The sequence below is a fragment of the Dermacentor andersoni genome, chromosome 6 (assembly GCF_023375885.2).
Source record: "Dermacentor andersoni chromosome 6, qqDerAnde1_hic_scaffold, whole genome shotgun sequence".
Taxonomy (NCBI): domain Eukaryota; kingdom Metazoa; phylum Arthropoda; class Arachnida; order Ixodida; family Ixodidae; genus Dermacentor; species Dermacentor andersoni.
The window spans coordinates 111,257,746-111,401,924 of NC_092819.1; the positions used below are offsets into that span (position 1 = coordinate 111,257,746).

At 46.0% G+C, this 144,179-nt stretch overlaps 1 protein-coding gene across 2 annotated transcripts; it reads right to left on the reverse strand.

Annotated features, from left to right (window-relative positions):
• Window positions 1-32,467: 32,467 nt before the first annotated feature.
• Window positions 32,468-93,551, reverse strand: LOC129382424 (sodium-coupled monocarboxylate transporter 2-like). 2 transcript variants are annotated; one of them, XM_055066326.2, is made up of 11 exons: window positions 93,277-93,551; window positions 91,147-91,287; window positions 73,900-74,029; window positions 72,215-72,303; window positions 68,079-68,188; window positions 65,502-65,569; window positions 63,370-63,456; window positions 57,921-58,093; window positions 35,730-35,833; window positions 32,656-32,756; window positions 32,468-32,594 (listed from the first exon to the last, which is right to left on the reverse strand). In XM_055066326.2, the coding sequence occupies exons 1-11, from the start codon at window positions 93,399-93,401 to the stop codon at window positions 32,502-32,504; spliced, it is 1,221 nt and encodes a 406-aa protein (XP_054922301.1). In that variant the 5' UTR covers window positions 93,402-93,551; the 3' UTR covers window positions 32,468-32,501. The 2 variants fall into 2 exon arrangements, with proteins under 2 accessions (XP_054922301.1, XP_054922302.1); XM_055066327.2 differs by having other exon boundaries at window positions 32,472-32,590.
• Window positions 93,552-144,179: the final 50,628 nt, after the last annotated feature.

The window sequence follows — 144,179 nt, forward strand, 5'->3', positions numbered from 1 at the left end:
GGCTATAGTGGTACCGGTGGTAATAAGGGGAGCCGAAAGGACCTGGAACCTCAGGGCACTACAAGAATATATTTCATTGTTTCACACCTGCTTACTGCAAAAGTGTACAAAGTACATGCATGGTATAGCACTGTACTCGTAATGCAAAAATAAACGAATTAAAATTAATTGGTAAACTAAGAAACCAAGGTGAACCTTCAATAATTCACGAACAGGTAGGTTCACACTCAACTGACTCATGAAACAGTATGCTAGCTGTGCCAAGAATCTTAATTAGTCGAGCAATTAAGGGTGGTGACTGTCATGTGCAATGCCTTGGGGAAATGCATGCAGAAGTAGGACAATAGCTGTTGCTCTGTCTTTGCTCATGCCCTATCAACTGATTAATCACTTATTTATTTATTTATTTTTATTTTCACATACTGTAGTCCAATTGGGCTATCGCAGGAGTGGGTTTGTACATTGCATATAACAAAATATTTTTCTGCACAAATCAACTTCAATGCCTTAAAAAACATGATAACTTCAATATAAAAGATACAATCAGTATAATAAACGCAGCATGAATTAAGTAAATACAAAGATTTTTCTAATTTACCTAGTTTCACCTGGGAGTAAGTTCCATTTTTTAATTGTATGAGGAAAGCTATACTTAAACAGGTTAGCATGCAGTTGAAATGGTGCAAGGTTAAGTTTGTGGCTATTCCTAGTAGGTTTCAAATTATCAGGAGACAGATAGTTGTTCTTTAATGAGTAGTGTGGGGTGTTATTTGAATTATGCAACAATTTAAGGCATTCATAATCACGCCGCTTGGACAGAGGTAGTAAACCGATTTGTTGTTTATTTAAGTCATTATTCCAAAAAATTGGAGAGTTGGAATTTCCCCTCACAAGGCACTATTGGCAATAAAATCACCTACAGTGCTTGTCGAATGGGTGCCGCAGTGCTACAGTTGACCTGCAAAGATGGGGCCGAACCACTGCTTAGAAAATGGAAGAGAGGCCGAACTCTCTCGAGCCCTGGCTAACTTTGAGCACTGACTGTGTTGAGTGGTATACTATATATTGTACTACCACACAGTACAATGATGTATATTAATGATTAATACAGTAATATTATGTATATAATAATAATAATAATAATAATAATAATAATAATAATGATTCAGATCTGCTACCATATCTGCATCTCCTTCCTTCATGCTACAGAAAATGTCTATGGAATTCTTGCTGTCAAATTAATAAATATATACTTCAGAGCATTGTTGCGTTGTTGTGACATCACTGGAAACATCACTTCACAGCATTAAACCTTTATCGGTCAAACCTGTGCTCAGAAAAACATGTGGCACTCAAAGCACAACCCAGCGGCGAGCATGGTGTGTCAAGCGCGTCACATGACTCGTCAAAGGTCGTAACATAATTGCTGGTGCTATATATATATATATATATATATATATATATATATATATATATATATATATATATATATATATATACATATATATATATATATACATACCTTCCGCAAAGTACAACACTATTTGCATCTCACGTTGACTGATATCTTTCAATTGTTAGCAGGTGAAATGCAATCCACAGAAAAAGGATAAACAATTGTATGCATATCTATCAGTATAATCACGGAGTATCAGGCTGGGCATCAACCAAATTGATTCTTAATATCTGTAACTGTGGCGAGGAAAGCATATGTCGCCTTGAAGAAGACAAGTCCACTTGTTGAAACGTTGGCTCCTGCTTTCATCTTGTTCTCGGTTTGCTCATCGTCTTGAATTTCCATTTCCTGCCTTCCCCATGTTTTCCCTGGGTTTGTATACATGGTATTTTAACACGCAGCCTAAAAGATTGCAGATTCTTCTCCTATATGCATAGTTGGTATATAATTGTGAATCAGCAACACACTAAAAAAACGTTTTCTTCTAGCATAACACTGAAGCATACAAAGTTGAAAATTTACTGTGCCTACCTGGGCGTCATTTCACATATTTAAGAGGTGAATCATTTTCCTTTGTGTACATGTGCATTGGGCTAGCTCCCAGATCAAACTATATGCCATCAATCTGCACAGTTGGCACAGTAGGAATTCACAAGACAAATTTTAGCAGAGTGCACCTTGTTTACACTTTTCTGCATTTCTGTATGCAAGATATAACACTACAATTTCCGCTGAAGATACTGTGCTTGTTGTGCAGGCCATGTTTTGATGCTAATGGATGGCACCTGTATAATCATGTAAGACTTTTGTGAATATATTGGCACAGCAGCACCTTCTGTTATTTTGTATGTATATTTCTGACCAGCAACACAACCAAGCAGAGGTATATTGTGCTGTAGGCAAAACAAGTGGCCACTTAGATTTGGCAGCTCTAGATGGGCACATCGCATCTAGTCGTTCCTCACCCCACTTTAACATTTACATTTCACCAATGGCAAAGGACAATGTTGGATTCCGTAAAATATCCAATTTCAAATGCACTATGGATGACTGACTTTTGAAAGAACAATGAAGTGATGCCTGGAAACCTGTGTACCAACTTTCTTCCCATATTAGTTACTATAATGCCTTACAATGTGTCTTAAAATTCTTCACATGGTTCACCTAAATTTGGTGCTAGAGTGGAGAGGAGTGGAGTAGTTTGACTTTACCTAGGGTAGCCAAATGCCTCACAACACTGCTACATCAAAGTAGCAGTGTTGCAGCGCTCAACGGTGCCCTTAAAGGCATCAGTTGCGCCCATCACATAACAGGGGCAGGGAGAGTACAAACATAAATGAGATTACAAAGAAATAGTTACAACAAATAATAGGACAAAGTACAGAACAAAGGTATGCTAACATTGTTTAGGTATTAAGAAACAGAATGTAAGAAATCATAAGAATTGCAAAACAAAAGTTATGCACACAGCAAAATAAAATGTTGAAAATATGCATGCACACATAAACTACGGTATTAATACAGGTATTTATAAGTAACTCACAAAAACAACTAAACAAGAATGTAATAAAAAAGGCAACTAATTAACAGTGCGTAGCACGTCGTAAAATTTTAATGTCAGATTCTGTGGCAATATCAGAGGGAAAGCAGTTACCTTTAGTGATGGTGCAGGGTATAAAGGAGCATGCATATTGTAACGTGCGAGATGGTGTACGCTTAAATATGAGGTGGTGATCCCGGCATGAAAATACGACAGGTGGTGACTGAAAGAAATCATTGTGAAGAGAAGTACGATTATAAAGTTTGTCAAGCAGGCAAAGACGCACTGATTTGTGGCGAAGGGATAGTGCTTGTAAATCAGTACGTGCTTTTAATGATGACACGGAAGTGTAAGATGAATAGTCGGAAAATATGAAGGTGAGCAGCCCAGTTTTGAACAAATGCAATCTCGTCAACAATGTTTACCTGCCAGAGTGCTATATTAGCGATGCGTATTCGAGCTTTGTGTGGATTAGTGTAGTGTAAGCAAGTTTATGTATGTTGACAAAAGCATGCTTTAGGTTTAATTTGATGATGCCAAGAGAGTGGTGAGCTGCTGCAAAGATGGAGTAAAAGTGGTGGTTTCATGCTAAGTCGTAATGTAAATGAAAACCTGTGCTGGTAGTTGAATGTTAAACTGGGATCTTCGAAATAGTCGATGACTTGTGAATTAATAATGTGTTCCATAAGTTTGCGAATTGTCCTGGTTAATAATATTCATTGGTAGTTAAAGGGTGATAAACACTCGCTGGATTTGTAGAATGGGATGACTTTAGCCACTCACCAGTCTTAAGAATGAACCCAGGGGGTATGTTGCGATACTAGCTGGGACACATTCTTGAGCAGCTTGTTATTAAATTTGCTGTGACCTGTTGTAGATGAAGTTTTTAATCTGTTTAGTAAGGTAAAAATGCCCGACCCACTAATAACAATTTCAGACATGTCAGATTGCATGGGGAAGTCAGGGCATGCAGTGATGTCTTCACATTTGGACACTCAACAAAACATATCATTTAGTAACTGCACACACTATAACTCAGGAACTACATCACCACCAGAATTAGGATTATGTCAGGCTATGAATAAGGGTTTATTACGTGCCATAATCACTGTTATTCATAATAAATCATAGCTGTAAACCTGTTGACGTGTGGATTTTAGTAGCATCTGGCATTCTTTGTCACATAATATGTATCTTTGCCATGTCTTGGCTTTTTTTTTTATTTGCCATTCTATAGAGCGCTTCATTTTATTTATGAGGTGCTGCAGGCGTTTATTGAATGTTTTGTTGCATCTAATGCTGAGAAAAAAGACGAACATTTTGATAAGATTTGCAAAGGTGGCTCTAAACATAACCAGTTCTCTTCAATAGCTCGACTGTGTCTGCAAAGGTGGCTAATTAACGATTATGCCGAGTAATGTTGGCCCTATTGTAGCACCTAATGTGTTTAGTAGTGTTTTCTTTTTTGTTAAAGAGAAGTTAAGCAGACCTACTATAACTGCATGATCAGACAGCCCGTCCAGGTGAGTAATGCCGGAACAGATTAGAGGATCGCTGGTCGAGATGAGGAGGAGGAGGAATAAACATTTATTTTTGAAACAGTATCCCGGGTTAAGCCCCAGTTCTACTCTAGGTGGGAGGTCTCCTCATTCCAGGAATCCTCTGGCCTTCGCTGCCTCCTTGGCCCTGGCGACGAGGTGTCATTGTTGCTCCAGGCCCTCGGAGACGAGCTTGGCCTCTCACGTTTCAATGAGGTCTTCGCTTTCTTGTCTGGCGTTATATTCTTTCGGTGAAAGCGATGCGTCTGTATCTAGATGCCATGGACACTCGAGGATCAGGTGCGCCAAGGTGTATGGTAAGCCGCACATTGGGCAGCGGTATCCTTGTAGCATTGGGCATAGTCTGTGCATGAATATTTCCTTGTAGCATTTGGTATAGTCTGTGCATGAGTATTCCGTGGGTGTAAGTGTTACTCTGTAGTCTTCTGAGTGTGGTACTTTCTTCTTCGGTGAGCTTTGGGTGAGGTGGTGGGTGCAGCCTGCGTTCCAGCCTGTGATATTGAAGGATCGCTGAGTAGGTGATGGGTACGGTCTCTGCCCCTGCTGACGCAGACCGGCATCTTGAGAGTAGGAAGGGTTGGCCCGGCAGATGTGGCCTCGGGCCACGGCGTGTGCTGATTCGTTCCCCTCCAGCCCGTCATGCCCACGAACCCAGGTCACGCAGGTGTAGCGGATCGAAGCGCTGTCGTGCTTCAATATCTTTAGTGCTTCTGTCGACACTAGACCCTTAGCATAGTTTCTGACAGCTGCTTCAGAATCGGAAAGAACTACAGCTGCGTCTGCACGTGGTAGTTGCTAGGGCGATCGCCGTCTCTTCTACAGTCTCAGAGTTTTGCGCACGGACTGTGGCAGACGCTAGCTCTCTGCCCTTAGAATCTGTGACGTTCAGGGCGTAAGCATTTCTTTGCGGGTATTTGACTGTGTCGGTGTATCTGGCATCCGGACCTTGCCTGTGTCTTTGCCGTAGGGCATCCACTTGGGCTTGTCTTCTTTCATTGTGGTACAATTGGTGCTATGCACAGGGATTTGCAGATGTTTGGAGGAATTCTTTCTTTTCAGTCCGTGGTGGCCTATAAAGGTTTCACTGTAGCGCAGCCGTTGCAGCACTGATCTCCCGGTGGGCATGAGCTTAAGTCATTCTAACTGACTGGCTTTACGAGCTTCGGCTAATTCTTGCCAGGTGTTGTGTATGCCCGTCTTGAGAAGTCTCGTAGTAAAAGCCGTAGATGGTAGGCCCAGGGCCGTTTTGATGGCTTTGCATATTTGAATGTTAATTTTTTTCTACCTCTGATGAGATCTAGAATATTGGACAGTGTACATGATGAACAGGTTGGGAGAGTAATGAGTTGAGGTAACATATACAGGAATGAAGGAAAATATGCCATTGAGCGTGAGCAGCTGTGACAGATTCTGTTGTCCAGTTAATAATGGAGAAATTAAAATTGCCATAAATGATCACAGTAGAATGCCAAAATAGCATATGCACTTCATTTAGAATGTTTTGAAACTCGCTTGAAAATGCACAATTTACATCCGGAGGGCAGTAGTATGCACTTATGAGAACATTCTGCTTGAGCATTGAAGTGAAATGAAAATGTGCTCTAGGAATGAACGAATGCCAGTTGGAACTGCAAGAATTTATTTTTTTAAAGCTATGAGCATGCCACCTTCTATGCAGTTGCATCATTCACACCAAAAAGTGTTGCATGCAGATGTGAAAAGAAAAATTTTATAGGAGATGGTATCGTTTAGCCACGTCTTGATTAGTACAAGAAGAGATGTCACGCATGAATCAATGAGTGATGAAAGTCACATATATTTTGACATCAAACTTCAACCTCTAGTGCATAAGAATGACAGGTTTGTAGACGTGTTATGGGTGTTTGGTTGCATAAACTGTCAGTTTCCACACTTGCATAAGATGAAGGTTTGTCTTGTCATTCTTAAAGCATGCTGAGACAGACGCACTGCAGAGTTTATTTCCGAGTCCCAAACGTATGTGTCGTTGTTGACCAAGAGCTTGTTAAAAACCAAGCAAGCTTAGTGTGAGCTGTCTCATACTGACTATAAATTTTAAAAAATTAATAAGAAAATAAATATATCTGTCATCCTGATTGCTGATTTGCTGTTCCTAAGTGATGGAGTAGTGTTTCACCAGTCATATTATGTCAGCAAGACAGCAAGGTGGGCGAATTGGTTAGGATTTATCTTAGTTTTGGTAACAGCTAGCGCAAAGGTACGATGAGTAGAAAACGTTATTAAATACACGAGCAGGGCTGTTAATGGTTTGTGAACACTTTTCTGTAACGCTATGTGTTATATCCGCGTCCACAGCGACCAGGCCGGCATGGATAAGCGTAGTTTATGATTGAGCTCTTCCTTGTCATTTCACGCGCTGATATTAATATGACTATAATATGAGTAATATGACTTTTACAATACGGCAGTTTCTTAACGTTTGCTAATCCGGCTTGGGCAAAGCTCCCGTCGTTGTGTGCCACCTCACGTCCGCCGTACGCGGTGCCGGCCGGGCAATAATAGATTGACTTTTGGATGGTAGTACGCTCGCTGCGTGAGGGCACCCCGCAGGTGAAGGGCATGGGAAAATAGCCCATTCTTACGACGCGGGGTTCGGTATGTGACCTGTGATTAGCCCGAGGGTTCAGATTAACTGCGTAGCTGTTGCGCGGCCCAATGCTTCGCGCTGCCCGATTGTAGACGGTGGACATTGTAACATGTTTTAATTTCGCTTGCGTTTCGCTCGCGCAAGAACTTTCCACGACTCGCTGACTTCCCGTCTGTTGCTAATGAATGTTCCCCGGCCAGACGCTCCTAGGTCCAAGCCCGGCCCGGGCCCGAGTCAGCAATTGCTTGGCCGCCCCGAGCATCCTTGGACCGAGTTTGGCATATGCGGCCGACAGCGCTGTCTGTCTGGCCAGCGCTAGTAGTAAAATCGTGTTTTGTCAACAATTAAGTTAGCGTGTTGACGGTACGTGAAACGTCGATCGCTTCCGTATCACAGCTCTGTTGGCATTAGCCTTTTTTTCTTATTGTGTTACACAATAGGTGCGATTGCGATCACTTTATTCCGACGGTTATGCTATGTTATGATAGAGCAGGCAGGCCGGATCGAGGTGCCGTACTCGCTAGGGCCTTTCCTTGCCGTGCTGCGCGTACACTATCACCGATAGGTCGTTTATATGGACGGTAGGTAATAATAATAACGATAACCCCGAGAAAGGAATCCATTGACATACTGGCCCTGGAGATAGGTTCATGTTTGCCGAATCGCACCGTATGTATGTATGTATGACTCGGTCGAATTGGCACGTACAGTTGAGAGGCTCTTATGAGATATGCTCGCCGACGACATGCCGATGAAGTGCTGTTTAGTATTTTTCTCGCACACAACTATGTAAACGAACTTCTTATTAGCGTGTAGACGAATGATGAGGGCGGCATATAGGTACAGTACCGTACATATTCGCCTGAAGAGGAACATTACAAATGTGCACATGGTATTCACATTTTATTAATTTAATGATGATATATGTGGGCTGTGTGGACCTTTAGGGTGTAGTGTAATATGCAATGTAGGAATGAAGTATTAAGAACACAACAACAAAATTTCTTGTCATATGACCAACTGAGTAAAATCTGCTTTTCAAGTGAACAAACATACCCCACAGGAATGCCACTTGTAGCTTTTTCAACTGAGCTACCACATTTTTAGTCACATATGCAGCTAGGGTATGCAATCCAATTTTAGAACATGGCTTAATTAGCAAAAAGCTTTCATAATCTTGAATACAGTTAATGCATTAGAGGTGCAGCCTTAGTTACTGTACACATTGCATAATCTGCACACTGCAGAGCATTAATTTGCATAATTTGTTTTGTACTTTCTTCTGCATGTGGCTGCAAGCCTTTGTTTTCAAGAGTGCGCCTAGGAAAAAAGTGTTTGTGTTTGGTTTGGATGATGCACTTCGGTGGCCAAGAGAAGAAACATGCAAATTATAATATTTTTTTATTAAGATAGCTGCATTGGACCAGCAGGACCTACCTTTCATACCATGATTAGGGCAAGACAGATGGCACCTGACAAAATCCAGAAAATGTATCATCCACTCTGAGTAATTGGTGAGCAAGCTTCAATACCATGAGGCGCCAGTGAGCCTTGGCTTTGGTATGACAGGAACAGTCTTGAAAATACCAAAACATATGTGCATAAGGGACAGGAGTTGCCTCTGTCTGAAACCCACTGATGACTCCATTATAAACGTAAGCAGCAGTGCTTGTGCCATGCTCTGCTGCTTAATTTCAGAGAGACTAAGAGATGAACGAAAGGCATAGATAGAAACATTGAGAGGAGCATTATTTATGTTCTTTTGCAATATCATGCTGCAATTACCACAAATTATAAACACTGCAATAGTTGTCTCTAGCTTGCTCATTTTAATAATCGTTCCATTCACAATCTCAACTCAACAGCATAACACAACATATTAACTTATTGTGCTAAAGTCTGAGAGTGTGTTGGTTACATATACTACACTTGGTTACATTTACGTATACTGGATGAGTGAGGGGCATATGAACACACTTAGTGCTGCTTTCCAACTGAGATTATTCAATCCATTGAGCAACCTGTCTTTAAACTTTTGCAGGTGACTGTTCAAGTCAATGCACATACATTTACCCACATCTACTGTTTGTTCTATATTGATTTCTCTTTTACGAGTAATCACTGTGGATTATAAGGGATATTACAATTAAACATTGAAGGCCATAATTATGAAAATAATATGACCTTTTAAAACAAAAAGCATAGACAGGCCATCAAAATGACAGCAAAAATAAAGAATAAATTAATTGTTTGTTTAAAAAGAAGCCTAATAAGCTTATTAAATCACCCATGACATGCCTCTTAATTGGCTCTTGAAAGTTGAGCTCCAAGACTGGCATGCTGTGTATATCACTGACAGTAAGCACCAGACTAGCAATACCAGAGTAACAGGGGAATCACCCATTGCAATCACCTCTGAAAATTTAGTCAATGGAGTTAGAGAGCTCTTCTAAATCACCTTTCTAGCAGCGGAGTAACACTGTACCATTTTGGAACAATACATTTGTGTTTCTCTGACATGACCCAAATACCTCAAATGGATCCCAGTACATATGGGAGAAGTAACCATGAATGGCCCTCCCAACCTCAATGAGAAGGCCGACCGAGCCGCGCGAGAACTAATCCACCGCGTCTCGGACAGTGACGGCACAACACCCCGCAACCCCCGGGGAAAGGGGAAGGACAGCGGGGAGGCAACGACAACGAAGTAGCGATACGAGACAACAGGCACAGACTGGTCACGTACCACGACATACTGACACACTATACGAAACGAGGAGAAACATACCCACAACCCCGCAAACAACTCGACGGGTTTCAAGAAACAGATTGGAGGAGGTTGCAAACCAGAATATTCCGAAACCCAGTGCATTTAGACAGAGTAAATTCAACACAATACCCAGACGCGAGCTGCAAGCTCTGCAAGCACGAACCCGCATACAATGCACAGATCTCATGGAAGTGCACACAGATCAGATCGATATATCTAGAGGACAAGATAGAACAGGACCTTCTCGAGGAGCGATAGCTAAGCGCTCTGACTAGCTCGGAACTACACGACCAACTATGGGCTATCCAGTGGGCCCGGGCAGCAGTGGAAAGGCTATGCCTCACCGCACATAATGCCCGGGTGGCCTGAGCCTGGGCTGGAAACCTTGCAGATCCTTTTCTCATTAAAGTTATTTCCGTACGTCCCTCCCTGGTTCAAAAAAATTTACCTTCCTAAACGCCATGTGCATCTTTAGAGGCATGCCTTATAGAGATACACTGGCAATTTAATCTCTCCCCCATGGATGCTAAAAAGTCTCAAAAGGCAAAATGCTACTCCCTGATAGATGCTTCATATCAAAGAACATTTGCCCTTTTTACACACAATGCTTTGTTTAAGGTCACATTCAGAGCAAGTGAAAAGCACAATTAGGCCTATAATTCCCTGCCTGTAATGATACTTTGTACAAACTTGCTGTGAAACAGTATTGCATGAAGCTACACTGACTCTCTACAACTGCAGAAGATTACTCTTTTCATTCAGGCAGCAGTGACATTTCTTTCCATTCATAATAAGTGAGTCAAGATGCCTGTGCTCACATTATTAAAATGACGTATTTCCTGATAATAAATTGCAGTTAAGAATACTGCGTCCTTGACAGTGCTTGCAAAATTGATGCAGCAATGGCTGTCAAACTTGAGCGTAAAAGCATGTCATGTGTCGCATCAGAGCAAACTTTTCAGGGTAGAAAGACGGTAAGTGAGCCTGGCACAAGAGGTGCGGGTAGATACATGTTCTTGATGTTGTTGTGTTCTTTGTTATCTGCCATGGCATTGAAAAGGCCAGAGATGTGTCCCTGTACCTAGTGTAAGCAAGCATTAAAAGTGAGTAGTTGTGAAGCTTGTGTATCTTCTGACAAAGCTATGTGGCTTTACTGTCTTGCTTCAGCTGCTAAATGGCACTCAAGGAATTGGTGTGTCTGTATTTCGGTGAAGTTTGATAAAAATGAGGCTGCCTCATTGGTGTCATGTGTGACTTTACCGTGTACCAGCCCCGTTCTGCAGACTCTTGTCATGTATGGTATGAAGCTCAAGTAGAGTTGCAGACATCCATTGTAGATTCCTTATTTTTATAAAGAGGGAAGTACTTAAGGCTGACTGATACTATGCTTCCATCTCTTGTAATAGCAGCGTCTGTACAAAATACATTGGTCCAAAGGAACATCAGTTGCCTTAAGTCTGTTCTTGCACCCAAGCAATCAGAAGTGACTGCAACATGCAACCTCTTTAATTCAAATGCTCATTCACATTGAATTAGCAATGCTGCCGTGGTGTTCACCTGGGCATGTTCTTGAGCGAACAGAGGGAGAGCAGCTATTGCCCTCATCACGTTCTGAATAATGATCTCAATCTGGTCCCTATGCTTCAGTGAGGGCCAGTAAAACTGAGCCTGATAAATAATATGTGGCTGGAGTACAGACCAAACAGCATTACTGGCTATTTCGGTACAATCTTCTCCACATTTAGATGCAATCCTTCATATCAGGTGGAAGGTTGACATTGGTGTCTTCTTTATTTTGCCTAGCCAATTTGATCTTGTTCCGGATTGGCGAACATCGAGACCAAGGATCCGTACTTCTATTTCTTGTAACAAGGACCAGTGCCGGTAGCCAGGAATATATTGGTGCATGTGTTGGGGAGGGGGGGGGGGGGTGAGCATTGTCTGCACATTGTCCTATGCCAGGTAAACAGACATGTTGGGTTCGGGGCCAAGGAGTTACGTTCCCGGTGTAGAGCATGCTGCAAAGCAATGCCGGTCTAGCCTGGTGTGGTTGGAAACGCCTTTCTCAAACTAATTGCCAATAATTGTTAGAAAGCTATATTGTGGCTACTTTTCCTTGCAGCAAGGTGTGTATTGTCCAAAATGAGTGATGCACGAATGATGGATGTCGCTGCACCTATTGCTGCCTGCAAATGTGAGCCACCATTCAGGAGCACAGCAGTACTGGACGGTAGTGCTAGTAAATTTACATAATTAGCAAGGCTTCAATATGCATACCCTGGAGTTAAATGTCAATATTGATTAAAATGGCTGTGACATATGAGTAGGCTTTGTTTTTTGTGGCCATTATCTGGCTTTCGCACACCCCCTGGATGGGCTGTATTATTCGTGCATCCCTCTGACAACAAACATTTGCTTGTGAGTACTTCTTGCTACCTTTATTACTGATTTCTTTTCTTGATACTCAGATCCCTGTCTTTGCAATGTGGCCTCTGGCTGTTTATGTTCTTAGGAATGCAGACTTGTATGATGTTAACATATCTGAAAAGAAGCAGTATACACACTGAATACTTGAATGATAGAAAGCCACTGCTGTAAAATTAATGGTCAATCTCGGAAAGGGTCACCTGAATTGGCCACAATGAATAATTTACTGAAGCTATAAAAGCTGCTTTTCTGAATAAATTTTCCAAGACAAATACAGCAATATGCATGTCATGTTTGACGAGAATTCACAATTACCTGAAGCATATTTGCTTTGAGAATTAGTCCCAGGTGCCACAAGCACACTTGATGCAGAAGCTTGAAAGCAGTACAGTGACAGCCACACACCTCTACCACGTGGAATAAAAAAAATCCCAGACGGTAGCCCACTACTCACCCAGTTAAAAAAAAAAAACACATGTTGTCATTTATTGAAATTGCTCTTTATTTTTAAAAGTTCAATTCAGAACAAGTTACTACAGAGTGTACTAATGTTTATGTTGGTTTCCATATTACGTACCCCTCTGTGGCAACAAAATGCTGCACATACGCAATCAGTCATGCATGCCCTCCTACAAAGAGTGAAATGGAATCTGAGTGAATCAAGTGACATGTGGCTCATTTGTAGTTGTAGGTAAACTTGATGGCTGATAGCACTAAGGGCAAGTAATAGTAGTATAAAGTTTATTTCTCTTAGTGGTTTGGGCGGTCGGTGCGTCCCTCAGTCCAGGGCTCCACTGATCTCTGTGGTTTGCTGGGCTTGATCGAGAAGAGCTCTCTGGCTCTCTACATCTTCACTAGCAAGCCAAACATCCCAGTGCCTGTTACTTGGCACTTACGCCATAAGGGGCGAATTGGAATTTGGAGGCTGTAGTTTATACGTTCATGTTACGTGGGCAAGAGTTGGCAGCTCCTCGCACCAAGAACACATACTTTCATAGAATGCAGGGTGTACCTTAGTGAGTATTTGTAGGTGTAAATATGTGTTAGTCTGTACACAGCGCGAATCCCTGGCCTGTTCTTTCATAAGGTTGGAGTGCGGGCGGCTGTATTTTTGTCTCTCCTTTTCCTGGTTTTCGAAGTGTCGTGTGGGTCAATGGGAGTTCCTTGAAAGGACTGACTAGTGCTCGGATGCTTATTGCTCGAGCAGTTCGGTCCACCCTCTCATTTTCCTCGAGTCCAGAGTGCCCCGGGCACCAAATTACCACCTGGTGCAATTCTGTCAATTTTGTATGGGACGGTACCCGTCATGCACGAACAGCATGCTGCCTTAGAGTCCATCATGGCCAATGCAGATTGTTTCTTTTGCTTCTGCATCTCGAAAGGCCAGCGCTATGGCTGCTGCCTCCACGGTGCAGGTTAAAGGGTTCCGAATGGAAGTTGTTATCCCTGTGGACCAATTGAAGGCCACTATTTTGAATTTGTCTGTTGCCACTCCACATGCATCTGTGTAGTATACGTCTGGATTTCTTTCACATTTCTTTTGTAAAGCCTTTGATTGCGCTTTTCTTCTGCTTTGGTGGTGTTCCGTGCTCATATTCTTTGGGATTCGTGAAACTAGAATTTCCTCTCTTGTTTGTCTGGGTAGCAAAACTGTTTTTTCTCAGCCATACTGCGCTATCAGGGGATATCCTGCCTTTTGTAACAGAGCCTTTCCTTGTTTTGTAGAATTCAGATGTTCTCTCTGAGGCATGACCACATGCCGTGTCATGTTCTTCATATGTGTTGTGAATACCAAGAGCCTCCAGCTTTTTGGCACATGTGTTTTTGGGAGCCCTAGCTGCCCTGATGATGGAGCTCACTTTAGACATTTCAGCCTTATTTAGTTTTTGAAAGGGGAGGCTATAGGTCACCCTGCTAATAATTAATGCTCGCACAAGTCTGACTGCCTCCGTTTCTTTGAAGCCTCTTTTTTGTTTTATGACTCTGTGGATCATTTGTGCCACATTCCTTGTTCTTTGTCTTAATGTTTCTAGCATGTGTGAAGCCCTGCTGTTGTCTTGGTACAAAAACTCAGAATACATTCAGGTATGTGGACACCAAGGGCAAGAAACAAGGAAGGAAATTGAGATTGGCTGGGTGGTTTCTTTTGATGCAGTGAAACGTAACTAAAGTCCAAGTATGCATTCACACGACATCTGCACAAAATACATCAAAGCCTGACCAAGCAAACAAATTCGCAGGCCTATTTAAATTTATTCCATTTGTCCTTTTCAGCACTGGTCAAACGTGCAATACATGACTATGAAAACACAGTTAGTGTCTGTATAAAAAAAAAAAAGAAATTGTAGGCTGTAACTGCCTGAAACTGTGATTTCTAATGCACAAACCTTTGTGCATAGACAACTTGATACAAGGAAGTGCTGGTACAGATTTCCCAGTGAAAATGCATGCAGTTTGAAGCTTATTTCACAAAACTGACAAAATGAACGTAATTGTGTGCACACACTGCGTGCCTCCATTTAACACAGAAACAGGCTGGCTGTTTGCATTGTTCATGCTGCATAACAGTAATTTGCCGCCTTAAAAATAATGTTGCTGTGACGCAAATCGCTCCCAGTTGAAAAAGACAACAGGAGTTCCTGTCGTAACTACGGAAATTTCTGTTGTACGACAGAAGTTCCTGATGTTTCTGTAGTTGCGACAGACATTTCTGACATTATGACAGAAATTCTGATGTCCCAACAGAATCATCCTGTCGTGAAGACCAAGAGTTCTGAAGTCGCAACAGCAACTTTCTATCGCAACAGCGATTCTGACGTCGCAACAGGAACTCTCTGTCGGGACTACACATTTTCGGTCGTGGCGTTAGAAATGTGCCACTTTCTGTCACAGCGACATAATTTCTGACGCCGCGACAGAAGCGCTTTCAGTCGCGACGCTTTAAAATTGTATGTCAATTTCGCATCGGTGGTGTACCCTGTACTTTTCTCTTGCGCGGTATTCAATCGTGCTTCTCTGAAGCCGGCAATGCTGATAGCACAGACACCGGTATTAAAGTCGAAGTGGCCAATTGTTATAATTGTGCCGTGACGACGAAGCACCATAAATGCCCTACCGGCCTCCTCAAAATCGGCCGCTGATGAAAATCATATCATCTGCGGGAATGGCTGCGTATCCGTTTTGTGTTATTTGGTAAGATGTGGCACACAGGCCTGTGGACTTACATGTGCCGTTACACTGACACAGTTAACTTCCCAGAAATATTGCATAAGCTTTTACAAAGCGAAAAAGAAGTTTTGGGTTGTTCCACAAAGTTGCGTGAAAAGCTGTCTCGCTCGGGTCTCGGCGCTGCCGAGAGATGCCAGTATGCTGTCAGAATGAACAATCATCCACGAATGTTTATGTAGCTATCTTGCATTGAACACAGAATTAGATGCGCGCTCAAAAGTGCAGAGCGAGAGACAACTGTCGAAATTAGCATTAACAACCTAACAGTGTCCCCGGTCACCGTTGTCTATTTCTGTATTTCTTATTTAATATGGATATCCTACAGCAAAATCGATGTTCTAGCACTACACAATGTACCTGTCGATGGTACGAACACTTTTACTTTTCTAGAGATGCGGCAGTTGACGCGGTGGAATGAAAGCGCCTGTTGACTCTTAAAATGCAAATATAAACATAAACGCAAAGTGTTTGTATAGCTGAAATATGCACCAAGGTGCATATTCGGCGTGGCGTAGTGGTGAGATGCTAGGCTCGGGATGCCTCAGTCCGAAGTTCGAATCCCCTGCAGGGAGATTTTTTTTTTCTTTTTTCTACAAACAAATTTACATAGCCTTAAAGAGCCTTAATTGCCTTAATAGCCTTAATTGAATATTGATCAAGAACTACAGGACGTCACACTACGGACAACAGAACGACAGACTAAAATTTCCTGTTGTGTTTTTCAAGTGGGCTGTCACAACCTATATCGACACTTAAGGCGAAGTGGTTATCAAACACACCTGATGACGAAACTCCAATACTCTTTGACCCGCCGTGGTTGTTATAAGCGTCCTTGGAGTTGTGCTTAGTATTAAGCACGAGGTCACAGGAACAGATCATGGTTCTGACACGTAAAACACGACAATTAAATTGAAAAAGAGAAAGAAAAAAGTTGAAACGTCTCTTTTTTGTGCGGCACTGTCTTCTTGAGTTTTATTGAGAGGACCGGTAAGTCTCAACACCGCGACATAAAAGGTGTGAGCATTATGCGCATAGCGCAATGCTTCCGCGCCGTACTCACCACCGCAGCTTGAAAAGGCCGCGTCAAACATGAGGCAACTGGGCAAGCGGTAATCCGAAACGCGCCGTTTCCAAAAGCAGTCGACACCGTACGCGGTCCGATTTTGCGAGGACTGTGGGTGAGGTTTCACTAGCCGCTGTCATATCGTGGCGCAGGAGGGAATACCCGAGCACGGCCGCGCGAACCACGAAACTGTATTGTAGTACACAGATCACGTCAAAGCGATGACTACGCGGTGGCCGATCACCGCCGTGCTGCGCAGTGGGGCAGGTAGCTTTCTTGTGAGGTTCCACACTACACGAAACACTCTCCGACGGCCGCCAAAATTACCTCGTAAGCACGCATATAGACAAACACGCAGAACTACGATGAGCAAAACAGGTGCCGTCACCGGCGCCGACGACAGTGGCGCTTTGCGAGCTTTGCCTTCAGTTTCACTTTTAGTTGATGGGAAGACGAACAGAAGCGAGGACATTCTGCGGCCTAAGCCGTCGAAGTTTTGCATGGTCTCGCTTCCGAAGACAGCTCGTCAGATGCCGACCGGGGGTTCTGGCAGCGCGACAGGACATTGTGGTCGACGAGACGAACAAAGCGTCTATTATATCGCCCTAAATAAGTTGGCTTGCACTCCGGAAATGTATAAATTTGCAGAAAGATAAAAAAAAAGAAGAAGAACCACTTGGACAATATATCTCTCCTTTCTCGTTTCCTTCTCACAGGTGTGTAAAAGAAAAGAAAATAATGCATAAAATAAGAAACAGAACTCCGTTTGCGCTAAAGGGAGGCCTGTATCTTCTAAACTCCCTCTTAAAAAGGATGTAGAATTGAGGTTCTGTCTCCTTCTTTCATCCGCATTTTGCGAGGGAGAGAAATGGAGGACGCTGAGCATTTCTACACCACTCTAAGGGAGCACGGTTTTCAGGCACGTAGTCTCAAGGGAGGTCACATCCCTTAAAATGCCTTTTTCGGCTCATTTCCGTTTACAGTGTACCGAAAACCACATCAAGTGTAGGAGCCCTTACATAAAGCATATGCCTATCGGTTCCAGTGCTTCTGCAGCAGGAGTTTCTTGGAGTACACATACACTTTGCCGCCAGACTGCCGGGTCATCCGCTTGCTTCAAACAGCGGTCTTGTCATGCGGTGCCTGCTCTAGCTAAATTATCAAAGCCCTTATATGCCGACGGAACCACGGTGGAAAATTCTATCGTGGTCTATTGCCCATTTCGTGCCTGTGTTCAAGAGGAAGAGAAATACTTGTGGTTTTGTGCTGACATACTTTGTTTTAGCACATCTCAAAACCAGCTACAGGGCTCACCGACATAATTACACTGATGACTGTTACGCCTGCATCACCTGCCATTGGGGTGTGGACTCAGTCTGCGAGTGTTACCACCCCTACCACTCTCAGTCACAACACTTCAGCTGCAGCCACTTAACTAGTTGCACTGCGTGCCGCTTTTAATACACCATCGACCAGGCATCCGAGCCTTCGACCATCTTCACCGATTCAAGAGCACCCTGCAGTCCTTCAAGTCGCCACGCTTGCAGGAACAACTCGTAATGGACATCAGGGGAGGTATTCTGTAAGAGTCCACCTAGTGGACTGTCCATGTCGGCCGCCGCTGATTGGATGCAGCTGTACGAGAGAGGAGGAGATGAGCGACCCTAGCCAATCAGCAGCGGCCGAAATGTACAGTCCACTAGGTGGACTCTTACAGAATTACCCCCCAGGCGTCTATGCAATAATGCCTGCGAACTGCATCACAGCGTTGAGCTGTAGTGGTTACCAGTCAACTGCGGAATACAAGGCAACGTCAAGGCTGACCATGCTGCCAAAGCTGCACACAACACTTCGAGACGAATGGTCCAGATACCTTTCTCAGTATCAGGCCTGTCATTGTCGACTGTGCTGAAATTCCCATTGGCTAGCCCAACATTTTCCAATACGCATTACAGAGCTCTTCCTATGAGAAATATTTTACTGTTAATATATGGTGACTTACACCAAGTGGTCTTACTGTCCACATAAGTCAAGGATATGAAGGCTTAACATCCGACGAGGCAATTTTGGATCAAAGCTGCCTTCATCAAGCAACTATACCCAATATCATATGCCATAATGGCGGACCGTGGCTTTCTCACTGATGACATTTGTCCAGACCACTTAACTGAGTTGATCAGTCATCAGTAGAAAAAGAAGCAGATCTGAAAGGGTGACGCACTTGAAAGGCAAAAGATAGCATTAACAAAGGTTCACGTAGAGCGTGCTATACAGCGAATGAAAATATTCAAAGTGTTGTCAACAACAATTTCATGGAGTATGCTGCGATTGCTTGACGACATTGCGATAGTAGCGGCAGGCATCACAAACCTGTCGTCACTCATCTTAGCAGGAGATTCATTTTTGTGAACGCTGCATCAATTCACTTTGGTAAACATATTATGTGTATCCTAAAATGGTTCGGGCTTTCTATGCGATGCAATTTTTTAAAAATTTGCTGGAGTGGAAGCTCCCTGTTCCTTACCAGCAGAGGTGAAGCCAGCACTTGGCTGTAAATCATGTTTGAAATAAAACCTTGTCGAGCGGTGTTTACTTACAGATCAAGTGGTTTTGCACTGGTAATTTAAGTGCTCGTCTAATTGGAAACTGAAAGCGTTTTGTTGCTGTCAGAAGTGTTGTGTTCGTCGGAGTATAGATTACAGTCTTTCCGAAGCAATTTGCCGAGTCCTCATGGCTTCATCCTAAAACTAGTAACACTGAGATAAACGTCAACCAGTCTCCGTACGGCAAAATAATTCCTATTGAACTATGGGGGGGGGGGGGGGGGTGAGGAAAGTAATTCTTTTCCTTTAGAGCAAACTGATGTTTTACAGGACCTCTCGTAAAATGGCGGCTGTGCGGCTTCACTTTCGCCACATCAATTTCCTTCCAGCATGTTTCTATCGCGGACTTTTCTTCCTTACAGTAGAATATTTTAATTTTTTCTTTGATATTTTACCTTTCTCCGCAATTTTCTTTTGTATTCTTGCACCCCATTTGAACCCGAAATATGTTGCTATGTTTCCTCAGTTTAACTTTTTTCCATGTTAGCAAACATCTATTTTTTGTGGTCTCCAAGGGCCCCTGACCAAGCCCTAATGGAAATTCTCGTTATACACTTGTAGTTGTAAGTTGCTGTCTAGGGAGCTTTCTTGCTGAAACAATTTTTATGATTAGTTCATCATGGGATGAAATAGAAGAAACTGGCCTGCTACCATGTTGTCAGGAGGCAAGCGCCACCGCCAACAGATGTTGCCTCCTTTTGCCTCAGCTAGGGTTTCCCGGCTTTCCCCCATACCGGAGCGGAGAAACCATGTCACCTGAACTTGCACACCACGCTTTAAAAATACATATATTTTTTGCTCCGCTTCATACTTACAGTTGCAGCATTGCATATTTGGCTTTAGGGGGTTTAACCGAAGTTAAATACTATGCCTGGTGACATTGCAAATGTCTGCCTTATATAGAGGAAATCGCGCGGTACTTTGGCTCTCCGTCAAAAAGTGCGAGAGTAAGCCCACACGGCCTTTTCTTTCGAAATTCAGCAATTTTCATGGCACTCGGCCGTTTCATACTTTTCAGACACAATAGTTACCGCGTGATCTACATGACGCACTTGTTTGTTTGTTTAATGCACTCGTTGTTTGTTTGTTTGTTTAATTGTTTGTTTGTTTGTTTGTTTGTTTGTTTGTTTGTTTGTTTGTTTGTTTGTTTGTTTGTTTGTTTGTTTGTTTGTTTGTTTGTTTGTTTGTTTGTTTGTTTGTTTGTTTGTTTGTTTGTTTGTTTGTTTGTTTGTTTGAGTGGGCATGGAAGTACTGCATTGATGCAGCCGCCTCAATCGCCATTCTGCTTTATCGTTCAGGCTTTGATAACTGTTACCACGTGGATCCAGCAAAGCAGCGCAGGAACCTAGCTACCGTCTCCTCGATGTGACACCGTGTTCGCCCTTGGACTGCCATCAACACCTTTTGCCTGTTGGGATGGGCCCGCTTCACTTCTTCGCCAGTACCAGCCTGTACTCACCATAACCTGGTCTTCCACATAGCCGTATGCATCGCAAGAGGGCTTCTTAAGCAGCTGGCCTTCTCCGCCCCCGCTCAGTGGGCATGGAAGCACTGCAGTGATGCAGCCACCTCAATCGCCATTCTGCTTTATCGTGCTGGTGGGTTCTTCTCCTTCGCTGAACTGTAAAAGGTCTAGCAATCATTGTTGGCTAGTACTTCCATGCCCACAAGTGTTATTCTCTCTTGGTTGCGAGTGTGTATATGTAACAAGGTTATTGTTGCTTGCCGGTGATGTGGAGTTGAACCCTGGGCCACCGAAGGAGGAGCCAAGCAAAGAGCACAAAGAACTTCTTTCTTTGATAAAATCACTTCACAAGAACGTTGATGCAAAGCACAATGAAGTTATGGCACCTCTAAACGCTATCAAAGAAGCGCAGAATTCAGTTGAGGAAAAACTTTGCGACATTCACAACAGGCTTTCTCTGGTAGAAGACACTATGCGCTTGACTGGAGAAAACGCGAGCTTGGGCGTGTCACCGCAACTGGCAACTTTAACCGAACGACTTAACGAGCTTGAAGATCGCTCCCGCCGATATAATCTTATATTACATGGCATTGAAGACAGTGTTGCCCAAACATGGGCCTAGTGTGAAAAACAGTTTATAAGATCCTTAATACAGCGTTAAATCTTAACCTGGATACCGATGACGCACGCATATATCGTGCGCACAGGCTGGGGAAATTCACACCGGGAAAGTGCCGTCCTGGCATAATAAAACTTGCGTCTTCCAAGTTACGCGAGGGCATTCTGGCCGCAAGAGCCAAACTGAGGGCTTGTGACTTGTCGGTGAATAAAGACTTCAGCAAGGTTACAAGAAGTGTGCGCAAAAATCTTTTTGGATACGGAAAAGCAAGTAAGGAGCAGTTCACGGTACGTTACAACAAACTATATATACACAAAAAGTGCTTTGTCTACTCGCGAGCAACCAATAGTATTTGTGAACTGGAATCTGGCAGTGCCGCAATTTCAAACGAGCTCTTGTCCGCTTCTACGTCTGCAGGTCGTGCCACTTCCTTGTCCTAGCACAACAAACGTTACGCACCCTGTTCCAAGAAACATATCCTTTCTGCTTTTAAATGTGCGAAGCATAACCAATAAGAGAGACACTTTATCGACTATCATTGACTCATGCCCTGCTGACGTTGTGGTGCTTACAGAAACGTGGCTTTCTCCCGAAGTAGCCAGTAGTGAACTATTTGACTGCCATAAAAAATACACCATCTATCGATGTGATCGTCACATCGGAAAAGGGGGAGGTGTTCTTATAGGAGTAGCCGATAACCTAGCGTCACATGTGACACCACTGAATTCTTCCTTAGAGCTTGTTTGTGCAAACATCCCTCTCCGTCATCAAAGCTCTCTTTTTTGTGTGTTATAGGCCGCCCAACACGACACCTGATTTTTGTGAATCATAGCATGACGTGTTGAGCTCATTAGTTCTACAATTCCCGCGTGCTCCTTTGTTTCTGTTAGGAGACTTTAACTTTCCTAAGATTTATTGGTCAGGTACCGGCCCTACGAACACTGAGACGACCAATGAGAATAAAGTATTTGTTAATTTATGTTAAGATTTCAATTTCACACAACTAGTCACCAAATCAACAAGAGTAGGCCTTACGTCTGCTAACGTGTTGGATGTGATCCTGACCACGACACCAAACTTAGTGCCCTAACTGACTTATTTTCCTGGTCTTAGCGACCATTGCTGCCTTGCATTTACCTTAAACGTCGACATTTCACCCCGAACTACTATTTCCAAGACAATAAGAAACTACAAGAACGGAGACTATACAACAATAAATAAGAAACTGGAACAGTCCATCGATAATTATATGTCTGGCTTTTATGACATGTTAATCGAGCAGAATTGGAGCCTCTTTAGAGAAAGTCGCTTCATTGATCGACAGGCACATACCACTACAAGTTATATCCAACAAAAAACAGCGAACGCCATGGTTTACAACAAACCTAAAAAGGCTCCTTAATAAGAAAAAGCGCCTCTTCCATTCCGCAAAGCTCGGCAGCAGTGCTTGACATTGGCACGCTTATCGCGAAGCTCTTTCCGCATATCGCTCTTCCATCAAAAACGCCAGGAGTGGCTATGTCAACATTACGCTTCCCTCGCTATTGTCTACGGACCCATCCCAGTTTTGGAAAAGCGTTAAACCATCACGTAACATCGTAAACGACAAGAGCGTACACTCGAGCCGTTTCGCGGCCGAGCTATGGAGCTTCGCCGATTCCACTAGGTGGCAGAGCCTATCAAGAAAAATGCGGCTGTCGCTGCGGCTGCGGCTAGCAGCTTCACAGGCGGCACGACCACTGGGCACGACCCAACATGTGCGAAGCCTTGTAAGACCGCTCCACCGCGCTCTTTCTGTAAAATGCACCTGAGCATCGTTGTTGGGTTCTTCTGCCAGCGTCTGCTTCGTCGCCGTTTCCTGGTAAGGCCACAGTAACTCCTTTTGCGCGTTGTTAACGATAGATATTCTCTTCGCATTTCGTTATGTCACTGTTAACCGCATGAAGGAGTGACGGCGGCATTGCAGCCATGAACAGCTGCTGCCCATTTGCTTCGGTGACTTTCATTTCGTATTCCTTTTTTATGCGCAGCAATGAGCGGTGATGCTAGCGATAACAGCGATGTGGTAGCGTCCGAGCTGCGATGCACGTTCGATACAATGACGAAGTTAGAAAATAAAATAAGATGCTTCGTTAAGAAATGTGGCCTATGTACACATGCTGTTCGGGGCAGAGAGCTTTATGATACGCGCGGCGACTGCTGAAAAAGTATGGTGCTCTACTTTTGCAAAAGAAATGTAGTTATTTCTAAATCGGTACAGGTGCAATATTTGCAGTATAACAATAATGCGCTCTCTCCCAACATCTGTAGCAGGCTATGTGCGCTCGACCGTTGTTAGCTGCTCTGCATTGGGCTGAACATACGTGTTCTCATGTTTTAATTGTGTATGGAGTCGTTAGCGTAGAAAGTTCCTTGTTTCTTAGCCGTTATAACAATGCTTCCTTAATCAAAAACAAAAAACAAAAACAAATACGCATTGCATGAAGGAACGCAGCATCTCCATTATAAAGCTTTGCTGGCTCCAATATTGATTCTACGAAGGAACGTAGCGTCTACATTCAATAGTTTTCAAGCCTCTAGTATTGCTTACCTTCTGTCTATCATTCCAAATATTGCAGGAATCTCCACCATTTCCTAAATATGCACTGCACAGCCAAAGGACATCACGCATACTCAAGGGCAAAATTACAAGCATCAGAAGACGATTGCAAGGCTTCGAAGACAGCAGGTGAAGACCCCCAACACAAAGTGCTTAATTGCAGCTGTTTAATGACGGACACACTGGCTTACACATTCGAGACGAATATGTTGGTGCGTGCTCAATTATTTTTGCAGCCATTTTATTTCGGCACGCTACCATTCGCATAATTTTGCTGCCCTAATTCGCCCTCCTTCACAGAAGTACAAGAAAAAACGTCATACTTTTTTCCTTCTAAAACAATTCCATTTTGAGCAAATTAATTGCTGTCGTTTATTTCAGTTTTTTTTTTTTCATTATCTGGATAGTTGCAACACGTCTTCTATGTGTTTTGCTTGTGCAAAGTTATTGCCATCACGCCATTCATTTCCGACTATTCTCCATTATACCGGTGTCACACGACCACTTTCGATCGCGAACAAGTCCGATCTGAATTGAAATTCGCGACTGATATTGGCGCCATCGCACAGCTTGCGCAAAAGAACCAATCGTGACTGAGAAATTCAAATCGCATTGGGCTTGACCGCGTTTAAAAGCGCGCCGTGTGACACCCGTGTTACTTGCATTTCGCTGTTTCTTCCCGTTTTCATGTATCTGCCTCTTATAATCTTGCTGCAATGAATTGTTGCCTGCTATTTTCGTGTTCCTGACTATGCAGCAAGTTCGTTTATATTTAAGGAACACGGTACATTTATTTACGATACACTTTTTGGCGTGAGTTACTAGACGTACAATATCATAAGCGATAAAGTTCTACTTCCTCAACAGTTGGCATGATTGTTGCGCTAAGTTACGGCTTGAAACAGCAAATATGAATTTAAATGAAACTAACATGAGTGAAACACCTTTGCGCGCTCGTCGTCACAACATATAAACAGCGGCACAAGCGCCTGCATGAAATCACGCGATTTAAGCAAATGTATGAGTCACAAAAAAAAACAAGAAACGAAAATGAAATCGGAGCCTCTGAGATTCGGCAGCGTGCGCGACCATCTTGGAGGCTGGTGCGTTTCGCCGATTCCGCTAGGTCCGCTGAGAGCCGAAGTCGGCCGCAGGCGCCTATGGGAGTGTCCACTCTTTACGTTTACTATGTTACTCTATGGTTAAACCAATGAAGGACACTGTAATAACACTTACTGATTCCGATGGGCGGCACTGCGCAACGAAGAATGCTGTTCCATTCTTAACGATGTTTTTTTCGGAATGTTTTTCCGATTCACCAGCGATTTCGATGCCGCAGCTATGCGACAGCAGGTTTTTTCCAATGGATTTTCTCGTGATTGAATTTGAAGGAGTCATTAACTTAATCCGGAAACTTAGGCTGTCGTCTGCCTGCGGAACTCATGAGATAAACACGAAATTTCTGAAAAACACTGAAGTGTACTCTTCCACAATTTTGTCACACATTTTCATGCAGTCTCTCCAGTGCTCTACTTTGCGACCTGATTGGTTGGTGGGGAAGATGATTCCCGTCTTTAAATCCGGTAACCAACACCCTGCCTTAAGCTACCGGCCAATTTCTTTAACAAGTATCCCCTGTAAGATGCTTGAGCATGTAATGTATTCTAACCTGATAACATTTCTTGAAACCAACTCCTTCATTAGCAGTTTCCAACACGGCTTTCGTAAGCACCACTCGTGCGAAACTCAGCTTCTGTCTTTTACGCATGGTGTCATCTTAGCGCTAGATAATATAATTCCGGTTGATTGTATGTTTCTAGACTTCGCAAAAGCTTTTGATAAAGTGTCGCACCAACTATTACTACTGGAGCTCAGCGCGCTGAACATCGACCCCAATATTCTCATATGGATAGAATGCTTTCTGACTAACTGCACGCAGCACGTAACCGCTTATGATTGTTCCTCACATTCCTGTGTAGTTAAATCTGGCGTTCCGCAAGGCTCAGTTTTAGGTCCTTTGCTGTTTTTAATATATCTCAATGACCTTCCACGTAACATCACGTCATCCATAAAACTGTTTGCAGAGGACTATGTCATGTCCCGTAGAATAACTAACGAAAACGACAACTACCTTCTTCAAGCTGACCTTGATCGCGTCTCTGACTGGTGTAATACTTGGCTAATGACCCTTAACGTAAATAAATGTAAAAGTATGGCAATCTCGCGTTCTAACACTTCTGAACCATTAAACTACACCTTGAACGGAACTAAATTAGAGCAAGTTAGCACTTACAAATATCTTCGTGTTTACTTATCGATTTATGATGGTACTGTCACATTAACTGCATTACTAACAATGCTTATCGTACGCTTGGTTACCTTCGCCAAAATTTCGCCAAGCGTCAGCACACCTTAAACTACAGCTATATCAAGCATTAATGCGTCCAAAGCTAGAGTACGCTTCAGCCGTCTGGGATCCAGCTCAATCAACGCTAATTGACCCCTTAGAATCGGTCCAGAACCGTTCAGCTCAAATTATACTCAATAATTTTGCTCGTACTGCCAGTGTCACCTTGATGAAATCCACTCTTAACTTTCCAAACCTGGCGATGACAAGAACGATTTCACGCCTCTTGCTTTTTCATAAACTTTTCTTTCATTATCAAGTACTTCGACAGGAACTCATCTCAAAACCTCCTTAGTTTTCATCACGTGTTGACCACCAAAATAAAGTAGGCGTCCCTTTGTGCCGCACTAATCTCTTTTTACATTCTTTTCTTCCGAAGACAAGTAGAGAGTGGAATCACCTTCCCCTCCATCGCTGCCACTGAGGACCAAGCATTGTTCAGGTATGCAATTACTGAACACTTACTGATGTAACTGCAAACTGTTGTTATTTCCTGTAAATTCCTTTTATTGTTTTGTTTTATATTTGCATTGTACCCACCCCCTCTATAACGCCCTCTCGGTCTTGATGGTATACTAATAAATAAATAAGTAAATGGCTAAACCTCCTGACGGGCCCTTCAACACATTTTTTTTTTTTTGTAGATTAGCAACGCCAGGCACTGTTTTATGCTTTGCACATTCTTTCGCAACTTGCATTCTTCACTAAAGTGCTCCTTTAGCTATGCATTATGATGGAAGTTTTCGTCTTATGGTATTCTGACGTATTTGTACTATCGTTATTTATGACCTGTGTGCACAGAGTTCTAGTTTGGTATCAATGGCCGCATTGTCCCCAGCCTTTCTTAAGTTTCTTCACAAAATAAACCACATATACTCATTTCTTGTTCACTGTGGTCTCTGTTAAGCTATTTGCCTCATGCATTTTACTCAGACCCATTTTCGTTGCACTTCTAAGCATATGAGGGTTATTTTTATCTGGCCGAACAGAACATGAGAAGGAACATGGACCATCGACAAATCTGCATGCAATGAATATTTGGAAAGTTTGGCCACAAGAGGACAGTATACAGTAAAAATGTAGTCTTTAAATTAATGGTTTTACTGAGCGTGTTTTGGTAGGAAAGTGAGAGCGTGGCCGCGTTGTTGAGCACGTACGAGAGCGTGTCATTCCTTCAGTCTCCGCGGCATTGATTGTTTTTGAAACAGTGGTGAGAGTTGCTTTACGACATTTTGAGGATTTGGATCCTGTGCGTATCGGTCTTTGCTAAAAGGCACGCGCTTTGCATTGATATAGTATTAGAGTATTTGCATCAGTAGTAGCATTATTATAATATTGTAGTATTTGCAAAAAGCCGTGCAATACATGGCGAGAAAGACGGGAAAGCAAGCAGCGCGGGGGGGTCCCTCAAGGCAGATGAGAAGACGGATGAGAATGGAGAGGGAATCGAATCAACCGGCACACAATGTGATGTCGATACTGGGCTGCAGAAAATGGAGGCTTTCCAGAAAGACCTTCTCAAAAAGGTGCAAGAGCTCAAAAATGAGCTCAACAGGGAGCGTGAGGCACGGAAGGTAGTTGAAAAGAGACTTGAAGCAGCCGAGGAAAAGCTGAATAGGGCCGCCATTGTCAACGAGAATGTGCGTGACAATGGAAAGCAGACCCCCGACGCGACAGGCGAGGGAGGGCCAGCAAAACACGTGGAATGCATGCAGGGTGATGAATGGTTAGCTGGAAAGAGCGGCACCTACCTTAAGGCCGTCACGCGGAAAAAGCAGGAGCCCAAGGGACAATGCCCCTTGTCGAGTCCGAATCACGCGGAAAAGGACAAAGGGAAGCAAGGCGAGGTAGGAAATAGTGAAAGGGTGATTATCGCTGGCTACTCAAACCTGGCTGGGTGCTCAAAAGCAATTGTGGGGAGGGTGAAAGGCGATAAAATAGTGGCGGTAGGGACAATTTCAGGGTGGACACTGGGTTCTGTCATGGAGCGAGCAAAAGAAAAGCTCGCGGAAAATGCCTACATGCGCAACCTTGTCATAGTAGCAGGTGGGCTAAATGACGTCCTAAACAGGAAAGCGCCAGGACTAGCCCAGCGCTTGGCGAAGGGGCTGGACAACTTGCGCGAGCTATCCCCTCAGGTGCAGATCGTGGTGTGCACGGTGCCGGAGGTGCCTGTACGTGACAGTCACGTACAAAGAGCCGTAGTGGCTGCTAATGAGACAATATGCAAAATGAGCCGAGAGAAAGGTTTCGAGGTGGTCGAAGTAAACAGGGAAGTGAGAAGTTGCGGTGGTTTTAAACGAGACGGGATCCACTTCAATTACAAGCTGGCACGAGAAGTGGGCTGGCGACTTGGTGGTCGCGCTGTTGCTTTTTTAGGGGGCCCGCGGACGCTCAGGAGGTCAGAGTAGATAATAATGAGGAATGTCCCCTAGGGGAACATCAGGAGAGCATCGCCGTCGATAGCAGAAAAAGGAGGAACGCGAGAAAAAGAGCTCGCCATGCAATAGGCTACATAAACAAGCAGGGCGGCAGAAGAAATTAAAAGTGGGCAGAGATTGAGGAGCAGTTACATAGAGAACAAATAGGAGTGTATGCGGTTAATGAAACGCACCTTAGAGACTCAGAAGAGCTGCCAGTTATTGAGAATTATGTTTGGGAAGGGTGCAACAGAACTAAGTCGGAAAGGAAGGGAGAGGGAGTCGGAATGCTCATCCATCAGGGAGCCAAATGGAAAAGAGTAAATTCACAATGTCAAGAGCATCTTTGGTTATCAGGTACAATGGGTGGGAAAGAAACTTGGCTGGGCGTTACGTATTTGTGGACCGGAAGAAATTGCACAGTGAAGAATAAAGAGTTAGTGGAATGCATAAGCGCTGATACTAAGGGTTTCGAGAATGGTGCTGAAATTGTCCTATTAGGTGACATGAATGCCCACATACCGGATTTAGATGGCTATACCGACAATAACGGGAAGTGAATGCTAGACCTTTGTGAGCAACATAACCTGGTTATCGTGAATACAGGGCCTAAGTGTGAAGGACAGATCACGTGGTAAGTGGGAAATCGGCAATCGACCATTGATTACTGTCTGATGACAGAAGGAATTCATGATAAGTTGAGAAAAATGGTCATCGATGAGGAAGGGTTTAGCAGCATAGCGAGTCACCATAAACGCATCATCTTGAAAATGGGATATGTAGTTGGGAAAGAGAGCAAGGAGCGCAACATGGCCAGTCCAAATTTGAACGCTGAACAAATAGCAAATATAGTCACTAGAGTTGAGGAAGAACTTGGCAAGTGGCCAAGTAAGGAGTGGGAATATGGTGAGCTTCTAAGTGTAATAACGACAGAAATACGGAAAGAGAAACAACATGTTCGTTGGAAAGGAAAAAAGAAACCGAAAAGCTGGTGGAACAAGGAGATACGGGAAGCGATCGCCGAACGACAAAAAGCATCTCGACAGCACAGGTAGGCAAAGAAGGCGCAGTTGCCGCAGGATGAAGTAACCAGTAAGTGGAAAATATACCGGGAGAAATTGTCTATGGTTCAAATACTCGTGCAAGCAAAATTAAAAGGTGAAAGTGAACGTTGGTTGTCAGAAATACATGAGAAAAAGAAGGCCGCACCTAGAATATTTTGTAACCACATAACATTATTAGGCAGGAAGTCAACAACAATACCACAACATATTCTAGACGAGGATGAAAACAGACTGGAAGGAGAAGCGGCAATAAATTACATCCAAAAAGTAACAGCCGAATCTTTCCAAGGCAATGACAAGGTTGTATTTGAAGAAAAAAAGAGCATGAATGAGACCCAAGTGGAAAAGGAGCTGGTGCTGACAAATTTCAATTGGAAGATAGCCGAAGACAAAATTTCTAAGCGTACATCCACAGGGCACGACAAAGTTCCCTTTAGACTGATAAATGAACTAGGACCAAAAAGTAAGGAAGCTCTGGTGAAACCAGTGGAAAAAACTTTAAAAGATAGACGAATACCAGACAGTTGGCGACAAAGTAGAATGAATTTAATTTATAAAGTTAAGGGGGAGAAAGACAGAATTCACTCGTATAGACCGTTGACCATTACATCGGTAATATACAGGCTAGCAATGCAGGCAATCAAATTAAAGCTTCAAGCATGGGCAGAGAATAATGGCATATTCGGAGAGCTTCAGAATGGCTTCAGAATAGGTAGGCGGTTACAGGATAACTTATTTGTTCTTACTCCGTGTATTGAAATATCAACAGCAGAAAGCAGACCGTTATATGTGAGCTTTTTAGACATTACAGGAGCCTACGACAACGTAGACCGCAACATTTTGTAGGATATTCTGCAAGGGGGGGGGGGGGGGGGGGCTTAGGTAACGATTGTCTACAGCTTTTGAGAGAGATTTACCTGGAAAATACCGTTTGCGTTGAATGGTAAGGGATAAGGAGCGAGTAGAAAGTTCATATCAACAAGGGACTGAGGCAGGGGTGCCCTCTATCCCCGCTACTGTTTATGATGTACATGGTGAGGATGGAGAGGGCGCTAGAAGGAAGTAATATCGGGTTTAATCTCTCATACAAAAAGGCGGGTACAGTAGTAGAGCAGCAACTCCCACGTTTATTTTATGCGGTCGACATTGTGTTGCTAGCTAACAATCAAAGTGATTTGCAACGTCTGGCTAATATCTGTGGACAGGAAGACAACAATTTAGGTTTCAAATTTACTGTTAGAAAATCAGGTGTTATGGTATTCAATGAAAACAGTCAACAGACAGTGGTGATACAGGGCCAAGAAATACCTCGGGTAACAGAATATAAATACCTTGGTATATGGGTAAACGAAGGCAATAGATATATGGAAACACAGGAAAAAACCATAACGGTAAAGGGGAATAGAAATGCAGCCATAATGAAGCACAGAGCACTATGGGGATACAATAGGTACGAGGTCCTCCGAGGTATGTGGAAAGGTGTAATGGTTCCACGACGTTCTTTTGGAAATGCGGTTGTTTGCTTTAAATCTGGGGTACAATCAGGACTGGACGGGAACCAAAAGTCAGTGGGTCTCCTCGTACTGGGCGCTCACGGGAAGACTACAAATGAAGCTGTGCAGGGTGATATGGGCTGGACTAGTTTTGAAGTGAGGGAAGCTCGCAGTAAAATTGAGTATGAAGGACGGCGGAGAACGGCTATGGCAATGTACCGCGTTACCAAAGGGTCCTCTCTCCAGTGAGGCCGAATGGGAAGAAGCCCTCAAAACCCCGGTCCTCAATCTCCATCTGAAGGCTGTCCAGAGGACCCAAGAACTGGCGGAGCGTCACCACGTTCCCGTCCCGACTTGGGCGTCCCCTACGGTTTCGGCCCGACGAGCTCCCCGCATGGGGTCTGCAACGGCTTAAAGCTCCTCGGGACCTCACTGAAGTTCTTGACTGACTGACTGACTGTTGGATATTTGTTCTTGCTTGTCTTTTCGCGTTCTGCTGCACACTTTGTAAAATTGCTTTTTCGGAAACAAACTGTTCATCAGAAAGTGTTACCACCCGTTCTTGTGATTCAGTGAAGGGTCTACATAGCCACAAAAATGCACACAAATTTAGAGCCGCGTCTTGATTCAACAACCCGTCTTTATTAGCTAGCCGCCACCGAGTTGTATGAGGAACGCACTAAAATTGGCCACACATGCCCTTAGCCTAAATTTTCTTTACTCTTGCCGTTTACTCTAATGTATAAATTCGCCAGACTAACTCAGAGCGACCAGTAAGCGTTAGCAAAGGTAGGAGGCCGCATGAACTCCAGCTTAACTTAGCACGATGTGTTCGCTACGCGTGACACTGCCGTCGTATCAGCACGAAGCATGTTGCACGTGTTCTGGAGGGAATGCAATACATCATGATACAGGTGGGAGGGCTTAAGCTACCGCTGATCTTGTTTTCTCGTGCTTCAAGACGGTTCCGATGGCCTTCTGGGCACTCCATTCTCAATAAGCGGAAACTGTACTATTGCAACAATAAATATTAACTTGACCTACGCAAATGTTGTAAGGTGTTATTGTCCTGGCTGGTTGTGCGTCAACATTTAGATCATGACAGTATTTTTATTTTTATAGGGTTTATTGAATTTGTGACACTTCTTTATTTTTTATTCTTTTAAAGTGACGACTCGTTCGGGATTGTCAGCATTGCTTCAATGTCCATATCATCTTCTTGGTTCAAAGCTCTATTATCTTTGGTCGTGTCTTCCTGTAAAGAATAAGCATGAAAAATGTCAATGTGTCTCCTAAACGCTCCACAAATTTCTCACCTGCCGCTTTTGTTTACGATGTAACAGGCCTGTTCTTTGCCAGAGCTTTACCGCATAATCTGAGGAAAGGTGTTCTTTACCTTCTTTAAATCCTATTTCGCCTGCAAACGCAAATAGAATTTCGCAAACAAATGTATAGGCTCAAAGTTTGACGGAAGGATAAGTACACATTCCAATCAATCAAAACACGATGCTGATTCTATTTGCAATGTGGCACATAATTCAATTAAAAAGACAAGGCATCTTTCTACATGGTCTGAAAATATCGCTCAATAAGTATTCAAGCTATTAGAGTGGGGACGGCTAGGAGTGGGAGCAACGCCAAATATTTAAGAAAACTACGGTTTACTCATGACGTTAACCTCTTCAGCGAAACTGAAGGGGACTTGCCACAAATTATTGCAGACTTTAGCCGACAGAGTGTAAAAGTAGGGGTTAAATACTGATATGCTGAATACGAAAGTAGTGTTTAATAGCATGGAAAAAGATTGCGAAGTCATGATTGGCAGTCAGCCTATACAATTGGTGCAAGAGTGCGTTTCACTAATCCCATTCCTCAGAGAGGACCATGATCAAGAAAAGGAAATAGAAGAAAATAAAGATGAGTACGAGCGCACGCGTTAGACATCACCAAAGCATGTTCGGCAGATTACCGCTATGTTTAAAAATTCTCCTCACATTGCATACTACCAGTCCTATGGGGCTGAAGGACCACGCAACGAACGATGGTACAACCGTTCAGCGTAACGGTAAGAAACAAGAAGAGAATGGTGTAAATTAGAGAGCCAATCGGGACAGCCAATATTTTAGTTGACGTTAGGAGCAAAGAAATGAACTATGCAGGTTACGGTATGCATAGGGAGGATAACCGATTATCTATCAATGTTACAGAATGGGTGCCAAAGGAAAGGAAACGAAGTTGAGGATGGTTTGTCGAGGACTAACTGTTTCTTCCGTTGGTCTTGTTAGCGCTAGTAACTATGTCTCAGCAATCGAGCCCCTCTAATACGCACGTTACAAATATCAATGCACTGTTCATGCGACAACCGCCACAAGGCGAATTGTGCAGGCAACTTCGTTACACTGGTACTTGGTTATCTGATCGAGGACGCAGTAAGCGGGATTCACACAGACGCTACAACGTAGGAGTAAACTTTGTGTAAAAATAAGAGATCACTTTACGGTTCAAATTTAGCGCCTCTTCAAGGCAATGTGCCTTCGCCATTAGCTTGCAAAACGATTTCATCGTGTCCTGTGTGCTTTCACCGCTCGTACCTGACGAAGACACTGCTTTCACGAAGCACGAATATTACGAATAAGCGTCGCAATGCATATGTTATAAGGCAGTATTCTCTCGGCGCGGTATGTTGAAACTTCATGTTGAAACCGTATGTTGAAACGGTATGTTGAAACGGTATGTTGAAACGGTATGTTGAAACAGTATGTTGAAACGGTATGTTGAAACGGTATGTTGAAACGGTATGCTGATACTAGGCCGACCTTTTGAAATGCAATTTCCTAAAAAATCGTGCCCATTCAGTCACGCAGTTGGACTGCCTTGAATTTCCACAAACTGCCCCAAGGGGCAATGTTTAAAATTCGTAGACATGCATGAGCTTCGAAACACGCGCACTGCAAAACCAAACAAAACTATGTATGATGGGCCCACTATCAAGACCTTTGAAGGAGGTTCCATAAACTTTCCCGGCCTACATATTCCCAAAGGCCACATCTGGGAACATAATTGCAGTGGCTGACTAGATGAACCACTTTGCTAAAACTTTCGTCAGGTTTCGTTTCAAAGCGAATGGCATTGTCTACCGCGACGGGTATTTATCTAATTCTCTGACGAGAAGCCAGAAGCGCGAGGAAAAGGAGTAGGTCTCAGCGGGGCTAAGCTAGTGCGTTTAAAGTAGATAACAGGGTAAGGAAAGTGGATACGGCGTCTCTGATTGGTATGCTTCCCCTGGCTTAGCCTGCTGTAGCTCAACGATATTTGCAGCGTGCAATGGGACTTTAACAATGGCACCAAAACAGATGTTCAGTTAAGAATATTTGGAACAGCGATGTCGGGTACGTGCTGAAAGGGATCACCAACGTTATATTGCCACGCAAGATTATATTACGCACAAAGAAATTCTTGCATGCGGCTTCGAGTACAAGCAATAAATGGACAGCCATCTATTAATTTCAAAATGGGGCAGTCTACGGTTACGCCAAGAAGTTCAGTATTGTTCTGAATATTAATGCTAGCTTTAATGTGTGAACGGCTCTTTGATGTGCGAGTTTCCACAGTTTTGTCATATCGCATGACCGACAGGTGAATGAGATGTTGCCGGAAAACATTTTTCCCAATCGCGGGAGGCTACTCGTCAGTCGGAAACAGACGACAGTCGAAACAAATGTTTTGTTTTTCTTTTCTTCGACCTAATTATGCGTAATAAATGTGCACACGCCCCTTTAGGGTGGGGAGTTGTCGCTGTTTTCGTGACGTCTTGTGACATACAGGCGAAGTAGGCGAAGCCCCAAATATTTTTGATGAATCGTAGAGGGCTATAGAATGAAATTTAATAGAAAGAGATTGGAATAACATTGCGTGATTACACCCCTGTAGTTGCACCCCTGTAGCTTGGTGTACCGTTGCCGAATTTCTTTCATGGGAAATTTTCTGTGCCGGTACTACTAGAGTACTTCTGCCTATTTGTGAACGCATGTTCTCTGGCTCCTCATGTTCCGTGTTTACTGTCATAGAAGATACGTACACTTTCACGCACTCGCACAGAATTGGCAGTACGTGAATCAGATTTTAGAGCGATATTTATAGCATTGATTAGGTTCATTTGTCTTTTCATGAGTGAAAGCTTAAAACTTATAACAACGCCAAGCCTAATTTGCAGTATTTCTCATCAAAAATGCGAGGGTCGTACTTTTTAATCAGCAAGGGAAACCTGGAGTGATGAGAACATGATACTTCGCAAAAACAACGCTAACACATGCTTGGACCTGAGGATTCAAAACTCAGCGTAAAACTGAGCAATAACAAATGAGAGATTGGGATCGTGTGAATCACTCACCTGTGATGGCGCTTACGAGCACTCCTATTGAAATGGTGGCGAATATAACGAAGAAACTAGTCCACAAATATGATAGGCGGAAAAGAATGAAGGTGTCTTTGGACCTGAAAAATATTTTATGCTCATTCGCAATGTGAAGTGTTCCAAACATAAACAACCCATTCACAGAAACTTTTATTTTTTATTACAGTCACATCTATAGCTACATTCTTGCCAAACTACAGCTCATAAATGGTAACCAGGCCTCGATGAACATACTTATAAATGGCAGACCACACCACTACTCAAGCGGTATACTAGCCGGGCCAGACATCTGCGAGCGCGGGGATTCTTAGACTGGGTTCTTAACTCTTTCTCGAGTTCTTGTGCAAACAAATGTGCCAAATTTACCAGCTTGTTCTTTTAATCCGGGAAATTAGTGAGCAATACATGGCGATTCGAAAAAGGTATGTGCGATCTAGAGCACTGCACGAGCCCGGGCAGGCCTGAAAGCCCAAACCCCACCCAGCCCACGGGCCGGGCTCGGGTCAGCTAAGCTCTCCATTTCGGGCCCGGCCCATACTCGGGCCAAGGAGCTTCACGCTCGGGTCTCGTTCCGGTCTCCGTCAGGCCCGTAATAAGTCCGGGTCTCCATCAGGACCATATAGGCCGCGTACTGTATTGGTGTCTCTTGAAAACTACTTACTATGGGTAGGAAAAACTTTATTTCGTCAGCGTTAGGTGGGGTGATTAGGCGTGGTTTATTCAGGCAGGGCTGATGGCCGTCAATCGATCTTTGATGCCGACCTCTTCAGCACGTTGTATGGCCTGGAGTTGGGTATCTAGGCTAGAACTGCACAGGATCGCCTCTCATACTTCAGGTGAGGGAGAGGCCATTAGGTTAGAAGCAGGCTTGTTCTCCCCGCAGTCCCATATTATGTGATTTAGTGTTGCCAGTTTCCCACAAAATCTAGAGTGGGCTCAGACGCTTGGACAGCGATGCGCAGCCTGTGCTACGGCCGATGAGGAGAAATGCGCTTACCTCTTCCTCCTTCCTTTAGCGCGCTCTCACTTTGCCCCCTCCCACCGCTCACGCTCTAGCTATCTTATGATCGCGTGACATCCAACATCGGGCACGCTGGAGGACGGCGCAACTATTTGGCAAATGTAGCACGGGCTTTCACATCTTACGTTAACGCACAAGTATATTGGGTTGCATATATAATATTTCGTTCCATTTTACCTGCTCATTTATCAGTAGCGCCAGACCAAGTTTTGACAGAGTCAAGGCTACCTCAACAAAATGCCCTGTGCCGCGGATGGTATCTTCACAATTACCGAGAACTGGACCACGCTTTGTTTACATTCAGGGGCTAACGGGCCGAACCGGAGCGGACCGGATCGGGCCGAGCCCAAATATTTCGGGCCTGGGCCGGGTACCGGTCAGGTCTCAGACTACTAAGTCGGGCTCGGGCCGGACTAGGGCGTAAAAAAGCAGCCCATTCAGTGCTCTAGTGCGGTCTACCCCTGATAGTCACAAGTATAACAACAGTAATCTCAGAAGAAAAATGTGTCTTTGATCAGCACACATGCAAGGTTTGAACGTAATTATATGAATAAATGATAATGAAAGGAATAAAGTACATCCAGGAAAATGGTCAGGTACCAAAAAGAATAAACGATGTGGACTAAGTTGACGAGCCGGGCCATAAAGTTAGTAAGCTGACTCCCACTGGTTGAGACCGAATTATGCATAGAAATAGTCACATAAAACGATGTCACATTAAGTGGTGTCCAGATGAGATTGCCCCATCTTTCTGGTCTTCTGTCAGGCGCCCTGCACACCCACTCAGAATAACATCCCGTGGCATTTGGTGGAGGTCCGGCGTACTCGTGTTCTCCGCCCTGGAGATTTCAAGCCGTAAGTTGCCATCGGGCTCCAAATTGACCGACGACGCCGGCCCCTTGCAAGCCGTTTCCACCCCCACGGCTGTCTTGTGTTCTGGTGTGATATGTGAGCGTGACCCTGTGATCTCCAGTGGCAGGGACGATCATGCCGTGGAGGACTGGCTTGCATACTACGTGCATATAACAAGTGCGACTGCCACCCTAGCTGGTCAACGTCCTCTTTTATCTGACCAATGTGATCAATCTCTGGTTGAGGTACAACGAAGCTGATTTTATCACCTGGTCTGCTGACTCAGACACTCTCACTTCGTTATTCGGCCGTCTAGCTGTGCGCAGACTCAGCGTTGAACACCGCTTGCGTGGTCGAGCTAAACGAAGCAGTGAGAGCGTCAAATAGAGCTAGTTGGTGACTGTTCATCTTTGCAATAAGGAGGTATTGCCCTAAAAAGACACGGACAATAGAAGTGGGAAGTGCGCACACCGGTCCACTTGTACTTCTGCTGTCTGTATATCTTTAGCATAATATCCCCCCTTTTAAAAGAGCGGTAAGACATTCACGAGCTATATTGAGGACTTCATCGAGCTATTTAAGCCCGTGAAAGAGTGCTTGACTGAAACCGATAAAATAAGGCATATTACGACAGGCATAGAAGACGATGCATTCTATATACACTTGGTCAAGAACCATATGAAGGTTGGTCAAGTAATTCAGCTTTGTCAAAGTTTCGACGAGCTGCGCAAACAGCTCCTACCCACCCGTCATACCTGTTTGCCATCAGCGTAACTCTCGGCCTTGGATCCCGGATGCATGGCGCATCATCATTCCCGCTTGCTGCCCCAGATTCAGCAATACATTCGTGAAGAAGTGGAGCCCTAGAAGTGTTGACTGCATAAGCGGCCACCCTGAGATGTGTGTGCCAATCGGCATTTTTGCAGTATGGAACCAGTCGGGCTTAGATCCTTTGGCTCATTTAATCCGTCAAGCTATTAGCTTGCGGGATGTGGGCAGATGCATGGTGACGCTCTACCTCTAGGCGACGGAAGTATGTTTGGAGTTGGTCGCAGCAGAAACCGCCCGCCTGATTAGATATAAGTATTTTTAGAAGACTGTGCTGCCATTATACTTGTTCTCTAAGAATTTAATCATGCGTCTGGCAGGAGCACTTAGTCCGGCAGGAACGTCTACCTATTTTCACAAGTAGTCAACGGCGACCAAGATGTCGCAGCTGGCAGCTGCCGTTGTCGGCAAAGGAACGTTATGACCTATAACGACTGCATGGAATATGGTCCCAGGAGGCGGAGTAGGTGTGAGCAGTCAAGGTTTGCGCGTTGGAAGCCTCTTTTGCTGTTGTCAGATTTTGCAACTTACGACATACGGGCTGACACTACGCTTCATCTGCGACCACCAAAAGCGTTCTTCTACATTGCTATCAGGTACAAATTGAACGTCGTACAGGTCTACGCCCCTACACCCAGTCCTGATCACCAGGAAGTCGAATGCTTCTACGATGACCTGGAATCGGCAATGGGTAAAGTCAAAACAAAATACACTGCACTGATGGGCGACTTCAATGCCAGGGTAGGCAAGAAGCATGCTGGAGACGAGTCAGTGGCGGAATATGGCATAGGTTCTAGGAACAGCAGGGGAGAGTTATTTGTAGAGTTTGCTGAACGGAATAATATACCGATAAAGAATACCTTCTTCCACAAGCGGGATACCCGAAAGTGGACGTGGAGGAGCTAGAGTTGCGAGACTAGAAATGAAATAGAGTTCACACTCTGCACTAACCCTAACATCATACAAGATGTGGACGTGCTCAGCAAGGTGCGCTGCAGTGACGATAGGATTGTAAGAACTCTAATTAGCCTAGACTTGAGGAGGGAACCAAAGAAACTGGTACATAAGAAGCCGGTCAATGAGTTAGCGGTACGAGGGAAAATGGAGGAATTCTGGATCAAGTTACAGAACAGGTATTCGGCTTTAACTCAGGAAGAGGACATTAGTGTTGAAGCAATGAACGACAATCGTATGGGCATCATTAAGGAGTGTGCAATAGAAGTGGGTGGTAAGTCCGTTAGACAGGATACCGGTAAGCTATCGCATGATACGAAAGATCTTATTAAGAAACGTCAATGTATGAAAGCCTCTAACCCTACAGCTAGAATAAAACTGGCAGAACACTCCAAGTTAATCAACAAGCATAAGACAGCTGACATAAGTAAGTACAATATGGATAGAATTGAACATGCTCTCAGGAACGGAGGAAGCCTAAAAGCAGTGAAGAAGAAACTAGGAATAGGCAAGAATCATATGTATGCGTTAAGAGACAAAGCCGGCAATATAATTACTAATATGGATAAGATAGTTCAAGTGGCTGAGGAGTTCTATAGAGATTTATACAATACCAGTGGCACCCAAGACGATGATAGATGAGAGAATAGCCTAGAGGAATTAGATATCCCATAAGTAACGACGGAAGAAGTAAAGAAAGTCTTGGGAACTATGCGAAGGGGGAAGGCAGCTGGGGAGAATTAAGTAACAGCAGATTTGTTGAAGGATGGTGGGCAGATCGTTCTAGAAAAACTGGCCACCCTGTATACGCAATGCCTCATGACCTCGAGCGTACCGGAATCTTGAAAGAACACTAACATATTTTAATCCATAAGAAAGGCGACGCGAAAGACTTGACAAATTATAGACCGATCAGCTTATGCCCATTGCCTACAATGTATTTACTAAGGTAATCGCAAATAGAATCAGGAACACCTTAGACTTTTGTCAACCAAAGGACTAGGCAGGATTTCGTAAAGGCTACTCAACAATAGACCATATTCACACTATCAATCAGTTGATAGAGAAATGTTCGGAATATAACCAACCCTATATATAGCTTTCATTGATTACGAGAAAGCGTTTGATTGAGTCGAAACCTCAGCAGTCGTGCAGGCATTGCGGAATCAGGGTGTAGACGAGCCGTATTTAAAAATACTGATAGATATCTATAGCGGCTCCACAGCCACCGTAGACCTCCATAAAGAAAGCAAGAAAATTCCAATAAAGAAAGGCGTCAGGCAGGGAGATACGATCTTTCCATTGCTATTGACAGTGTGTTCACAGGAGGTATTCAGAGACCTGGAATGGGAAGGAATTGGGGATAAGTGTTAATATAGAATACCTTAGTAACCTGCAATCTGCTGATGATATTGCCTTACTTAGTAAACTGAGAGCACAATTGCAATGCATGCCAACTAACCTGTAGAGGCAAAGCAGAAGGGTGGGTCTAAATATTAATCTGCAGAAAACTAAAGTAATGTTTAACAGTCTCGGAAGAGAAAAGCAGTTTACGATAGATAGCGAGGCACTGGAAGTGGTAAGGGAATACATCTAGTTAGGGCAGGTAGTGACCGCGGATCCGGATCATGAGACTGAAATAACCAGAAGAATAAGAGTGGGCTGGGGTGCGTTTGGCAGGCATTCTCAGATCAGGAACAGCAGGTTGCCATCATCCCTCAAGAGAAAAGTGTATAACAGCTGTGTCTTACCAGTACTCACGTACGGTGCAGAAACCTGGAGGCTTACGAAAAGGGTTCTACTTAAATTGAGGACGACGCAACGAACTATGGAAAGAACAAGCGTAAGACAGCTGGGTGTAACGTTAAGGGATAAGAAAAGAGCATATTGGGAGAGGGAACAAACGCGAGTTAATGACATCTTAGTTAAACTCAAGAAAACGAAATGGACATGGGCAGGACATGTAATGACATTTCTGACCACAATTGACATGTAATGACAACAATTCTCAGATGACCGGGGTAGTTGGAGAAGTATGGGACAGGCCTTTGCCCTGCAGTGGGCGTAGCCGGGCTGATAATTATGATGATGACATTGCTATCGTGGCTTGCAGACCAATCTATTTTCCCGTTGGAATGTCGAGCACAGCGCACCAAATTTGCGAACGGAGTGAGGGTGGATTGTATAATAAATGATGCTCTTTTTGCTTGTTTTTGTTCAACTGACAGTGCTATACCGCCCCTACTGACACGAAAACTTTGAAATTATGGAAATTATGTAAACAGTATCCAACCATCGCTACTCCAAGGCGTGTCATCTCCGGTACGAATTCTCGACAGAGCGTCGACAAATTGATTCGTAGCCCCAGGGCGATGTATCACGCTGTAGTTATATTCTTGTAACCTTATAATCTACAGGATGAACTTCTGTTTTAGGAGAGTAGTTTTCTGGGCCAGTTGGTGCATGGTGAACGTGTAACGCAAGCACAAGTAAGTAGAAACCAGCGTTGTCCTGTCCGTTTCTACTTACTTGTGCTCGCATCCGTACCTGCTGGAAACCATTATACGTTCTATTTTAGGTTTTGTTTCGCAAACAATGAAGTGATAAGCTGCGTTGCCTGTCACAACCGTAAACTTTCGTTCAATCAGGTAGTGTCTGAACTATTCTTCGGCACTCCAAACCACAAGAGAAGCACTCCAGCTCGTTTAGGTGGTAATGTCGCTCTGCATTTGAGTTTACGGCGGGCGTATGCGACACCATGTTTGCCTCCATTAGGGCCGCGCTGCACCGATACGGCTGGTGCAGCGCGGCCTGGCTGGCATCAGGAGGAATCTCAATGGCCCATTGTACTGAAGTGGACAAGCAAGAGACAACGATTGACCTTATGCTTGATGTCTCCAAAAGCGTTTTTCTGTGATAAGCCACACTCAAGCTTCACTCGTTTTTTGAGTAGGTCCGTGAAAACAGCCTCAGTTGCAAAATTTTCTACGAACTCTCTCAAATACGAAGCGATGCATAAAAATGACTGCACCTGCTATAAATCAGTCGGCCTCTGGTACTTGGCTACCACCTCTCAGGAAGTGGCTCGACCGGCTGGACTGGCTGGCCGTGCTCGCAGATGATGTAACCATGGTAAGAGACCGAAGACCGGATGAATTGACATTTCAGGATTCAGGTTGAAAAAACCTGAATCCTGCAGCGGAAACTGTATTACAAAGCGCCACGCAAGTTTTGAAGACGTTGTTCACTTGTGCCGACGACTCACATAGCTTCCAAAGTATAAGACGCAGGCTTTACCTTTAAGCGAGCGCAGTGAGCTGCTCATAGCCCGCTGGAAGGTGCTCGGAGCCGTACCTAATCCGAAAGGGGTGCAGTTAAACTTGTGCAATCCTGAAGGAGCATTGAACGTGCTTGTCAAATCGACTTCTTCGGCAACCTCGATTCGCCGATACCCCGCACGTAAGTAAAGCGGCGACAATATCATAAAGGAGATTTATTGGGGTTCGTAGCGACCGCCGGTTCCAGCATGCACCTAGCAGCTCCCGAGCTCGAGCCTCTGCCCTGCGCTTGATGCTGCCGATGCTGCTGACTCTGTGCGCACGTTCGTTATCTGTTTAGAGATGTTTGCGCAACGTCGAAAGAACGGTGGAAGTGCTGAAGGACTGCGAGAAGTTAAGATCGCTGCGAATGCGTCCGATCTTCAGCGATGAATGGGCTGAGCACACCAGTCCATGCTAAGTCGGGTACGGAGAGGGCACTCAGTTCATGCAAGGCAATAGAAGGCACTTCGTCGAGGACGGAGACAATTCGTGTTGATTCGACCAATTCGACGTAACCAAGGCATTCGCGGCGGATCAGTGATAGCCGCGATGAAAGATGATTGTAAATGGGCATCGTGCCAACACCGGCGGCAAAATCAAGAGCTGCAAAGGGCAAAGGAAGCGCTTTTCGGGTAACAAAGTGATGAGAGGGCATGAAGAAGACCGTCCCGTCGGATATGGTACTACAGAAGACTGGTACGAATGCTGAAGAGCACGGGGGAATACAGGTGTCTTCTTTCACGACAATTTTAGCGACAGGATGAGCATCGACGGAGGCCAGGTCACCAAGGTGGAAAAGTTCAATCTCAGCCCGAGCGCAATTGATGATGGCATATTGGCGTGAGAGAAAATCTCATCCTAGAATAACGGCGTGGGAGCACGATGAAAGAACTATCTATTCAATCGTGTACAAAACGTCCTGTATGGCCACACGGGCACTACAAGCAGCGGTAGGGCAAATGCGTTGAGCACTTGCCGTTCGAAGCGACCATCCAGACAGAGACGTCATCACTTTACGAAGCGAACGGCAAAGCCTGGCATCCATAACTGAAATAGCGGCACTGGTATCGACGAGGGCGACTGTAGCGACATTTTCGATAAACACATCAATGACATTGCCAGGTAAAGGAGGAGGACTTCGGCATGTCGACACTTGCGCAGTTCTTGCCTCAGGAACTTCGTCGTCTAGTTTCCCTCTTCGTTAGCGATGGGTCGTCGATGCATAGGGGAAAGCGATCGGCAACGTGGAGAGGGTGATCGTAGGAGTTCGAAATGAGGACAGCGATCAGTCTGGGAGCGAGCTGGTGATGTGTCGAAGGGTCCGTAAGGCGCATTTGAATCAGGCGGCCCATAGGGCGCTCGGCGATCCTCTATCGAACGCCTGCGATTGGCGGCGGCAGAACCTTGCGACATGACCGGGATACCTACATGCGAAGCACATAGGGCGATTGTCTGCGTACCCCATGGGTTAGCGACGTCAGTGGTGGTCCAGGGGACGGGAGGGGGAGGGCGGTGCACAGGCTGATGGAAGCGACGCATGGGCACTGTGCGAGGGGCCATTGCAGCAACCGTAGCATAAGTGACTGGTGTAGTCACGACATCCTGCTGGTGAACAGCCGGCAGTGCTTCCGCGTCCTCTTCATGGATCACGTTACGGAGATGAGACGGCAAAGTGCTGGCAGACTCATGAGTGACGGACACCACAGATAGCTGTGGTGCGACTTCTTCGCGGACAAAATCCTTGATTTGGGTTATCAAGGTGGCTTGTTCTGGGCCGGTGGTCAGGCTGCAGAGTGACGCCGCATTTGGTGTGGGATGTCGCCTTGTCAGAGCTCGCTGCTTACGTAATTCATCATAGCTCTGGCACAAGCTGATGACGTCGCCAACAGTGCGCGGGTCCTTGTCCAGAAGCATCTGGAACGCGTCATCATCGATTCTCTTCATGACGTGCTTGATCTTTTCCGCTTCCGTCATGGCAGCGTTCACGCGCCTGCAAAAATCTATAACGTCTTCTATATAGCTGGTGAACGTCTCACCGGTGTCCAGTGCGCGTGTACGCAAACGCTGCTCTGCTCGGAGCTTCCTGATGGCGGGTCGGTCAAATACTTCTGTAATCGACGTCTTGAACGCCAACCACGTTTGGATATACTTCTCGTGATTTCTGAACCAGAGACTGGCCACGCCCGCGAGGTAGAATGATACGTAAGACAGCTTGTCCAAGTCATTGCATTTGTTGTGAACGCTCACCCGTTCGTAGGACGACAGCCACCCTTCAACGTCGTTGTCGTCGGTTCCGCTGAAGATAGGAGGCTCACTCTGGCGAACGGTGCCAGCGCAAGGGACGGGTGGCGGTGGAAGAGTCTGCTGGTCGGTATCCGGCGCGGCGGAGGGTAGCGTCCGAGAACGGAGTTCCCGGATGGTAGAATGGAACGTTACCCAGCACGGCTCCACCACTTATAAAGGAGATTTATTGGGGTTCGTAGCGACCGCCGGTTCTAGTATGCACCTAGCAGTTCCCGAGCTCGAGCCTCTGCCGCGCGTTTGATGCTGCCGATGCTGCTGACTCTGTGCGCACGTTCGTTATCTTCCTTACAATATATTTGAATACCGCGCCATATTGATGGTATCATCGATGCGAGGCAGTGGATACGAATTGGGTGTGGTATGCTTGTTGAGCTCTTTGTAGTCAACGCAAAACCGCATGTTGTCTTTCTTTTTGCGAGTGAGGACTGCACCTGTGGCACAAGATGGTCGGATGACTCCAGCGGCTAGTATTTATGTTTGCCGCATCCGAACACACATTGGTCAGTAATTGGCAGTATGAATGTGGCGGACGAGCAAGTGGTTTTCGCGAAGCTGCGCTGTCGTCTCGGCAAAAAAAGCAGCGCGGCGTTCAAGAACGCAACATGTTCAAAAACAGAACATACCGTCTGCCGGCGAGAAATCTCACCATTCGAGGATTCTGTCGATCAGAATTGCATAGCTATGACAAATACCTTGCTTTCACCGCTTGTCAGTGGAGAATGATTCAAGTCCAGTGAGAGTAGATGACCTACTGTCCTCAATCTGAGAATGGCTAGCCGACGGAGGGTGCTTTACATTGCCGCATTCAAATATCCGTATGATTACCGTCTCACAGCCGGTAATCAGCTCCCAGAGTCGTGTCGGCAGGCAGGTCCTCAGGGACAGCCACTCCCTGCGGGTTACTTCTCCTCGCATCAGTACGCATGTCCACGACACCTGCTGGCAGTGGGCTGCCCCTTAGCCTTTCAGGGGGAGCCTCCATCCATGTCTGGAGTCTAACCGAGTCATGCCGTCGAAGCAACTCCTTGTGATCCCCTCTGGTATCCAAAAGGGCCACCAAATATCCGATATCTTCGACATGGATGCTGATAAAATGAACTTTGGCTCCCGTATGGTGCACGCGCTATCGTGAATCGTATGGAGAACTCTTGCAGCCATGCTTCAAATGTTAAAGGGAAGGATGTCGCCGCACGGCGACGTCGGCTGCACAAGGCACAGGCGTTAGTTATACTAAACGCTCAATTTTGTTGTTTTGCGCCTACGCCGCCCACCAAAAAAGGGTCTGAGGCGTAGTGCCCACTGTTAGCATAGATACGATGGCATTATCAATTGATCGCAGATGCCGTCGAGTACATGCTGCTGCGTACACTGAGAGACCTAGGAATGGCTGCAAGTATCGAAAAGCCGTAGCTTGTCATTGATGTACGCTGCTACCTGTATATCCTCCCGGTGCTCCCACTGGCGAAATCTGGACCGCATAAAATTGTTGCCGTACACGGTAGGACTGTTGCTGAATTTACCTATGACGGCGCGACTCCATCTTGTCCGCGTTAAGTGGTTCATACCCATAGTGTTTCATACAATTACTAGGCGGAACTGTGGCGCTGGTGTCTACGGGGGCTGCAAGCAGGACACTTCAATCAGCTTGTCAATAATGGGTATTACATGGATTTCCCTAAACCTTGTCCTTCTGGCGTTTAATGGCTTCGTGACATTTTCATGGGATTATATTTAAGAAGTACTGCGTTATATATAATTAACTAAACATTGCTAAAATTCTGTAACCCCAGGATTCGAGCTCAGGACCTGTAGTACAAAAGCACGATATTGAAACCATTACGCCACAGAATCATGGACAAGCGGAACGACTGTAATTAGCAGCAGTTATGCTTGCTGGCAGAGTACTATTGCCTTCTGCATCAAAAAAGCATCAACTGCTTTGAAATGTGGTCCGATTGAGGCCCAGATAAAGCCTAATAAAGGAAGCCACAAGAATGTCTGAAGCCTCGAGCACGAAGACCAGAGAAGTCCATGTGCTGGGCACCATTCCCATGTGGATGAACGATCGCAGCGTCAGAGTTCCCTCTAGTAATTGTAAGAAACTCTATGGTTGTACCTCTACGTTGTTAGCCAGCGCCATTCAGAGCCATGGTGAGCGGATGTAGAACATGCTTGTTTTTGCGCGATGCCGTCACGTAACATGGCAGCCTTGATGTGATTAGGTAGCATACGAGGGTTATTTAGTTATCTGACTGCTCCTATTAGTTCACGCGTTACATAACGCCATCGGGCACAAAATGGCGTGCCATATCTGCCTACCATGGCCATGAGGGGTTCTAGTTAACACAACCACGGCTAAACCTAGTAAACATAAATACCGTAGTTGCCGGACGGAGTCAGTAGTGCAGCGCACGCGTAATGTGCAGGTTCTGAGTTCGGCTGCCACCAGCGGCAAGCTACCTTTTCGTACACTTTATTTCCTTTACAACGAAGCTCTATTTGGCTAGCCAATTCGTCTGTCCATTGCCTGTACGCCGCAAACTCCTCCGGCGCAATCCCATGCGCATGCGCAAAAAAAAAGAGAGGCGCGTGATTGGCTGCGCCAGGAGTGACGTCGTTGCTCTCCGTCGCAGCCGAACGTGCGCGCGGCAGTTTCTCTCAGACTCCGGAATGGGTAGGCCACGCGTCGTACGTACTCCTGCGTAGCACAGCTTCCGATCAGGAACGACGAGAGCGGAATCTGGAACGAGCTCGTCTACGCGGTACCGATGCTGGAGCCCGGGCAGCACAGGCTCGTGCAGGCGACCAAGCGCAAGCCGCAACTGCGTTCGAGGATCCATCAGCCTGCCATGAATGAACCGTCGGAATTAACCTAGAGATAAAAACCGGGGTCGCACATTTCAGCTTCGCTGGTTAAACATCTGCACGGAGCGCTTGGGCGATGATTTTTTTTATTATTTTCTACATTTTCAATTCATAACGCAGCCAATTTCTCCAATGGTTTCCTCGCTTTCATTGTCCGTCGGGTTCATATTGTCATGATTAACAAAAAGTTAGCCCCTTCGTTTCCCATCTACTCGTTCCTTCATGGCGAGGGTCTCGAATATGGCAGCCTTGATATGGCAGCCTTGATATGGCAGCCTCAACAATCCTCAAAATAATCAGAACCTTTCACACACTTCATCAGAAAAGATAATGTTACCACCCGAAAACAAATGGCTTGACAGAGCGATTTCATTGCACTGTAGCTCACATTATAAATGTGTTTATATAAGCCGATAACAAAACTACGGCGCACTTCTACCCTTTGTGACGCTTGCTTATACACTGCAGTGAAACCAACTACGGGTTGCTCTCCTTTCTACTTCGTCTAGGCACCTGCCCCGAATTCTCACCTTGACGCCTCACTACTAGCTCCTCGGCCTGTGTGTCTCAACAGCTCACCGGAACACTTGATGAATGCCGACGATGTGTTCGACGCGATACAGAAATCAACCAACACGACCACACGCGGTGTTACCACAGCACTTGCTACGACGTTTCCTTTCGTCCCAGAAACGAAGTGCCGCTCTGGACACCCGTTTGTACAGCTGCTTTGTGTGAGAATTTCCTCTCGTGCTTTTAGTGCCCTTCATCATTACAAAACAAACCTAACCTGTAAACTAGTGTGTAAATCCCGTCGAAGTTCCTTCTCACCATCACTACCGTCATTCCAAGATTTTTCTAATTATCCGTCTCAAACTATTCTTTCAGCGTTTTCTGCTAGTGCAATTATCGGCCGGGCTGCCCGATTACGCGCACTACTAATCAATGTCTTAACTACTGGACGGCCCATATTGCAATTATGAACTGTGGACTTTCAGCTTGCAGGACGTATCCACTTGAAATGAATTCACTGGCTAAAACTCACTAGCTACAATTCGTAAATTGCAATATGCGTGGTAAAGTAGTTATTTAGAAGAAAATTTGTCATTTTTTATTGGGTAAATAGCTACTGCGAATTCTCGTGCAAGTAATGTCCGCCTCTCTGAATATTCCAGGTCAAGGACTACAAATATGCTATCTACAATAGGCTATTTTTCAGAATTAGATGGAACTTAAAAATTATCACCCTATCTACTCTAACACAGTGGTTTCCTAAAAGCCTTGCGTCCAGTCCGCTGATCTTCAAGTAGGCCAGAGCAGCCCTTGTAGCTATTGTTGCTACTGTACGGCCCCGCATTGTTGACAAAAAAGTACTTTCACACAATGTTCGCCTGTCGATGCCTGTTAGCGTAGAAGCCAGCGTCTTCTGTTGTGATGCATAGAAAAGGCAGTCGCAAAACAGATGTTGAAGAGCCTCAGACACTTAGCAGCATTCACAGTTCGGGCTGTTCACATGGCCGATCAGATGCGCATAGCCTCGACTGAAGGCGATGCCCAGGTGAATCCGGTGAAACATGGTTGCCTGGCATCGTTTCATTTTAGCCGCGAGGCGAGAAGTCCTACAAGAGTTTATTTTCCGCAGGCGCCCGTACCGATCGTGTCGGTGAACCCAGTAATCTGTTGTGCAATCTCGCTTGAGCGTAGTCAACGTAGTGTTTACATGACTTCGCGAGTATGGAATCCTTACGCCGACGGCATTAGAAACAGCAACTCTTGCTTCCGCTTCAGCTAGCTCGTTGTCGGCAAAGCCACAGTGATCAGGTAGTCATTGCAGGTAATTCAGTGTCGGTTCCTCTGACCAAGATCATTTATCTCTAGGACACCTAACCCCAGCATGTAAAACTGGCCTCTTCTCGAGAGATTCCATGGCTTGCAGTGCTGATTTTGCGTTAAAAAGCATAGTTCATGTACGCGGTGTCAGGAAGTAGGCACGACGGACAGTTTCCCGTATTACAACATGTTCTGAAGCTGTTGAAGACGATTTTTAGTCCAATTTGTATTAGTGAAATGTGCCCATCTGAGGGATCACAAAGACAACGGTCGAGGCGCATGATGTAATGGATCCCTCTCTGTATATGTGCACACAACCATCGTATATTCTAGCCAAACAGACCAAGGTGAATCGTTTAAGGCCAGGGAAAGGGTTACGCAACTTCTTTGAAATCCCAGCTATCTGAAGGCGCACCATTTCTTTATGCAGTGTCCACGGTGGCACTTCAGAGATGATGGTAAGTACGAAGCCTTAGGGAATAATATGCCATTTAGCAGCAACACATCTTAAGTAGGTATGGCTCTCGAGGTTCCCTTCAATTGAAAACAAAGGATGGTGTGCGTGTCGAGTCACCAGTCCGGTGTGAATTTGTGAACTTGAAGTTGCTCACAAGATATATAAACTTCAATTGGAGAGGTCCGTGATTCCATTATGGTGCCGGAAGTCGATATAAACGGTGCCAGGCCTAGACATGTCCGCAAAGCTTGGGCTGTGCGGCTTTACAACGACCGAAGACATGTTAAACGTATACTGGAATGCGCAATTATGTTATATCGTAGGTAGCTCAAAAACAACGCCTCATGTAGCTACAGAAGACTGCAGAGAGGGACCCCATCTTGATCCAGCTACAACACAAAGAACATGTATAAAGTTGGATAGTTTGGTCAGCAGTGAACTGACGTGTTTTGACCAATACAGGCTGCGGTCAATGATGACACCTAAATATATATAGTGCATGAAAGCAGGGACCCCAGCTCCGTCAGCGAATATCACATACCAAGTCATTGATTTCCTTGTTAATGCCGTTGCAGCACGTTTTGTTTTGAAAAGCTGCAGGCTTTGACGGCGTAAGTATTTCGAGCTCATGGTTGTGGCTCGTTGTAGTTGTGTACTCATTTACGGACGTGTTACTCCCGTTTCCCATATGCATATATCGCCCGCGTGTGCGCTGATAACTTTTTCAGGCAGCTCAGCTCCAAGGGTGACGTTGAATAACATAGGAGTGAGGACCGTACCTTCTAGAACCCCATGAAAAAGCATGGAGTCTGCCCGTTTCACCGTAAGCCGGCAACACAAGATGATAAGTTGGCTAAGGAAGCTGAAGACCCACACGTAGAGTCGACCACTTTCGCCAAGGTCTTTAAGACCATCAAGAATGGCCTTAAGAAGGAAGTTGTCATAAGCTCCTCTTATGTCCACAAAAATGGCACCCACTAATCGCTGACGTTGTTTTTCCTGTTCTACGCAAGGAATGAGGTCAAAGTTATCTCACCTGATGTCGTAGATTTCCGTTAACGATATCCCATCCTTCTTTTCGCGTAACTATGATTCAGCGATTCATTTCAATTCACGTAGTCTTCGAAAGTATTTTCACAATTATCAGATGCTACTGTCTTCTTGTCTTCATTCCTTCGCGATTGTATGAGTTTCTGAGGCATGGCTAAGTAATTCCGATAAATATCCTTATGGGTTTTCATGATACAATTTAGAATATTGCAATCACATTTCATCACAACGTGTTGGCTCAGCCATGTTTATTCGGTCCGTCCGACATCAGTTACAAGCGTAGGCTTGATCTTCACTTAAATATTTGCGATTGCGAATCGGTGTGAATTGAGGTTGACCGATCTGTAATAGGCATTGATAATAGTATTGTTTTTGGTACCATTTATCGACGACCATATTCACCAATTCCTGCACTTTGTGAAGCACTTGACATTACTCTTGATATTCTTTCAAAAAAAAAAAAGTCCGTTGTCATTTTGGGTGACATTAACATTATGTTACTTGATGCTGCGTCCTCTTATCTAAATCAGTATGTCAGCTGTTTCCTAGCCTATGGTCTTGAATCTCTACTCTCCCTTCCCCCCCGCTGCGCTAATAATGGTTTGGGAACACTTATTGACCATGCGCCTTCGAACCTTTTTCATACTCCCTCCGCATTCATTCTTCAAAGCAATATTACAGATCATTCCCCAGTTGCCCTTTGTTTTGAGAACAGTCCTCGCATTAATAGCGTGAACTTTGTTAAGGATAAGTTTGATCGCGACGAGTTGAAAGAAATGGTATCTAATTCTGATTGGTCTTGTGTCACTTCAATGAATAATGCTGAACCAGCATACACCCCTTTCATCTCTATAATATCCATTTGCATATCTTCATCGACAACATGTGTACAGTGCCATAAACAGTATTCTTCCCCTAGAAACCTACCGTTGACAGGGGGATTACTTAACAGCCTGCGTAAGAAAGCTAACTACTATAAAATGACAAAAGGCACCCGTTTAATATAAGTCTATTGATCGTTACAAGCAGTATTGTAACACACTGAATGCCCTAATGAAGGATGCCAAAAAGCGCTATTATCAAAACGAAATTATATGTACTGGCTCAGACATAAAAAACAATGGCGCTTGATCAATTCGTTTCTCAATAAAACCATTAATCCGCCTATACCCTACATTCATCATGAAGGATCAGTAATATCTAACGCATTAGATATCGCTAACGCATTCAGTGACTACTTCGCCTCTCCCATACCTGTTCCATTACGCATGACGAACTTTATTATTGTGGTCACTCACTTTTTTTTCGTATTCCTGCTACCCCAGAGGAAGTAAGAAGAACAATTACTAGTATATAGCCCTCTAGCAGAGGTATTGATAATATTTCTGCTATCTATGTGAAAATGATTGCTGATGAAATTGCGGATGTGCTCACTTACATTATCAATCTAACTTTTGAAACTGGCGTATTCCCCGAGAGTTAAAGATGAGTAAGGTTATTCTGGTATTTAAAAAAGGTTACAAATGCTTAACTTCTAATTATATGCCGATATCTATTCCCCCCTTTTTTAGCAAAGTAATTGAAAAACTAATCCATGTTCACCTGTCTAACTACCTAACGAAACTTAACCTATTTCATCCGAACCAATGTGGATTTTGACAAGGATATTCGGCTAACCTAGCTGTCGTTTACATTACAAAAAAAAAATATAAACTAGAAATTGACAAGGGTAACTTCGTTGGTTCGGTTTTCTTAGATTTTACTAAAGCTTTCGATACACTTAATCATGATATTATTTTTGATAAAGTAGCATCTTGTGGCATTTGCGGCAATTCTCTTAATCTTTTCCGTTGTTACTTATGTGATCGTGAGCAATTAATATCGACCTCCGGTATCTGTTCCACTAAAAAAATAATTAACATCGGCGGTCCGCAAGGCGAAATTCTAGGCCCGCTCTTATTTCTACTATACATTACTGACCTTCCTCAGTGTCTAACCACATTATGAGAATGCATCTTATATGCCGACGACACGGCTCTCTTATGTTTGAGTAATTCTATAAGCAACCTTACAACATCCTTTAATGCACAACTTATTACCGTTAGTGCACGGTGTGCTATAAATAAGTTTTTGATAAATCCCTCTAATCCAAAAGTAAGTTCTTAATTCCCCCCCCCCCCCATTTACAACGCGCAAGTTATGCCCCTCTTTATAAACAAACATCATATTCATCTATCAGATCATTGTTCCTTCCTTGGTATCAAGCTTGATTCTCACTTAAAATTTAATTTGCATATTAATGAACAGCAGCGGAAAGCTTCTTATGATATTAGGGTATTACTCAAAGCTAGATGTTACTTTGATTTAACTACTTTGATCACCTTATATTATGCATTCATTTACAGTCATTTAAATTATTATATTGTTTTCTGGGGTCGAATATATCCTTGCCACCTCTCTTCCCTCCAACGTGTACAGAATCAGGCCATTCGCATTCTCACCTAGAGCAACCGACGTACTGTGCATATGTTACTGATATGTATCGGGAACTGCACATACTGAATATTACCAGTCTAACCAAATTTAATGTCTGCACATTTGCTTATCAAGCAGTTAACAATCGAAGCTTTCTATAATTTGTTCTTATCCAGCACCTTACTAATTCAAATATAACGCGGTTTTCCTCCAACTGCAATTTGATACTCCCCAAGGTACGAACTATGGTTCTCAAAGAGTAGCACTTGTTTTATGCAAACTTTGGAATTCCTTGCCTTATAACATTAAGTGTGCCTTTTTTACATCGTCATTCAAACATCAGCTTCGTAATTTCATGGTTAAACTATTGCACTGTTTATTGAATATCTTTTCAACACAACTTCAACTCTGCTGTTTAGAATACTGTTTACGTTGTTTCCTATACTTCAGCTGATGCCCTTAACCCTATCGTTTTATATTCTTCATTCTCCACTGTATTATTATGTGTCAATAAGTATATTTGTATTTTTTGTAATTTTATATTCCGCTGCTTTTTATTTGCTGTTAAGAAGTTCTTGTGTTTTTTAACCTTACTAAAGGTCCCCCTACAGTTTTTACACTCTGGGACCTTTTTCTGTACTAAATACCTATACTTTTGTATCTGCACTAAGTATTCAATAAACTTCAATTCAATTCAAAGAACGCCGTTTATAGATGACGGTCCTCTGCGGCGCACCCTTTCATAAAGTCTGGCAACGTGGAATTTTCTCCAAGAGACATTCCAATCTTGTCAGCACCATGCGTTCTATTACTCTGCCGACGCAGCTGGCTAGAGCAATTTGCATATAGGAAGAAAGCTCGTATATGCACTTTCCTGGTTTCAAAAGAGCCACTATACGGCTGCACTTCCGGTTGTCGGGAACTGTCACCGCGTCCCACGCGTAATTGTAGAACGACAGAAGAACTTTCCGCGCTTCCTGGCTGAGATGACAGAGAGTAGAATAGGTGATGTGGTCACGCCCTGGGGCGGACGAGCGTCGGAATGCACAAATGGCAGTGTCCACATAATGAATAGTGAACGACAGATCGAGGCGACCGTCACAAGATGGCGGTGAGTCGCAATATGAAAGCGATGCTAGTGAGGTGAAGGTACCTACGAATATTTCATAATAATCTTCAGGCACTTCCACTTCAATCTGACCTTGCATTAGTACCGCAGCTCTGAAAGAACACAATTGTTGCGTAGGCTCCTGAAAGCACCGTAGAACCTGCCATATTCTATATAGAGGTTTTCTGGGTCCAGAGGACCCCCAAATGTCCCCCAGAGTTGTTTATCTGGTTTTTCGAGCTGCCCAAGTTAATGTCATTAGGCTTGGCGAGAAGTGGAAAAGTCAGACGGTGACGTCGTGCTCCTGTGCGTTCGTTCGGCGCAGCGACGGATTGCACAGAAGTGTTCGTACTGCGCGTCAATCTGTGATCTGGGTCTGGTAACGTTGACATGCCTTGTTTTTTAAGTTGTAGCCGATGCAATAACATGTTTTTTTTTATTTCAGAAAAAAGGATTGGATGCCGCTGTACTAAGTATCGGCAGGGGCTTGTAAAACTTGCCAGTGTATACAATGTACAGTAAGAAGAGCTGAACGGAGGAGCCATTTTGGCTATGTGTGTCGAGAGATGGCCACGTCCATGTGTTTCTATGTCCACGCACCAACAAGTAGTAGACAAAAGGCTTCTCGAACAGAAAGAAACGTCCACACAGCTGGCGTACGATGTACCTCGAAGATGCAGCCATCATTGATAGACTTGAGGCCTTGATTCAGTGACAAGCCGAAGCGTTACACTAGCCTCGATCGGTTTGTTCTGCACGGCGCTTGTCCCAGGATGTAGTTTGCTATGCGCTTAACAATCATTCCAGACCTTTCTTAAGCAACAAGTACTGCAATTTCATGGCCATGTATTTAAAAAAGCCCCAGTTTTGTCCGAAAGCCGAAGCATCGATTGCAATAGCTAATCAGTAGGCACTAACACCAAGTAAGGATGGTAGCTTTATCGGCCATATGAACATCGAAGCATTGGGTTGCTATCTCAAAAAACGAGCATGGTGCCAGCGCGCGCAAGCAAATATGAGCGAGCACATTACACTCGATGAGAGCGCGGACACTCGCTGTCAGGACGCTGGTGTGAGCAAGCGCGGTAGCAGCGGCAAGCTAAGTGACCTTTGTCTATCGCTTGAACGCAAGAGCGGCGAGAACAGAGCGTGCACAAAACCGTCTGCAGATCACATTCAAGATAGGGCTCGCGCGAGCACGCGGAGCCGTGCACAGTGCGCACTTGTTGGCGGAGTCAAAGCCGCCCCTCACATAGAGCCCCTCATCTCCTTCCCGTGCTGCCTCCCTGCTTTCGGCCCTTCCCCGGGCGAGACCTTGCGAGACTGCTCCCATCATGGAGGAAGGAAACTGAGGAGAGGCCCTGACGTCACTCTTTGTGAAGCTAAAGTGAAGCTGGAAGTTGGCGTTGCTCTTGGTGTTGCTCCGCTTATCGGGCCAGCTCTCCTCTCTTGTTTACATTTCTCGCGAAACCACGCCGCGCTGCGCGCAACCGCGCTGCTCGGACCCGCGCGCTCCGCAGCAATACTAAGCAATCGTTAGCACGTTAGCATGATTCCGCGAAAGAGGGCAAAATTTCCCGCGAATATTCTTTCTTCCGTAGTCATTGCCGTGGCGCGGTACATTGCGTACAGCGTTGCATGTGCGTTCATTTCACGAACTTTAGTTCCTCCTGTCCCACCTGACCACAGCAACATCCGGTAGAGCACTGTCCAGATAACACAGCGCAACAAAACACGGAGAACAACGCAAACCTGCCCGCACGGCGCCTTTGCCACGGTACGAAACCTATGGAGCAACACGTGTGAGCGCACAGAACAATAACAAAGCCGCCATTGTGGCCCGAAAGGCGGGGCCGCTACAGCAAAGAAATAAAAAAAACAGCAATACAAAGGAGCACCTACTACGTCATTTCCTCCACACTATTCTCCTAGCGCGCGGAGGGGGTAGCGCCTCTCCTTCCCCCTGATAGTGTGTTGAAGGATGGGGATAAAGATCACGTGGCCTCTGGCCCCGTATTGCAATTTCACGTGGCAGCCGCTTTTTCGTGGAAGATTTTTTTTCTTAAAACTGTACGCCCCTTTTTCAGATAACGTCCATCGCAGTCACCAAGATCCTGCTCGATCCCCGTCTGTGTGCGGGGCAGCCTTTGCTAAATCGTTCAACTTATTATTTGAGGGCACTAAAAGCGCAGCGCGTTAGCCGGCAGTCACGTGGTGTTTTTTTTAATATCGCGCACTTTAAAAAAAGGCTGGAAAGAAATTATACAGGACAGTTATCTTGGCATAGATAAAATATTCCGATGTTTCTGAACAAGCACTACAACTTCTGTATTGAAAACTTTTCGCTACAGTTACTATTTAAAAAGCTAATTAAGCAATCTTTGTTATTGATCCAGCTTGGTGGGTTGAAAAAAAATATAATGACGTGCTCCATATGGCTAATAACAATACTGCGCCAATTCGATATGTGTAGCTCCTATGTTTGTTTTTGTAATACTTGGCCCAAGTTAGCTGAAACACCCTGTATATCTGCAGATGGCCCGCCTAAATTTATGAAGGGTTGTAAAGCTTAAATATCGGTGCATATGAAAGAAAATACTTGCGGACAGCGCGAAAGAACGAGGCAATGGGAAAACACGAGCAGCTGATGTTTTCTGCGCTCGTGCACCCTGGTGTTATTCCCGGCTTTCGCGCTGTTCCCAAATGTGCGCAAACGAAGCTGCCTTAGGAAAAATTACAAAGGTTTTTTGAGAAGATGTTGTGTTTGCGTCGCTTGGTAAACAAACCTGTGGAGTTGCACTACCCCATGAAATAATTTGCTGGAGGCTGCTTACACATACCTGAACAGATGATATTGGTTATACGAGCTATAGACACTCTACACCATAACATAATTTCCTGGAGGCTGCTTACATACACCTTCCCGAACAGATGGTATTGGTTATACGAGCTATAGACACTCTACACCATAAAACAATTTGCTGGAGGCTGCTTACACCTTCCCGAACAGATTGGTTATACGCGCTATAGACAATGTATCGCGGTCAATGCATTCCAGATTCTATTAACATACATGCCGTCATGTCGGTAGACGTACACTTACTCAGTTTGCGGTGCAAAGCGAGTCGCGTTGAAGGTGAAAGGAAGCTGGCTGTAGTTTTCATGGCAGTACTCAAGCGACATATCCATCCTGGGTGGCCTCCTCCCACTTCGGATGACAGCGGTGATGTGACACAATTGGTACACAACCATGAGAAGCGTGGATACTCCAGCTCCCTGCAGGCGGCAAAATGTTCCTATGAATTCATTGTGATATATTGAATATCTATAGCTAATTTGTTTGATATAACCCGAGAAGCATTTCGAACCCAGGGATGCGCGGGAAACACGATTCGATGTGATTGCATAGCGGCCTCGGCACTCTTATCCAATGGGCTTCCGAGTTGGCACTAAACACTCTTGCAATTCTTGCAAGGGGTGAAAGGTGGCTGATTGTGTTGGTACATCAATACGCGGCCTTCTTTTGCTTAGCCTTTCGGAGCATCTGGAGGTGGGAAATTGTGTTATGCGAAATACCCGTGTCCACACGAGGAAATTCAGTAATACCACTGGCGAGTGTCACTTCGGCGGCATGGCGCTGAAGGCAAAACGAAGTATCTTTCGGGATTTATAAAAATGCGATCTATGAAGCCACACGAGTTGATATCGTACGCGGCATTTTGAGTTTTAGAAAAGGCGGCTGTTTTCTTACAAAAGAAGAAACACTTATGTACAACAATCTCCGCCATCAAAAATGGAAATACTGCAATCCCGTTACGATGTCTATTTCTTTGAAGAAACGGAAGAGAGGAATATATACAAAATCAGAATGACCAAAACGGTCGAACCAAATGGTGAAAATGACGGAATCTTTTGAGAAAGAACGTTTCAAGCGTTTTTTTTTTTTTCTTTTCCTGGCTTCACTGATGTTAGAGACGCTCAAAATTGGTTTTACAGTGAGTGCCGACACAGCTATGAACAGTTATTTATTTATTCTTGAAGCATTGCTATTGAGCCCACAACACTTCAACGCAGCGAAGTGATTTCCTCGAGCACACCCGCTTACAAGTGCACTCCCTCTGTTCTTTCCCTCCGACAGCCTGCGAGTGCAATCAATTTGTCCATGTCACTGGGCTATTCGACTTTTAAAAAAAGAGCTGCTTGTTCCCGCTTTGCGTATGCTCGCTGCTGGTTTACACGATAAGTCACCAGAAGTCGGGGATCGAACTGTCCTGATCGGCCATGTCGTATTGTCGGTTGGCTGGTAGGCTGTATTCAACACCGTACTGCATTTAAGGCAAAACTTCCTCAAATGATGATTGCCCCGTTTTTAAGGCGACTGGCTACTTGCTGATGTAAAGCACGTTAGGTTGATCCCAGCGGTAATGCAAATCGACGTGACCCGGGGCAGTCATCTTATACTGAGTGCAGGTGCGAGTTTCCACACAAACAGAATGGGTCGAAGCCTTTACGGAGTGTTGAGGAGATGGCGGCTTGGAATAAGTGCCTGAAAGAGCAGCTACGTCTTTGGTACGCAGTGAAGCCTGGCAGCCATGACCACTAAGAAGCGTGGTAAACGCTTCCCCTGAAAACCCGAAGCTCTGCATTGTTAATATGCAGTAACAGCAGCGAAAGGGCTCTGGGTAATTTACGCGAACATACAACTGCTTCGAAAAACACTTGGTGCAGAACGGGGTCAGCTCGGTTTGTTGTGTACTGTACTGTACTGAACTGTACTGGAGTGGTCACAATGATACATGTTTCCCCCATGCCTTGCACACGTGTACGGTTTATCGAAATTCACCACTGTATGTTCTTTTTTGCTGTTACGTTTGTTTCCGCTCGCACGGTATACATTTACCGATGCTTGCGAAAATAAAATTGTATAGTTGAAAGTAAAACGCTGTGTCTGTGTATCTGTTTCTTTCTACGTCCTCGTACAGTCCCGCTTATACACTCTACCATGGATTCTAACCAACTAGCCCGCCAACGTGTTTTAGCTAGTTTTGAGATCGGCCCACGTATCGGGAATGCTTAACGCCTGCTTCACCTCCGCTGCAGGTCGGCCCTGCACTGGACTATCTTCGACCACGAACAGGTACTTTGTGGTCCAAGCAATTAGACAACATGGGCCACTGAGTCGGAGGAGAATGCGTAAACGGCCACAGTAGGACGAGAGTCAGATCACGAAGCTGGAATGACATCGATTGAATGACCATGACGGCCAAGCTGTATGTGACAACGAAGGCATGACTGTATGGCGAGCATGGTATGGCGACGACATAACGACTCTCGGTTGACAAAGCTGTAATGACGACGATGCAATGGCCACGACGGCATCACGACCACGAACACGTACCTAGTGGTCCAAAATATTAGACAACTTGGGAAATTGGGTCAGGGCAGCAAGCGTGACGGCAACGTCGTGGCGACAGTAAGATATTCTGAAGCTAGAATGACTACAATGGAACGGCCACAGCTAATCATGAGCAGAAGGAAATAGACAGTGGCCTAAGCAGGTCACCTTGGGCCACTGGGTCACACTAGAAGACAGACAGACAGACAGACAGACAGACAGACAGACAGACAGACAGACAGACAGACAGACAGACAGACAGACAGACAGACAGACAGACAGACAGACAGACAGACAGACAGACAGACAGACAGACAGAAGGACGGACGGACGGACGGACGGACAGACAGACAGACAGACAGACAGACAGACAGACAGACAGACAGACAGACAGACAGACAGACAGACAGACAGACAGACAGACAGACGGACGGACGGACGGACCGACGGACGGACGGACGGACGGACGGACGGACGGACGGACGGACGGACGGACGGACGGACGGACGGACGGACGGACAGACAGACAGACAGACAGACAGACAGACAGACAGACAGACAGACAGACAGACAGACAGACAGACAGACAGACAGACAGACAGACAGACAGACAGACAGACAGATAGATAGATAGATAGATAGATAGATAAGCAGGCACGCACGCACGCACACAGGCAGATAAGTAGGCTCCAAACGGCTGAAATAGCCAAAGAATGTTATTCGCCTCAAAAAGCAACTGTTCCTCTGGAGCGAAATAAACAGGGCCGATGCTATTGGCCGAATGCTAGAATTTATAGGGTCGTTCGCTCCACATTGGAGCTAAACCATGTGACGTCGCGCGAACCATTTCAGAAGGGAAAGTGACAGTGCCATGGAATCCCGCTTCTCCTCAAGCGGCGAAGCGAGTAGGCACGATTCGGAAAACTGGGCAGCCTAATAAAGCAGAGTAGTGCATTAGCGCAAGAACGACGCAGACTGGGAGGAGAAAGAAATGACACATTGCTAGTCAGTTACTTCCGGTTTCTCCATGTGCTTATTCACTACGATGTAACAATGTCAAATTGTCAGGCTAATAATACTTCTAAAAAGATATGTTTGTTTTGAAGGCGCCCTGCAACCATTCTATATTCGTTAACGTCTGCATCATACCACGTCCCTTGTGTTATCACTGTAGTAATGCAAAAGCAAACAATAAAATCTACAAGACCAAACAAAACTTATTTAGCTCACAAATTCAAAACAAAAGCGGACAACGAAAAGAACCATACCCTTTGGATTTCACTCACTGAACGAAGACTTATGCAGCTTCCAATCAAAACACGGCTCACATCCCGTGGTACCGGAAGCTTTCTTTACATTGTGGCCTTCCCACCAGAAGCTAGCACCGCGCTAGCCTCATGGTGTCGCTACTATGGTTACAATACCCACGGACGCCACACAACAATAGAGGTTCAGCGTATTTAAGAACGCTGTATTTGTAACGTCTGGAAAAGGTAAAGTTCAGCTCTCCGTACGCGTCAACCGCAAGCGCAGACGATGACATGCACTTCAGACCAGGCGCGCGATTAGACGTTATCACCGGCCTGATGATAATTATCATTTACTGGCATTCCCGCGGATACGGTTCGGTGAAAAATAGTCACTTAGCCTGCTTGATTTATTCAGGTCACTGGATATATCAGCGCTATCGAGTTTAGGCGCCTGCAAGTGCATCCTCTCCAGTATATTTTAGATCTAACTATCAGGTGGTCATCAAAAATACATCGAACACACACTCATGTGCCTGTGATACGTGCAAATGCTTATTTTGGAATTACATTTTGAACGTAGACCGTTGGACAGCACACCTAGTCTCACTTGCAACCGAAATAATTGTATTGCACAAATATCTTAACTCTTCATAGCTTTCAAAAGCATAAAACAAGCTTTTACCTTTAAACTCATCATTGCTTGTATGGCATAAACACGAACACTATATTCTTCGTGTCCAACGAATGAAAACGAACAACATAGGTCACGTGCATTTGCCTCAGATCCGCTGCGAAAAATTGTTGATGACAACGTTGCAGTCATTTCCTTACAAGCGGGTATATCTTACAGGCTCTAATATGGCAGTTTTCCATATAGTTTTCGGATGGCTCAAAACTGACGTCACCCGCCGTGGTTGCTCAGTGGCTATGGTGTTAGGCTGCTGAGCACGAGGTCGTGGGATCGAATCCCGGCCACGGCGGCCGCATTTCGATGGGGGCGAAATGTTAAAACACCGGTGTACTTAGATTTAGGTACACGTTAAAGAACCCCAGGTGGTCGAAAGTTCCGGCGTCCTCCACTACGGCGTGCCTCATAATCAGAAAGTGGTTTTGGCACGTAATACCCCATAATTTAATTTTTAATACTGACGTCGACGATATGAAATTATTTCGTTCATCTGAGTATTCTCGCTTGTCTCGCTAAGGTTTCTGTTGGATGATTCTGCATTTTTTGTCATTGAAAGCATTTCTCAGGCATTTAGCATTACTAACCCCACGTAAAATATTAGGGTATCAGCTGGAATCGGAATGCATTGTTAAAGTATAATAAAAAGGTAAAACTGATATCCATAAGATGTGGAAAAAGAACTTTACGGGTCTCTTCTTGTATGATTCCGACGTTATCGTCAAGAGAATATCTAGCCTGTGTTTCTAATGCGCAAAACATTTGTGTGCTAATCTGATATAGAGGACGCACGACATTTTCGTGTTTTACGTGCATGCCACTATAGCAGTTTATTGCAGTAATGTTGACTGCGACTGTTGTAAAATTAGCACGAACGTAATTTATGCTTTTGCTTTTTCGCTTCCTAAGCATTTATCGTGTATATGCATATTTTATACACTTGGGAATTTACCTATAACGCTTCAGACCACTAGGCTAGTTCATATAGCTCTGAAAGACCCCTGAAGATGTTCACACATGACATGACCTTCTTGCTGCAACCTTTAGAATTTTGAACTGAACACAATGTTGATTTTCTTCCGCATCCTTCATTTGAATGTTATCTGTACTGTCAAGTTAACGCAGTTTCATCTCTTAGGCCTTTACGGTCACTTATTGATTGACACCACCAACGCAGAGTATCTATTTCACTCATGCGTAAACGTGATGAGTCAATACCTACCTTTGAGTGAACAAAAGGAAAGAGGACAGCCAGTAGGCACAAGCCAACAAACGGTGCCGTCACGCCGTTGTAGACCATTAGAAATGCCTGCAAAGAAAGGTGAGCGCCCACTATTTTACAGCGTCACCTATCCGTATGTGGACGTTTCCAGGAACAAGATGAGGAACAAATATTCGTCAGAATATTTTTCTCAACATTTACCATGAAAAAGAACGCGAAAAAAGTTTTCCACAATTTCATAAAAAGAGAAAGGTTCGAACAACAGAATTCACATGCTTTCTTGGAATCGATTGGAGAAAGAAAAGTGTACAGCAGTACTCGCAGAACAAGTGGAAGTATGTATTTTGAAAGTGTTCAGTGTTCTAAAGAAGTATCAGAACTACAACTGCAGTGAACTTTGTAATAAACTGACACCTGGGACAACAAAACGTAAGTTTTTCTCATGTCACCTGTCGAATAAACTTGTAAATCTCTACGTAACTTAGAATTCATGAACATTTATACGGCTGCAAAGGTTTCCTCAGAAAAAGTATATGATGCAGAATATTATATCACAGGCAACTAACTTTTCAACACGATTTATTTTCTTTCTGTCTGACCGAAATGGTTGTTAAACTATAGAACTGGTCATAATGGTTACTAGGTAGTTGGCAACGCAAGTTATCTTTACTGCCTTATAATATGGACACGTGTATCTGTTTATCTTTATGCGGTGAACGCTTTTCACCGGCTAACAAATGCTTAACTTAATGGCTCGATCAGCGCAGAACACGCCTGCATGTATTCGAAGTGTCTCGAATGTTATCAATAGCTCAATCCATCGTCTGTTCTCACCAAGCCTTGTGCCAGTCGTAGACTAGCAGGCCTTCTTTATGGCCGGTGCCCATGCCATCAGATGGGACTACGAGGATTCAGCTTGAACGCGTCGTGCCCGCGACAAGGGGAGCGACCACGGGCGACCACCTGGCAGCAACTGAGTGAAGACCGCGACGATCTCCCGCCCGTCGTCACCTGGACGCTACCTTTCGCCGCAGCAACGACCGTAGACTAGTCCAATCCGTGCCAGGTCAGTCAGCGTTCCATTTGCTTGCGTTCCAGTTACTTTAGTGCTTGAATGCACAAAACGACGTTTTGTCAAGAAAGTATAACTGCGACCTGAATGATTTTTGCCGCAAAGATCGTGAGTACTTGTCTCGAAACTGGTGTCACCCTGACCCTTCGTTCCTAGTAGATCCGCCTTGCGAAATCCATGACTAGAATTTATAAATTACAATATGGGCCATCAGGTAATTATTAAAAAAAAAACTTAATTAGTGAATTTCTGCGATTTAGTCGGTTATGCATTCAATTTTTTATCTAAGTAATGTCCGCCTCTTCGAGTAGACCAGCTCATGAACTAGAATTGTGCTGTCTGCCCCAGGAAACTTCGAAAATTTTTGAAAGTTTGCTGAAACACCAGGTATATTATTGATGCTCCAGGAAAAAAAAACCATTTCGAATACAAAAAGTCGCGCTCTGGCCCGAAAATCAACGCATCGAGTGCGACAGGAAATTACTAGACAGCCATAGGAAGAACGCATAACAGTTTTATCGGCTGTGTAAACTTGTAAACGTTCGCTTACTGACTTAATTAAAGAGCATTGTGTAAGCGCGCACAGGTAAACATGAACACATCACACTCGATGTCCACGAACACTCAGTGTCAACGCGCTGGCGTGAGGAAGCGCGACAGCAGCAGCGAGAGAAGTGACCTTCGTGCTATCTATCGCTTACACACAAACTGAGCAGCGAAAACACAGCGCACGCAAAGCAGATCTCTTCAAGATAAAGCCCGCTTGACCACGCGCCGCCCAAGTACAACGCCACCCTCCCCCGGTGCCATGCGCGCGACGGAAGGCGGCGCGGTTCGTCCCCGCTTTCCTCCGTTGCGCGCGCGAGATTGAGCCGTGATCGTCGGCTCACCCTCGCACGCTTTCACTCGCACACACAGCATAGGGCGCGCGACGACGGTATTATCGCCCTTGGACTTTATACGGAACATCACGGCCATGGCGACGCCATCGCGGACGGTAAAAGTTTGCTCGGGGTGCCAATATAATTCGCAATGAAAACGAACTCGAAGACACACTTACCCTTGTCACAGATCCCATGTGTGCACAAAGCATACTGTACACTGTCACGGAAGTTCCTAAGGCAACGGCTGCAAATGCATATGCGGAGCAAGTGGTTCTTATCACTTTTAAACATCCAGTGTGCACATGAGGGCGTCAGAAATATGATTAAATCGTCATCCTTTTTATAAAACGCAATAAAATGGTTCTTGTTGCCTTAGAAATTGATTTAAGTTGCAGTATATCTTCCTTTTAGAGCACATACTTAGTTTATTCCTTTGTCGCCAATGTTGCAGCAACTATTTATGCCAAGGAAGGCCGATGCGCTTAGAAGAATCGGCGGGTGAATTCCAGCAGACCGTAGCTTGTTAATGTATTGAAGAAACTGCACCTCTTCGAATGTTAACACATTTGGGTGCCATATGTATAAAGTGTTAAAAGTTTATTGAAGTCAAAATGTGTGACTTTATTTTCCTAATTAAAATTTTATATGCTATCCCTTATTGATTCCATAAACAAGGTCGGGGCTTTCAGAGAAATATCGGTCGCCAGGTGATGACTGATATCATTACTCTAAGCATGACGAACGAGAAGACGTCGTCTATACGATAAACGAAAGGTTTTAAAACTTGTGAGTATAAATAAATGACATAATACACAAGTGAGAAACCAGACTCCAAGATCATTATTAGAACAATTGACATGTAAGAATGGTCTGCAGCTTTTCTGAATGTAAGGCTTAGGCGTGAATAAAATTTAAAGTTGGCCATGCAGAAACCAGGTAACACCACCATAACCAGGACGTCTACTTAAAACTGAGCTAATAAAGCTGGTAGGTTTTAGGGAAACAGTGAATTGAATGAATTATTTATTGGGTTTTACGTGCCAAAACCACATTCTGGTTATGAGGCATGCCGTAGTGGGGCAGTCCGGCAATTCGCCCCACTTGGGGTTCTTTAACGTGCACCTTAATCTAAATACAATGGTGTTTATGCCCCCATCGAAATGCGGCCGCCGTGGCAGAGATTCGATCCCGCCGACGTCGTGCTCAGAAACCCAACACCACAACCACTAAGCAACCACGGTAGGTCGGAAACAGCGAGTTACAGACGCATTTGATAAAGACCTCTCTTTACGGTGCAGCTTAGGCGCCCGTTCCTGCGGCAAGCGCCGGCGGCGTAACCGAGCGGACAAGCATAAACAAGTGCAGCGAAAGATGAAAGGGCGAACGGGGAGGGGAGATGAAAGGAGGCGAGCGGCCCCTTAGTGACGTGCGTGAAGGAAACTTGGTATCATGCGGACCCGCTCGACCGCTCGTTTCGTACAATCGTGTGCCCGCGTCCGCTCTCGCTTGCTCCGTGTTTGGTTCCCTTGGTTTGACATCGTTCGCGCTTGCTTCCATTGTCATGGTTTGCGATTCTTGTAATGTGACTGTATGCGCGACGCCAATTGTTCAGTACTTTCGAAAGGCAACGTGCGTATTCGCGATTACTGTGGAACTTTAGACGAGCCACGTGTAAAACCCGACGCCCTTGATCAGCAGATCAGATTTCCGACCATAGCCGACTCTGCTCGCCGCTGCCTTTGTGCTGGAATGTTAATTGATTTGCTGGGACACGAGTTCGCCCAATAAAGAGTTAAATTTGTAGCTCGCAGATTCGACACGCTGTCGTTCCTCACTGTCACTAATACGCTACACTATGATCATAATATAAAATTGTCTCACTAAGTTCTTTCCGAACAATGCGCGACGCAACCGGTGGAAGTGCTTCGTCTGCCGCATCTCCTAAACTAGCTGCACGAGCAGAGGCTCAGCAGCGCCGCCGAGAGGACCCTGTCGTGCAGAATCAAATTTTTGCTGCAATATATCGCGAATTCAAAACACCTAAACACATATGTGCTCAAAATTCGCATTATTATCATACTCATTAATCCGTTTTTTTTTTCTGCAACTGTAATGCTCGCTTCTACTGAAGACTAAGGGGGTTTATATATTAGCTCAGTAGTTGTTCGAGGTAAATGGAACCATTCTTACAATAAGAGCTTTGCTTAGCGACAAAACAAGCTCTTTCTTCTCAATATTCTGCCCATGAGGAACATTGTTATTATGCAAAAGTGTGAATGCACAGTGTAAGAAATACGCCAACGTTTGACAAGAGCTGGGATTCATTTTTCTATTCACTATCTGTTAGTTTACTACAGGTCTTGACAATCATTCGTCATCCAACATAAAGAGCACGAAGTACCTGGCTGTTTATTGATACATAATATTCCGAATTATTGTTTCGCCTATATAAAGCCCATGCTGTGACAATATCTATATGTAAGTATATGTGCTTGCATCAATTATATTCTCTACAGTGCGTGCCCGCGACCGTGACCATCTTAAGATAAACCATGTCCTTCATCGTGCATATGTGCAAACAGTCCACTATTTGAATCCGAAAGCGCTAAATATTTTTGGTGTAAATTTTCCTAACAAACACCCATAAAATACATATCCTATATCTACATTCTTGACATCTAGAAGCGATCATCGGGTGAAATCAGGCTAATTAGATACAAAGCGTATGAAATTAGCGACCGATTCTTATTTACCTGTGCCGCGCGTAATCCACAATACATGCTTCTCAGCATTCTTGTATCGACGAGCAATCACATCCACGTACAATATAGCAGCTTGAGAATTTACTGTAGAAGACACTGTACTGCAAAGTAGGTGAAACAAAATGTGCAACGAAAGCTTGCAGTTGTAAAAAATATAACTTAAGTGTACGTCACAGAGCAATCTTCGCCCATCAGCGCTTCCCTCGTAGTCCTTGTTTCAAAGCTTCTTATAGCCTAATGGCCCGTTATTTAAAGGCACAGAGGTTTGATAAAGCGGCTACAGTACCGGTACTGAAAATAAAGCTCGCGATTCCTTTTCTTAATATTTTGCATGCTCGGGTGCTTATTACTTAACATAAAAGTGTAATTCTTACTGCAGTAGTATTGATAAGCTATTTTCATGCAGCAGAAGCTCCCAAAAGTGTGTAGTTTAAAGTCGACAGTTTCTTTGGCTCTTTCAGCCGATTTTTGATTGGTCGATGCTCGACCGATGATCGGTGGTCGAACTCGCAAGGGAAACGCTTGCTGGTTCTCCCTCTCTCTCGTTGTCTCACTGGCTCCCTCGCTCTTTCGCGCGTTCTTTCGAACTATTCGCTTACACCCACAATAATGTCGTCCTTCTGTATGAATAACAACTCCTTTTTGACCATGAAACTCTTTCAAGAGCTTTGACATGTATGGTAGTCAGTGCCTTGATATAAATGTGGCACCGTCACCCTTCCTCCATTTTTACTTTGTTTCATTATCTAGGCTCTGCTTTTAGTGAGACCTAAGAAGCTTTATCTGTCAATTTAGATTAACTCTCGGTCTGTACCCCTCAAATATACGTGAAACAGCACCTGTACTACGACACAGTAGCGGACTCAGTTATCAAATATAAATAAATGTTTTTCTACCGCATCTCTTTCCATTAGTATAGGATATCGACAAATCTAGAGATAACATCGTCTATGAGTTCAATTCTCCAGTTCTGATATTACAGCGAAGCTGTTAAGGGCTAGTTCCCCCAGGATTGTCTCCGTGTGTAGACAGAAAACTCCCCATACGTGGGCCGATTCCAAAGAGAGTGCAGTACCGGGTCGACCCGCGGCGGAGGTGACGCAGGCGTTAAGCACTTCTCATACGTGGGCCGATCCCCAAGATAGTGCAATGCCGGGCCATCCCGCGGCTGAGGTGCAGTTCGCCATAAAGGGGCCCACATACACAGCTTCGCTGGTCATCCTTGTTCACAGAGTGTAAGGGCACTGAGCTTTTCTTAATCAGTTGAGTTGCTACTTCAGTTATTAGAGCGATAGTTCTACTGCTCCAGGTACAAACCCAGAAAACGCTTCGTTCCGTGAATCTGACCTTCAAGCTATACCATGGTCACACTGGGAGTTAGCCTGCCTAATGCGTCTGGAGTGACAACGAGCAGCGTCTCAAGGTCAGTGCCGCCACCGCGAGAGGAGCTAGCTGCATCTAAAGGCCCTCCATACACGTTTCCGCCGACCAGCTTAAGTACCGCCAACCTACCCTTCTCCTCCACACTCCTCTCCCAGTCACCCCCTTACTTCCGGCGTCAAGCGGAACTTACGTAGCTACAGCTTCCTGTTCCGAATGGAAGTAACGCTATGTTCTTTAGCGTTGTTTACTTTCGCGTCGATGGAGAGGCTTTAATTGTACCAGCTGCGGTTTAAACTGTGACTATTTTATCCAAGAACCACCGCCTATTGTAATCAGCGATCTGATCGTGTTCGCTGCTTCGCGTCAACCTGCGACGGGTTGTGCCACGAGAGCCAACGTACAGTGGAATGTAGTACCTGGACGCTTGGAGACCACTGCCGTTTTTCGTGCATGTTGAAAACAGCGACCGCGAACTACTACTTCAGCGGAATACAACGGCTTGTCCTTTTTGCATTCTTCTTATGGTGACTGTCACAGCTCTGCTAAGCATGCGCGGGCGTCTCACCATCGTCTAACAGCAGTGAGAGCGGAAATTCCCGCAGCGCAACTCCAGGAAGCGGAAACGCCGAAACCGGAAATGCAGGAAGCGGAAATGCCGGAACCGGATTTGGTCTGAGGGAAAAAGGCGGCGCACAACAATGGTTGGCGCTACTTAAAGGGGTTGGGACACCAAATTTTGAGGCTATAAAAAGCATGTTGTAGGCTGCTTCCGTATGCAAGGACACCCAGAACGAAGTATTGGACGCTGCAAACATTTTAAAATAATTTTATTCAGCTCCAAAAAGTCATTAAAAACTCCTTCTCGTAGTCGAGACCCATCGCTAGCGCGGCCGTTACTACGTCACAGAGGAGAAACGAAAATATTGACGTCATAGCACACTAGCACAAAAACGTGACGTATGATGAGTAGCGATGAAATGCCGATTACGGAGCATGCTGAGCCGAGTCACCGAGCATAGCCTCCACTATGACCGAGCTACAGGCATATAGAAATCCTTTCTTAATGCAAAGAAAGAGTAAGGCGTGCAGGCACGGACACATGAGGAGAGAAGTGGACAACACGAACGCCGCACGGCGGCCCGCGAACGGCAAACTGCGTGCGGCGAGTTGCCGAGCGGACGGGCCTACGTTTTAGCCGGCCGACTCCGAAAGGGACCAGGATATGCGGCGTTCGTGTTGTCCGCTTCTCTCCTCGCATAGTCGCATAGTTCGGCAGCTCGGAGCGGTCTCTCGTTCGCTTGGCCTTTCTCAATGTGAGGGCCTGTCCACGTTACCGGCACGGAAACTCGCCGCACGCCGTTTGCCGTTCGCGGGCCCCTGTGCGACGGCGGTTTTGCTCGCAAACGGCGAGATTTCCTTGCCGTAGAGAGGATGGGCCCGGGACCCATTTGTGCGGCAGCCGTACGGCGAAGCGGCCAATCAGCGACCACGGAGTGGTCACTCTGGCACCCAGGGCAGCTTCACCGCCTCTGATCGTTCGGCGCCGCTGATATCGTCGCTAGGCCTTTTCCGGTTCACTTCAAAGCTAAAGCGTACGGCGCTTCGGAATGAATCACCGACTCTCACAAGCCGCAATATTTTCTTACCGTTGTTGTCGCTCTTCGCAATAATTATAATAATCGCGACATGCACTTCGAATCGCCAGTTGTTAACATCTGCTGGCAGAGCACGCGTATGCGCGAGCAGACGACGCAGCATAGTTTTACGTCACTATTTTTTGTGGCCCACGTGACCAAGCCATGTTGCGTTTCCTCCTCTGTGACGTCATAGCATCCCCCGGAGCCCCGAAACCGAAACCGAAATCGCTCGGTATAATAATGCTATTATTAAATTATTTATCGGATATATATGAATCCCGCTGTGTGTATCGTGCTCCCTGAAGCATGACACAACGTTTGAATCAACAAACGCATGAACGAAAATTGTGATGTCTCCACCCCTTTAAGAAAGCGGCGGTGGCGCGTGGATGGAGGGGCTTTAGCTGCATCGAAGTCCACTGCGCGTTCGCGCCGAGAGCGCCGACGGCCCCGAGCAGCGTCTGTGTGTTGTCTTGTGGTGCCATTGTAGATGCGGGTGTTGGTGATACAAAAAGTAAAATCTCTACAAACCAGTGGTGTCGTCCTCTCCCGCAGCAAGCAAAACCGAGCTATCACTCGACAAACTTGGTCTAACCGCGTTTAACCACGGAAATCTTTTTTTTTTTTGAATTGGCACTGATAGAACAGTTGTGGCTAAGTCAGTTGAACAGATGTAAAAAGTATATATGCTGCAGCTAAACACTACCCTACGCACTCGAAAAAGCGTGTTTTTAATTTGAGATGTGAATAAGACTTTATAAGAAATAAACTATCCTTCTTTTTTTCGCATCGTAGTATACAACTACATTGCACCTATGTTCAGTAATATGTAAGTCTATCTCACACATGCCTACTCTCTAATTAAGTGTTCACCCATTTACCAATTCACTGGTAATCTTTGTTAACCTAAAAGCCCATTTTACAAAGAATAAGTGAGCTGTGGCGTTTCAGACTTTGTGCCTTTAGTTATGTGGTCACCGCGGAGGAAACAATAGACCTGTTATGCTCTTTACCGCTAGAATACAGGCGTATGAAGATCAATTAGCAAGCAACAGATTCTAAGATCAAATACTCTAGTACACCATATTACGCGTGAAGATAGGATACCTCGTAGCGGCGCTGATGATTCCCGCTAGAAAGAGCCCCACAAATCCCGGCACGCGTACAAGGTACGTCTTCGCGTAGTATGGCAAGATCTGAAAAAGACAAGTGATGTGCAAGTAGAATAAAAGCGCAATTATTCGCTTTCTGTGCGCAGCGTTCACTTGATCATAGCAGTAACACGTGCAAAAACTGCACAGGCAACAATACCGCAGATGCACAGTGTAGAATATTCAAAAGATGTTTGTAAAAATGAGCAAATGCAGTAATTTCTGAGCTAATTTACGTGTTTTGAATGTGCAACATCACGCCGCAAATGACAAAGATCGTAATGTTTTTTTGTTTTTTTTTGTAGAAGTATGCGCTACAGGAAAATCACATATGCCCTTAAGTAGGCCGTTCTCTAGCATATGTTGCTGCGAGATAATTAAGCCAACAACGATGGCTACAACACCAATTGAAAGCAATAACATTTTGGCTATTCTTTTCCGTCACCACAAAAGTTCTGATTGTTGTAAATACACCTCAACTTAGTTTTAAACACGCAATAGCATTACGGGGATAGATGTAACTGGGCAGTTAGATTTATATGCAATCTTTAAAAATCTCGTTTTGAAAATTTTCAGGAAGAAGCCCACACGGCGGTTTACAAGGGTGTAACGCAAATGTTTATGCTCGAGCTGTCGTGCGGCCTAGACGTTCTTGCTCTCATATTTTAGTTCGTTAAATCGCTTGAGTGCATGAATTTTTTTTAATATTAGAGCACCAAGCTGCGGGCTCTGCAATATTTTGTTGCTTTACTTTTTACTGCAATTATGTATTAAATGGAGAGACATGCCGACTGTTGTGCACTATAGTGGCGTGGGCAATGATTGGTGCATTGTCAGGCATTCCGTTGCCTTTTCGCCACCCGTTCCCGCTGAGCTGCTGGATAATATATGTATGCTTGAATTGATGGAATAAACTTTCAAGGTGCAATATCGTGTTTCATCCATGATACTTTAGTGTAAAGGTTGTTTTAAGGCATTCTGGTTAAGACTACAACCCTCCGCTCTGATGTTCGAGTGCTGGAGCTTTAGAAGCCTACACTGGCGCATGCCATGACGTTAAACACCATGTGTTCACGCGACGCCGCGGCAATTGCCCGCGCCACCACCAACTCCAGAAGAGTGAGGTGAGCCGTGATGGCGCGGCGGCAAACGTTCCACTCTACTGCGGGTCCACTTGGTGGGAACCGCCACCCATGACGCGAGGAACCAAGCACAATATGGCGGTGTAGCAGGAAACCGAGCTTAGCATAACTTCAAGAAACCCTGCATTCTCATTGTGGATGCACATATGGTCGCGCACGCACTTCCACCAATGGATGCGCTGGGGGCGCTGACGACAACGGCGCGAAATTGGGGAACGAGCTAAGAAGGCTAAAGGCTTCAAGAGAAAAACAGAATGAGGAATTAGCTAAGCCAAATAAAACAATCTGTTTTCTTACGGCATCATAACACAAAACAGATAAAGTAACTCGAATGTTGGGCCCTTTGCTGCAGCTCATGCCACCTCTTTTTCTGCATTACGCCATTCTAGGGGAAAAAACGTATGTTTAGTGACAGTGTAACCAACATTACAGCCCTCTTTAATGAGAAATGTGAGCATAATTGTGCGATATTTGCTGTTTACAGTGAAGCGAATCTTACTTGGTCAATGCTTGAAATGGCTCCCAGTAAGGCAGGGTCGCAACCGCGAAACCAGATTGTAATCGCCACTCCGAGAAACAGGCCGGCGAAGTAAAGCAGAACAAGTAGCAGCACGCTTGTGAAGACGGTTCTGGTGACAAAATTGACCACACGTTCAGTAAGTGGGGGTCAGTAGCTGAAGAAATCTCATGCCCTGAAATATGATTAAGCGAGTTCAATAAAACCGGTGAATAAATTCTCACCGCAAAGGCAAATTTACTTCTGGCAAACACTGAAAGTGTAACGTGTGAAAGCTCAGCAGCACCGAGTAGGGCTTGTTAGGTGTTCGTTGTTACAGAAGAACAGAGCAGGAATCTGGCAAACCCGAAAATGCGCACGAAGAAGACACACACAAAGCTGTAGTTTCAACAGAATGGTAGCTTAGCCGGCTGACATGATTCATGTTGGTCGCAGCAACATCGCATAGATATTGCTTCTCATGTCACTTGAGAATACCAGCCAACCTGCGAACATTTAAGTTTGTAAGAACCACATGGACATGGAAATGAGTGGGAGAATAGCACGCGCTTTATTTACAGCGAAGCTGTTTATGGCTAGGATCTGGAAAAAATTGTGTCCGACATGGTGACAAAAACAGTGCGCCGGAGCGATCTGTCGTTCCACTTTTTCCGCATGATGTTATCAGTCGCGGCGGTCGCTCTGAATGTTCTGTTTCTTCGGGCAGGCAAGTGAAGAGCGAGGGACAAGAACGGGGGGGGGGGGGGGAGGGGACAAAATATTCAATGTTATCTCACTCGCTTGTTCTTCGCGGGAAGGGCTGGGAAAGGGCGCGTGCACTTGGTCAAGCGCCCTTTCCCAGCCCTTCCATCGACGACGGCAAGTGGGTGGTATCATAGAGAAAGGAATCAACATGAGCGGACATTCGCATAGAGCGCAGCGGCCGAATCGACTGCAGCCGCCGACATTAATACCTGAACAAAACTTTCGATTTCGGTTTTGGGCGCGCGTGTTTTGAACGCTAGCTGGAACGCGTTATGCCGGTTGCGCTGATCGGCGCGGCATTTTTTTTTTATTTCTACTGCTCAACCGTGCGTGGTCTTGGTGCGGAATCATGTTATTATTAGCTAAAAATGATTGCGAACGATCTTACAAGCCTCCATCGAATGTGCGCTACGCGCAATTTCATAATCAAGCCCCAAGACGCCTTGGGAAATGAGGACAGGTTTACTTTGCTCTATATAAATGCTCGTTCTGGGCTTTTTGTGCATTCATCCAACGCTGTGGCACCAGGTAAGCAACAGTAGTTCCCGTACGAAGCTGCACCGGATGACGTGAGCTAAACAAAAGTTAAACACAAGCAAGTGTCATTTTGGTATTAACACCTTATAGGAATAATGCGTGTAGAGGCGAAACGCGTGGTAGTGGTGAATGGGCGGCATTACAAACAAAAGCAATTCGCTTTTACACACATGGCGTAGAAAATACCCGACTCATCTCAAACAATAATGTACATAACATATCCCGAAAACATCCCGTTTCCAAGCATTCCCCTATTCCCGAGCCTTATTTCCCGCAGTTTAAGAGCACAAATACAGGGGCGACTCCGCGCTTCGAAAACAACTTGGCTTGAACCGACGCGATAGTGCGCTACGTATACACAGAGGTGGCCAGAACACAGGCACTCTACCAGACCATGATTGAAGCTCTCAGAATTCCTTTTACTCGCACTCAGCAGAAATCCTTGAATGCAAAGCGTGTTTTCGGCTGTTCAGAATGCAGAATTTTCGAGTTACAAGTTCGTGGTGTTTGAGCTCCTTGACGTCATATTTTGCGTGAGAATACAAGCGCTCAAGCACGTACTCGAACGCACCAACAGCAAAGAAATGTGATATACACAGGCGCAGCTGCGTACAGGACAAACGACCCATTAGCAATCAGCGTGCTCAACGAGAAGGACTAACAATTTACAGCCACATCAATACGTGCCAAGGACGCGAGCACCGCGGAAGAGCTGGGCACAGCCCTGGTCATCGCAACGTGCAAGAAGACCCTGGTTATCATGGTGACGGACTCACAAGAAGCATGCAGGAGGTATATGAACGGAAGGATCGGAAAAGCAGTACTTCACTTCTTGAACAACACCGACATAGAAGCAGCACAAATCACGGAGTCGAGCGTGGACAAGGACGTTCGAGGAACCAGGGCTCCTGCTGCCAAGGCTCGAGACGCTGGCTGACCCGAGGACTGCCGGTCCCTGAGCTGCCGCACCTGAGCTGTGCCTAGCAGTGTTCCAGTCTCGCACAGATGTTGCTGTGCTAGGCGCTGTCCTCACGTGCGACCACCGCACCTGGATTGTGAGTGGCGTCCGAGCTGGACACCGGGGCCGCGTGTCGGGGCCGCCTGTCGGGGCCTGAGCATGTCGTCGTCGCAGCCAGCTCGAGTGCGGGTGAACCCACAGTGCCGTGGCGACCGAACCATGAGCCTCACAACACGGGACTTTTTCAGGCCGTTTATGCCCGTGTGGGCATGTGTGTAGACACACTGATTGCCGTTACGCAGGTTGTCAACTCTCTGTACATATATATTTTAAAGGTTGCTTTTATTTTTATAAATACACTTAAATGACTCTGTTTTTCTTCCGCATCACTGCGCACTAGTAAATGTGCCGAATAGTCCTAAACACTACAAATTCTGGCGTCCGCGATAGGACTAAACTCAAATTCGATCCTTAAGAGCCGCAGTTCGCTTGTGTGCCGTGGTCAGAAATGGACTGGGAGAAATTTATTCCAATAGGAAAGAAGCTTGGCTTGTCAGGTAAAGAACTAAGAGAGTGGATTGACGAGCAGCATAACAGAGAGCGCGATAGACGAGCTGAGGATAGGGAAGCAGCGCGAGTAACTCATGAACAGGAGATAACTCGACTGACGGTGGAACGAACTCTGCTGGTGACTAGATGTCGTCGTGCAGAGCACGTGTCTGGGATGGTCAAAGCCGGTAGATAACGCGGAGAAAACAGCGCTGAATCATTTAGAATTCCCCACAAGCGTATTCCTCCCTACAACGAGGGCCGCGACGAACTCGACGCGTACATACAGCGCTTCGTGCGGGTAGCCACCAGCCAGGGATGGCAAAGCGACAGGTGGGCGCTGTCATTAAGCTTGTGTTTGCCAGGTGAAGCCTTGAGCGTGGTCGGACGCATGGCTGCGGAGGATGCCACAGACTAACAAAAGCTGAAGCAAACTTTATTACAAAGATTCAGGTGTACGGGAGATAGATACCGTCAAAAGTTTCGCGAAACTAAGCCTGAGAATTCCGAGACAGAGCGGCAGTTTGCTGGTCGACTGCTTGGGCACTTTGATAATTGACAGCAGATGGGAAAAACAGAGAAAACATATGAACATATGACGCATTAAGAGATAAGCTTGTTTCGGAACAGTTCTTGCTATGTGGCGATCTTCCTGAAAGAGCGAGGATGCCGCGACCTCTACAAACTAGCCGAAGGAGTTGACCCTTCTTTGGAGGCGCAAAGCCTGACAAATCTCGCCAGAGGAAAAGAAGAGAGGGGTATTAGTAAAGCAGTTCCGCAAAGCAAGAATTGAGAAAAAGAGGCCAGGAAAGGGAAGGTTAAGTGCTTCTTATGTGGCCGCGGTGCTGTAGATTGTTGGACGCGGTCAAAAGGACCGAAGTCCTCGTTTTGCTGGAAATGCAGGAAACATGGGCATAAAGCTGACGAGTGCCTGAACGCAAAGAGCAGCAACAAGGAGGTGTCAAGTGCCATTCCTAGCTGCAACTGGATGCCTGTCGCCCGGAAAGAAGAAAGTCCGGCTCCTGCCGCTAAATCCGAAGAGCAAAGAATGCCACCAGTAAAAACAGATGAAGACATCTGTCTTGGTCTTCGGACGCAAGAGATGCCGACGGCAACCGGATATCTCGATGGACACCCTGTGACGGTGCTGAGAGATTCCGGATGCAGTACGGTGTCATCAGACGTTCGCTGGTGCCGCAATGGAATTTCACCGGTATCATGCGTACCGTTTACCTGCTCGACGGCTCATTTAAGCAGCTTCCAGAGGTAAAGGTCTACGTAGACTCTCCTTTCTTCTGAGGAACGACACTGGCACTCTGCATGAAAAAGGCACTTTATGATGTTCTTGCGAACATCAACGGGGTGTTCTACCCTATTGGTTTCAACACGCCACATGACCCCTCTGATGTGTCAAAACTGCGCAAAGAGTCGCCACCCGGAAAAAAACGCCTGTTCGACATAAAAGCGTGTCCCAAGGTATAGGTACCTTGAGTGCAGTGTCAACAAGGGGAACCAAGGAAACGAAGCTACCTGTTGATGCATCGAACGAACGCAGATGTAAGTGCCGCGAGGTGCCTCTAGAAGACCGGAGTGGCCACCCAAACTCCGTGAAGAAAGAAGGGAACGGGTGCACGAGCACGGCGGAAGAGACGCGGTCTCCCAGTGTTCGAACCAGGCAGGCAGCAGTTCCGAGCTCCTGGGGTGAACGAAGCGAGAGTTCCTGCCAGGCGAGACGTCCGTGGCAAGGTGCAGAGGAACCCGGAGCCGAGCGTAGACGATGGCGTCCGAGGAACGAGGGCTCCTTCTGGCAAAGCTAGAGACGATGGCTGACCCGAGGACCGCCGGTCCCTGAGCTGCCGCACCTGAGCTACGCCGAGCAGCGTTCCAGTCTGGCACAGATGTTCCTGTGCTAGACGCGGTCCTCACGTGCGACCGCCGCACGTGGATTGCGAGCGGCTTAGGAGCTGTGCACCGAGCCCGTGCTGGAAGTGCGACTGTTGCACGTCAATCGCAAGCGGCGTCCGAGCCGGACACCGGGATCCGCGCGGAACAAGGCGTCCCCTGAATGCTGCCGCTGCGGCTCCTGAGCATTCCGAGCCCGAGAACCGTGACGAACGGGGCCTGAGCCTGTCGTCGTTGCAGCCAGCTCGAGCACGGGTTAGCCCACAGTGCCGTGGTGACCGAACCGTGAGCCCCACAACACGGGACTGTTTCAGGCCGTTTATGCCCTTGTGCTGTAGGTGTGTGGACACACCGACTGCCGTTACGCAGGTTATCAACTCTCTGTATATATATGTATATATTAGAGGTTGCTTTGATTTTTCTAATTGCACTTAAATGACTCTGTCTTTCTTCCGCATCCCTGCGCACTAGCGAAGTGGCAAATAATCCTAAACACTACAACTATAACAAAACTCCTTTTTCTTTCTTACTTGTTTTGAGCTGGTATAAGACACATGCACATGTATATATTACAGCTCAATAAAACCTGTTGATCGAGTTGGTTCATAATTTTCACAAGATGCTGCCCCAAAAAGAGACAAAACCGAGAGCGTGTGAACAAGGACAAGCGGAAGCTTTCAACTAAATTTTATTTGCTTGAGAGGCGAGAAAATATGATGTTTACCAAACATGCGCAATGAAGGAACAAACCCAGTGAAATATGAGCATAATGATTACGTTGTCGCACATCTTTACGTAACTATGTGTAAACGTGTGACGTGGAGACGAAAGGTTGCTGCACATTTGGTGATGCATTGAGTTATACGAACGAATGGGTCAGGCTTCTTCCAAGACATAACGAGCCGCAGTGTAAAGCAAGCATGTGGAAAGCCGTTGTCTGCGAGTTTTGGTCTACGTTACCATCCGACATCATCGTGATGCTGCTTTTGCAGTTGGGCTTCTTCGGCTCGTTTTCTACGCTCAGCTGCGGCTTCGCGCGATTGTAAAACGGGGTTAGACTTGCGCCAACGACGTTTCTTTTCAACTTTACGTTGCGTCCACTCAGGAGGAGAAAGCAGCACCCGTGGTCGAACGCTTTGCTTCCACAGGTTCGCACTTCACACCTCGCTTCTCGCATGACGAACATCCTCGGCCGTAGCATACTTCCGAAGTGGGTATGCAATACCTTATTAATGATTCAGATGCTTGTTTTGAGCTTGTTCTTTATAGAAACGTTTGTTGTTCTAGTGTTGTACGGATGATTTGATAGATAGATAGATAGATAGATAGATAGATAGATAGATAGATAGATAGATAGATAGATAGATAGATAGATAGATAGATAGATAGATAGATAGATAGATAGATAGATAGATAGATAGATAGATAGATAGATAGATAGATAGATAGATAGATAGATAGATAGATAGATAGATAGATAGATAGATAGATAGATAGATAGATAGATAGATAGATAGATAGATAGATAGATAGATAGATAGATAGATAGATAGATAGATAGATAGATAGATTTTATTAAAAGAATAATCGGAAAAACCGCTAATGGTCGGGGCCCCTAGTCCAGGGCTCTGCTGGCTCTTGCCATCTTCTCAGCTCTCTGTATTAGCTTGAGCTGGTGGTCGAAGACCGAGCTGGACAGCAGTGCCTTCCATTGCTCCCTCGTGGTGTTCATGTCGGGGTGTTCTATGTAGTGTAGTGTGCATTTCCACCTAATATGGTATAGGGTTGGTCTGGCCCCACACCACGGGTATTCGTCCCCGTGGACTGTGGGGTGTATTCGATGTAACATGTGTAGGCTCGTGTAAGTGCCTGTCAGGAGCCTAGCCAGGCAGCGGCATCCTCTGTCTTTAGATTTCGATGGGGTGGGGGATATCGCAGGCGACGCCCTCTCTCGTAGTTCGCGATGGCTGAATACTCGAGGTCGACAGGGTCCGGGTCTTCTGCAGCCGGCGTGATCAGTGCTCGGTTATGTACGAATCCTCGAGCTGCTCTGTCGACCTGCAAGTTGCCCGTGACGCCAGTGTGGCCCCGTATACAGATGATGGTTTGGGTAGTGAAGTCCTCAGGGTCCTCCTTGAGTATTTGGGCTAGGACTTGTGCAGCAGGCCAGTTCTTCCCTGCAGGAAGTTGCGGCAGGCCTGCTGGAATCCGTGAGGATCATCAGTGGTTGGTTTGCGTGTTGGCCTACCAGGATGGCTAACGCGATGGCCAGCTCTTTGGCTTCCGTAATCGTGCAGGGGCGAGTCGATGCAGCGGAGGTAACGCGGCGTCGGTGGTCGCATACTACTGCCACTGCGCCCTTGTTGTTCGTCCCATACATGGCGGCGTCCGTAAAACGGGCCGTAGTATTGAACCTGAATGCTTTCTCTATGTATTGGGCTCTTGCTCTCCTCCTGCCGGAGTGTAGGTTAGGGTCCATGTTGCGTGGTATCGAGGCTACGTAAAACCTGTCCTGGACGTGACGAGGTATCAAGCGGGATTCTTGGGTTCGTGTTGTTATAGCTGGGAATACCAAGGTTTGTAGCACCTGCCGGCCCGTGCGAGTCGGTGAAAGTCTCCGTTGTTGCGAGACGTAAAGGGCTTCTCTCAGTTCGCTGAGGGTGTTGTGCAACCCTAGCGCCAATAATGTTTCAGTCGACATAGTCATCGGCAGGCGGAAAGCGGTCTTGAAAGTCATCCTCAAAAGTGTGCCGGTCTGCTTCGTTTCGGGCTGTGTCAGATGGTAGTAGGGCAGGCTGTATGTGATTCTGCTCACCACCAGGCTTCTGACCAGTCGGAGGGTGTCCCCCTCCTTCATGCTTCTGTTCTTGGATGTTACGCGGGAGATCATGCGTGATATCGCCTAGACACTGGTTGTGTGTAAGGTTGTGTGTGGCCCACTGGTTGGTTTGCAGCCACATGCCCAGCACCACGAGCAATGGCTTCTCTGGTACATACGAGACCCCCGTTGAGGCGTACCTCGAGTTTTTTTGTTCGGTCTGTGGGAACTGCGTGGTTACCGCGGCCTCGCCAGACTCATACAAGCTCGGATTTTTTGGGGGAGCATTGTAGTCCCCCTTGGATGACGTATTCTTAGATGAGACTTGCTGCAGTTTGCAGCCGTTCTTCCTTTTTAACAAGAAACCCTGATGTGGTCCAGAGTGTAATGGCGTCTGCATAGATTGCGTGCCGAAGACCTGCTACGTCCTGCAGTTTGCTTGCGAGGCCGGTCATGGCGACGTTGAACAGCGTGGGTTAGATGACAGCACCTTGTGGTGTACCCTTGTTGGGAGGGTGGTACACTGGAGTCTGGATCTCTTCCATCTTCAGCTCCGCCGTGTGGTGACTCAGGAAGCTCTGAACGTACTTGTACCTTCGCTCGCCGCAGTTGGTGTTGGCCAACCCTTTTAGGATTCCTTGGTAGCTGACGTTGTCGAAAGCCCCTTTGATTTCGATTCCTAGGAGGACGTGTTCGGCGCTGTGGGAAACGTTGCGGAGGATTTCTTCCTTGATTTGGAGTAGCACATTTTGAGTGGACAGGCCTGCACGGAAACCGAACATAGTGTCCGGCAGGTGTTTGTTATCCTCTAAGCGTCTCTGTAGTCTCGTGTTTATAATTATCTCGTACACCTTGCCGAAGTAGGACGTGAGCGAGATGGGTCTGAGGTTTTCAATTGCCAATTTCTTGCCCGGTTTGGAGATCATGATTATTCATGCGTGTTTCCACATCGCCTGCACCATGCTTTGTTCCCAGCGTTGGTTGAGAAAGGCCGTGAGCACGGAGATAGACTTGTCACGCAGGTTTCTGGTCATGGAGTTGGTGATCTGGTCCGTGCCCGCCGCAGTGTTACGGTTGGTGGCTGCGATGACCGCTCTCATTTCGTTTTCTCTAAATACGTTCGTCCATTAGTGGGTTGGGTTGTCCTTTGTCCTGTGTCCACACACATGGTTATGTGGCAGCGAGATCTCCATAGCACTTGGTCTTGATGGCATTGATGAGGTCTTGTTGGCTACCTGGGTGGGTGTGTAGTACCCGCTCCAAAGCCCTGTGTCCTTCTCCTTTGGTTTTAGTGGGGTCCAGCATGGCTTTTAGGATATGCCACGCCTTGGCCGTTTCCAGGGTGCCACCGAAGGAGTCGCAGAATCTATCCCAGTTCGCGGAGGCAAGTTGCATGGCATATTCTTCTGCTTCCGCTGTTATTTGTGCTATGCGCGTCTTCAGCTTCCTGTTGTATCTCTGTTTCTTAGAGGGGTGGGTGAGGCCCCGTTTGGCATCCCACAGGTGTAGTAAGTGGGGATCCACATCTGGGGTCTCTTCCGTTCTGGCGATTTCCTTTGTGTGGTGTTGTTTCTGTCGACGGAGGTTGTCGCATCAGTCTTTAAGGTTTGTGATTGTGTCGGCGTCCTGTCCTTAGGCTTCCCTGATTTTACGCCAGTCAGTGAGTTTAGCTGTGCCAATCTGCCTGCGTAGGCGTCCAGTCTGTAGTGTTATGCTTAATATGGTAGTGATCGCTTCCTAAGTTTTCGAGTGGGTTTAGCCATTCGGCTCGCGTAGTTTGAGTGATGAAGGCGAGGTCGGGAGTGGTGTCGCGTGTTACGCGGTTCCCTTCCCTCGTCCATATTGTCACGTGGTGGTGACGTTGAAGAAAACAGTAGCAATACTGTGAAAGACAAAACTAACTTTTATTGGGCGAACCTGTGCCCACAAAAACAGGCTACACTTATAGCACAACGATAGCGGCGAACACGGTCGGCGATCGTCGAAAATCTGATCAGCGGGTCAAGCGCGTCGGCTTTTATACTGCAGTCGTCGAACGTTCGAGACTAATCGCTGGGACCCGCATGCCTTCCACAAAGTTCTACACCATTCGAGTGATGCGATGAAATCACATAACACAAGGTTCGGCGGCAACAGACAGCGGATAGAAGCGTCGATAACTTTCCAGAAACGTCGGATACACGCAAGCGCGTCAAGCGCTGTGCGATAACATTTGTTAGGCGGCAAAACGTGGTCGCCCGATAAATATAAGTACACGTGTCAATACCCCTCTCTTAAACAGCATCGACCCGATGCTGCAAAGAAACGAAAGTAATAAAGAAAAGCACTCATAGCAAAGAAAACAACAAAATAAGGAAGTTCGTCAGCGTCCGTAAAAGGGTTTAAGACACACCACGTGGACCACATCAGATCGTGCGCGGCGCAGCTGTGAATGCCAAATTCCCTCTGGCACGACCTCATAGTCCAGTGCGCCAATACGTCGGATGACCTTGTAGGGTCCGAAATATCGTCGTAGTAGTTTTCCACTGAGTCCTCGTCGGCGTATCGGGGTCCACACCCAAACACGGTCACCGGGCTGGTACTCGACGAAGCGTCGTCGGAGATTGTAGTGTCGGCTATCGGTACGCTGCTGGTTCTTGATCCGTAGGCGGGCGAGCTGTCGAGTTTCTTCGGCGCGCTGAAGATAGGTAGCGACGTCAAGATTCTCTTCGTCAGTGACGTGCGGCAGCATAGCGTCGAGCGTCGTCATCGGGTTCCTGCCTTAAACCAGCTTAAACGGCGTGATCTGTGTTTTCTTGCACCGCCGTGTTGTAAGCGAATGTTACGTACGGCAGGACGGCATCCCAGGTCTTGTGTTCGACGTCGACGTACATTGCTAGCATGTCGGCAAGGGTCTTGTTCAGGCACTCCATGAGACCATTTGTCTGCGGGTGGTAGGCGGTTGTGCTCCTGTGACTTGTCTGGCTGTATTGCAGAATGGCTTGGTTGAGCTCTGCTGTAAAAGCCGTTCCTCTGGCGGTGATAAGGACTTCTGGAGCACCATGTCGCAGCAGCATGTTCTCGACGAAAAATTTCGCCACTTCGGCTGCGCTGCCTTTCGGTAGAGCTTTAGTTTCAGCGAAGTGGGTAAGATAGTCCATCGCCACGACGATCCACTTATTTCCGGAAGTTGATGTCGGAAACGGTCCCAGAAAGTCCATCCCGATCTGCTGAAAAGGTCGGTAAGGAGGCTTGATCGGCTGTAGTAATCCCGCTGGCCTTGTCGGTGGTGTCTTGCGTCGTTGACAGTCTCGACATGTCTTGACGTAACGGGCGACATCGGCGGTTAGGCGCGGCCAGTAATACCGTTCTTGTATCCTCAATAGCGTCCGGGAGGAACCGAGGTGCCCAGCTGTCGAATCGTCATGTAGGGCGTGCAGTACTTCTGGACGCAGCGCCGACAGAACAACAAGAAGGTAGTTGGCGCGGACAGGTGAGAAGTTCTTCTTCACGAGTAGCTTGTTTTAAAGCCTGAACGAAGACAATCCACGCTTAAATGCCCTAGGGACAGCGTCGGTGTGCCCTTCCAAATAATCCACGAGGTGTTTTAGCTCCGGGTCCGCCCGTTGCTGCTCAGCGAAGTCTTCCGCGCTTATTGTTCCAAGGAAGGCTTCGTCATCTTCGTCATCTTGCGGCGGCGGGTCGACGGGGGCGCGTGATAGGCAATCGGCATCTGAGTGTTTTCGTCCGGACTTGTAGGTTACAGTGATGTCGTATTCTTGTAGTCTGAGGCTCCACCATGCAAGGCGTCCTGAAGGGTCCTTTAAGTTAGCTAGTCAACACAACGCGTGATGGTCGCTGACAACTCTGAATGGCCTCCCATGTAGGTAAGAGCGGAATTTTGCTGTAGCCCAAATGATGGTAAGGCATTCCTTTTCAGTCGTAGAATAATTGCCTTCCGCTTTTGACAGCGACCGGCTAGCATAAGGTATCACCCGTTCAAGTCAGCCTTTCCTCTGGACTAGGACGGCACCGAGGCCTAGGCTACTGACGTCAGTGTGGATTTCGGTATCGGCGTGCTCGTCGAAGTGCGCAAGTACGGGCGGCGACTGCATGCGTCGTTTGAGCTATTGAAATGCATCGGCCTGCGGCGTTTCCCACTTGAACTCGACGTCACATTTAGTTAGCTGTTTCAGCTGCTCAGCGATGCATGAAAAGTCCTTGACAAATCACCTGTAGTAGGCACACATGCCAAGAAATCTACGCACTGCCTTCTTGTCGGTGGGCTGCGGGAACTTTGCGATGGCAGCTGTCTTCTGTGGGTCGGGGCGTACTCCTGATTTGCTGATGACGTGGCCTAGGAACAAAAGCTCATCGTAAGCGAATCGACACTTTTCCGGCTTCAGAGTGAGCCCTGATGACTTGATGGCCTCTAGTACTGTCGCAAGCCGCCTCAGGTGATCGTCGAAATTTCCGGCGAAGACGACGACGTCATCCAAGTATACGAGACAGGTCTGCCACTTCAATCCTGCTAAAACCGTGTCCATCACGCGCTGGAACGTTGCAGGCGCCGAGCACAGTCCGAATGGCATAACCTTGAACTTGTAGAGGCCGTCTGGGGTGATGAAGGCCGTCTTTTCGCGATCTCCTTCGTCGACTTCTATTTGCCAATAGCGGGACTTGAGGTCCATCGACGAGAAGTATTTAGCATTGCAGAGCCGATCCAATGCGTCGTCTATTCGTGGGAGCGGTGTACGTCCTTCTTCGTGATCTTGTTCAGACGACAATAATTGACGCAGAAACGTAGGGTTACGTCCTTTTTCTTCACCAAGCCTACAGGAGATGCCCACGGGCTTTTCGACGGCTGGATGATGTCGTCGCGCCGCATTTCGTCGACTTGTTGCCTAATAGCTTCACGTTCTCGCGTTGAAACTCGGTAAGGGCTCTGGGGGAGTGGTCGAGCGCACTCTTCGGTTATTATGCGATCCTTTGCAACTGGTGTTAGTCGAATCATCGATGACGTCGAAAAGCAGTCTTTGTATCGTCGGAGAAGACTTCTGATTTGTTGCTGCTTACTCATGGGAAGACTTGGATTTACGTCGAAGTCTGGTTCGAGGACTATGCTCATCGGGGTAGATGCGGCAGAATCCGAGAGGACAAAGGAATTGCTGGTTTCCACAATTTCCTCGATGTACGCGATTGTCGTGCCTTTGCTGATGTGCTTGAACTCTTGGATGAAGTTGGTTAGCACAACTTCCGCTTTCCCTCGGTGGAGTCGAGCGATCCCTCTTGCGACGCAAATTTGCCGGTCGAACAGTAGATGTTGGTCGCCCTCGATGATGCCTTCTACGTCAGCGGGTGTTTCGGTGCCGACGGAAATAATAAGGCTGCAGCGCGGCGGGATGCTCACTTGATCTTCGAGCACACTCAAGGCGTGGTGACTGCGAGAGCTCTCCGGCGGTATCGCTTGATCTTCCGACAGCGTTATCGATTTTGACCTCAGGTCTATGATTGCGCCGTGTTGGTTCAGAAAGTCCATGCCGAGAATGACGTCTCGTGAACAATATTGGAGGATTACGAAGGTGGCAGGGTAAGTCCGGTCATGAACGGTAATTCTTGCCGTGCAGATTCCAGTCGGCGTAATGAGGTGTCCTCCAGCGGTTCGAATTTCATCGCCTTCCCATGCAGTTTTGACTTTCTTCAACTGGGCGGCGATGTGTCCACTCATGAGGAAGTAATCGGCCCCTGTGTCGACTAAGGCGGTCACTGCGTGGCCGTCGAGAAGCACGTCGAGGTCGTTGGTTCTTTGTCTGGTGTTGCAGTTAGGGCTTGACGTCGGAAGTTGGAACGTCGCGTCGTCAAGTCGTCTTTCGTCGGTGTAGTCTTGGCTTCCTGACTTGGTCGGGATGGCGGCGTGTCGTTATTATGTCGTCGAGATGGTCTCTTCATCGTCTTCGTCAGCGGCGGAGGATCTTCGTCAGTTCTACTAAGAGCAACCGCACCTCCATCGGTTGCTGCTTTTAGTTTTCCGGATATGGGCTCGCAGAGCGGCCCCGGGCTGGGCCGGTGTATGGTCGGCGCTGCGGCGACAGGTAGCGGCCTGGTGACGGCGAACGGGACGGTAGTCGAGGGTTCCACTGAGTGGCAGCGAGGTAGTCGGCGATATCGCGAGGTCGTTCGCCAATCTGTGGTCGCGGCGCGTTAACGGCGAACCCTCGGAGTCCCATCTCCCGGTATGGGCATCGGCGGGAGATGTGCCCGGCTTCTCCGCAGTGATAGCAAAGCGGACGGTGGTCGGGGGCGCGCCAAACGTCAGTCTTCCTTGGAAGGCCGCGTGAGGTGACGGCTTGGCGTGCTGGCGGCGGGGGTGGTGGGGGACGACGGAACGGTGTCGTTGCTGGGCCCTGCCGTGGGCGCGGAGGGGGAACGTGACGGCGGGCTACAGCGGCGTATGTCATCGCTTGCGGCTGAGGATGCGGCGATTCAGGGCCTACTCCGAGTTGTTCTTGGAGTTCCTCACGTACGGCGTCGGCAATCAAAGCCACTTGAGGCTGTGATGAAGGCAACAGCTTCTGTAGTTCCTCCCGCACGACCGCTCGGATAGTCTCGCGCAGGTCGTCGGTGGCCAGTGACACAACTCCGGCGTAATTTGTCGAGTTCGTGCGGCGGTTGAATTGCCGGTTCCGCATTTTCAGTGTCTTCTCGATGCTGGTGGCCTCGCGAAGAAACTCGTCGACGGTCTTCGGTGGGCTTCGTACCATTCCGGCGAAAAGTTCCTCCTTTACACCACGCATCACTAAGCGGACTTTCTTCTCCTCGGACATTTCCGGGTAGGCGTGGCGGAATAGGCGGCTCATTTCTTCTGTAAAGATCGTGGTGGTTTCATTAGGCAGCTGCACTCGGGTTTCTAGTAGTGCTTGGGCTCGTTCTGAGCGTACGACGCTTGTGAAGGTCTGCTGGAAGCCGCTTCGGAACAGGTCCCACGTCGTTAAGGTGGCGCTTCTCGGTTCTCGAACCACGTCCTGGCAGCGTCTTCCAATGCGCAGAAGACATGTCGCAGTTTGTCGTCGCTGTTCCAGATGTTAATGCAGCGACCCTCTCATACGTCTCTAGCCAGGTTTCCGGGTCCTTGAATGTTGAACCGCGGAACGTCGGAGGCTCCCTGGGCTGCTGCAGAACGACGGGGGACGCTGGGGCTGCCATTGTGGTTGCCTTGGCCACAATCTTCTTGGTCTTCTCAGGTAGAAGTCCGTGCTCCGGGGGCAGCGGTTGAAGACGGCGGCTTGCTCGATGGTCCGGGACTACGTTGGTGTTCTCTTTGCGGTTCGGGCTGGGATCACGGGTTGTCGAGGGCGTCCCGTACATGAACGAAAAGCATCTTCACCAGATGCCACGTGGTGGTGACGTTGAAGAACACAGTAGCAATACTGTGAAAGACAAAACTAACTTTTATTGGGCGAACCTGTGCCCACAAAAAAAGGCTACACTTATAGCACAACGATAGCGGCGAACACGGTAGGCGATCGTCGAAAATCTGATGAGCGGGTCAAGCGCGTCGGCTTTTATACAGCAGTCATCGAATGTTCGAGACTAATCGATGGGACCCGCATGCCTTCGACAAAGTTCTACACCATTCGAGTCACGCGATGAAATCAGATAACACAAGGTTCGGCGACAACAGACAGCGGATAGAAGCATGGATAACTTTCCAGAAACTTCGGATACATGCAGGCGCGTCAAGCGCTTTGCAATAACATTTGTTAGGCTGCGAAACGTGGTCGCCCGATAAATATAAGTACACGTGTCAATATTGACACGTGTACTTATCTTTATCGGGCGACCGTGTTTCGCCGCCTAACAAATGTTATCGCACAGCGCAGGACGCGCCTGCATGTAAAAGAAGTTTCGGGAATGTTATCGATGGTTCCGTCCACTGTCTTTCACCGCAACTTGTGTAATCTGATTGCATGTATGCGCGTTTCCTATGTTTCCTAGTTTCCTATGTTTCCGTTTCCTAGTTTTCCTATGTTTGCCCGCCTTTGGCTGGGGGGGAATTAAATGTTGAGGACGAAGGCGTTCTCTTTCTGGTTGCATTTGCATACTATTTCAAGAAGTACATGTAGTACGTCCACGTCATCTATTGGTTTGTGTTTTACGGTTGTGATGTTTCTATCTACTAGTGCGGCTACCTTCGACTGGTCGTCTTGACTTGTGTGGTATTCTTCGTAGCCATGTAGTGTTGGTCGGGTACCGGGCTCTTGTAGTGCTATGACCCCCGGTGGCTTTGATGCATGAGCGATCAATTGTGTCAGCAGCCCTTTCTTCCTTCGGTACCCACGGCCGTTCCATTGTCAAATTTTTAAGTTTTCTTCGACTTGCCTGTATGGTCTAGGCATTGTTGGATGTTGTGGTCGGTGATGTTACGATATTGTTCGGTCTTGCTACAGATGTGCCATTGTAAAGGTTCTGTCGTAGTGTCTTTCGTAATTTTATTGAGTGAAGCTGGTTCTTAAGCTTGCTTTCTACAGTGGCTTCCATGTGTTTTATTGCGGCCTCTGTGCGTTGTATTGCAGTCTGTCTTATTTGTTTCAATTGTGCACGTGTAGCGTCCATGAAGGCTTGCATCTGGGTGCGGATGGCATCGACATGGGTGTGTAAGTCTATGATGGCCTTGTGTGGAGCGATCTCTTGTGGTATTTGTGTGAACTGTATCACTTGTTGCTTGAGTTGTCTGTTTTCTTTTGTGATTGTTTGTATCTGTGCGCGCATGGTCGCGAGTTCCTGTTCAAATTTCATAGATGGGCGCGTCTGTGGTTTTTTATACGAGGGGGAGGCTACTGCTGACCAGCTTACCTCGTGTTCTTTGGTGGTCGTCCTCTTCAGTGAGGCTTCCTTGGTCTTTGGTTGGTGCCTTATTCCTTGGCCTTATTTGGTTGGGGCCCCTTATTTTTGAGTGCCGCGGCGGTTGGGGCTGCCTGCTGTTCTTGCTTGGGCGTCGAGCAAGATCGCCGTCTGGGCGACCGAAAATGAGGCCGGGAGCGAGAGCAGGAGTGGGACCTGGACCTCGGGTTGGAACAGGACCGGGACCCGTAGATGCTCGAAGACTCCGAGTAGACGAAGTCGGAGTCTTCGAGTCGCTCGGAGCTGAACCATCGCGGTTCCACCTGCCTCCACCACCACACCCGAAACCCAACGACAGCCCCGCCCGGTCACTCTGTCGACCAAGGCGGCTGGGCGATTTGAATGAATGTATACACTGTTCGCCTCACTTTGCTGAGCGCTTGCAGCCTGTGCCTTAAAGGGACATGAGCCAGTGCATTTTTGCTTGCCTACGGGGGTATAAGCCATTGCTGATGATGATAATTTTTGTACCAGTGGACTAAATGCCACGTTTTTTAGGTATGAGTCATTGCAACGATTCACTTAGGGCTTTCGCCTTAAAATTTAGTTGATAGTTTACGCTTCTTCCATACCCTCTCTTTGGCACCGCAACTTTTTTAAGCACATATAATACATTAGTATGTATTGTTACTATTATTTTGTGGAAAACGCCAGGTAGCCCGAATTACATGATGACCATTTCAAGGCGAAAGAAATACCCGCAGTGTTTTGTGAAAGTGTGGATAATTTCTTGTCCTTTCCTGCCTTTACTTTTCGTATTTACATTTATGCCTTACGTCTAGCAAACAGAAGAGCCGGTTTGCTCTTGCGACACGAAATGGCTATCGAAGTTGAAAGTTACCTTTGAGCTTCCTTGAGCGTCCGAGATGCCAGCAGCCTTTGCACAACCATTTGATCCAGGCATACGCGGTATATTGACATTGCAGAAGAGCCCAAAAAGCAAGACCACACCGTTTCGTCACTCGTCATGTCGAAACTGTAGCTGTTAGGAGAAAATTACAGAATTACCGCAATGTTGGGCTTGGTAATTACTATTTTTATAATCACTAAACGCCCTGCTTGCTACTTCTAGTTGCGCTTATAGAGAAAATAACACAGTTGCCCGCACACATGCTGATCACCAATCTACAGGGTCTTCGCTTTTTGCCTATGGCCTTCCACTTGAATGAACACTGTTCCCCCCTCACGAAGTGCATGAATAAGCGCGCCTAGGATGTCACCTTTATAGAGAAAGATATCAAAGCGCTTTTATTTGGTTAGGCTACCATACCTTGCTTGGGTATAAGTATCAATAACGAAGTGATCGTTCTCAAACCTTCAGTGTTATGAATGCAGTTCTATCAAAGTTTACAATTAATTCTTTAGAAATACTGGGGTCGATAGCAAAAATTTTCGAATGTTTAGGTTTAATCACTGAAAATAAAGAAAGACAGCGAATTGACAACCAAGTGTGAAGTAGCCAAACAAGGCCTAAAAGACTGAAAGCTTCACCACCAGCCTGGACCAAAGATCATTCTTGGTCATGGCTGCAGATAAAGGCGGCCTAATATTTCTTAGTAAGGACCACGCGCTCTCTCCTGCCAGTATTCTACTTTTACAGCTACAATCCAGCTCTAGGTCCATATGAACGGTAAAGACAAATTTTTCATCCAGCTGTCATATGTTTCAAAATTGAAAATATTGACAAACATGCTGACCTCCGGCCGCCGCAAAAGAAGTACATTGTGTTATCAGGTACCATTTTGTGGCTCTCACATCTGTCCTAGTCAGTACTGACGCAAGGTATTCATTGTCAAAAATACCTTTACAAATTTTGTGCCTCACAATTTTCAAACGTAGAATGTGTTTCTTTTTCGGTAGCACGCACGGCTGATCCCGTAAAAGAATGTTCTGAGTTGCTAAAGGAACATCACGGACGGCAGCACTGTTTCTTTGAGAACCCAAGTGCCACCATTGATTTTCGCTCAGATTTATTCAGCTACTACCAAGCCGGCCGTGACATCGTCTTGTTTCGCTCGACATCGCGTGCACAGTTGCAGAAGTATTATGCGATTAAATTACTGTCTTTCTTAGAGACATTACGCCTGGAATTATCCTCCGCCCCAAATCTTTATTCATTGGCGAAAACATACTTAGCACACGCTGCTCTGGCTCACCAGCTGTACATCAGGCTGATTTTTTTTTTCTTTTTTTCAAATTACAGTTGCTTTCAGCAGATGTTCTGGTGGTTAATAAAGAAAACCAGGAACGCATGCGGCATCGTGAAAAAGGCTCACGCGCTAGCATTCGTTCCGTTTGTGGTGATTATGCCTTGGCTACGTTTGAACACACGTTCCTAACTTAGTCTTCAAGTTATTACTTTCTATTTTACACACACCTTCGCAACGAAGCTTGTACTATTGCAATTAAGTATTTTATTCCTTAGCAAGGTCAAAAAGAATTACCCATCTCATTTATGTTTGTTTTGCACAATTCAGTTACCATGAGACTGCCCTTCGAAAATTTATTAAACAGAACCAGTATGCAGTATTAGGTATAGGGTGTCCCACGTAACTAGCGCCAAAATTTAAAAATATGAGAGTGCGACGTAGCTGGGCAGAGCCAAGGTGATGTCGTTTGCCGTTCCTTGCAGCAAGTCCGCTGTCTTTTGTATTTCACCTGATTTCCTAATTAGTTATTATTATTTAAGCGACTTCATTAAAAATGGCAAAATGCTAGACCATCCTGAAAATTCCCGATCCGTCTTTCTGTGGCTCTATGTGTGCTGAATAAAAATTGTTTCCAAGCCAGAAAGAAGCTCGCAAAAGCCCAGAAAATAGTGTCGCACGGCTATTCGCGCAGCAGATTTTTGTGCTTCGCCTATCTGAGGTACTCTATCTCTGTTTACCTAACTTCTATACAGTTTCTTCTTTTATTTTCTTCTTTTGCTTCTGTAGCTCCTAAGAAGCAGTAAAGCGGAAACACAACTTACTCTGCCATGTATCTCATGATGTCATGATTGTCAAATGACTGCACCGCAGAGTTCGGAGAAAAAGAATCAATTATTATCTTGGAGACAACCGTCGTTGGGGCAATCAGTATCAAAAAGAATTGCATGCAGTCCGTCCACACAACACCTCGTAGCCCACCCTGCAACAAAGAAAAATAACGTCCATTTCGCAAGTGCTCCTACTTTCTTGAATACAGTTTGACAAACGTAAGAAATATTTCGTGCACACGTTATTCACTTTAATATTACAGTTTACGTCCTATTAACTATATAGCCGATCCAATAAGGAATATCATTCGCAGAACCAGTAGGAAATTTTTTTACAGACGAAAAACAACCTTGAAGTGCGTCTTTGGCAACGCGGAAAGACGGGCTGGCTGGTCGCAAAACAGAAGAAAAGACGCTCACTATAAAAAAAAACGTCACCGCCCAAGCACTCCGTACATGTCGTTTACTAGCCGCCAATCGCGCGTCTCTTTTTTTCGCACATAGGCATGGGTTGCGCCGGAGGCGTTTTCGGCATACAGGCGACAGACGGATCGACGGAGAGACGGACCAATCGGCTAGCCATATGCAGCTTTCGCTGTAAAAAAACTAATATCGAAGGGACGAGCGCTATACAACACTGACCGAGGTAGAAAGCATGCATGCTGCGCGTTTTCTTTTTTTTTTTTTTTTTTGCAGGGGTTCATATTCGCGTGCCGTTTACCACGGGGCAAATGTGCGCCAACTTTTGAGAGGCAGAGAAAACAGCGGCCTATGCACACTTTGTTGCTACATTTCTCCGGCGGCAGGATAACATATATCCACGGCAAACACATTTGCTCCATATTTGGGTGACTTGTAAATGCTCTAACAAATACTTCATTCATTTTTTTACCTCCAATCGGAGGCTTTTTGCAACCACGACTCGCAGTTCCATAAGGCAACAAGAGCCCTTGCAGTGTTCTACTTGGCATTGCAGGCTTTGTCCGATGAAGTCTTTAGGTGACTTTCCTGGAGCAGATAGGGAGCAGTTCATGGTAATACCCCTTTTTAGTAAACGTGAAAGGTGATGAACCACATCCGAGGAATAATATTGCGGCACAACTTTGTTTATTTCTGTCACCTCCTATGCGGCTGATTGGTGGTGGATTTTCGCTGCTGGATGCTTCAGCCTTGCTGACTAAAGAAAAACTTCGGCCACGGAGTGCGTCCCCTGATAGACAACTTGGGACGCAAGATTTCTGCAATTGAGCATTGGAACATTATTGGCCAAATTTTCGGAATATGTAAGGTCCACTGGGCCGCCACCCGAATTCACAAGCGGATGGATGGATGGAAAACTTTATTTGGCCCTGAAAGTAATGATAATTAACCACTAAGCGGGCCGCTCCCACGTCGGGACTGGAAGGCCAAGCCTCACGGCCACGTCGTGAGCCTGCTGGACAGCCCAGAATTGTTCATCCAGGTCCGGGCTGCGAAGTGCAGCCTCCCATCTGGACGCGTCCTTGATCACCAAGTCCTCAATTCTTTCGCAAGACCAGAGCATGTGTTCGAGCGTGGCTAAAGCACCACAATCCTGGCAATAAGGCTCTCTATACGTCTCAGGATAAAACATGTTCAGCCTCCGTGGGCTAGGATAAGTACCAGTCTGTAGTAAGCGTAATGTAAGTGCCTGAGCCCTGTTTAGTTTAGGATGCGGCAAACCGTAAACCCTGCGATTAAGAAGGTAATACTTTGTGATCTCATTGTATGTGGAAGGGGAGTCTCGGTTCTCGGGGAGTACCGCCACACCGTGGCGCAGTGCAGAGCGGAGGGTAAGATCTCGCGCTGCCTCATGAGCGGACTCATTGAAATTCGGAGGGGCTCCCTTGATCATCCCAAGGTGAGCAGGGAACCAACATAAATCGTGTTGAGAGATCTCACAGGTCTGCATAATTTTAAAAAGAAGCCTTAGCCACCGAGCCCTTCTCAAAGGCCCTAACGGCCGACTTTGAATAACTATATGCAAAAGACCTGCGCCTGTCAACCAGGGCGAGCGCAACAGCCGCTTGCTCCGCTACCTCTGACCTATCAGTCCGAACGGCAGCAGCGTTAACGGCACTGCACTCATTGTCCACGACAACTACGGTAAACACCTTCCACTCCTCGCCAACCTTCTGATTCTCATCACGAATGAGTCTCAGCAGGCAAGCCCACCTGGCCTTTCTTCTAGCCACATTTCGCTCCAGATGCATGTTCCTGGGAACAGGATTTGACGTGATACCGCTTACGTACCTTCAAGGGAATACCGACGTGAAGCTCCGAAATATTCTCCCGAGAAACACTTAACTCTCTCAGAATCTGCCGACACGCGCTAGTCGTAGAAAGACGCACCATCTGTGTCCTCTCCTGAGCCTCAGCTGTCTCATCCAATGTATTATAAATGCCCAGCTTGAGAAGTCGGTCGTTGCTGGTGCACATTGGCACTCCCAACACTTTCTTGGTGATCTTCCGAATCTGCGTGCCAAGCTTCTTCTTCTCTGATGGTTTCCACTTGTGCATGGCCGCCACATAAGTAAAGTGACACAATACAAATGCATGCATAAGCCTAATCAGACTATCCTCCTTCAACCCCGTCTGCCAATTGGCCACCTTCTTCACTAGGCATACCGCATTTTCTTTCTTGGCAATGATCTTCTGGATCGTCAGCGTGTTGGCGCCGTTCGACTCAATCATCATCCCCAAGACCCTGATCTTATCTACCCTAGGTATGAGATCGCCATTTCTTGTGCGAAGCTGAATGCTCAGCTTGTCCACGGGGATCCACTCCTTGGCTTGAGTCCCCTTCTAGTGGGACTGTACAGCAACAGCTCCGACTTGGAGGGGGAGCACCTTAATCCCGTCGGGTCCAAATAAGTCTCGATTACATCTACTGCATCCTGCAGAACACTCTCGATATAGCCCTCACTACCCCCGGAACACCATATGGTCACGTCATCTGCACACATGGTGTGCATAATCCCCTCAATCTCCAAGAGCTCATTGGCCAATCCGACCATGACCAGATTGAACAATGTGGACGAGATGACGGTCCCCTGAGGAGTGCCCCTGCCTCCAAGATTTAACGTCTTAGACTCCAGCTCCGCAACCCTTCATGCCTGACAGGAAGGACCTGACATAGTCGTGAAAGCGCGCGCCGAGGCCAAGATCCGAAATCGACTTAAGAATATAAGAGTGCCGAACGTTGTCAAAAGCCTTCTCCAGGTCCAGCCTTAGGATGGCCTTAACGCCCCTTCAATCTCCGTCGATGACCTGATCCTTGATGAGCTTCATTGCGTCTTGAGTCGACAGCCCGGCCCGAAAACCAATCATAGAGGGGGGGGGGCGGGGGGCGGGGTGTAGACCTCGTTCTCCTCAAGGTACCTTATAAGCCGATTAAGCACCGCATGCTCGGCCACCTTGCCCACACACAAAGTGAGCGAAATAGGCCTTAAGTTATCAATGCTCGGGACTCTGACAGCCTTGGGAACACGAGGTAAAAGTTGAAGACGTGAGTTGCAGGAAACGGAGAAAGTAGGCAGCATAAGCAGCCAAGTGTGGTGAAGTAAGTGAAGGAAACAAAGTTGGACCAGAGTATGCGTTGAGCCAGGTGCGTATTCTTACAGATAAATTAAAAAGAAATCAGCCACAGAAGCAGCCGAGTCTGGGTAAATATGTTCAGTGGACAAAATGTGACCAGAGCATGCATTGAATGAGGAGCGTGAAGCTACATAGGAGTGAAGAAGCTTGAGTCGGGAAGAGAAAACAATTCAGTAAACATAAAGGAAAGCTTCCCTTATCACCGATTGACACATGTGCGTGGAATGCAACACATTCTTCATTGTGGCCTGCGACTCCGGCTCGTGCTGACGATGCCCTCTCGGTGAGCGCATACTTCACCCCTCATCTTTTAAGAGGTTCAATACATACAAGCATTTGTCTAGCAAACCAGATTTTTTTCAAGGGAATTTTCCACGTCTCAGTAATTTCTCTCGTCGTATTCGAGTGCTGATTGCCGTGTTATAGTTTGTTAACGAAGCTTTCCCTCAAGTCTAAATATTTAAGGCAGTTTTCCTAGCCTCTAAAGCCGCTCGAGTTCGCTCTTCTCCTCGAGCGGCCATTTTTCCTAGAAAGTATGCCTTCCAACTACTACGCCCTTAAACTGGCTCTCTCAACTACTACACGCAGAGACAAAGCAACAGCGCGCGCATTAGATCCCATAGATGAGATGAATATTTACAATTATTATTAGAGTTATAATTATATTCGAGGGCTGATTGCCGTGCTATCGTTTGCTAACGAAGCTTTCCCTCAAGTCTAAATATTTTAAGGCAGTTTGTCGTGTGCGTATCATGGCCACGCACGCTTATATCGCCTTCTGTTTCTCTAACACGGGATGCGCTTTAAAACCACGGCGCTGTAATTTTGCTTCAGAGACTTTCCTTCCCTCCCTTCTTCTCCGCCCTTAAACTGGCTCTCTCAACTACTACACGCAGAGACAAAGCAACAGCGCGCGCATTAGATCCCATAGATGAGATGAATATTTACAATTATTATTAGAGTTATAATTATATTCGAGTGCTGATTGCGGTGCTATCGTTTGTTACCGAAGCTTTCCCTCAAGTCTAAATATTTTAAGGCAGTTTGTCGTGTGCGTATCATGGCTACGCACGCTTATATCGCATTCCGTTTCTCTACCACGGGTGCGCTTTAAAACCACGGCGCTGCAGTTTTTCCTTTTCTTTTCTTTCTTCTTCTCCGCCCTTAAACTGCCTCTCTTAACTGTACTACACGCAGAGACAAAGAAACAGCGCGCGCATGCGATCCCATAGATGAGATGAATATATATATATATATATATATAGAAAACTATCAGTCATAGCTCTCGTAGTATAGCCCTCTGGGCCGTTTCCTTTTTTTTTTTTTCGAAAGTAGTCCTATTAGGGTTATTATAATTACACGAAGGTATTTCGCCCTCATCAGCAGCAGTCCTTGGTATAGTTATTCTGGCGGCTAGCTTCCCACGCTATGCGTGCCGCCATCGCACCTGGTTAAGCTTTTCCTAGACGCTAGAGTTATGCTTTGTCCACGCAACCTTGAGCGATCGGAAAGCGCGTTTCCCCCTCTTGGCCGGCGGAGAAGGGAGGCTTCGTTCCGGCCGCGAAGCTCTCCACATCTCTGTAAGGTGCCCTGTGGATGTCTCGTGCTGACGATGCCCTCTCGGTGAGCGCATATTTCACCCCTCATCTTTTAAGAGGTTCAATACATACAAGCATTTGTCTAGCAAACCAGATTTTTTTCAAGGGAATTTTCCACGTCTCAGTAATTTCTCTCGTCGTATTCGAGTGCTGATTGCCGTGTTATAGTTTGTTAACGAAGCTTTCCCTCAAGTCTAAATATTTAAGGCAGTTTTCCTAGCCTCTAAAGCCGCTCGAGTTCGCTCTTCTCCTCGAGCGGCCATTTTTCCTAGAAAGTATGCCTTCCAACTACTCCGCCCTTAAACTGGCTCTCTCAACTACTACACGCAGAGACAAAGCAACAGCGCGCGCATTAGATCCCATAGATGAGATGAATATTTACAATTATTATTAGAGTTATAATTATATTCGAGTGCTGATTGCCGCGCTATCGTTTGCTAACGAAGCTTTCCCTCAAGTCTAAATATTTTAAGGCAGTTTGTCGCGTGCGTATCATGGCCACGCACGCTTATATCGCCTTCCGTTTCTCTAACACGGGATGTGCTTTAAAACCACGGCGCTGTAATTTTGCTTCAGAGACTTTCTTTCCCTCCCTTCTTCTCCGCCCTTAAACTGGCTCTCTCAACTACTACACGCAGAGACAAAGCAACAGCGCGCGCATTAGATCCCATAGATGAGATGAATATTTACAATTATTATTAGAGTTATAATTATATTCGAGTGCTGATTGCGGTGCTATCGTTTGTTACCGAAGCTTTCCCTCAAGTCTAAATATTTTAAGGCAGTTTGTCGTGTGCGTATCATGGCTACGCACGCTTATATCGCATTCCGTTTCTCTACCACGGGTGCGCTTTAAAACCACGGCGCTGCAGTTTTTCCTTTTCTTTCTTCTTCTCCGCCCTTAAACTGGCTCTCTTAACTGTACTACACGCAGAGACAAAGAAACAGCGCGCGCATGCGATCCCATATATGAGATGAATATATATATATATATATATATATATAGAAAACTATCAGTCATAGCTCTCGTAGTATAGCCCTCTGGGCCGTTTCCTTTTTTTTTTCGAAAGTAGTCCTATTAGGGTTATTATAATTACACGAAGGTATTTCGCCCTCATCAGCAGCAGTCCTTGGTATAGTTATTCTGGCGGCTAGCTTCCCACGCTATGCGTGCCGCCATCGCACCTGGTTAAGCTTTTCCTAGACGCTAGAGTTATGCTTTGTCCACGCAACCTTGAGCGATCGGAAAGCGCGTTTCCCCCTCTTGGCCGGCGGAGAAGGGAGGCTTCGTTCCGGCCGCGAAGCTCTCCACATCTCTGTAAGGTGCCCTGTGGATGTCTCGTGCTGACGATGCCCTCTCGGTGAGCGCATATTTCACCCCTCATCTTTTAAGAGGTTCAATACATACAAGCATTTGTCTAGCAAACCAGATTTTTTCCAAGGGAATTTTCCACGTCTCAGTAATTTCTCTCGTCGTATTCGAGTGCTGATTGCCGTGTTATAGTTTGTTAACGAAGCTTTCCCTCAAGTCTAAATATTTAAGGCAGTTTTCCTAGCCTCTAAAGCCGCTCGAGTTCGCTCTTCTCCTCGAGCAGCCATTTTTCCTAGAAAGTATGCCTTCCAACTACTCCGCCCTTAAACTGGCTCTCTCAACTACTACACGCAGAGACAAAGCAACAGCGCGCGCATTAGATCCCATAGATGAGATGAATATTTACAATTATTATTAGAGTTATAATTATATTCGAGTGCTGATTGCCGCGCTATCGTTTGCTAACGAAGCTTTCCCTCAAGTCTAAATATTTTAAGGCAGTTTGTCGCGTGCGTATCATGGCCACGCACGCTTATATCGCCTTCCGTTTCTCTAACACGGGATGCGCTTTAAAACCACGGCGCTGTAATTTTGCTTCAGAGACTTTCCTTTCCTCCCTTCTTCTCCGCCCTTAAACTGGCTCTCTCAACTACTACACGCAGAGACAAAGCAACAGCGCGCGCATTAGATCCATTGATGAGATGAATATTTACAATTATTATTAGAGTTATAATTATATTCGAGTTCTGATTACTGTGCTATCGTTTGTTACCGAAGCTTTCCCTCAAGTCTAAATATTTTAAGGCAGTTTGTCGTGTGCGTATCATGGCTACGCACGCTTATATCGCATTCCGTTTCTCTACCACGGGTGCGCTTTAAAACCACGGCGCTGCAGTTTTTGCTTTTCTTTTCTTTCTTCTTCTCCGCCCTTAAACTGGCTCTCTTAACTGTACTACACGCAGAGACAAAGAAACAGCGCGCGCATGCGATCCCATGGATGAGATGAATATATATATATATATATATATATAGAAAACTATCAGTCATAGCTCTCGTAGTATAGCCCTCTGGGCCGTTTCCTTTTTTTTTTTCGAAAGTAGTCCTATTAGGGTTATTATAATTACACGAAGGTATTTCGCCCTCATCAGCAGCAGTCCTTGGTATAGTTATTCTGGCGGCTAGCTTCCCACGCTATGCGTGCCGCCATCGCACCTGGTTAAGCTTTTCCTAGACGCTAGAGTTATGCTTTGTCCACGCAACTTTGAGCGATCGGAAAGCGCGTTTCCCCCTCTTGGCCGGCGGAGAAGGGAGGCTTCGTTCCGGCCGCGAAGCTCTCCACATCTCTGTAAGGTGCCCTGTGGATGTCTCGTGCTGACGATGCCCTCTCGGTGAGCGCATATTTCACCCCTCATCTTTTAAGAGGTTCAATACATACAAGCATTTGTCTAGCAAACCAGATTTTTTTCAAGGGAATTTTCCACGTCTCAGTAATTTCTCTCGTCGTATTCGAGTGCTGATTGCCGTGTTATAGTTTGTTAACGAAGCTTTCCCTCAAGTCTAAATATTTAAGGCAGTTTTCCTAGCCTCTAAAGCCGCACGAGTTCGCTCTTCTCCTCGAGCGGCCATTTTTCCTAGAAAGTATGCCTTCCAACTAATCCGCCCTTAAACTGGCTCTCTCAACTACTACACGCAGAGACAAAGCAACAGCGCGCGCATTAGATCCCATAGATGAGATGAATATTTACAATTATTATTAGAGTTATAATTATATTCGAGTGCTGATTGCTGTGCTATCGTTTGTTACCGAAGCTTTCCCTCAAGTGTAAATATTTTAAGGCAGTTTGTCGTGTGCGTATCATGGCTACGCACGCTTATATCGCATTCCGTTTCTCTACGACGGGTGCGCTTTAAAACCACGGCGCTGCAGTTTTTGCTTTTCTTTTCTTTCTTCTTCTCCGCCCTTAAACTGGCTCTCTTAACTGTACTACACGCAGAGACAAAGAAACAGCGCGCGCATGCGATCCCATAGATGAGATGAATTTATATATATATATATATAGAAAACTATCAGTCATAGCTCTCGTAGTATAGCCCTCTGGGCCGTTTCCTTTTTTTTTTTTCGAAAGTAGTCCTATTAGGGTTATTATAATTACACGAAGGTATTTCGCCCTCATCAGCAGCAGTCCTTGGTATAGTTATTCTGGCGGCTAGCTTCCCACGCTATGCGTGCCGCCATCGCACCTGGTTAAGCTTTTCCTAGACGCTAGAGTTATGCTTTGTCCACGCAACCTTGAGCGATCGGAAAGCGCGTTTCCCCCTCTTGGCCGGCGGAGAAGGGAGGCTTCGTTCCGGCCGCGAAGCTCTCCACATCTCTGTAAGGTGCCCTGTGGATGTCTCGTGCTGACGATGCCCTCTCGGTGAGCGCATATTTCACCCCTCATCTTTTAAGAGGTTAAATACATACAAGCATTTGTCTAGCAAACCAGATTTTTTTCAAGGGAATTTTCCACGTCTCAGTAATTTCTCTCGTCGTATTCGAGTGCTGATTGCCGTGTTATAGTTTTTTAACGAAGCTTTCCCTCAAGTCTAAATATTTAAGGCAGTTTTCCTAGCCTCTAAAGCCGCTCGAGTTCGCTCTTCTCCTCGAGCGGCCATTTTTCCTAGAAAGTATGCCTTCCAACTAGTCCGCCCTTAAACTGGCTGTCTCAACTACTACACGCAGAGACAAAGCAACAGCACGCGCATTAGATCCCATAGATGAGATGAATATTTACAATTATTATTAGAGTTATAATTATATTCGAGTGCTGATTGCCGTGCTATCGTTTGCTAACGAAGCTTTCCCTCAAGTCTAAATATTTTAAGGCAGTTTGTCGTGTGCGTATCATGGCCACGCACGCCTATATCGCCTTCCGTTTCTCTAACACGGGATGCGCTTTAAAACCACGGCGCTGTAATTTTGCTTCAGAGACTTTCCTTCCCTCCCTTCTTCTCCGCCCTTAAACTGGCTCTCTCAACTACTACACGCAGAAACAAAGCAACAGCGCGCGCATTAGATCCCATAGATGAGATGAATATTTACAATTATTATTAGAGTTATAATTATATTCGAGTGCTGATTGCTGTGCTATCGTTTGTTACCGAAGCTTTCCCTCAAGTCTAAATATTTTAAGACAGTTTGCCGTGTGCGTATCATGGCTACGCACGCTTATATCGCATTCCGTTTCTCTACCACGGGTGCGCTTTAAAACCACGGCGCTGCAGTTTTTGCTTTTCTTTTCTTTCTTCTTCTCCGCCCTTAAACTGGCTCTCTTAACTGTACTACACGCAGAGACAAAGAAACAGCGCGCGCATGCGATCCCATAGATGAGATGAATTTATATATATATATATATATATAGAAAACTATCAGTCATAGCTCTCGTAGTATAGCCCTCTGGGCCATTTCCTTTTTTTTTTCGGAAGTAGTCCTATTAGGGTTATTATAATTACACGAAGGTATTTCGCCCTCATCAGCAGCAGTCCTTGGTATAGTTATTCTGGCGGCTAGCTTCCCACGCTATGCGTTCCGCCATCGCACCTGGTTAAGCTTTTCCTAGACGCTAGAGTTATGCTTTGTCCACGCAACCTTGAGCGATCGGAAAGCGCGTTTCCCCCTCTTGGCCGGCGGAGAAGGGAGGCTTCGTTCCGGCCGCGAAGCTCTCCACATCTCTGTAAGGTGCCCTGTGGATGTCTCGTGCTGACGATGCCCTCTCGGTGAGCGCATATTTCACCCCTCATCTTTTAAGAGGTTCAATACATACAAGCATTTGTCTAGCAAACCAGATTTTTTTCAAGGGAATTTTCCACGTCTCAGTAATTTCTCTCGTCGTATTCGAGTACTGATTGCCGTGTTATAGTTTGTTAACGAAGCTTTCCCTCAAGTCTAAATATTTAAGGCAGTTTTCCTAGCCTCTAAAGCCGCTCGAGTTCGCTCTTCTCCTCGAGCGGCCATTTTTCCTAGAAAGTATGCCTTCCAACTACTCCGCCCTTAAACTGGCTCTCTCAACTACTACACGCAGAGACAAAGCAACAGCGCGCGCATTAGATCCCATAGATGAGATGAATATTTACAATTATTATTAGAGTTATAATTATATTCGAGTGCTGATTGCCGTGCTATCGTTTGCTAACGAAGCTTTCCCTCAAGTCTAAATATTTTAAGGCAGTTTGTCGTGTGCGTATCATGGCCACGCACGCCTATATCGCCTTCCGTTTCTCTAACACGGGATGCGCTTTAAAACCACGCCGCTGTAATTTTGCTTCAGAGACTTTCCTTCCCTCCCTTCTTCTCCGCCCTTAAACTGGCTCTCTCAACTACTACACGCAGAGACAAAGCAACAGCGCGCGCATTAGATCCCATAGATGAGATGAATATTTACAATTATTATTAGAGTTATAATTATATTCGAGTGCTGATTGCTGTGCTATCGTTTGTTACCGAAGCTTTCCCTCAAGTCTAAATATTTTAAGGCAGTTTGTCGTGTGCGTATCATGGCTACGCACGCTTATATCGCATTCCGTTTCTCTACCACGGGTGCGCTTTAAAACCACGGCGCTGAAGTTTTTGCTTTTCTTTTCTTTCTTCTTCTCCGCCCTTAAACTGGCTCTCTTAACTGTACTACACGCAGAGACAAAGAAACAGCGCGCGCATGCGATCCCATAGATGAGATGAATTTATATATATATATATATAGAAAACTATCAGTCATAGCTCTCGTAGTATAGCCCTCTGGGCCGTTTCCTTGTTTTTTTTTTCGAAAGTAGTCCTATTAGAGTTATTATAATTACACGAAGGTATTTCGCCCTCATCAGCAGCAGTCCTTGGTATAGTTATTCTGGCGGCTAGCTTCCCACGCTATGCGTGCCGCCATCGCACCTGGTTAAGCTTTTCCTAGACGCCAGAGTTATGCTTTGTCCACGCAACCTTGAGCGATCGGAAAGCGCGTTTCCCCCTCTTGGCTGGCGGAGAAGGGAGGCTTCGTTCCGGCCGCGAAGCTCTCCACATCTCTGTAAGGTGCCCTGTGGATGTCTCGTGCTGACGATGCCCTCTCGGTGAGCGCATATTTCACCCCTCATCTTTTAAGAGGTTCAATACATACAAGCATTTGTCTAGCAAACCAGATTTTTTTCAAGGGAATTTTCCACGTCTCAGTAATTTCTCTCGTCGTATTCGAGTGCTGATTGCCGTGTTATAGTTTGTTAACGAAGCTTTCCCTCAAGTCTAAATATTTAAGGCAGTTTTCCTAGCCTCTAAAGCCGCTCGAGTTCGCTCTTCTCCTCGAGCGGCCATTTTTCCTAGAAAGTATGCCTTCCAACTACTCCGCCCTTAAACTGGCTCTCTCAACTACTACACGCAGAGACAAAGCAACAGCGCGCGCATTAGATCCCATAGATGAGATGAATATTTACAATTATTATTAGAGTTATAATTATATTCGAGTGCTGATTGCCGTGCTATCGTTTGCTAACGAAGCTTTCCCTCAAGTCTAAATATTTTAAGGCAGTTTGTCGTGTGCGTATCATGGCCACGCACGCCTATATCGCCTTCCGTTTCTCTAACACGGGATGCGCTTTAAAACCACGGCGCTGTAATTTTGCTTCAGAGACTTTCCTTCCCTCCCTTCTTCTCCGCCCTTAAACTGGCTCTCTCAACTACTACACGCAGAGACAGAGCAACAGCGCGCGCATTAGATCCCATAGATGAGATGAATATTTACAATTATTATTAGAGTTATAATTATATTCGAGTGCTGATTGCTGTGCTATCGTTTATTACCGAAGCTTTCCCTCAAGTCTAAATATTTTAAGGCAGTTTGTCGTGTGCGTATCATGGCTACGCACGCTTATATCGCATTCCGTTTCTCTATCATGGATGCGCTTTAAAACCACGGCGCTGCAGTTTTTGCTTTTCTTTTCTTTCTTCTTCTCCGCCCTTAAACTGGCTCTCTTAACTGTACTACACGCACAGCCAAAGAAACAGCGCGCGCATGCGATCCCATAGATGAGATGAATTTATATATATATATATATAGAAAACTATCAGTCATAGCTCTCGTAGTATAGCCCTCTGGGCCGTTTCCTTTTTTTTTTTTTCGAAAGTAGTCCTATTAGGGTTATTATAATTACACGAAGGTATTTCGCCCTCATCAGCAGCAGTCCTTGGTATAGTTATTCTGGCGGCTAGCTTCCCACGCTATGCGTGCCGCCATCGCACCTGGTTAAGCTTTTCCTAGACGCTAGAGTTATGCTTTGTCCACGCAACCTTGAGCGATCGGAAAGCGCGTTTCCCCCTCTTGGCCGGCGGAGAAGGGAGGCTTCGTTCCGGCCGCGAAGCTCTCCACATCTCTGTAAGGTGCCCTGTGGATGTCTCGTGCTGACGATGCCCTCTCGGTGAGCGCATATTTCACCCCTCATCTTTTAAGAGGTTCAATACATACAAGCATTTGTCTAGCAAACCAGATTTTTTTCAAGGGAATTTTCCACGTCTCAGTAATTTCTCTCGTCGTATTCGAGTGCTGATTGCCGTGTTATAGTTTGTTAACGAAGCTTTCCCTCAAGTCTAAATATTTAAGGCAGTTTTCCTAGCCTCTAAAGCCGCTCGAGTTCGCTCTTCTCCTCGGGCGGCCATTTTTCCAAAAAAGTATGCCTTCCAACCACTATCGCGGACAACATGAGTCTCTTTCCACGTAAGTGTGAGGCTCGGAGCAGGAGCTGTGGCGCTTGAAAGTAGCCTGGGGCCTTACGAACCAACCGACTGAGCTATCTTTCCGGGCAACATCGAAGGGTCACGAGTTCAAATCACCTGTTATGTTCCTTTTTTTTTCCGCCCCTTTTTCTTTCTTTTTTTTCTTTCTTTTAATGTCTTTTCCTTTATTTTATCACTGTACGGGAACCCTCCTAAAAAAAAAAAAAAGAAAGAAAGATATATATCTTCAAATATGTATGGCCTCACACTCACATGTGCAGGTCATAAATACCAGGTTCTCTAGCCGAGTGCCATCCATGCGGTATAACCGAGCTCGGATTGGTCCACCTTGACTGACCAAGTAGGACACCACTGTAGGTTATATGAGGCGTACAACTCCTGCGGGACCCGCCGTGGTTGCTCAGTGGTTATGGTGTTAGACTGCTGAGCACGAGGTCGCGGGATCGGACCCCGACCACGGCGGCCGCATTTCGATGGGGGCGAAATGCGAAAACACCCATGTACTTAGAATTAGGTGCACGTTAAAGAACCCCAGGTGGTCGAAATTTTCGGAGTCCTCCACTACGGCGTGCATAATCAGAAAGTGGTTTTGTCACGTAAAACCCCATAAATTAATTTTTAATTTAACTCCTACGGGGACGGTAGAGTATCCGTCTCCAGTGCAAGAGGACCGTGATTCAAATCCCGGTGCCGCGCTATTCTCCACCGGAAAATACAAAAAAAAAAACCCTGTGTTGAGAAAATTGCACAAACAGGCCTGGAGTGCGGCCTGATCCCGGTGACCAGAACCGGTAACGCACTCTCTCACCAGAGCAGGATTGGCCACCCTGGTGCAGTACTTGGCCACAACCTCCTATATGAATACAACAATCGAACCCCGGCCCTCAGTCCCCAGCAGCCGCGAAGCAACTGACCACGGCGGCGGTCAGATCTGTGACGCTGCAGAGGGTGCTAAGAATACCTGGCTCCGGACAGGCCGCCATTGGAATCTGAACCTGGCAACGTTTAACGTTAGAACGCTATCTAGTGAGGCGAGTCTAGCAGTGTTATTGGAGGAATTAGAGGGTAGTAAATGGGATATAATAGGGCTCAGTGAGGTTAGGAGGACAAAAGAAGCATATACCGTGCTAAAAAGCGGGCATGTACTGTGTTACCGGGGCTTAGCGGAGAGACGAGAACTAGGAGTCGGATTCCTGATTAATAAGGAAATAGCTGGTAACATACAGGAATTCTATAGCATTACCGAGAGGGTGGCATGTCTTGTTGTGAAACTTAATAAGAGGTACAAAATGAAGGTTGTACAGGTCTACGCTCCTACATCTAGTCATGACGACCAGGAAGTCGAAAGCTTTTATGAAGACGTAGAATCGGCGATGGGTAAAGTCAAAACAAAATACACTATACTGATGGGCGACTTCAATGCCAGGGTAGGCAAGAAGCAGGCTGGAGACAAGTCAGTGGGGGAATATGGCATAGGCTCTAGGAATAGTAGAGGAGAATTATTAGTAGAGTTTGCAGAACAGAATAATATGCGGATAATGAATACCTTTTTCCGCAAACGGGTTAGCCGAAAGTGGACGTGGAGGAGCCCGAATGGTGAGACTAGAAATGAAATCGACTTCATACTCTGCGCGAACCCTGGCATCATTCAAGATGTAGACGTGCTCGGCAAGGTACGCTGCAGTGACCACAGGATGGTAAGAACTCGAATTAGCCTAGACTTGAGGAGGGAACGAAAGAAACTGGTACACAAGAAGCCAATCAATGAGTTAGCGGTAAGAGGGAAACTAGAGGAATTCCGGATCAAACTACAGAACAGGTATTCGGCTTTAACTCAGGAAGAGGACCTTAGTGTTGAAGCAATGAACGACAATCTCATGGGCATCATTAAGGAGTGCGCAATAGAAGTCGGTGGTAACGCCGTTAGACAGGAAACCAGTAAGCTATCGCAGGAGACGAAAGATCTGATCAAGAAACGCCAATGTATGAAAGCCTCTAATCCTACAGCTAGAATAGAACTGGCAGAACTTTCTAAGTTAATCAACAAGCGTAAGACAGCGGACATCAGGAACTATAATATGGATAGAATTGAACAGGCTCTCAGGAACGGAGGAAGCCTAAAAACAGTGAATAAGAAACTAGGAATAGGCAAGAATCAGATGTGTGCGTTAAGAGACAAAGCCGGCAATATCGTTACTAATATGGACGAGATAGTTCAAGTGGCTGAGGAGTTCTATAGAGATTTATACAGTACCAGTGGCACCCACGACGATAGTGGAAGAGAGAATAGCCTAGAGGAATTCGAAATCCCACAGGTAACGCCAGAAGAAGTAAAGAAAGCCTTAGGAGCTATGCAAAGGGGGAAGGCAGCTGGGGAGGATCAGGTAACAGCAGATTTGTTGAAGGATGGTGGTCAGATTGTTCTAGAGAAACTGGCCACCCTGTATACGCAATGCCTCATAACCTCGAGCGTACCGGAATCTTGGAAGAACGCTAACATAATCCTAATCCATAAGAAAGGGGACGCCAAAAACTTGAAAAATTATAGACCGATCAGCTTACTGTCCGTTGCCTACAAAGTATTTACTAAGGTAATCGCAAATAGAATCAGGAACACCTTAGACTTCTGTCAACCAAAGGACCAGGCAGGATTCCGTAAAGGCTACTCAACAATAGACCATATTCACACTATCAATCAAGTGATAGAGAAATGTGCAGAATATAACCAACCCTTATATATAGCTTTCATTGATTACGAGAAAGTGTTTGATTGAGTCGAAACCTCAGCAGTCATGGAGGCATTACGGAATCAGGGTGTAGATGAGCCATATGTAAATATACTGGAAGATATCTATAGCGGCTTCACAGCCACCGTAGTCCTCCACAAAGAAAGCAACAAAATCCCTATAAAGAAAGGCGTCAGACAGGGAGATACGATGTCTCTAATGCTATTCACAGCATGTTTACAGGAGGTATTCAGAGGCCTGGAGTGGGAAGAATTGGGGATAAAAGTTGATGGAGAATACCTTAGCAACTTGCGATTCGCTGATGATATTGCCTTGCTTAGTAACTCAGGAGACCAATTGCAATGCATGCTCACTGACCTGGAGAGGCAAAGCAGAAGGGTGGGTCTGAAAATTAATCTGCAGAAAACTAAAGTACTGTTTAACAGTCTCGGAAGAGAACAGCAGTTTACCATAGGTAGCGAAACACTGGAAGTGGTAAGGGAATACATCTACTTAGGGCAGGTAGTGACCACGGATCCGGATCATGAGACTGAAATAACCAGAAGAATAAGAATGGGTTGGGGTGCGTTTGGCAGGCATTCTCAAATCATGAACAGTAGGTTGCCACTATCCCTCAAAAGGAAAGTGTACAACAGCTGTGTGTTACCAGTACTCACATATGGGGCAGAAACCTGGAGGCTTACGAAAAGGGTTCTGCTGAAATTGAGAACGACGCAACGAGCTATGGAAAGAAGAATGATGGGTGTAACGTTAAGGGATAAGAAAAGAGCAGATTGGGTGAGGCAACAAACGCGGGTAAACGACCTCTTAGTTGAAATCAAGAAAAGGAAATGGGCATGGGCCGGACATGTAATGAGGAGGGAAGATAACCGATGGTCACTAAGAGCTACGGACTGGATTCCAAGAGAAGGGAAGCGTAGCAGGGGGCGGCAGAAAGTTAGGTGGGCAGATGACATTAAGACGTTTGCAGGGACAACATGGCCACAATTAGTACATGACCGGGGTAGTTGGAGAAGTATGGGAGAGGCCTTTGCCCTGCAGTGGGCGTAACTAGGCTGATGATGATGATGATGATGATGAAGAACCCGTTCTCATACATTAAAATTAAAATCTGACATTTGTCGGTCAAGTCAAAGCACGCGATAACGCTTTTGCTGCAATGGGCCCCTAAAATTTTGGCATGCATTTGTCCTGTTGTGAACGGGCGCCAGTACTGTGGCAGTTGGAGAAAGCAAGATTGCACAAACAACACGTGCCGTGCAGTTAGGCATTCGATACAAGACACGCTTTCATGTGCGAAGTGTTACATTGGTAAAACCAGGAAGTGCCTTCAAGACATGTTGCGATACAAGAGCAGCGCCGGCGAGTCCCCGGTAGCAAGCGTAAATTTGGCAGATCATTGTCACTGCAGTCAATCCAATATATGCTTCATCGCCGTGCTCGTCGCCATCGCCATATAGGGCGCAAGAGGAATGACCAAGCAGTCAAGAAATTTTCTCAAGCCCTCACATAGAAGAACAAGGTTAGGAAATTTGTGTGCGCTCCTTCTGTGTTATTGACACAAAAAGTTCCAGTTTCTTAACGGAACCTAGTCAGGCCTACAGTGGTATTTTTTTCACGTAGGCATTGGTTTCTAGGACATTGGTCTCTCTTTGACTACGATTAGCAAATACGAGGGTTTTCGTTCCCACTTGTTTGCAATGTTTGCGTTTGCGTGCATATTTATAATATCGTTACGGGGTTAAAAACAGTCAGACATATATTTACAGGATATTTACAATAATTGTAGCCGCTGACAAGATGGTAGACAGCGCGCGAAGCCCAGCCTGAGCGTCGTCTTCTTCCGACCAAGACGAAAACATCTTCTTCGTCACCGTGTCACATGACCCTCGGCGGCTGAAGCAACGGCTCGGTGCTGGTTACGAGGCGGGCGAGTGATACAACTTAAGACGCTTGACGTGGACCACGTCGGAGCGATGCTGAGCCACGGTTGGCTCAAGAGGGGCGATTGCGTACGTGACGTCAGTTACTTGACGCAAGACACGGTAAGGGCCAGAGTAGCGTGAAAGTAACTCCTCCGAGAGGCCAACGCGTCGCGACGACGACCAAAGGAGAACCAGGGCGCCCGGTGTGTAATGGACGTCACGATGGCGGGCGTCATATAAGCACCGCTGATTGTCCTGTGACTCCACAAGTCGACGTCAGAAAATAAGGCGTGCTTCTTGTGCTTCGATGGCATTGTTAAAGGGACACTAAAGCGAAACAATAAATCAGTTTAGACTAATGAAGCACTGTTTGAGAACCCTGCAGGCAGTCACTAAAAGAATAGTTTGATTATTAGATGAGAAAATGAAGGTGCAAGTATCAGTATCTGAATTTCGCGCCGAAACCCCAGCGCCGGTACGTCGTCGTGACGTCAGGGATTCCAAATTATGTTTTCGCCTTCGGGTCGCGTTGGCTGTATAAAGGTTCCCGAAACTTGCCATGTTCAATATTTGGTTCCTTTAGAAGACAATGTAGTCAATCTGTACCGCTATATATAATTAGTAGGCCCTATAAGATGCCATCAAAATCCAAGACGTCACAGCCCCCAGGTGCAGGAACTTAAGTAGGCGTCGCCACCCGTATTTCGTCCTTGCGCTTTTTCTGGCTTACCAAACGTCTTATCGTTGTAAGAGTGGTATTTTTGGTGTTGTAGAAATGTAATTTACTGATGCAGAAGAAATCATTTTTCACTTTAGTGTCCCTTTAAGAATTCAGCTCCTGTCGTTCAGTCGATATCTTCTTTTCTTGCGTGCTTGTTTTCTTCGACGTTTACCTACCACTATGAATGCATGTCAGTTTGGTCCTATGAAAGTGATTGCTAAACACGAATTCATGATGAGTTAGGATTTAATGGCGCAGCAGCCTTACAGGCTATAATGTGCCTAGCACAGGTTTTTAGAAGCACCTGGTGTATTAAAATGTAAGTTTGCGCAAATTGCCAAGTAAAAGTATAAAACCTTCGAATGCGCTACAATTCCTCTAGGGTGCCGGTGGCCTTTCAATACTTAAAAATATCCTGATGTGGCACAAGCGCTTCATCGCTGAATAAAAGCATAGGATGGAAAGGAATTTTTTGTTCGTAAAAGCATTTAAAATATATTTGCCTCTATTTTTCTAAGCTGGGTAATGTTATTAAAATGCGTAGCACATCTAAAACTTCGCCGCAGGGTTGGCAAGCTGGTTGTGGTTTATTATTTAATAGGCAACTATGGGTCCGCCTTATGGGACCAATTAGGCGACATAGGATTACCTCGCAAAATCTTCCTCTCTGGCGACAACTGCGCAATTCTTACAAAAGAAGTTTTATGCAATAAACCTTGTTATGCAAACAATATTGTTGTTTCTGATCTGACGAGTCGTGGTGCCGTCTCTCTAGAGTGTGAGGGAGTTTCAAAGGAGAACGGCTGCCTGGTGACTTACCGGTGGGTCACGACACACACAAATCAAAGCTACAAGACACTTTGCCGCAGTGATCATTCTTATGATTGATGCAGCCTGGCATATTCTGTATCTGCCCCAGCCAGAGTAACAGTTCTTTTTTTTCAGCGTTGGCTTTTGTAGTACTGCGGTTTCATTGAAAGCAATTTTTTTGGCAGTCATTTAAATGTTCTATACGAACGCACCGTGTAGTTGAGAGCAATTATCACGTTTATTTTTCTGCTTGATTCTTTCTAAAATTTTGCACTATACAGTGTTGAACTCTCAAGAATCAGCCGAGTTAGTGCCGGAACGTACGGATATAATAAGTGCACATTTATTGCTTACAGACGCTGTTAACTTTCTAATTAGTCCCTGTATACCGCATACAAAACAGCAAATACTATTTAGGGCCGTACAACGCAAAACTATTCCAGTATGCTTTTATTGCGATCTCCTGACGTCAAATTAACGTAATCTCCGACGCAAGCATCGGACGGTAAGCCTTAGCGATGCCTGAGCAGCCCATGCAAACGCTCTTCTCGTTTATACGATGTTACTTTTGTTTGCCTTCAAAAATTAATACAATTGTCTAAATTTAGCGGTTTTTATTATTTAACTGGCTGACAAGACGAGAGGAGCACGTTCAAGGGGAGAGGGTTTCGATGGGGCCGAGCCAGCACACGGAAAATAGATAACCGGATAAAGAGGGAGGTGCCGGCGTCTGTGACCGGCGCGCTTTCCCCGAGTTAGCTTGCGGTGGCTTGTCTAAAATCGCGGCGCCGTGCAACGGACCGGTCAAAATGCCGCTAAAACGGATCCTCAGCAGAGTTGGCAGAGCGATGTCCTATACGTGCCGAAAGCGCTCGATAATGTTATACGGCCACACAAAAAGTTTTGTTATACGCAAATAAACCCATGCTCTCCGGCAGGTGCGAGTAGCCAGTGCCTGAGCGATCGGCGACAGCCATCTTCTATTCCATTCGGAACGGAGCAGTTTCCGGCTTTTTAGAAAAAAAATGCAGTTCTTTTTCGGCATAATAATGCATCTTTAGCGCGTAAACGTCACTTTGACGCAATGAATTCTCGCGGTCGAGTGACAGACAGGTGAGGTGGGTGCAGCCTGAAACCTTTTGACCAATAGCAGACGGTTAATGGCGAATGGGCATCGAATCAGAAATAATTTTTTTTTTCTTTTGTTCGGTCGAATAATGCATAATCAGTGTGTGCACGTCACGTCAGATTGGGAGCTATCGCGGTTTTCGTGACGTCGCACGACCGACAGGCGAAGTGGGGCTTGGTTTGGTATAGCCTTACGTTGCAGCGCCCCTAGTTCAGCAGAACTCTACCGCCAGTTGGCTGTGAACCAGACAACTTTGGATAATCTACTTACCAGCGCGGTGTAGAACGTCCCCGACATTCCTATGAACACGTTGCACCATAAAAGTGGCAAGTTGAATACTGAAAAATTCAGAACTCTGTAATTACCAAAAAGTTAGCATGATGTCACAGGATGACAATGTGAAAACGTGGGTCACGGCAACATAATCCTTGCAACATTGATAAAATATTTAATTGCCTATCTGCAGGAGACAGGTAAAAATGCTAACAGTTAAAAAATTAAATTAAATTATGGGGTTTAACGTGCCAAAACCACTTTCTGATTATGAGGCACGCCGTAGTGGAGGACTCCGGAAATTTCGACCACCTGGGGATCTTTAACGTGCACCTAAATCTAAGTACACGGGTGTTTTCGCATTTCGCCCCCAACGAAATGTGGCCGCCGTGGCCAGGATTCGATCCCGCGACCTCGTGCTCAGCAGCCCAACACCATAGCCACTGAGCAACCACGGCGGGTAAAAATGCTAACAGTAATGCGAGTGGCACTGCGACACACTCGTTGCTCTAATATTCCATTACCGCGTTTATTATGGCGCAGAGAAGCACATTGGGTCCAACGCCTTGTCTTTCTCCGCAAGGGTAGTCTTTAAAGTTTTCGTTTATTTCTCTTTAGGAGATGGACTTGTTTGAGAAACTTCAGGAAATGCTACACATTTACATTAGATCGATAAAACTTAATTTTGCATTGCCTTCATTTTGAAGGTATGACGTCAAACTAGACTTCACAAGTAAATACCAAGTCCACCTCCTTAAAAAAATTTACCTTACTTCCACCCTCTTTCTCGATCTCGTTTCGGGTATTTCACTTCCTTTTCCCCTGCCTTGTGTAGAGTAGCCTGTGGGCAGCTATACAGACGCCGGTAGGAATATCTGCGTTCAATAGATGGCTTTTTTCCTATCTCTCTCACTGCCGTACTCACACAATGCGCCGGACTGTGCAGTGGAAAGCGCGAATAGCAGCCTACCACGAGTCACAGCCTTCTAGTCCAATCAGTATTTTTATCAAGCACGCAGCTAGAAATTGCCGTATTCTGTGCGCCCAAATTCGCTGAGTGAATGAGAAATCGAAAGTTTGTTACAGATAACACTCCTTGCGCAAAACGAAAAAAAAAAAATCACAGTTTCAGTCAAGTGCCAATTTAATTGTGCCGAGTGTTCGGGAAATGAAAAAATTGAACATCGAACACTGTATCCGAGATTTGTTCGATAAAAACTGAGACTGATAATCTGACATCTTTATTTCTAAAGTTTATATAAGCATATAAAAAATAAAAATGTCGATAAACACGTTTCAAAAATAAAGATTGCAGAGCATGAGTCTCACTCGTTATTTAACAACCCATATATAAGTATACCTTCAAAGTCACGGCCAAATGCATTTTTGGTAGTGGCTCCTACCACATACTTGCTTCTGAAAGCAACGTATGTACGATGCAACACTGGCTCTGGTCCCATATAAACCTGCACGAAAGGCGTTCGATGGCGTGCGTAATGCTGAGCCACCTACGCTCCTTTCCTAGTTTTATCCTCATAATATAAATAGAAACTACACTCATTGACCGATACATATTACATTTATGGCGGGTACTTGTGCAGAAACAGAGGCGGGCATTCTACCCCATATATCGCCTTCAATATGTCCAATACAATATGCCTAATATTTACTTTCCAAATATTTTTTCACCTAACAGCTCAGGGTAACTCGTCAGCTATCACCTCGCATACATTTGAAAAAAAAAAAGCTTTTTTGCTTTGCTACAAAGCGCTAGGAGATAATTCCATCAACTAATGAAATTACAAAAGTACTGAAAGCACAAAGTTACTGAATATTCAACTTACACTAGGTCCTGTATTTGTATAGGGCGCTATAAACGTTACAAAATTCACTGCTAATGGAATGGTATTCTTTTCCTGCACGTTTCTGTATGTTTCCGGCCTTCTGGGTACCTCAAACGTCACGGCAATTCCAAGCAAACGTGCAGCCCACTTCACATTACCTGTAACAAGTGTCAGGGACGCCGCATAAATTGAGATGGCCCCGACGCTCTGCTGTAAAATGAAAACAGCAAATATACGAAAGCCGTCAACAGACATCGCAATGAATGTCTGCCTATGCAAACCGCCACCTCAACGATATTAAACGACACTACACAATCTTTATATTTGCATGTCAACGGAGGATTTAGGATTCGTTGTAACCTCTGCTACAAACAATATTCCTTTATTTTTTCCATTTAATTTGCATAAACTATACTCCTGGTTATCTGTTCGGAATAATAATGACTTATTTATAAACAGTGGTGTCATACGGAATGCCCTTGGAAGCGAAACCACGTGGGCACACATGTCGATACACCGAATGCGGGAAACATTTTGATACGCGAATTTCATATAAACAAATCCTAAATAAATAAGGCTTCGTTGCCATGTGAAAGTGCATGCGTGTAAGTCTGCAGTCTACACTAAACACGCATCTTTGTTGCGAGAGCAAACATATAGGCGCTCCAATCGAATATTTGCCATGACTTTCGTCGTCAACATGCATGGGGCTCCGCATAACATTATATATATATGTATGTATATATATATATATATATATATATATATATATATATATATATATATATATATATATATATATATATATATATATATATACTACATGCTTATCCGTGCCGTACATGTGGGGGGTTATAATGCTATACCGTTCAATCACAAAAGTTCCATATACCAGGGCTTATGTTCTTCACAAAATTATCTGATGTCTGGATGTCTTATCCTTTCATTTTGATAGTTTTTCAACGTGAACAGTAAATGTAGATGATTTGTGGATTTCCTTCAAGGACCTCGTATTGATGTGTATTGACCGTTTTATGCCAAGCATTATTAGAAAGGTAAAAGGTGAGAATCCCTGGATTTCTCGTACTTCAATACAAATGGGCAGAAAATTAAAACGATTGAAAAAGAAAAAGCAAGCAGTTAATCGTTCTAGGTGTCTGCAAGAAAAGAATTTCCGTTCTTACTGTTTAATATAAAAGTCAGATAGCACTTGATAAAGAAAATTATTTTGGTGACTTGTTGCCTAACTTAATTTCAACTTCACAACAAAAACTCTGGCTCACAATCTCTCCGGTATCCAGAGATTCTAATGTGTTTGAACTCAACGGAACTCTAACCAATGACGAAAAAGAAATATCATCTGCTTTTAACGAATACTTCAAATCTGTTTTCACTAATGATAATGGCATATTGCCCGCTTTCGAAACATGTTTACCTCCGATGCCTGATCTTGTCATCAGCGAGCAAGGTATTATTAAAATGCTTTTGAATCTCGATACCAAGAAGTCCCCCGGACCCGATAAACTACCAAATGCATTCCTAACTAGGTATGCAGAATGGGTAGCCAAGTAGTCGTTTATATTATTTTCAAGATCTCTAAACGAAGGACAGGTTCCGAACGACTGGAGGACGGCCAGAGTTCAACCAGTACATAAAAACGGTAAGAGTGCATCAATAATTATCGACCAATCTCACTAACATCGACAACTTGCAAAATTATGGAGCACATAATACATACCCACATCTCTGATTTTCTTGAAAAACATGATTTTATTACAAATCTTCAGCACGGATTCCGGGAAGGTTATTCTACTTGCACTCAATTAGCCCATACTCTACATGACTTTGCTAACCCAATTAATAATGGGAACCAAACAGATGTCATATTTATGGATTTCGTAAAAGCATTTGATAAAGTTTCTCACAAAAAGCTACTTTCCAAAATTAATAGCACAATAAAAAATAATAGGATTACTAATTGGATTTCAGCATGCTTGAGAATGATCACGAAGTGATCATTCTCAAGCATGCTGAAATCCAATTAGTAATCTTCTCAGTCTCTTTCTGTTGACTCTGGCGTCCCTCGGGGTTCGGTGCTTGGGCCCCTTCTATTCATCATTTATATAAACGACATCGTAAAAGATATTCCAGTTCGTAATAAATTATACGCGGATGATTGCGTGCTCTATTCAGAAATTAAAACCATATCAGATCAAACAACACTGAAAGAGGCCTTCCAAAAGATTACTGAATGGTGTGATACCTGGCAGATGCCGATAAATTTTCAAAAAACCGTTTACATGAGAATAACCCACAAGAAAAATTCCCTCATATTCCAATATTCTTTTGCTGACAATATCCTTTCCGAGGTTGAACAATACGAATATCTAGGATTATGGATTACCAACGACTTTGACTGGACTAAACACATTGCTCGGGGTATAAACAGTGCTAATCACAAATGTTTCTTTGTTTTTCTGAGGCGAGCCCTAAAACTCTCCACACCCAGAGTTCGGCTCCTAGCTTACAAATCGGTTGTCCTTCCAATAATAGATTACGCGGCGATAATTTGGGATCCATTTACTAAAACGAACATTACTAAAATTGAAAAAGTACAAAAGAAAGCAGTTCATTTTGTTTACAATAACTATGGACGCACATCAGTAACTGATTTGCTAAATAGGGCTGGTTTGATATATGTATCCGAAAGAAATCGCGTTTCCCGACTTATGTTCTTATACCAATTAATCAAAGGTCATATTGAGATTAATATTCACGGACTAATATCATTCTCTTCAGGTTACACTACAAGACAACGTCATAATCTCACAATCACCCCGTTTCGTCAGCGTAATAACTGATTTAAATATTCATTTTTTCCAAGAACAGTGACGGAATGGAATCGGCTTACTAACGATCAAGTACTACAGCAATCTCTGACGTCATTCACCAGAAGCCTCAGTGTCCATTAACATCTATTTCCTGTTGTATTCGTTCCCTGCTGCTCATATAGTTACTAATTTCTTATTGTTATCAACTTTAGGCCCCTTACATTTTGTATTACTGTATTACTCAATATTTTATACGTTCCTGAATAATGAAGATATGCCATAAACCTTACTGTGCTGCTGTGTCTACTCCTATGTTGCACTGCCATCATGGAACTTTGTTGTCTCAAATGCTGATACTTTTTGTTTCTATACTAATCATTTGCGGCCGTTGTTTTTTTCTGGCTTTCTTGTAAATATTTGATCAATGCTTGTATGTGTACGCCCACCCTGCAAAAATCCCTTCCTGTGATTGCAATATCACTCAGTAAATAAATAAATTATTCCTCAGAATTTGGAGCGTGGCAGCCAACAAACAAATGCCACGAAACGTAACATTCAAAGCGCGTACCTTTTATCCAAAATCTTCTCAGACTAATAAACATTTGCAGTATCAGTGCCTAAACCTAAATTTGATGCAATTTTACTGGCGTAGAACATTACGGCTAGCCAAGTGGCGCCTTTGAGATGTCATTACAGGCCCAATACACGGCGTGTTAAAGCTTTTAAGAGCGCCAGAAATTTCGGCCCACCCACATGTGTTGCGTCCGCGTTTGTCGGAACCGCGCAGGGTTAGAACTCCGCCCGAAAAGTTCAAGCGTAACGCTAAACTTTGCTATCGCAGTCAGTGCTTCGTCCGCCGGGCGAAACTGCCATGTTTTCTTCGAGCGCATCTAAATTCCACATCGTTCTGCCGCAGCACGACGGCATGGAATGTAGCGTGGTGGCACCAACATTTTCGGGAAGTACGCGCGCTGAAATTACGTTGCTTAGGGAAACGATGTACCTGCCACTGATAAATACGCACGCTGTGTGCCTTCCGAGACATAAAATTGGGCTTTTCGGCGTGGAATCTTCCGCAGCCCAGGAAAGTACAACACATTTTATTTGCTATGGGGAACAAGAGCTAGTTGAACTTTGCAGAATGTATTTTGAAGAGAGGCACGAACGCGATCGAGCTAGATGGAGCACAGCTCCCACAAGCCATTGGTCCCTTCTGTATGCTGGTGGGTATGTACATAGGCACATCTGCCATTGGCTTCAACCGTCCGTAGTACCCGGGTGGAAGAAGCAGCAACCCGGTGGCGTTAAATTTTGCCATTATAGGTCGGTTGCAACGAAATTCTTGGATCGTTCAAAAATATCACCCCTGAATACACTTTTCGTTTACTTCTCCTGCGCAATTGCAGCCTATAGTACTTATGCGTTCGGCAAGCAGATCTTGCACCGGTAAGTATAAAGTGACTGCGCCCGTAAAGCGTAGCTTGTGCACCTTCGTGAAACGCAGTTTACGCGCTTCGTGCGCGTCGGCTGGTCCACGTCGCACGTGCCCGCTGAGGCGCGTTGGACGCTTGCGTTCTGAAATCTGGCACAGGAAAGATGAAAAGAACGCAGCGTTGTGCATATGCGCACTCATCGCTCGTGTTCGAGCACGTGTTCGAGCACCGACGGCCACGCGACGCGTCGGCAGTCCTGCAACAGCTCGCATCACGAGCGCAACGTGAAAGCACGCCGAGGGAAACGCTCATCACTTTGCAAACGGCGAGCGAGCGACATGCTGGGCGCCTGGGGGCAAGTGAGAGATCCGCAGCCGTGTACAGTTCTGAAACTTCCACCGCGTCCGCATCAATACCGCTCAACGCTAGGTGCACGCGTCGTCTACTTAGGCGGCACTGAAATACTGTCAATAGGAAAAGTTGAAAGTTATCAGCGCTGCGTCTTTGCCAAGATTACATTGCGTATATGCTAAACATTTACACGCAATTTAGCGCAAGATAAATTTCGTTCCAGTTGGCCATTAAGAACACTGCTAAGCTTGAACCGCAACCGACGGCTATGGTCGCTTTAAGACTACTGCGGTTTCTCATCTTGCGAATGGAGACACCTCGGGACGTGCACCTAGAAAACTCAGCAAGAAAGTGAGGTCCGCTGTGTCCGCGGTCGTATACACACTGCTGGCCGCGCTTTTCAGTCCTCGCACTGTTTATGTACGGGTTGCCGAGCTGTAAAAGATTGTGTGTCATTGCACGCGAATAATATTAAGTTCGTGTTATTCGCAGTCCAGTTGACAAACCACCAGTACCTTTTCATTCTCTCCCAACGACTTAGCTTCACTATTATTAGTAAGTGTATAACCTATTTATTGTTTTAATCGTCAATATGTAAATTTGGAAGTTTTAGATAATCGCGACAGTCCTCAAAAGTAAACGTTCTCTCCAAGGTAAACAACGTGTGCTTATTTCTGTGGGAAAGCACGGTGTTCACTTGAGGCGTGTCGATAATAGCGGCGCGCATCCTTTCTGCTAGTACGCAATTATCGCCAGGACCAGTTGACTCGTCGCGAAAAGAACACTCGTGCCCTTAATGGACGTCAGACTCTGGAGTTTTGCAAGACGCGTAGCGCCACCTGCCGGTGCGAAGAGGCTGTAATTGAGTAGTGCGAAGCCCGACTCCCTCGCTAAGTTGCCTATGCAGCTAGCGACTGCGAAACAAGGATTTAACTAGATTTTGGTCCATATGGCGAGCGTCTTGCGCATTTAACACCCAGACAGAGAGCTATGAATTTCTACGCTAGTCGGACGCGCCTCCGAACTGCCATAAAGCGCTTGCTGGCTCATTCGTCAGACTGATGGCGGAAACGACGGCAACCGCGATAGCTCCGCGCGCTACAAAGAAACGCCCCAATCGACGCTACTGTTGTGTTGTAAATTGCCATGAACATGAAGGACGGAATAACAACGTTCAGTTTTACCGATTTCCATCGCGATCGTATGAAGGGGAAAGGTGAAAGCGCTGGATACCGGCCCCATTCAACCTGTTGAGTAATCGGATTACTTGCATTCCCCACAACACAGCGGCTCGCATGAGAAAGTGCGGCAATTTTGTTCTTCTGTAATTGTGTTGCGTAGCCCTGACGGAGGACCGTAGTAACAAAGCGAAAACGCAAAAACATGCAGCCGCCACTTCGTTGGTAACAGAAAAACCAGCGTTGCGAACCATCTTGCTTATGTGCCATCGATATCTCCGCCTTTTAACAGTCGTCCGTCTCCGCTTGACTCAACAAGTGGAACGGAGAGATCTGGCAGATAAGCTTAAGCAAACATTTTGGTTCGTTTATGAATTCAAAATTCTGTTCTAGAGTATCGTTGCATCGCGAGCTCATTTCTACTTTCGGTATTTTGTATGTCCTACGCCAATACAACAAACACGCTTCGCATTTGTGCTGAGCCTGCTCGACTGCGTTTTTCAAATGTGAGCAATAAAGTTGCTGTAGGAGCACTGGATAAGTAAATGCGAAATAACGCACATGTGTAAAGAAAAAAAAGTCGCACTTATTTACATTTATTTGTGCGCCCTCGTTGCTCGAAGCGTCTGCAAAAAGTTCAAATTAAGGTACTGAGCGATGTTGTAGCTACTGCGAGAAAGAAAGATGCCGCGTAGGCACTGTAGGAAGCTTACTTTCGTTATAATCGCACGCTGTTTGCTGCCTTGGAAAATGTTTTTTGTTTGCTGCCCTGGAAAAGGCTATGAAAGGATTTACTCTGTAAATAATTGCGAGACAAAACATTACGATAAAATACATATAGATATAGGAGATACTTAATAAGTCTTGTGTTCAGGACATATTCAATATGAAACAATTGGAAATGCTTAGATTTTTATGCTGATATGCCTATAGACAAACTTGATGCTCTCTGTACTTGCGAGTTGCAGCACGCCGAAATGACACTTGAGACTTTATTTTATATTGTACACGTACTTCGCCCTGCTAAGCTTCCTTTCCGAAGCGTGGATCGGCAGAAGAAGCTTTCCAGGTCCTTGATTTTTAGGAAACCGTGCCTCAACACAAACGAAAGAGAAGGGTCCATTGTGGCCTATGCACCTTCGCTTGCGGACAGCTCTCCTTGCACTACTCAGTTCGCGCCAAGGCTCCGATGGGGGCGCTGGTGACGGGTTTTTCCGCAGCGCCGCCTGGGCAGAGTCTGAGGTCTATACCGCTGCTCGGCCCAGTAACAGTTGGCCAGCTTGCTCTTCCACAGAGACCGTTTGATGACGCTGCTATCAAGTGTGCGGTGGCGTATACAGTAACATTATATTTCTAAAGCGAAATGCCTTAAGTGGCTAGTTGCAATGACTCATACGCGAAAAAGTGTCTAGTTCACTGATGCAAAAAAATATGATACGGAAAATGTCATCATTAGTGAATGGCTCATACCTGCGGAAGCACGGAAAGTTGCAGTGGCTGAATATGAATGAAGTAACGAAAGAAAGAAAGAAAGAGCAAACGAGAGAACAAAGAAAGAAAGAAAGGCTGAAAGAAAGAGACAACTGAAGAAAGAACCTTTAGATGGTGCCATTGGTGCTTGCATGTGTCGTTAAGGAGGCCGACCTGCAGAGCCATGCATTTATTTCGCACTGCGGCTCGTTGTGTCTGATAAAAAGTGCGACCCCTCCTATCGCATAACTTCATGTATTAACCCGTGTGCGCCGTGCTTTCGCCTTCACGTGTTACAGGAGTGTAACACGCTGCCGATTTTTTTTCTTACTTCGACGGCTTTCTTCGACGGCTTACTTCGACACATCTCATTTTGACACCTCTTATGAATATCTCAAACTCAGTAATTCATATCTTGACGATTCGAACAACAATTAAAAAGCCAGTTCATTCATTTTAAATAACGAACTGAATGCCAATAACTGATTGAATACCAGGAGAAGAACTTGCTGGCGGTTTCTCAACTGGATTCAGAAAAACCTGGTCTTAGACGCGTATAATAATTCGGCTCTATAAATCTCGGTGCACGATTGGTGGAAGAGCCCGAATAAAAATGTGCGTTTGTCATTTAGAATGCCCGGGACAGCGACTTGAAGGGGCTCTGAATCACTCTTTATCGAAGTCGAGAAATACATTTCAAGTCATCATCATCATCATCATCATCATCAGCCTGGTTACGCCCACTGCAGGGCAAAGGCCTCTCCCATACTTCTCCAACAACCCCGGTCATGTACTAATTGCGGCCATGCCGTCCCTGCAAACTTCTTAATCTCATCCGCCCACCTAACTTTCTGCCGCCCCCTGCTACGCTTCCCTTCCCTTGGGATCCAGTCCGTAACCCTTAATGACCATCGGTTATCTTCCCTCCTCATTACATGTCCTGCCCATGCCCATTTCTTTTTCTTGATTTCAACTAAGATGTCATTAACTCGCGTTTGTTCCCTCACCCAATCTGCTCTTTTCTTATCCCTTAACGTTACACCTATCATTCTTCTTTCCATAGCTCGTTGCGTCGTCCTCAGTTTGAGTAGAACCCTTTTCGTAAGCCTCCAGGTTTCTGCCCCGTAGGTGAGTACTGGTAAGACACAGCTATTATACACTTTTCTCTTGAGGGATAATGGCGACCTGCTGTTCATGATCTGAGAATGCCTGCCAAACGCACCCCAGCCCATTCTTATTCTTCTGATTATTTCGGTCTCATGATCCGGATCCGCCGTCACTACCTGCCCTAAGTAGATGTATTCCCTTACGACTTCCAGTGCCTCGCTGCCTATTGTAAATTGCTGTTCTCTTCCGAGACTGTTAAACATTACTTTAGTTTTCTGCAGATTAATTTTTAGACCCACTCTTCTGCTTTGCCTCTCCAGGTCAGTGAGCATGCATTGCAATTGGTCCCCTGAGTTACTAAGCAAGGCAATATCATCAGCGAATCGCAAGTTACTAAGGTATTCTCCATTAATTTTTATCCCCAATTCTTCCCAATCCAGGTCTCTGAATACCTCCTGTAAACACGCTGTGAATAGCATTGGAGAGATCGTATCTCCCTGCCTGACGCCTTTCTTTATTGGGATTTTGCTGCTTTCTTTATGGAGGACTACGGTGGCTGTGGAGCCGCTATAGATATTTTTCAGTATTTTTACATACGGCTCGTCTACACCCTGATTCCTTAATGCCTCCATGACTGCTGAGGTTTCGACAGAATCAAACGCTTTCTCATAATCAATGAAAGCTATATATAAGGGTTGGTTATATTCCGCACATTTCTCTATCACCTGATTGATAGTGTGAATATGATCTATTGTTGAGTAGCCTTTACGGAATCCTGCCTGGTCCTTTGCTTGACAGAAGTCTAAGGTGTTCCTGATTCTATTTGCGATTACCTTAGTAAATATTTTGTAGGCAACGGACAGTAAGCTGATCGGTCTATAATTTTTCAAGTCTTTCGCGTCCCCTTTCTTATGGATTAGGATTATGTTAGCGTTCTTCCAAGATTCCGGTACGCTCGACGTCATGAGGCATTGCGTATACAGGGTGGCCAGTTTCTCTAGAACAATCTGCCCACCATCCTTCAACAAATCTGCTGTTACCTGATCCTCCCCAGCTGCCTTCCCCCTTTGCATTTCTCCCAAGGCTTTCTTTACTTCTTGCGGCGTTACCTTTGGGACTTCGAATTCCTCTAGACTATTTTCTCTTCCATTATCGTCGTGGGTGCCACTGGTACTGTATAAATCTCTATAGAACTCCTCAGCCACTTGAACTATCTCATCCATATTAGTAATGATATTGCCGGCTTTGTCTCTTAACGCATACATCTGATTCTTGCCAATTCCTAGTTTCTTCTTCACTGTATTTAGGCTTCCGCCGTTCCTGAGAGCATGTTCAATTCTATCCATATTAAACTTCCTTATGTCAGCTGTCTTACGCTTGTTGATTAACTTCGAAAGTTCTGCCAGTTCTATTCTAGCTGTAGGGTTAGAGGCTTTCATACATTGGCGTTTCTTGATCAGATCTTTCGTCGCCTGCGATAGTTTACTGGTATCCTGCCTAATCCTGCCTAAATGCAGCGTGGCGTAGAGGTAGAACACCCGCCTCGCGTGCAAGAGGTCCGTGGTTCGAATCCCGGTGCCGGCAATTTTCCACCGGATTAAAAAAAAAAAAAAAAAAAAAATCCGCGTGTTGATAAAATTGCACAAACAGGCCTGGAGTGTGGCCTGATCCCGGTGACCAGAACCGGTAACGCACTCCCTCACCAGAGCAGGATTGGCCACCCTGGTGCAGTACTTGGCCACAACCTCCTATATGAACACAACAATCAAACCCCGGCCCTCAGTCCCCAGCAGCTGCGAAGCTACTGACCACGGCGGCGGTCAGACCTGCGACGCTGCAGAGGGTGCTAAGAATCACTGGCTCCGGACAGGCCGCCATTGGAATATGAACCTGGCAACGTTTAACGCTAGAACGTTATCTAGTGAGGCGAGTCTAGCAGTGCTATTGGAGGAATTAGAGGGCAGTAAATGGGATATAATAGGGCTCAGTGAAGTTAGGAGGCCAAAAGAAGCATATACAGTGCTAAAAAGCGGGCACGTCCTGTGCTACCGCGGCCTAGAGGAAAGAAGAGAACTAGGAGTCGGATTCCTGATTAATAAGAATATAGCTGGTAACATACAGGAATTCTATAGCATTAACGAGAGGGTGGCAGGTCTTGTTGTTAAACTTAATAAGAGGTACAAAATGAAGATTGTACAGGTCTACGCCCCTACATCCAGTCATGATGACCAGGAAGTCGAATGCTTCTATGAAGACGTGGAATCGGCGATGGGTAGAGTGAAAACCAAATACACTATACTAATGGGCGACTTTAATGCCAAGGTAGGCAAGAAGCAGGCTGGAGACAAGGCAGTGGGGGAATATGGCATAGGCACTAGGAATAGCAGGGGGGAGTTATTAGTCGAGTTTGCGGAACAGAATAATATGAGGATAATGAATACTTTCTTCCGCAAGCGGGATAGCCGAAAGTGGACGTGGAGGAGCCCGAACGGCGAGACTAGAAATGAAATAGACTTCATACTCTGCGCTAACCCTGGCATCATACAAGATGTGGACGTGCTCGGCAAGGTGCGCTGCAGTGACCACAGGATGGTAAGAACTCGAATTAGCCTAGACCTGAGGAGGGAACGGAAGAAACTGGTACATAAGAAGCCGATCAATGAGTTAGCGGTAAGAGGGAAAATAGAGGAATTCCAGATCAAGCTACAGAACAGGTATTCGGCTTTAACTCAGGAAGAGGACCTTAGTGTTGAAGCAATGAACGACAATCTTGTGGGCATCATTAAGAAGTGTGCAATGGAAGTCGGTGGTAACTCGATTAGGCAGGATACCAGTAAACTATCGCAGGCGACGAAAGATCTGATCAAGAAACGCCAATGTATGAAAGCCTCTAACCCTACAGCTAGAATAGAACTGGCAGAACTTTCGAAGTTAATCAACAAGCGTAAGACAGCTGACATAAGGAAGTATAATATGGATAGAATTGAACATGCTCTCAGGAACGGCGGAAGCATAAAAACAGTGAAGAAGAAACTAGAAATTGGCAAGAATCAGATGTATGCGTTAAGAGACAAAGCCGGCAATATCATTACTAATATGGATGAGATAGTTCAAGTGGCTGAGGAGTTCTATAGAGATTTATACAGTACCAGTGGCACCCACGACGATAATGGAAGAGAAAATAGTGTAGAGGAATTCGAAGTCCCAAAGGTAACGCCGGAAGAAGTAAAGAAAGCCTTGGGAGAAATGCAAAGGGGGAAGGCAGCTGGGGAGGATCAGGTAACAGCAGATTTGTTGAAGGATGGTGGGCAGATTGTTCTAGAGAAACTGGCCACCCTGTATACGCAATGCCTCATGACGTCGAGCGTACCGGAATCTTGGAAGAACGCTAACATAATCCTAATCCATAAGAAAGGGGACGCCAAAGACTTGAAAAATTATAGACCGATCAGCTTACTGTCCGTTGCCTACAAAATATTTACTAAGGTAATCGCAAATAGAATCAGGAACACCTTAGACTTCTGTCAAGCAAAGGACCAGGCAGGATTCCGTAAAGGCTACTCAACAATAGATCATATTCACACTATCAATCAGGTGATAGAGAAATGTGCGGAATATAACCAACCCTTATATATAGCTTTCATTGATTATGAGAAAGCGTTTGATTCTGTCGAAACCTCAGCAGTCATGGAGGCATTAAGGAATCAGGGTGTAGACGAGCCGTATGTAAAAATACTGAAAAATATCTATAGCGGCTCCACAGCCACCGTAGTCCTCCATAAAGAAAGCAACAAAATCCCAATAAAGAAAGGCGTCAGGCAGGGAGATACGATCTCTCCAATGCTATTCACAGCGTGTTTACAGGAGGTATTCAGAGACCTGGATTGGGAAGAATTGGGGATAAAAATTAATGGAGAATACCTTAGTAACTTGCGATTCGCTGATGATATTGCCTTGCTTAGTAACTCAGGGGACCAATTGCAATGCATGCTCACTGACCTGGAGAGGCAAAGCAGAAGAGTGGGTCTAAAAATTAATCTGCAGAAAACTAAAGTAATGTTTAACAGTCTCGGAAGGGAACAGCAGTTTACGATAGGTAGCGAGGCACTGGAAGTGGTAAGAGAATACATCTACTTAGGACAGGTAGTGACTGCTGATCCAGATCATGAGAGTGAAATAATCAGAAGAATAAGAATGGGCTGGGGTGCGTTTGGCAGGCATTCGCAGATCATGAACAGCAGGTTGCCATTATCCCTCAAGAGAAAAGTGTATAATAGCTGTGTCTTACCAGTACTCACGTACGGGGCAGAAACCTGGAGGCTTACGAAAAGGGTTCTACTCAAATTGAGGAAGACGCAACGAGCTATGGAAAGAAGAATGATAGGTGTAACGTTAAGGGATAAGAAAAGAGCAGATTGGGTGAGGGAACAAACGCGAGTTAATGACATCTTAGTTGAAATCAAGAAAAAGAAATGGGCATGGGCAGGACATGTAATGAGGAGGGAAGATAACCGATGGTCATTAAGGGTTACGGACTGGATCCCAAGGGAAGGGAAGCGTAGCAGGGGGCGGCAGAAAGTTAGGTGGGCGGATGAGATTAAGAAGTTTGCAGGGACGGCATGGCCGCAATTAGTACATGACCGGGGTTGTTGGAGAAGTATGGGAGAGGCCTTTGCCCTGCAGTGGGCGTAACCAGGCTGATGATGATGATGATGATGATGCCTAATCGAGTTACCACCGACTTCCATTGCACACTTCTTAATGATGCCCACAAGATTGTCGTTCATTGCTTCAACACTAAGGTCCTCTTCCTGAGTTAAAGCCTCCCTCACCAGAGCAGGATTGGCCACCCTGGTGCAGTACTTGGCCACAACCTCCTATATGAACACAACAATTTCAAGTCAAAATAGACTATTTCAGAAATACTTTTCCGCAAAAAAGTACTTCAATGCGTTCAGCAGAGACGGAGTTATCGGTAATCAAAGGTCGCCTGTGATCCCCTTCGAAGTTCTTCCTCTCCTTCTTCAGTGCCTTGAATTGCAAAGACAACGGCGGAGTAGGGCGTGCCCACGACGCTCCGTCTAATGAGCGTCAGATTGGCGCGCAGTTGCAAATTAATTTGCTATGTTGACGTAGACGCCACTACTCCCGATTTCTGCGCTTACAACGCGCCAAACGCGATTGTCCTCACCCTGCTGCAGCGCGCTTAGTGAGAAGATACGCCACGGCACCCCGCGGCGGCCGCGGTATCTACGCTAAGCCGCCGACCGCAGCTGGGTGCAACTGTAGTGCGTGTTCGCAGCATTTCCTGTGTGCACGACAGGGCTTGGAGCGTGTGCTCGCGCTCATGCTCCAATCTGGCCTGTGCTTGCGGGGTGCGGACCGGCTTTGCCCTACGCCAGCTTGACCGACGGATAGCAGCCACCGCTAACTTGCGCATTTCGAAGCGCTTCAATAGCTCACTACGAAGCGACGTCTGCCAATGCGTCGAACCAGAAGCGGCGAGGAGGGAGTGCGCGCTGGCAAGCGTGCGTGTGGTCTGACCTTAAGTTTCGGGTGGTCCGAGGCTAGTTTACTGTTCAAAAATAGTCCAAATTAACGAGACCCAACGGCCACGACACGGATAGGCAGGCTGGCCAACGTTTGATTCATATGCAGGCGGCCACGGCCGATCTGCATTTGAAATTCGAAATCACATTTTCGCGTACTTGAACCTGTTTATCAAACTCCGTCAGTAAAAACACAGAGTAACTGTTAGAAGAAGCGCACTGGTCTACACACCCTTTTTGAATAATGTCAGCTATCAGCCAATAGCAGACGTCTAAGAGAATCTCCTATACGACCGAATAAAGCGTTAAGAAAAGAGTGAGGTCATCACTTCCATTGAAAAGAGAACGTTTCTGGCTTAGCGGTGGCTTCGCACTCCGCTTGCGAGCTCTACGCGACGCGCCCAACTGCAAGATTTGTCCGAGATGTTCACAGCTGCGTATTTTATGCGCAGATTGCGTTTTTCTCCAAGTCCGAGGGATGATTCAGGAGCACTATAAAATGTAAAATTCGAGCTTTACATCAAAATCTTAAAAGTACCTTCTTTTATGATCAATTGAAACTCCGCATTTTACAATTGCTTTCGAATACATGGGGAGTCATTCATCTCTCGATTTCCATTCGTTTGCCGCATCTTTCATGCCATGCCTATTGAAGGGGCCCTGAACCACCTTTTGTCGATGTGGAGAAATACATTTGAAGTGCAGATAGGCTATTTCAGGACCACTTTGCCGCAAAAAGTACTTTAATGCGTTCAGCAGAAGCAGAGTTATCGGCAATCAGACACGGCCTCAGCTGTGCTCCCCTTCCTCGTCCAATGCCTTGCACTGCGAAGGCTACGGCGGAGACGTCACGGTGGCGCGCAGTTCAAGTTTCCGATTTGGTGCCCTTAGCCACTGGACTCGTTGCGGCACCTCCCGGCGGCCGCGGTGTAGCCAAGCGCAGCGACCAATAGCAGCCTCGTATTGGAGTGTGCTTTATGACGAAATAAAGGACACAGAAAAGAGCGAGCAGCATGGGGTTTTCGAAACGAGAGCGTTTGAGAAAAAGGTGACTTCGCGCTCCGCTTGCGAGCTCCACGGACCGCGTACGACAGCAGAACTTGGTTGAGATGTTCACAACAGCGTATGCTACCCGCGGACTATGTTATTTCACCAAGCCCGAGGGGTGGTTATGGGCCCATTTAAAGCAATTTAAGATGTGCTGTAGGCGTCACCGTCACAATCCATTCCATAAGGCATGTTGGTTTAGTACTGAAAAAAAAAACTCGAGGACTCTTAGGCTTCGCGTGTAAGAGTGGCACGCGACAGCGTTGAAAGATCCCTGACTGCTTCTCCCGCTTTCCAGTAACTCCAGCTTTTGTAACCATAATGTTTACCGAGAAACGCTGGGGGCGAACGAACGCTGTGCACGAAGGGGAGCTTCCTGGTAGGAACGTTACCTGTTGCGTGGGCCGATCCTGGAGATAGGGCACAGCAGCGGCAAAATATTTGCATTATTTTCAGATTTCTTTTAATGTTTCACACGTCTGCTATTTCATTCTGAGATGATTTAACATTGAAGGCATGCGTTCTCGGTGTTATCTCCCATCGCATTTGTTTGTGGGCTGTCATTCTCAAAATTCCGAGGAATAACTTTGCAAAGAATGTAAGACAAGGTATAAGGAACTTTAGTGACATAGTGCTGTGGAAATATAAAACGCATATACCACACGTCGCATAGCAAGGCGGGGTATATACATATACTTAAATATATACGGCAATTTTAGCCCTCGGGAGGCCGGGGCCGACGCCGGAGGACGACCCCGGATTTTCTGCCACACGGGCCCCTTAACATTAAAAAAAAAAAGCTGACGTTACTTAGCGCACGAGAATAGCAAGAAGTGAGAGAGACAGATATCTGCCAGCAAGCTTCTTGTCAAAAGTATATCACGTTCTTATTCATAATATTGAGAATCTAAGCAGGCAAACGGTCATTGCGAAGACATCTTCACTTGGTGCATCAATCTTGGTCTTCTTTAGCGACGGATACAAAACCGCGGGATTGTGCGGGTGGCTTACCGTGAGAAAAATGTAAATCATGCATGCCGTCAACGAAATGGTGGCGTTGAAGCGCAGGCGTAGGTACTGCAGAAATAAGAACAGTAAGAAAAACAGCATATGTGAACTCAAGAAAGAAATATAGTGTGCAAGAAATTTTAACTCGCTAAACATTGTTTGCCGTTTATTGCTGTAATACTGCCGACCTCTGATGCGAGGATTAAGGCAGGAGTGAGTCATAAAAGAAAAAAACAAGAATATTAGTGGTAAATCATAATAACAGCTGCTTGGAAGCAAGACACCAATTTAAAGGCGAGACAAACAAATTGATTAAGCTCTGAGCCCTAAAACAATAATGATGACATTCGGTTCCTCATGATGAAGCAAAAGCGATTCTGAATGAACAGTAGTACTTATACAACAGATAAGGATAAGTGTCTGTCGCCTAGACATGCTGAACAATAAAAAAAATATGTGAATGATAACAGACAGCACTACATGGAAGCGCGAACAATCACAAGTTTTGGAAATTGAAAGGCCGGCCCATACCCACTGATGTAAAAGGCGATAACAAAATGTCATTGTTGGGGGTACAGAAATGCGCAAGAAAGTGATAGAGAAATCGCAGTGTGGTGGCGCTTACGTTAAGTCAGAGGTGATAATGTAGAAAAAGCAGGAAATCAAGTGTTTTATACAGGATATTATATTCGCTTCATGAGCGCCGCCATCTTGAGCTGTTACACAAACAATTTCTGTTTTATCAGAAGCAATGTGACGTAACATTGTCATGAAACGCTATTTATACAACTATTTCTATGCTGTGAATCGACTGCAGGAACGTACACTTCGTTGTTAAAGACACAAAACAGCAGCGTTAACAGCCCAAGATAGCGGCACCTAAAGGCTTCCGTAAGATAGCCTCTTGATGCCCCAGCTCCACAGTTGGGGCGTCAACAGGCTACTTTACGGAAGCATAAAACTGGAAGGAGACTGGAAGGGGACGGGCAGGTATTGGCGGTCGCGCTGCGTAACTGCAAATCATGCCAGCCGCGATGGCCCTGCTGCCGCTAAATAAATATACTATTTTATTACAGATCATCATCCAACGAGACTCGTAGGCAACGTACACCTTCCAGAACTGCTTGAATTTAAAGTGAGGCAAAGCATCAACTGGCCAGTAGTCGAAATAATGAAGATATATTTAGAGCATTGGAACAAAGAAGCAGAGAATAGAATGATAGGACCGGATCCGTTACAGGCATTGGTAATGGTACGAGGTAGATAAGAAGGTTGAGCGAGTAGAAAAGGTACTAGGGAAAGGTATTCAAAATACTGGAATAAAAATAATTTTCGGTATGCTTGATCACATGACGCAGGCTCCGTGATTATTTGTCACCACTCTGTTTCACCCTACTCGCAAGCCGCACGAGCTGGGCGAGCGCGTCGCCAATAAGCCAGCGCCTTGGCGCTACAGCCAATACTGCACGCATATTTGACGTCGCCTTACAGCTTACGGTGTTAGACGCATGCCCGTAACAATAAGGACCTGTGCTTCACGGCGCGATGCGAATCATAAATTTAACTCTGCAAGAAAGATGACCAGAACGCTGCCGACGAAATTCTAGTCACCCCAATCTCAGACGGGCCGCATTTAGGATGCTGAACGAAGGCTCTCTCTTACAAAAGTCACACACTTTCTTTGACCTTCTTAAAGCATCTACAACCTTTAAAGACATTTTTGTTGGTACGGTGGCGTTCATATTCCGGCTATTATATGAACCTCTCTGGAGGTTCATGAGTGAAGGTATTCCGAGCTCCTACATCTCGAGGCACACACGTACAACCACAGTGTCCAAAGAGTGGAAAAACTACATACATCTTTTGGTATGTCATGAACGTCACGCCGTCGGCAGTTTAAAACTACATTCACAAGAACGCAGATGTGCAGGCACATACACGGACATCATGCTACATCTGGAAACGCTTCCTTTTTTTAATATGATATCGTTACGCGAAGGACGAGTCAGTAAGACGAGCAACAATTTGCAGGTTATATTTACAACAGCGGTTGCAGCGCTGACCGCTTATATTCACAGCGCGAGCCCAGTTCGTTCTTCCTCCTATTTTCTCGAGTGATGGCGCCCATGCGCCTCGTTAAAACAAGCAAATATCACACGCGTGTAGCATAATCCCCCGGCGGCAGAAGCGACGTCCCGGAGCGTCTAAATGTCATCACTGGGAGGGTGATACTGCTTCAGTCGTGTAACGTGCACGATATCACTGGACTGGGAAGCAGGTGGGGCGCTAGAGACGATCTCGTAGGTGACGGGAGTCACGGCACGAAGCACTCAGTATGGGCCTGTGTAACGAGACAGCAGTTTTTCTGACAGGCCGAACTGACGCGACAGAGACCATGGAATCACCAAAAAACCAGGCGGGAAGTGCACGTCTCGGAGTCGCCGGTCATACTTTGACTCTCTTGGGATTTCAGAAGGTGGCCACGGGCAATATCCCTTGCATGGGCACCACGGGTGATGGCGTCAAGTGCATATTCACTGGTCGGTGCCGCGTGAACAGGGAGGGTTGTGGTCGAGGGGCAGCGCTGGTTCTCGGCCCAACAGAAGAAAAAATGGTAAATAACTGACTGTGTCGTGGCACGAGGAATTGTAAGCAATGTGACCAACGGTAGAGCGAGGTCCCAGTCAGTTTGATCTGAAGAGACATATCTCACGCCCATGTCTGTGTGAGTGCGATTGAGATGCTCCGTGAGACCATTTGTTTGCGGATGGTATGACGTGGATAGCTTCTGCCTCATGGCATAGGACTGCAGGATGTCCGCGATAACTTTTGATAGGAATGTCCGGCCACGGTCAGTGAGAACTTGTGGCGGAGCTCCATGTAATAAAATCACGTCGTGTAGAAGAAAATCGGCGACACATCTGCAGCGCAGCTTGTAGGAAGCGCTCGGGTGATGGCGTAGCGCGTGGCGTAATCCGTGGCCAGAGCGATTCACCTCTTCCCAGAGGTAGAAAGAGGGAAAGGGCCAAGTAAGTCCAAACCAACCCGAAAGAATGGTTCCGCGGAAACGTCGAGTGCTTGAAGGTACCCAGCAGGGAGCGTCGATGGTGTCTTGCGTCGCTGGAATTTCTCACACGCAGCTACGTATCTTCGAACGGAGCGAGCAAACCCTGGCCAAAAGAAGCGTCGGCGGATCCCGCCGTTGGTACATGGCACAACCAAGGTGACCGGCAGTGGGGAGGTCGTGAAGTTCGTGGACAACAGCCGAGCGAAGGTGTTTAGGGATCACAAGGACTAATGCAGGGCCGTCGAGGTGAACGTTGTGGCGGTAGAGTACGCCATCTTGGAGTGTCAATAAGCGAAGGGAACTGTCGGGAAGTGAAGATTTCAGGCGGTCAATGATGATACGCAAGGACGGGTCACGGCGCTGCTTGTCGGCAACATGGAGCAGTGGAAATACGGAGAGAACACAGGCGTCGGTGTGAGTATCAGACGTAGAGGTCGCGTCTTCGACTGGGTAGTGAGAGAGGCAATCTGCGTCCTTGTGTTGGCGTCCCGACTTGTAATTCGCTGTCTAGGGACATTCTTGTAGTCGGAGGGCCCAACAACCAAGCCGGCCAGTGGGATCCTTGAGCCACGAAAGCCAACAGAGCGCATGGTGGTCTGTGATTACTGAGAAAGGCTTGCCATATAAATATGGGCGGAAGTTTGAAACAGCCCAGACGAGAGCTACACATTCGCGCTCGTTAATGGAATAGTTGCGCTCTGTAGTTGTCAGGGGCAGGCTAGCGTAGGCTATAACGTGGTCGTGTCCGTGTTGGCGTTGCGATAAGATGGCGCCGATCCCATAACCACTGGCATCGGTTCGGACCTCTGCAGGTGCGGACGGGTCAAAGTGGCCCAAGACCGGTGGATTGGTGAGAATTGTGATAAGGCGTAAAAATGCGGCAGCCTGAGGGGAAGCCGACGTAAAAGGCACGTCTTTCTTCAGAAGTTCAGTGAGTGGTCGAGGGATTGCTGCGAAATCTTTGACGAACCGTCGGGAATAAGAACAGAGCCCCGCAAAACACCTGACGTCTTTGACAGATTGAGGTACAGGAAAAACCGTTACCGCTCGAACTTTCTGCGGGTCGAGATGGCCTAGCTCTGTAATCTGTCGGCGCCCGAAGTGGCACTTCGATGAGTTTAATGGCAGCCCAGCCTTGCGGAAGACGTCAAGGATAGCTGCGACGCGCTCAAAGTGCGTCCCGAACCTAGGAGAGAATACAAGGACGTCATCGAGGTAACAAAGGCAAGTTGACCATTTGAAAGCTTGGAGCAGAGAGTCGATCATCCGTTCGAACGTCGCGGGAGCAATGCATAAACCGAACGGCGTAACAATTGGTAGAGGCCATCTCGAGTGACGAAAGCGGTCTTTTCTTGGTCTTGCTCATCGACGGAAATCTTCCAATAATCAGATCGAAGGTTGATGGGCGAAAAGTATTTGGCACCGTGAAGACAATCAAGAGCGTCGTCGATTCATGGTAAACTGTAAACGTCCTTTTTAGTAATTCGGTTTAGGTGGCGGTAATCAACGCAGAAACACCACGTGCCATCTTTATTTTTGACGAGCACGACCGACGACACCCAAGGGCTCGGTGAGGGCTCAACAATGCCTCTGGCGAGCATCTCGTTGACTTCTTACTGAATAACTTGCCGCTCTGCCGTGGACACACGATACGGTCGGCGGTGAATGGGAACAATCACCAGTGTTTATCCGATGCTTAACAAGGGACGTCTGACCAAGTGGTCAATTGTTAGTGTCAAATATGTCACGTTAGGAAAGCAAAAAGCGATTTAGGGAGGCTGCTTCGTCAGGTACGACGTCCGAAGCGCCCATGGGACGTAATGGGCCGTCGAGATTCAAGGCATCCTGCGGGTAATCAGGAAGATCTGAAGAAGCTTCGGCTGCAAAAGCAGTGATATGGTCATCTGCCACTGACCGGAGCGTGGCCACCACTACGCCTTCAGGTAACACTTGCTTCGTCAAGTCACAATTGATAACGGGGAAACACATCCGATTAGCGGCAAGGGTTACGACGGAGTGTGGCACAGAGACCTCGCGCGCCTGGAGGACATCACGAATAGGTGCGACGACATAGTCGCCATCAGGCATGGTTACCGTTGAGGCCGATTCGACGAAAGTTAGTGCTTTTAGAGGTAAGCGAACAAACGCTGTACTGTAGAGGGTGTTCGATTGTTCGGGGCGAACGTCTGAAAGAAGAGAAAATTCTAGGCACAGCGTACCGGTGGAACAGTCGATGAGGGCAGAATGCGTCGTCAGAAAGTCGAGCCCGAAGACTAGGTCATGAGGCCTACTGGTCAGCACGGTGAACATGAGTGGAACTTGGCGGCCATCAATTCCTATGCGAGCAGTGCACATACCCCTGGCGGCTACAGTGGCGACATTGGCGACGCGTACGGCTCGAGTGATCGCAGGCGTAAGAACTTTTTTGAGGCGACGACATAGGTTGGCGCTCATTATGGACACTTGGGCTCCAGTATCAATTAATGCCGTCAACGGAACACCATCTACGTCTACTTCAATTAGGTTCGTGTTGGTGAGGAGCGCCAACGGAGGATTTGGACAGGACGAACGTGTTGCAGCACTACCTCCATGAGTGAGCTGCATGGCCTAGTTTTCCGTCCGTCGGTTTGGCTAGGAAAAGCGGCGAGGCTGGGGTGACGGGGAGCGATGGCGTTGAGGTGACGGCGATTGCACGGAGGAGCGCCTGTCAGGGGGATCAGAAGTAGGGCACAAACGGCGAGGTGAATAACGGCGAGCGTCAGCGTATGGGCGAGGAGCAGGAAATAAGCTCCAGTACGGCAGTATCCAGGTGGTGCAGCAGTGGCGGGATACATGACCAACGCGGTGGCAGCGGAAGCAGATCAGTTTGTCGTCTGGCGTTCGCCATTCGGCGGGATTGCGTGGTCTGGGATCGAAATAGTGGTCATGACAGGTTGTGGACATGGGAATGGGTGCCGAATCAGGTCGGGAGACAGAGCAGACGGTAGGGATGCCAAGGTTTGCAATTTCTTGCCGCACAACTGCTTGGATAAAAGAAATAGTGGGGGCCGCTTGGTCAAAGGTACCTTCAGGGGGTCGTGGATGAAGGGGCGCTGAACTAGCCGCTTCAATCTCACGGTGAACGGAACATGTGACGGTCTCTTGAAATGGTGGTGTGGCGGTAAGAGCGGACCAAGAGGACGTGGCAGGGGTGTTTGGCAGCGGGGAAAATTGTGGGACGACGCGGCGGCTTTTGGCTACCTCGAAGCGGCGGCATTCTTTGACGATGGCGTCGACAGTAGAAACGTCGTTATAGACGAGCAAATTGAAGGCGTTGCCCGCGATGCCTTTTAGGATATGGCCCACCTTGTCAACCTCGGTCATGTGCTCGTCGACTTTCCGGCAAAGCGCGAGCACTTCCTGTACGTAGGAGACATACGATTCGCTCGACGAGTGGACACGGGTGGCAAGCTCTTTTCGCGCAGCCTGTTGGCGACCTGACGAGTTGCCAAATAGGTCGCAAAGCCGCTCTTTGAAAATGTCCCAGCTGGAGAGCTGGTCCTCAGGGGGGGCGAAACAAGACAAGAGGTGTCCCGTCCAGATAAAAGATCACATTGGCAAGCATGATGGTAGGGTCCCAGTGGTGGCTTGGGGTAACACGCTCATACATGCTGAGCCAGTCGTCGACATCAACGTCATTCTGGGCGGAGAATGTCCCCGGATCATGGAGACTAGAAACCGTAACGTACGTTGTGGTAGGCGCCTCAGCTGTAGGTGGCGATGGGGTGGTTCCATCGGAAACCATGGCTGAGAAGACGACGGTGCGGCCGCTTCGGAGCTCCGTGGCGAGGACGGGGAACGTTCTACCTCCACCAAAATGTTACGCGAAGGACGAGTCAGTAAGACGAGCAACTATTTACAGGTTATATTTACAACAGCGGTTGCAGCGCTGACCGGTTAGGTTCACAGCGCGAGCCCAGTTTGTTCTTCATCCTCATTTCTCGGGTGATGGCGCCCACGCGCCTTATTCAAACAAGCAAATATCACATGTGTGTAGCAATATGACCCACTATCCCATAGCCAGATAGAGAAATAATTTAGAGAAACTTCAACGATTACGATACTCCCTAACGCGAAAGTTGAGCGCACCTCTATACGTGTTTTGATTTCGAAATATATTGGCTGGCGCGGACAATCTATCTCGTGAGGCACGTTGCAAACGGACCGATGTGCGGCGCGACTTCCTGGCTGATCGGACTTCCGGGAGATCGCGGCATGCAGTGCCTGGGTGACGAGGCGCGTACCCCTCAATATTTAAAGGTAGCGCCATCCTTTGAATTGTTCCGCCGCTGCGCGGGCTCTCCGGCTTTCTCCCTTACCCGTGCCCTCCGAGTTTTTCCATTGTGTTGATTTTTCATCCGAGAAAGAAAAGCGCGCGCTTTCGGAAGTCTCTCCGGCGCCATCTTCATTGCGAACGAATGAATACGCGCCGTAGCGTACGTAGTACGGGGTTTATTTGGTGATGCGAGTTTGTGTTGTGAGCTCGTCTGTTGAGCGCGTCCTGCATAACTAGCAACTAACAACAAACAACAACTAACAACAGCAAAATAACAACTAGCATAAGGCGTGGTGGTCGGTTATGACCGTGAAGGGGCGTCCGTAAGGGTATGGTCGAAATTTTTGTATCACCCAAACTACAGCGAGACATTCCTGCTCTGTGATCGAGTAGTTCTTTTCGGCAGCCGTTAATGCGCGGCTGGCATAGGCAACCACTCTCTCTCGCGAGGTGGTATCACGCTGTAGAAGGACAGCACCCATTCCTTGGCCACTAGCGTCGGTGTGCAAACAAGTTGTGGCGTTCTTATCGAAGCGACAGAGGATAGGGTCGGTTAATGCTTGCTTGAGGGCTTGAAAAGAAAGTTCGCAGTCGTCTGTTCAAGGGAAAGCAGTGCCCGACGTGAGAAACTTGTGCAGCGGCGATGCCACGGCAGCAAAATGACTGATGAAGCGGAGGAAGTAGGATGCCAGGCCCAAGAAACTTCTTAATTGTTTGTGATTTTCAGGGCGAGGGAAGCGAAGCACGGCAGCAACATTGTCGGGATCTGGTTGAACGCCATCTTTACTGATGAGGTGGCCCAACACCTTGATGTTCTTTCTGGCAAAATGGCATTTCTTTGTGTTGAGTTGGAGTCCAGCGTTGGAAATGCATGTAAAAACTTCGTCCAAACGCTCAATGTGCTCACGAAAAGGTGTAGAAGAAATAACAATGTCATCTAAATAGCACAGACAGGTCTTCCACTTAAGGCCACGTAAAACTGTGTCGATCATGCGTTTAAATGTTGCAGGAGCATTGCATAAACCGAGGGGCATGACGTTGAACTCGTAAAGTCCGTCTGGTGTTGCAAAGGCTGTCTTGTCCTAGTCCGCTTCGTGCATGGGGATTTGCCAGTACCCGGATCGGAGGTCTAGACTAGAGAAATATTCTGCACCCTAGAGGGAGTCAATGGCATCGTCGATTCTTGGCATCGATAAACGTCTCGATAATCGACGCAAAAGCGTACAGAGCCGTTTTTCTTGCGAACCAAGACAACAGGAGAGGACCAAGAACTGGACGATGGCCGAATGATGTCTCGTTTGAGCATGTCATCAACGTTATCCGCAATAATTTTCCGTTCTGCGGAAGACACGCGATACGGGCGGCGGCGTACAATCGAACTGCCTTCGGTTTCGATGCGATGCACTGCAGGTCCCTACCTTCCAAGCATTGGTGCTGGTCAAGTTGGTACGGGTCACGTGGTACGGGTGAAAGGCCGTCGTTTGGTATAGTCCAAACTGATAACTTGGAAAGTGGTACCTGGGCGGCCACGTCCAGGTACCATAAGTAGAGTAGAGTAGAGGTACCATAAGTAGAGGTACCATAGGTAGAGTTTGAGGCCATAAATGCTAGAACATTCGTGCGTACGCTAGGGCTCAAGGAGTCCTGCGCCGATGTTTCTTGAAGCTGTTGGTTTGTACCAGGTTTTCATAATTTCTCATGATAGCCTACGCGTTTAGTCTATCTAACTGATATATATTTGCGCCCTTCCTCGTATTGTCATTTGCAGCTCCCAACCAAAGTTAATTTTTACCTTCTGCTCATTAGAGAAAGACAAGGCGACTGGAAAGAAACAAAACGCGCCTTTAAGCACTTGCACTGACGTTGGCAATTCGCTGTTGCGGTGATAGGCTTCGTGGCAAAAAAAGGCGAACCATCCCTCCACTTTATCTAAGCAAAGAAAACATCTATCACAGCTTTTTCAAACACCAAACGCAACATGTTACTTCGTACGAGGCGCTGCAGATAAGGCACTAGCTCGATCACGAAGTTTTACAGCGAAGCTGTATATGGCTAGCCGATTCGTCCATCCGTCAGTCCGTCGCCTGTACACCGAAAACTACTCTGGCGCAACCCCATGCGAATGCATGAAAAAGAAAGCAAACGAGAGGCGCGTGATTGGCTGCGCCATTAGTGACGTCGTTGCTCTCCGTCACAGTCCTGCGGGCGCGCAGCAGTTTCTCTCCGGCACCGAAATGGGTAGGTCACGCGTCATACGTATACCTTGACCTCTTTTGTGCCAAGGCAGTCCGAGGGTCAGTCAGGCTCGTGTCCTGTAAGGCCGACATGGCTGGTTGTGTGTTGAATGCAGTAACTCAGTTGTGCTGCACCACAGCAGCCCCCTTGTCCGGCAAGGACCATAGGCATGAACCAAAGCCCCCACCCATGTCAGCCCGGGTAGAGCGGGAGTGCCGGGGTCAATGTACCTTATGATGCTGGGTTGATGAGTACATGAAAGCTCTGGTACGCGACACCTCCTGGTGCCAACTCCTCTTCCCATCTCACAACGGCACGTACTCCTAAGGAGCAGGCAGCTTTCGATCAGCAATGCCGCGAGTAGAACCGGGAACGAGCTCGTCTACGTGTCCCGATGCTGCAGCCCCGGCACAAGAACAGCCTTGTGCAGCCGAGCGCAAGCTGCACTGCATACCGAGAATCCGGCAGCCTAACAAGCCGTCAATTAATGCACCATTGGGATTAACCCAATGATAAATACTGGGACCCCACATTTCAGTTTCGCTGGTTAACCACCTGTATGGTTTGCTTGGTCGGTGATTTGCTTCATTTCGTTCTGGCTATCTCAAAAGGAGCCTGTTCGAGGGCGCTGTTTATGGCGTGGGTGGGAGCGCCGTCACGTGGTGTTCGCCATATGTCGTAGGGTTTATTTACCATGCGAAAAAATTACTACGCAATCGCTAAAAATACAGCAGTTAGATGTCCCTGTGCCTACAAATGCTTCAATGATGATTTGCTTATTATGATAGTACGCCTCGAGTTAGATAATTATATAGAATTACCTATTCAAATCTTAGCAACGAAAAAATTACTGACAGCCACTCCACTGTACTGGAAACAGTATCCATTAGGTTTTCTTCGAGTAACGCATTCCACTTTTTCTAAGCCATGGTGCATAATACTTAATTGGGACACCCTGTATATATCTATCTATCTATATATATATATATATATATATATATATATATATATATATATATATATATATATATATATATATATATATATATATATATATATATATATATATAACCACTGCATGCAGGTGACGGTGTTCGATCCCATCACTAATAATTGTTGTAAATTATTGGAACTGGTTTTAATTAGTCGTTAGCTTTGCTTACTGGAAAGAGGAACGATACTGCCACATGTCATTCACGTGTATTTGACACCCCGTTAATGAAGGACTCTGCCGAAGGGCTCACTAAGGTCTACAGGTACTAAGGTTTACAGGCATACAGCAACATATTCATTCTGTAGGCATAAGTTATCCATACCTTTAGAAATAATTGTTAATTGGCTACCTCCATCACTTTAAAAATATAAAAGACTTTGTCCAGTGTATATATTAAATATGTTGGGTTTGTGCATGGTGTATACAGTGGAAATTTAAAACAATGTTGAACTGAGAAAATACGGATGAGGCAGCAGCCGCTGGTACTTCTAATGCGCTTGTTCTTCTGTTATAATTTGCAGAAATAAAGCAAAGTATGAATTAAAATACGTGCATGCCCGCGTCAACAATTATGCAGTAAGATATTAGCCACGATAAAATTTTAAGTGACAAGGTCGAGGCAGGTAAAAATAAATCTCAAATGACGTATGTGAAAAAAATCTCGCAGTGCCACGTTAAGGGGGGGGGGGGGGGGTAGGCTTCGGAATAGCTGAGGGGGAGGGAGGGGGTAGGGCCCCGGAGCCCCCCGATAGTCGGCGCCTATGGCGTATGTCGTGCGCTACTTCGTTGTGCACCATGACTACACAGTTTTTCTTCCGTCAGCAACAGTGCGCACTTTTCTTTTATATAAGAAAAACGGAGTGATACTTCAAGACTAAGATTTGTGTTTTTTTAAGCTTGTGTGTTTAGCTGTGGAAAAATATACAGCGTCAGTCAAAACTGTTACAATACTCAAGAAACAAATCAGACTTGCACGCAATGCTACTTTCGCTAAAGAAAGTAGTGTTTCAGCTCTGAAAATTCTGTAGGAAACGCTGCTCATTCGATCAAAATGTACGATGTCCTTACGAAGTTTTTTCATTATTTCGCTTGCGAGAAAGCGTTTTCGGGACGTATAGCGTTTAATTTGTGCAAGACGTTTTTTGTTTCTTTTCTTGAATATTTAGGATCATTTTTCGGGCGACCAATTTGAGCCGTTGTTTGCATCGAGAAAGTTCTTTGTGGACTGCATTACTGTGGTAATGGAGTGGTCTTCGTCTAACTACTTAGTGAAGCTAAATTCAGCATCCCCAAACTGCGCGCTACAGTCCTCAAGATAACGTTTGCATTCTGAGAAAATAATCGGATAGTACAAGTGTAGGAGGTTGTTCAGACAATGTTTGTGTAAACCACGCTCCGGCCCTTACACGTGAGCTCCATTCGTCATCTGGCAAACCAAAATAGGAAGCCCCTTTTATCGTGAAGGTAAACGAAATCAATAAATAAATAATGTAGCACCTCTGTGCAAATATGCACACCTCTGTGCGAACCCATAAACAGTAACGCGAAGGCGCGTGCTGCCGCTATCCTTGTTGCGACTCCAAGCATGCA

What these genes read in the sequence shown, in the direction of transcription:
- LOC129382424 (XM_055066326.2), bottom strand. Translation starts at nt 93,401, where the DNA reads ATGCAATTCTTTTTGATACTGATTGCCCCAACGACGGTTGTCTCCAAG. An exon ending in CCATTTCAAGCATTGACCAA is followed by an intron (nt 72,304 to 73,899) that starts GTAAGATTCGCT and finishes TGTCTTTTTCAG; the next exon opens with ATCTTGCCATACTACGCGAA. An exon ending in CGCTTTGCACCGCAAACTGA is followed by an intron (nt 35,834 to 57,920) that starts GTAAGTGTACGT and finishes AATATTTTTCAG; the next exon opens with GTCCAAAGACACCTTCATTC.